General features: G+C 32.9%; 6 protein-coding genes across 18 annotated transcripts; 4 read left to right on the top strand and 2 right to left on the bottom strand.

The window, feature by feature from the left end:
- Window positions 1-30554: 30554 nt before the first annotated feature.
- Window positions 30555-31841, top strand: LOC132277321 (calmodulin-like protein 7). The gene has a single exon (XM_059779164.1). It carries the CDS (start codon window positions 30947-30949, stop codon window positions 31625-31627), a length of 681 nt encoding a protein of 226 aa, XP_059635147.1. The 5' UTR covers window positions 30555-30946; the 3' UTR covers window positions 31628-31841.
- Window positions 31842-33169: 1328 nt separating this feature from the next.
- On the bottom strand, window positions 33170-37755 carry LOC132277320 (uncharacterized). Of its 3 annotated transcripts, none has more exons than XM_059779161.1 (6): window positions 37033-37755; window positions 36175-36328; window positions 35463-35486; window positions 34404-34618; window positions 34004-34177; window positions 33170-33563 (listed from the first exon to the last, which is right to left on the bottom strand). In XM_059779161.1, exons 1-6 carry the CDS (start codon window positions 37240-37242, stop codon window positions 33477-33479), a joined length of 864 nt encoding a protein of 287 aa, XP_059635144.1. In that variant the 5' UTR covers window positions 37243-37755; the 3' UTR covers window positions 33170-33476. The 3 variants fall into 3 exon arrangements, with proteins under 3 accessions (XP_059635144.1, XP_059635145.1, XP_059635146.1); XM_059779162.1 differs by having other exon boundaries at window positions 35463-35483; XM_059779163.1 differs by lacking the exon at window positions 35463-35486 and having other exon boundaries at window positions 37033-37754.
- An 8811-nt stretch (window positions 37756-46566) lies between these two features.
- On the top strand, window positions 46567-69430 carry LOC132277317 (uncharacterized). 8 transcript variants are annotated; one of them, XM_059779158.1, is made up of 17 exons: window positions 46567-46942; window positions 47227-47397; window positions 47487-47538; window positions 47671-47778; window positions 48589-48673; window positions 49631-49685; window positions 52294-52698; window positions 53706-53822; window positions 58438-58497; window positions 59605-59712; window positions 59805-59915; window positions 61097-61168; window positions 61283-61399; window positions 62498-62647; window positions 66974-67074; window positions 68150-68197; window positions 68958-69093. In XM_059779158.1, the coding sequence occupies exons 1-16, from the start codon at window positions 46880-46882 to the stop codon at window positions 68172-68174; spliced, it is 1800 nt and encodes a 599-aa protein (XP_059635141.1). In that variant the 5' UTR covers window positions 46567-46879; the 3' UTR covers window positions 68175-68197; window positions 68958-69093. The 8 variants fall into 8 exon arrangements, with proteins under 8 accessions (XP_059635141.1, XP_059635142.1, XP_059635136.1 ...); XM_059779159.1 differs by lacking the exons at window positions 68150-68197; window positions 68958-69093 and adding an exon at window positions 67807-68136; XM_059779153.1 differs by lacking the exon at window positions 68150-68197 and having other exon boundaries at window positions 46569-46942; window positions 53721-53822; window positions 68958-69430.
- On the bottom strand, window positions 69249-71065 carry LOC132277319 (transcription factor MYB82-like). Its single transcript, XM_059779160.1, has 3 exons — window positions 70818-71065; window positions 70396-70525; window positions 69249-70246 (listed from the first exon to the last, which is right to left on the bottom strand). Exons 1-3 carry the CDS (start codon window positions 70942-70944, stop codon window positions 69853-69855), a joined length of 651 nt encoding a protein of 216 aa, XP_059635143.1. The 5' UTR covers window positions 70945-71065; the 3' UTR covers window positions 69249-69852.
- A 25612-nt stretch (window positions 71066-96677) lies between these two features.
- LOC132277316 (auxin-responsive protein IAA29-like) lies at window positions 96678-98585 on the top strand. The gene is made up of 4 exons (XM_059779150.1): window positions 96678-97121; window positions 97443-97726; window positions 97848-97929; window positions 98218-98585. Exons 1-4 carry the CDS (start codon window positions 96826-96828, stop codon window positions 98267-98269), a joined length of 714 nt encoding a protein of 237 aa, XP_059635133.1. The 5' UTR covers window positions 96678-96825; the 3' UTR covers window positions 98270-98585.
- A 27271-nt stretch (window positions 98586-125856) lies between these two features.
- On the top strand, window positions 125857-134817 carry LOC132277313 (uncharacterized). 4 transcript variants are annotated; one of them, XR_009471006.1, is made up of 3 exons: window positions 125857-126081; window positions 132903-134221; window positions 134474-134817. XR_009471006.1 is itself a non-coding variant. In XM_059779147.1 (3 exons), the coding sequence occupies exon 3, from the start codon at window positions 133008-133010 to the stop codon at window positions 134097-134099; it is 1092 nt and encodes a 363-aa protein (XP_059635130.1). In that variant the 5' UTR covers window positions 125857-126081; window positions 126476-126583; window positions 132903-133007; the 3' UTR covers window positions 134100-134364. The 4 variants fall into 4 exon arrangements, 3 of the variants coding, with proteins under 3 accessions (XP_059635130.1, XP_059635131.1, XP_059635129.1); XM_059779147.1 differs by lacking the exon at window positions 134474-134817 and adding an exon at window positions 126476-126583 and having other exon boundaries at window positions 132903-134364; XM_059779148.1 differs by lacking the exon at window positions 134474-134817 and having other exon boundaries at window positions 132931-134364.
- Window positions 134818-144179: the final 9362 nt, after the last annotated feature.

Raw genomic sequence — 144179 nt, 5'->3', positions numbered from 1 at the left:
GCATATGGTTTCATTTAATCGATGATGACGAATCATTTAGCACAATTTCAGTCCATAAAGAACTCCTTTGATCATCTCGTATATCAGGTAAATTCTATTCTCATCTACCCTAATTTTTATTTCAATTTTTTATTTTGCCTTTGAAATTTGATTTTCAATTTTACCCAACAAATCTTATCTTTTGAGATTTCCATTGAAATTATAATAATTAATCAATAATTCATGAACATCAATCTCAAATGCTTCTATTTCTAATTAAATTTCAGAGCTCTTTCTTTTCTTATCTGACTCATACTTGAAATTGGGATCTTGGGAGTTTCTATAAATAGTGTGTTAAGTTCCCCCCCTCATATTCCATCTTTATTGGAGATTCTGATGTTCTAAACTTTCAGACCTTTTTCTTTTTTATGTATCTGCCACAATTTGTTGATGCATTGATGTAAATTGAATATGTTTGGCTTCACTTATAATATCATTGTGAAGTTGATTACTTGCACAGCTACTCAGTTGGTGATGCAGTCCATGAGAAGTTCAATAAGGATAAATATTTGGAGAAGTGGGGAACTTCAGAAATTCATTCATCATCAAGCCAGGACCAACATAGCACCTTCTAGAATAAACTTTGAATACAAATCAAGTCTTATATATATATATATATATATATATATATATATATATATATATATATATATATTATCTCAATTTGCTGCTAGTTTAATTTATATATGTTTTCTTTTTATGCTCTATTTTAATAATTTTTCAGATTTTCCGTTTTTGGGCTACAGTAGGATTTATGGGTCATATTTTATTCCAAATTATTGTAATGAGCCTTTGTTCATGGTTTTTAGTTGGTCTATATTAGTTTAATTAGTCAAAGTTTATATGTTTTTATTTATTTCTTTTCCCTAAGCAAAGTTCTCAAGTTTCTAAATAAGACTCCAAATCTTATAGCTATGAGTGCTTCAATTAAGTAGAGAACATCTTTTACAGGAATTTTTCAACAAACCTTAATTGTGATGGTTATGGGAATCTAGGATGATCACTCTTTTATAGGCCTAACCCTTCCATCTTTTAATTATTCACTTCATAGCATACCAAAAATCACCCAAACAGCCAAAGTTATGGTTCATGTGTACTATGATCGTTCTACTCTTTTATAGGTTTTTTTTTTTTATGTTTTATTCTTTAGGGGATAAAAACACCTTTCAGTATCAAAATTTTCATGTTTTTGGGGGTAAATGTTTATACTTATAGGATTAAGTTTTGATTATTTCCTCACTAAATTTTTAGATTGTCTTTAGTTTCTGTCATGTTTACCTTGTAACAATTTATATTTTTAGTTTATTGTAGAAACACTTTATATGGATCTCCATCATATCTAAGAGTTAATGAATTCATGTTTCAAAGGCGTATCTTTTCTACATTAATTTAAACAAGTTGGGGCTTAAATTTGTTCAAGTTCATGTACTCTTATGCTTTTGCGTGGGGCCTAAAGTGTTAATTTTTTTTTCACCTTATGTACCAATGAGATTGAGTTATAATAATTATTCATTAAAATGTGTTATTGTTTTACTAAATGTATTGATTGTCTTCAGTTTCTCTTATATTTCCCTTACAAATTTGTAACAATTTAAATTTATATTGTAGAAACACCTTATATGGATCTCTTTCATATGATACACTTTATGAGAGTTAGAACTTCATTTATCTAAGACATTTATAATTATTTTCCCTTACTGCTGCATGTTATTTGTGTAGTTCTCAAGTGCCCCTAACATTTCCTGCATACCCATGAAGCTTGTTTTCATCCAGTGTTTCAGACATTTTTCTAAACTTCTCTTCCATTGGAAGGTAGAAATTTAGTTTGAGAACAAGATCTGTAATTATATTCACATGTTTCATAAGGAAAGTAATTTAAGTTATGGTAGCAAGTTTTCCAAGTCCAACTAACCTATATATTTTTTCAACATCTGTGCTATGTTAACACGTCTTTTACACGTTAATTATCCATGGATCAATAGAACCGGCCATATATGACTAAGCAATTACCCTCCAGAGAGGGCATGGGAAGTGTTATTTTAAAGGTTTTAGTATGATATTTTTTTAGTCTAAATCCTTTTAGATATGGGATGCAACATACTTGTGTGCTCAGGAATGATTTTTCATGATAAGGCCTGGTTAAAATAAATTATAATTCTGGGATTGGTTCTCATTATCTCTGATGATATATGGTCTGTCTGCTCATTAGTATAGGGTCATAAATAATTAGAATATGGAGAAGTCATTCTCCAATATACCTACATATATTGTTTTCCTAGGATTAAAATTTTTTAAATTTAGTTATTACATAAAATGTTATGAATTTATTTGGAGGTTTTTGGATATGATTGGAGTGATTTTAGCTTCTAAAGTGGATTTGTTGATTATTTGAAGACAAAGAAAGCTTCAAGTTAAGGTGAATGTTCGTTCTAAAGTTGTAATGCCTATGCACTTCTCATGGTTGTTTGAGTGTTTTAGTTGGTAGTTCTCTTTTGTAAATCTCATTAATGTAAATAATTAATTTATTGATGCATTAATTGAAATTTAAATTTGTGGGAATTGTTTACCCATTTTCAATTAAAGTATTACTTTGATAGAACTCCTAATGTTCCTTTTCATTCGTAACTACACCCGAAATTTAAATTCATTGGAATTTTTTGCCTATTTTCAATTAAAGTAATGATTTAGTATATAGTTCCTAATGTTAGCAATGGAAATTGACGATTCTAAATACCAGGTTTTATAAAAGTTCAAACATATCTATCAATCAAGCAACAAACAATTGATAAAGGCTGGGTGCACATTCTTGACAGGTTTAACAACATATCAACAACTTCTACTCCACAACAATCAATCAAAACATCCACATACGATGATCACATACTCTCATGCTTTCAACATTTTAAAATAAGAAATAAAAATGGCCTCCACACGGGCCGATGTACCAATAAGGTAATAAAATTCAAGATACACCGTAAAATTGGTCACTTAAAGGCACGTGACCCCCCTAAGTATGAGTATAAAAAGCATTAAAATTGTGCAATCATAAAATAAGCATAGTATTTGACCTTTGTGTAGACTAGAATCATAGAAATTCTGATTATTCTGCTCCCTAATGAACTGGTGGTAATCAATCATTTCAGAAAAAAAATATTTCAAAAACGTAATGCCAACAAATGCATAAAAAATCACTATTTGCTTAATTATTTTGTCTAGTAACCTATCACAAAAGATTAAAAAAAAAAAAAAAAAATTGTCAAAATTCTAGCAAGAAGAATATATAACTATATTCATGATAATGTGAATAAAGGCATAAAATGGTCTTTTCAAAGAGTAAGTTGGTAAAGGCAGTTTATGTGGTTTGGTTGAAACTAAGAGAAGAGTTGCAGGCAAAATCATCAATGAAACTATTCTTTTACACCAAAAATCTAGAATCAGATGGTTAACAGATCAGGATAGATGCTCTAAATTTTTTTCATCAGAAAATTAAGGAGCATAGAGTGGGAAATAACATCACAGTTATTCAAAATGTTGCAGGAGAGTATATCCAAGATCCTAGTACAATCCAAGAACAGTTTATTCAGCATTTTCAGAAGAGATTTTCAAATGACAGACCAGCTCAGTTATTTCCAAGTATGGAATTTATCAGAAAGAGAATTTCTGAGGAGGATGTGTATGATATTGAAAGGATGATATCTAGAGAGGAGGTTAAGAACACTGTTTTTTCTATGAGTCTAGATAAGGCACCAAGGCCAGATGGATTTACATTGAGATTTTTTCAACGGTATTGGTCTGTGATAGGAAATGAGATTACTGATGTAGTGTTATTCTGTTGGGATTTATATGCCCTGGCATAGCAAATTCCTATCTGGATTATACTGACATATGTTCCTGACATATCTGAAATATTTATGATTTATATAATTGGTGAATTCAATGTATTATGTTTCGATTCACTATGAAATTGATAGTGTCCCTGTGATTACGAGAAATATTTATATATATGTATGTGATGGCAATCAATGCATGATATATAAATAGTAATTATAAATTGTTCATAGTCGGTAATTATGGATGGACTCATAATTAATTAAGATTTGAACTGGATCCGTGTTACATTGAGATATATTGCGAGAGCCGTCGTATGCAATTGCTCCCTATCACCGTCATGGCATTTGACTCTTAAGCATGAGAAAATTATAGACTCTTTTATTAATTAATAATTACTTTGATTTGTTCGGCGGATTTTTCGGGATCCTTAGACTGACACTTTGGGTAGTTATGTAATTAATAGTTAGAGGGTTATATTTTCAATATTTGCATTATTGTTACTTATATTTATTTTGTATTGATTATGATTGATCACAAAGTAAATTCGAAGGCCTTCGTATGTTTTTAGACAAAATGATTTATTATATATTTATTTATTTAAATTATTATTTTTTGTCAAACAAATGTTTTATTGTGATCAAACCAGAAATAATCAAAGGTACCAAAATAAATATATTAATTAAGTAGTCGGATTGATGGCATTATTTATCCGATAACTAATTATGCATAGAGGGGTCAAAGTGTAACATTGACTTAGAGGTTATTTATTATTTAATTGGAGTTCAATTAATTTCTTTTAGTGGAGTAGAAATTAATTTATGAATTAATTTAATTGGGTCCATGGACCGGGCCAATTATTAATTCATTATAGCCAATAAAAATAATAAGCCCAAAGGATTCTCACTCATAGCCCAACTTGATATTGGAATCATATTAGATTTGAGATATGTGAATTAGAGATTGAGAAGGATTTATAATTTCCTTTTCCTTATCTTTATGTTGCCTATATATATACATGGTCTATGTATATGGGGGGGATTTTGATGAGAAGGAAAAAGGAATAAATTTTCTCTCTCTAGAAAATTAGGGTTAGTGTTCTCATCTAATGGAGGCTCCCACAAACTTAGTTTTCCAAGGTCATTCATGGAGGCTTATAAGTGATTCCTAAAGGCAAGACCATTACCAAGAAAATGGAGATCCATGGAAAAGGTGTCTAGCAAAAGGGATTTAGCAAAAGGGAACTACAATAAGTGAGAACATTCACTTTAGAGGAGAGATCTAAGGTTTACTCAAACCTTGATGTAAGTATTCAATCTTTTAATTAAATGATATATCATGTTTTATTTTTGTATAAAACTTGTCTCTATGTAATGAATCAAGATCTATTAATTAAAATCCCTCGAAAAGTTTTTAAAATTAGCACGTTTCCTAACAGTGGTATCAGAGCATGATTTGATTCATTACTAGAGATCATGATTTTATGAAAATCATCATTCATGGATCCAAAATTATATTCATATATATTTTTATTGATGTATGTTGATGTATGATTTAATATGTTGATATATATTGATACATGATGATGTATGAATAATTGTGAATGAATGATGATGTATGGTTGGGCCATGGATGAAACTTATAGGTTAAATTAATGTAATTTTATCTTTGGATGAATGTAATTAAGGCTTTGATTTAGCCGTTTGAAAGTTCAATGATGTAATTTAATTTTTTCCATTGTATTTCAAATTAGAAATATTTTTAAAGCCATGTAATCTTCGTCAAAGGATGCTATGAAGCTTCAAGAATGTCTAAGAGGGTTAAATTAGGCTTCAGGAATTTTTTGGGATTTTTTTAGAAATTTTTCGAAATTTTTCTGGAATTTTTTAAGGCCTAATTTAATTTCTGGAATTTTTATTTAATTTCTGGAATTTTTCGGCGATTTTTCGGCGACCGGAGAGTTGTCGGCGGCAAGGTTTTGGCCGGAGATCAAGAGGGATTGATGGGAAATAATCCCATGTGACGCGGCTAATGATAGACCCTCGCGCATTACTTAGAGCATATAAATGTTAAAAGCTGAATCCATTGGCCATTTAAATTACTTCTGTCTGTTATTTATTTATTTAACTGATACATGGAATAATTAATTGTTTATTATTATTATTCATGCATTGGATCCATGATATTTAATTAAATGACTTGATTTATATTAATTAAATTATGAAAATTAATTGGATTTGATTACTAATTAATTTGAGAGCACTTATTGGGAAACGAAAAATTATTTTTGTAAATTATTTTTAAAGTGTGCCTCAAATTAAATATTAGTGAATCGTTTAAAGTCCAAATATTTTCTAAATTTAATTGGATTAAAATCAAGACGTTTTGCATGCATTATATCATGTAAATGAATAAAATGAAAACCCTAATTATGAATGATTAAAAATTGAGTGGGAGCGGGGATTTTTATACATTGCCCCATGGCCTTCGTTATTAACGTCATTGTAATTAGATCTTCAAAAATAAGGCCCCACGCTTGATTTGAAGAGTCTTAATATTACAAGAATGGTTGTCTCATGAAAATAATAATATTAAATGTTCATTGTAATTAGATCTTTAAAAATAAGGCCCTACGCATGATTGAAAGAGTCTAAATTATAATGACAAGATATTTAATGTTTTATTTTTCATTAGAGCATTAATAACGTTATACACTCAATCTAAAATCAATAGTGTTAGCTTCTCAACGGAGTGGTCTATACTAGGTGATTTTAGAAAGGCTAAACATAATCGGGAATCATTTCATATAGATAGACAAGGCATTGTCTTAAGATATATGGAGATGATGGGATTTGCCCGCCAATAATAATAATGAACTTCACCAACCGAATAAGTTATTGGCGTATTGATTATCCGATTTTTCATGCAGTGGTTAAGGGACCCACATATTATTATTTTAATGGAAGTGCTCATCAAATAGCAAATGAATCCTAACAATAGTAATAATGAACTCCTCCATCAGGATAAGTTATTGACATATTGATTGGTTGATTTATTATACTACAGGGTTGAGGGACTCGCATTAATTAAAAAGGATTGTTTACTAATAATGATAATGATCTCTTGTTCGATTGAGATTTATTATATTATGTGGTAAACAAACTCATTTTAATTTTAAATATGCATGACAGTATTAATAATTCACCTTGCATATTGTATGAATGCATTTATATTAAGATTAATTATGTCTAATCCAGTTTATCTGCTTGCTTACATATTCAATGTAACTGGACCTCATTAATATTGACTGGGAAAGGAACTTAGATATTTTATTCACAACGTAAGGGTACAAATGTATTTACTACTCCTAAACCTAATTCTTTCACTTTAAGATACCCAAGAGAACATTAATACTTTGAATAAGTGAAATAAGGCAAATGAGATGAATTGGTGCAATATTCTAGAGTTTACCTCGAATATGCTCCAAAGCTAACATTTACATTATTTTATTTTCTTCCACATCATGTTAAATGTCAATAAGATGTTTTGGTGAAATTAGATAGAGAGTATGTCAAAGTACTATATCAGACTTGAATAGCATCAAGATAGCCTAAGGACCTCCAGTATGAAATCGAATTTGGAAAATGATTGTTTATTATTTAAAAATAAGCTGGAGATCAATAGGGCTGACTTGAGTGGTAAGTTTCAAGTTGACATGATTATTGCCTTGTTACCAAACTCGTTCGATTCTGTTAGAATGAACTAAATAAGGAATCAGTTTGAGTTCACACTCGCTGATATTCTTATAGAATTGGTAACAGATGAAGGGATAATCAAGAGTATAGGCGTTTCTATCAATCTAACCTAGTCTATACCATCTTCTTCTAGGCCCAAGTGGACGGGCAAAGCAAAGAAGAAGGATGATAATAGGACTAGGCTAGCACAAAACATGGGTATCCAAAAGGTTAAAGGGAATAAGGCAGTGTATGTTGAGGGCAAATTAAATTGTTTCTTTTGCTGCTAACGAAGACACTAAAGGACGAACTGTCTAAGCAATGACGTGGCATAGGAAAATATATATTTAATCATTAAGCCATGTTATGAGGTTGTATCTATTAATTCCTGATGGATAGATTCTGGAGCCACTAAATATTTTTGCAATTCGTTGTAAGGATTTCAGGAATCCAGAAACCTTGATGATATGGATATATATTTATCTTTTGACCTGATGCCAAGGTTGTAGTTAGGTCAGTGGGAGTATTACATCTGAAATTAGAGAGTATGAGGATATTAGTATTAGAGAACTATCTTTATGCATAGAAGTTAGACGCAATCTAATTTTTGTTTCACTTGTGGTTTATAAAAACTGTGTTGTTATTTTGTAAAACTGGTTTTATAAAATTGAATAGATATGCGATTGCTTCTGGTGCATTGAAAGATGGTTAATATACTATAATCACAAACTCTTAAGATTTGCAGGATGTAGAAACTAATGTTGCATCTTCTAGATTGAATTTTTAATGACTCATTGTATTTTTAATGTCTATTTTTGGGTTGTTATCAATCAAAATGAGATTCAAAAATTGGTCAAAGAAGGTTAATTACCTAGTGAGGCAGGGGAGCCTAAACCAAACTTGTGAACCCTGTTTTGAAGGATAGATAACTCTTAGGGCTTAATCAGCCAGATGAAATAGACATAAAGGACAATTGGAGTCAGTACACACTGACACGTGTGGTCTTATGAACATCCAAGCAAGATTACTCATGTTTTGGATAAGTTTATCTGATGCAACACAAGTCTTAAACTCTTGGTATATTCTGAGAAGGTTAAGACTGATGTGGAGCACATATGAGGTAAACTTATCAAGACACTTCGATCTGATCGAGGATATGAGTATTTCTTGGGATAATGCAAAGACTATATGGTCAATGAGGGTATTATGTACCAGTTTTTCGCAATTGACACTAAATGCATTTAGATGTCAAATAGGAATAACAGAATTCCACTTAACATGGTTAGATCTATGATCAGTTATGCCACATTATCTCTTTCATTTAAGAGTTTAGCGTTAATGACATCGATGCGCATTATGAACTGCATTTTATCTTAGTTTGTCTCAAGGATACCGTTGAGCTGTGTTTTTGACTAAATCTTAGTTTGAATCACATGCACCTATGGGGTAGTCTTGCACATGTGCGTTTGATATGGACAAGTAAGTTGGAAGCAGATCATAGGCATGCTAGATTTGATAGCTACTCTTAAGTCACTAGGATGGATTATTTTATGATCTCAAAGATAAAAGTTGATTGTTTACACTCACTGTTTATCTATATGAGAATCATATTATGAATCACACACCTAGTAGCATAATGTTAGAGAATATGGTATGAGTACCAGATGTACCACATGTGAACACACTTATTATAGAGATTGAGAATAATATATGAATTCCCTATTGATGCGTCAGCATCATCTAGTACACAGATTCCTGTTTTTAGGTGAAACTATTATGGACATCCCTGTTAAACATGAGTTGGACCCAGTAAGCTACACGGAAGCGTGAACCGATATGGATACAGATCGTTTGGCGAGTTACTATGAAATTAGAGTTGGAATCTATGTATTCTAATAAATTCTGGGATCTTATAGAACTTTCTAGTAAGGTGATACCTATGGAAGGTAAGTTAATCTACAAAAAGATACCAGAAGATTTCTTAGTGAATAAATCATGAGTGTACAAGGGAATGTCATTATTTTTCTTAATTCTATATATTGATGACATCCTACTCATTTATAATGACGTGGAAGTTTTGTCATCAATAAAAAGGTAGTTGTTCAATTACTTTTAAATGAAGGATTTTCAAGATGTAAGCTATATTCCTAGGATCAAGCTTTTGCAAGATCAGGTTAAAAGGAAAATAGGCTTATCTTAATAATCCTACATTGATAAAGTTTTGACTAGGTTTGGTATGCATAACTCAAAGAATGAGTTCTTACTTTATTGATATGGATTGCTCTCTCTAGTAAGTAGTTTTTTAAGACTATCAAAGGAGATTGAGCAAATGAGACTGGAACAATATGCTTCGGCATATGAGAGTCTCATATATGCCATGGTCTATACCAAACAGGACATCCGTTACATAGTAGGGATAGTCAGTAAAGATCAGTCCAATACTAGACTTGACAACTAGTCTGTTGTGAAAAATATCATTAAGTACCTAAGGAGAATCAATGATATCATACTCATTTATCGATGTGATGATATGGTCCTAGTCAGGTATGCTAGTTCTGATTTTCAATTAGAAGAGATACTATGAGGTTCATGACTTAGTGTATGTTCACTTAATGGAAGGGAAATCAGTTGGTAGATTGTTAAGCAGATTTCAACTGCTGACTCAAACCTGCAGGTGGAATATATTGCAGCCTTAAAGGCGGCAAAATAAGCCTATTGGTTTGATCTCACTGATTTAGAGGTTGTGGAGCATACTAGCCTGCCTATCGAGCTATATTGCGACAATAGTGCAGAAGTAGTCCAAACCAAAGACCCAAGGTTCCATAGATGAACAAAATACACTGATAGGAAGTATCATGTTCTACATGATATTGTCCGGCAGGAAAATGTACTTGTGGCTAGAACATTGCATTGGAACACAACTTTGTTGATCCATTAACAAAGGTGTCGTCGATCAATAGTTTTGATCAACACATGGATAACATTGGAGTTAGATGCAATTTGAATTGGCTATGAGGGCAAGTGGGAGCTTGATGAGCACTGAAAAGTGCGCATTTAAACCCGTTAAGCTTAAGCATTCTAGTACCTTTATCTATTTTACTTTGCCATTTTAGACTTATTACGTGTTATTTATATTTTCAGGCACTAATCCCAAAATTGAGCTAACTCAGCTAAATAAGAGCTTAATTGAAGCAATCCTGAGATAAACCAAAGGAGGGAGCAAAGTGGAGAAAGCAATGAGCAAAAAGGAATCAAAGTTGTGCAGCTGAAAAGTTCGATCGATCCAACTTAGAGTTCGATCGATCGAACATCTATGATCGATCACAGTACTTCTCGATAGATCCAACCTTGGCCTTTGCTGAAATTCCAAGTTCGATCGATCCAACATCACTTTCGATCGATCGAACCCTATTTTGTCCTATTCAAATGATTGATCTTATCCACAGCTGTACGCCTACCAACCACTTTTGTCCTTTTCCCCATAAATATCTTCGAAATATCTCCGCCTTGTTCTTATCCGGAGGAGTCAGACCACTTCGGAATCGATCCAAGATGTAGTTCGATCGATCGAACCCATCTTCGATCGATCCAAGTTAAGGTTCGATCAATCGAACTTCCTCCAGCGAGAAAAAGTTAAAATCCAGCTCATTTATTCCGTCCTTCACCCAATCATTGGAGAATATGCCTTGCACGACCACAGCTCATCATAGGGTGTATTTGACCTACCTATATAAAGAATATGATACACTTTTTGGTGAGGAGTCTAGAGTCTTTTGTCACACATTGAAAATCATCTTGGAGGCTATTCTTGGAGAGGAAGAAGGGAGGAAGCTAGAGCAACCATTGGAGGAGATCTTCATCTACAGGGAGCAGCCATGGAATTAGCCCTTGAGGGTTGGATCATCACTACCATGAGTGGCTAGACATCTTCTTGGGGCTAGAGTTAGCCCCAAGCATGCTTTCTATACTCTAATCTTGTGTATTATTGAGGGATTAGTGTTGTATGATACATCTTGATATTCATGTATATATAAATCTTGATTATTTCATGGTTTGTATGGTTTAATGCTTCCAATTGACTATTATATTCTACCCATATGTCTATGTATGCTAGAGTAGGATATTCATGTGTTTATCTCTAGATTTAGTGTTTTTGATGCATGTCTATGTGTATTGATGCTATAGATCTAGAGATTATCAAGATGATATGCTTAATGAATGCTATTTTGGCTCATTTGATGGTTTATGCCTATTCTTGATGGTTTGTGCCTCTCCCCTAGTCTAGATAGCTTTATTTTCATGCTAGTAGTGTAGATTTAGTGTAGTGGTAGTATAATGTTAGATGGGAGGACAATCTACTCTTGATGTTTGATGTTCCATGCTTGTGAGTCCAAATGGCATATTCCTCTAATATTGTGTTGCATGTGGATTGTGAGCTTAATGAAGGATTAATGACTTGTTTTGATCTATTGTGCTATCCCCATGTTGTCTAGACAATATATGCTCTATTGCTTAGATATATTGTGTTCTTCACATGATGTTTAGACAATACTTGCTTGATTTGTCATCATTGCCTATTGAATCAACCTGATGCACACACACCCTTATCATATTGCAACACACCCATTACCCTCAATTGATCACTTGTTAGTAGTATAGAAAAGTATTGCTTGGTGGTGATCTCTACACCCCAAGACCTCTCTCTCTTGTTTACCTCATATTATTTTATTTAGTTGAATTCAATTTAGCTTAATCAACCAACCAACCAATTGTGTGATCACTTGACCTACTAACCCTAATTACCATAATTCACAATTCGATACACCATCAAATCCCTTGGGACGATCCATACTCGCCCTATCTATATTTTATATAGAGAAAGGTAGTAGTGGCTTTTTATAAATGTAAAACTTGGCCACCTCCTAAACACACACAACTCTTCAAGTTTGACTTGGTATCGCGACCCTTGTAAAGGACCCGGTCAGTTTTTGGCGCCGTTGCCGGGGATTTTTAAATTGGCAATGTCAAATTGTGAAATTCAATTAGGATTAGTACTCTTTTGATCGTGTCTTTACTTTCTTTTTATTTTCTGTTTTTGATTACTTATTAAGTTTGTTCTTCATTAACAAGGTGCATTGAGCAAGGAGCTAGCAAAGAACTTCCAAGCTAAGGAGCAAAGCAAAGCAAAGGAAAAATGCTTAAAATGAAGAATTGCTAAAAATTTTTTGCTAAGCTAAGCTTTTAAATTTGGAGTTGAAGTGCTAAAGGACTATTGTGAGACCTTCTTACTCAACCTCCTTAGTTAAATCGGGGGCCCACGTGGAGGCATTTATTTGACATATATTGCATTTGAAAATTGTGGTTGTGAAGTTTAATTGCATTGTTGAGAAAGTTGCTTATTCGTGTTGCATTGTACATGCATGGTCGTCGTTCATTAAGACCTACTCTTGTCCCTCTTAATTTGCATTTAGAATCCACTATTAGGAATCCAAGGGGAAGAGGAAGTTCACATAGAACCAATCTACCAATGGATGCTCTCAATAATGATCATGTTGAAGACCTTGGTCACATAGACCAACAAGGCATCCTTCACCCTAATGTGCAAAATGATAATATGCAAGTTCCATTAGGCATGCCTAGGCCATACATTCATCAACCTCCTCAACAACAAGGCCAAATTCCAATGGGAATTCCAAGGCCAATGTATGCACCACAACCCTCCATCATTAATCAAGCTCAATATAACCAAGGTGTCCATGTTGCACCTCAAGCTGCTAATCCACCACTCGCATTGAGAGATCACTATGTGCCTAATGAGTATAATGCACCCACATGCATTCAATTGCCACCATTTAGAGCACACCATTATGAGATTAAAGCACAAACTATCCAAATGCTACCTAACTTTCATGGACTTCCTAGTGAAGAACCTTACAAGCATTTGGATGAGTTTCTTGAAGTTTGTTCTACCGTTCGATACACGGACATGCCGGAAGAAGTTTTAAGGCTGAAACTTTTTCCATTCGCCCTTAAAGATAAGGCGAAGTATTGGTTCAACAACCTTAGGCCTTTTTCTATAACTTCTTGGGCAGAAATGCAACAAGAATTTTTGAAAAAGTACTATCCAGTTTCGAAGACCAATGCTATGAGAACCGCCATTAGGGAATTCACATATGGGGAGGGAGAAACTTTCCACGAGGCATGGGAACGCTTCAATGAATTGCTTAGGAAGTGTCCTCACCATGACATGCCTAAATGGCAATTGGTCCAATTCTTCTTTGAAAGCTTATCGGACAATTATAAAGGCATGGTTGATGCTTCAATGGGAGGTTCTTATATAGACCGGCAAGAGGAAGACGTGTGGCGTCTTTATGAGAGCATGAGTGAAAACTCTTTGCATAGAACATTGTCATCTAGGAATGGTAGAAATTCTCAAGGTAGGGAGAGTGTTGGCTTACATCAAGTTGATCACTCAAATGATATAACTACCGAGATGAAGTCTTTATCTCAAAAATTTGATCAATTGATCAATCAAAACTCGGCGAATCAAGTGTCTTCCTTTCCTAATCATTCTCCTAGAGCTCAAAATAAATCATGTATGACTTGTTCTAGTGTTCTTCATTCTACTTCTAATTGTCCTCATGGACAAATTCAAAATGAACCCATTGAGCAAGTTAATGCAACATTTGTGAACCAAGGGAACAATCCTTATGGTAATCATTACAATCCCGGTTGGAGGAATCATCCTAATTTTTCTTGAAAAAACCAAGGGGAGGGCTCAAACTCTTCCCAAGGCGGTTTTCAAGGGAAATACATTCCACCTCCACTTCAAAACCAAGGATCCCAAGGTTCAAGACCATATAACTCACAAGGAAATCAATTTGCTAATTCTCATTTTCTTAACCAATCATATTCTCAAGGAAATTCTAGAGGTTCCGCTTTTGAGGAAAAGGTTTTAATTGCTTTGGGTACTCTAGAAGCAAATACTCAATTGTTGCATTCTCATTCTCAGTCGATTGCCAAGCTAGAAACCCAAGTAGGGTAAATAGCTGAAACACTTAATGCTAGAGAGAAGGGAAAGATGCACGTGAATGCCCCAATCAAACAACAATGTGTTGTAGAAACCAAATCCTCATTGGAAGGGCATAATGTTGAGCATGTCAATGCGGTAACAACCTTGAGAAGTGGTAGGGTAGTAGACAATCAAGTTAGAATGCCTAATGAAGAGAGTGAACCGGTACAACCTCAAGTTGTCACCCGTCCCGTTCCACACACTATTCCTCCTTTATTGCATGTGCATGATCTTGAGAATGAGAAGCCCTCAAATTGTGAGTTGAAAGATGATTTCCAAAGAGATTCATTGAAAACAGTGTTGAAAAATGTGTTTGAAAAATGTTATTCATGATTCTTCTTTGAAAAGTGATTTGAAATCCAATGAATCGAGCAAGTCCAATGCTGAAAATTCTTTGAAAGAAAATGCTGAAAGAGTTTTTGAAAAAGCTCCATTTCCGGACGCCTTGAAAGGGTCCATTTCAAAAGAAAGGCAAAAGACCAAGAACAATGAGATAATGGATATGTTTAGGCAAGTCACAGTTAATCTTTCACTTTTGGATGCAATTAAGCAAATTCCGGCTTATGCCAAATTCTTAAAGGACTTATGCACCCAAAAGCGGAAGAACAAGAGCCAAACATCAAAAAAGGTGGTCTTAACCGAACAAGTGAGTTCCATTCTACAACACAACACTTTACCAAAGTTTAAGGACCCCGGTGCACCTACAACATCTTGTGTCATTGGTGAACATGTCATCAACTGGGCACTTCTTGACTTAGGGGCTAGTGTTAACCTTCTTCCCTATTCGGTTTATGTCGAATTGGGCCTAAGTGAATTGAAACTGACGTCGGTGGTTTTACAACTTGCCGACCGATCCATTAAGAAGCCTAGGGGGATAATTGAGGATGTGTTGATTAAGATTGATAAGTTCTTCTTCCCGGTTGACTTTGTCGTCATTGACACGGAACCGGTGCCCAATCCAAATAACCAAATTCCGGTTATCCTTGGCCGTCATTTCTTGGCAACCTCAAATGCCAACATAAATTGTAGGATGGGGATAATGAAGATTTCTTTTGGGCACATGAGAGTGAAGTTGAACATCTTTAACCCCACACCCAATCCATTTGACAAATATAAAGAAGAGGTTAATGTGGTAGAGGAATATCATGATCTTGTTTGTGAAAGAAATGAGCTTTTGTGCATGAACAATGTTTCAAAGCCTTCATCTTCATCTTCAGCATTGCATGCCAGTAAAGTGATTTCGAACTCTTGTTGTGAAAGGGCGTGGAAGCCCAAGGAAGGTTTTGACAAAGAACTCAAGACGTCTTTTGAGTTTACCCCAACAAGTTCTTCTAAGAACCATTTGTTGGGAGTGACTCGAAACATCTCTCATCCCAAAAAGGAGGGGATGCATTGCAAGATCTTTGATCCGGGCTAAAAGAGCCCAAGGTCTTGCTAGAGACGTTAAAGACTAGCACCGAAATTCGTAGGATGTCAAAACCCTATTCATCCCTCATTTCTATCTTGCATTTTGATTCTTGCGAAGTCTAGATACTGTTTTTATGGTTCATATAAATTGGAAGGAACTGAGTAAGGGATTGCATGAGCATTCAAGTCATTTTGAGCATTTAGGCATAATTTCGATCGATCCAAGTCTTGGTTCGATCGATCCAGCTCTCATTTTGCACCCAACACTTAGAAAAATTTTGGACCTGCATCCAAATTCCAAAATGCATGCTCTCAGGATCTCCAAATTCTCAAAAGTTCGATCGATCGTAAACCATTTCGATCGATCGAACTACCTTTCGATCGATCCAACATGTGGTTCGATCGATCATGAGTCCCAACACTTAGAAAAATTTTGGACCTGCATCCACACTCCAAAATGCATGCTCTCGGGACTTTTCAAAATTTTTCATGTTCGATCGATCGAATTCCAAGTTCGATCGATCCAAGGTTCCAGCACATATCAACTCTTGAACCCTTAAACTTGTACATTCTTTATCCTCTTCGATCGATCGAAATCTTTCTTCGATGGATTGAAATTTGTATCTCATCTAAAAAATATATATATATATTCATTAAAAGTGGAGACCTAAGTTCGATCGATCGAACTCACAGCCGGCACTTCCAGCCACTGCAGATCTTCACGATCGGGCCTCCTGAGACTCCACTTCCAGTTGTTCTATGCTTTCATTTCTTTTATTCTGGATCTGTATTATACTGTCACTGTTACTGTATTATATTTTGCGGCCGGTCTGTCGGCTTTATTATTTTATTGATGTACCTGCACTTTATATTCTCTATATATTGCTTCTTGATTATAGATGTCTCTTAGTATCTCATATTTGTATGTTTGACTCCATCAGGTACACCACAGTGACTTCAGTGAGAGAGTGCTGCCTAAGTTTTTAGGACCACTCTTACACCTCTCTCTCTATTCTCTATTTATCCCATCTTACACTTGCATGTCCACTGTGTACTGATTATCCTATCTTGTTATCTAATGAGTTTATCCGAGTGCAAACTTTTCAGGACCACAATTTATCCCAAGTTTGGGGGGGCCATGCCACCCACTTTGGATACTTCTATCCCGATCATTCATGTCTAAAGCACTGGTATACTATTTCCTTTGTTCTCTTCACACATTGAGGACAATGTGCACTTTAAGTTTGGGGGTATTGGTGTATGTTTCAGTGTTACTTTAAAATTTAAATTTTGAGCATGTCTTGTGTATTTGAGGGATATTTCTATACTTGGTTCATTTCTAGCTATGATTTTGATCTTTTGAGGACTATATTGCTTAAAATTTAAAAATTACTTGACTTAAGAGTCCAATACTCCTTGTATGCCTTGAGGATACCATTTAGGAGTAAATTTTTCAAAAGATTGATATCTTGCTTACATTTGTGGTCCACATCATCCTGATTTTGTGATTGTTTTGAGATTCATTCTAGGATTCTACACTAGCACCGGCGCACGCTAGCATTCAATTGTGGGGTACATGCTTTGTTGATTATTGAATTGGTTATATCCCAATTGGGCTAGTAGTGCATTGAAAGCTTTCATTCTTGATAAAGGTGGATAACAACCCCTTTTCATTGAGTAGCCGGGATTCTTGCCTCATTAAGCAGTGAACTTCTCGCGCCGAAAGGTGGAGGGCCCAAACTCTAGGTTAATAATTGAATTGAAAAAAAAAAAAAAAAAAAAAAAAAAAAAAAGAGAAAAGAAAAGAAAAAGAAGAAGAAGAAGTTGCAAAAACCAATAAAAGTGAGGACTTCTCCCAAAAGGTGAGAAGTGGGAAATGATTAGATGGTTGTCTTCTTGATTTGTAGCCTAGTTGATTTGAGTTTGTAAGTCCGTAGGGGTGTCTTAACACCTAATGCCCTAAAGCCATCTGGTTTGGGAGTCATTGACCTAAAGCTCGCTACATGAATCTTCTAGAAAACTTAAGAGATCAACACATTGCACAATACTTCCATCTTTGATCCTCAATAAAAATAAAAATAAAAAAAAAAAAAGAAATAGAGTGAAAAGAATAAGCGCACCTAGAACAATAAAGCTTTAATAAAAGGTCCACTCTCTTATCTTGATGATCGGTACTAGATTTGTGTGCTAGTTTGAGGGTAAGGATGTGATTACTTCTCTAGTTAGCTAAGATAGCAACACACTTGATGCCGGACCTCTCACATGGATTCTAGATTTGTTTTGATTTTCATGATCATTTTCTTGATGTGTGGAGGACCATGCTTGCTTGCTTGATATTGAAATTTTGGGAGATTGCTTAGAAACGGTTGAAAAATTGCATACTTGAGGTAGTTTTCTCCCAATGCTTGTTTGCAATATTAGTGCCTCTTTTGAAAGAATGAGCTTAATGTTTGTGGGTACCATTTCTTGAAACCCTCACGAGACTTTACTCGTCCACTAGGGGTAACCTAGGGGTTTAAAAGGCTTGTTGCATATGCTAAATGCAATCGTGTTCCCTACGAAAGTGGCGCTATCATTTTACTTGCTTTCCAGTTTATACTTGTTTAGTTGTTCATTTCATTCCTTTACTTCTTAGTTCATTGCTAGGGACTAGCAATATTTAAGTTTGGGGGTGTGATGAGCACTGAAAAGTGCGCATTTAAACCCGTTAAGATTAAGCATTCTAGTACCTTTATCTATCTTACTTTGCCGTTTTAGACTTATTACGTGTTATTTATATTTTCAGGCACTAATCCCAAAATTGAGCTAACTCAGCCAAATAAGAGCTTAATTGAAGCAATCCTGAGATAAACCAAAGGAGGGAGCAAAGTGGAGAAAGCAAGGAGCAAAAAGGAATCAAAGTTGTGCAGCTGAAAAGTTCGATCGATCCAACTTAGAGTTCGATCGATCGAACATCTATGATCGATCACAGTACTTCTCGATAGATCCAACCTTGGCCTTTACTGAAATTCCAAGTTCGATCGATCCAACATCACCTTCGATCGATCGAACCCTATTTTGTCCTATTCAAATGATTGATCTTATCCACAGCTGTACGCATACCAACCACTTTTGTCCTTTTCCCCATAAATATCTTCGAAATATCTCAGCCTTGTTCTTATCCGGAGGAGTCAGACCACTTCGATCGATCCAAGATGCAGTTCGATCGATCGAACCCATCTTCGATCGATCCAAGTTAAGGTTCGACCGATCGAACTTCCTCTAGCGAGAAAAAGTTAAAGTCCAGCTCATTTATTCCGTCCTTCACCCAATCATTGGAGAATATGCCTTGCACGACCACAGCTCATCATAGGGTGTATTTGACCTACCTATATAAGGAATATGATACACTTTTTGGTGAGGAGTCTAGAGTCTCTTGTCACACATTGAAAATCATCTTGGAGGCTATTCTTGGAGAGGAAAAAGGGAGGAAGCTAGAGCAACCATCGAAGGAGATCTTCATCTACAAGGAGCAGCCATGGAGTTAGCCCTTGAGGGTTGGATCATCACTACCATGAGTGGCTAGACATCTTCTTGGGGCTAGAGTTAGCCCCAAGCATGCTTTCTATACTCTAATCTTGTGTATTATTGAGGGATTAGTGTTGTATGATACATCTTGATATTCATGTACATATAAATCTTGATTATTTCATGGTTTGTATAGTTTAATGCTTCCAATTGACTATTCTATTCTACCCATATGTCTATGTATGCTAGAGTAGGATATTCATGTATTTTTGATGTATGTCTATGTGTATTGATGCTATAGATCTAGAGATTATCAAGATGATATGCTTAATGAATGCTATTTTGGCTCATTTGATGGTTTATGCCTATTCTTGATGGTTTGTGCCTCTCCCCTAGTCTAGATAGCTTTATTTTCATGCTAGTAGTGTAGATTTAGTGTAGTGGTAGTATAATGTTAGATGGGAGGACAATCTACTCTTGATGTTTGATGTTCCATGCTTGTGAGTCCAAATGGCATATTCCTCTAATATTGTGTTGCATGTGGATTGTGAGCTTAATGAAGGATTAATGACTTGTTTTGATCTATTGTGCTATCCCCATGTTGTCTAGACAATATATGCTCTATTGCTTAGATATATTGTGCTCTTCACATGATATTTAGACAATACTTGCTTGATTTGTCATCATTGCCTATTGAATCAACCTAATGCACACACACCCTTATCATATTGCAACACACCCATTACCCTCAATTGATCACTTGTTAGTAGTATAGAAAAGTATTGCTTGGTGGTGATCTCTACACCCCAAGACCTCTCTCTCTTGTTTACCTCATATTATTTTATTTAGTTGAATTCAATTTAGCTTAATCAACCAACCAACCAATTGTGTGATCACTTGATCTACTAACCCTAATTACCATAATTCACAATTCGATACACCATCAAATCCCTTGGGACGATCCCTACTCGCCCTATCTATATTTTATATAGAGAAAGGTAGTAATGGCTTTTTATAAATGTAAAACTTGGCCACCTCCTAAACACACACAACTCTTCAAGCTTGACTTGGTATCGCGACCCTTGTAAAGGACCCGGTCAGAGCTGTTGGGATTTATATGCCCTGGCATAGCAAATTCCTATCTGAATTATAGTGACATATGTTCCTGACATATCTGAAATATTTATGATTTATATAATTGGTGAATTCAATGTATTATGTTTCGATTCACTATGAAATTGATAGTGTCCCTGTGATTACGAGAAATATTTATTTATATGTACGTGATGGCAATCAATGCATGATATATAAATAGTAATTATAAATTGTTCAGAGTCGGTAATTATGGATGGACTCATAATTAATTAAGATTTGAACTAGATCCGCGTTAGGTTGAGATATATTGCGAGAGCCGTCGTATGCAATTGCTCCCTATCACCGTCATGGCATTTGACTCTTAAGCATGATAAAATTATAGACTCTTTTATTAATTAATAATTACTTTGATTTGTTCGGCGGATTTTTCGGGATCCTTAGACCGACACTTTAGATAGTTATGTAATTAATAGTTAGAGGGTTATATTTTCAATATTTGCATCATTGTTACTTGTATTTATTTTGTATTGATTATGGTTGATCACAAAGTAAATTCGAAGGCCTTCGTATGTTTTTAGACAAAATGATTTATTATATATTTATTTATTTAAATTATTATTTTTTGTCAAACAAATGTTTTATTGTGATCAAGTCAGAAATAATTAAAGGTACCAAAATAAATATATTAATTAAGTAGTCGGATTGATGGCATTATTTATCCGATAACTAATTATGCATAGAGGAGTCAAAGTGCAACATTGACTTAAAGGTTATTTATTATTTAATTGGAGTTCAATTAATTTCTTTTAGTGGAGTAGAAATTAATTTATGAATTAATTTAATTGGGTCCATAGACCGGGCCAATTATTAATTCATTGTAGCCAATAAAAATAATAAGCCCAAAGGATTCTCACTCATAGCCCAACTTGATATTTGAATCATATTAGATTTGAGATATGTGAATTAGAGATTGAGAAGGATTTATAGTTTCCTTTTCATTATCTTTATGTTGCCTATATATTTACATGATCTATGTATATGGGGGGGATTTTGATAAGAATGAAAAAGGAATAAATTTTCTCTCTCTAGAAAATTAGGGTTAGTGTTCTCATCTAATGGAGGCTCCCACAAGCTTAGTTTTCCAAGGTCATTCATGGAGGCTTATGAGTGATTCCTAAAGGCAAGACCATTACCAAGAAAATGGAGATCCATGGAAAAGGTGTCTAGCAAAAGGGATCTACAATAAGTGAGAACATTCACCTTAGAGGAGAGATCTAAGGTTTACTCAAACCTTGATGTAAGTATTCAATCTTTTAATTAAATGATACATCATGTTTTATTTTTGCATAAAACTTGTCTCTATGTAATGAATCAAGATCTATGAATTAAAATCCCTCGAAAAGTTTTTAAAACTAGCACGTTTCCTAACATATTCTTCTTTAATAATCCTTCATTGGGCAAATTTGTGAATTAAAAATTAAAAATTAAAAATTAAGCATCTATATGTCTAAAACGAATAGTTGTGTAGAGACTCTCTACAAGTCAGACTTAAAAGGATCGTTGCCAAAATTATAGAATTAGTGAAACAATAAATCAACCATGCATGTGACATGTTTTTACGATAAGTGAAGCAATATTTATATATGTATATATATAACTGTAACAAAACACAGCCACGTGATGACTAGTATATTTTTAATGCAACATATACATGAAAAAAATATTATTATTGTGATAAAGAATATAATTAATTTATTACATAAACGATGTGAGATACACCGTTAGATTATTAAATGTAAAGAGTCGAAATAGATATTCCAAAGTCCACCAAAAATTTTAACTCATGGATCATCAAGACATCTGCTAAAACGGTCAATAATTATATATACTATTTGTATCATTGTTCATGAAAGACTTTTGTCCATATTTCACATGAATAATGTCACATGCTTGTAAAATACGACCCTACACAGTGGATCCCTCCATTATGTTCATTTCCATAAAAATAACGGGATCAGGATTTCATTTTGATTCAATTGGGTGGAGGTCATTTGCGCCTAAATGCAAAATAATATTACTCCTTACTTTACAGGCCTGTTACGGGCTGTTAGTACAATTGAATCAAATTTTTTTTTTTTTTTTTTTAATATCTTATAAAATTCTTATGGAATCATGTTTTTGAAATTATAAGATAGAATAAAATCATGATAGATAACTTCACTCATATTATCAATGGTCCTATAAACAAAATAAAATAAAACCATGCCATCAATGACTTTTGGACCACAACTCAATTCTTAAAAAAAATAAAAAATCATTGATTCATACTTCCACTATGATTCACTTGAGTGGGTGTTTGGCCATTCTATGTGCTAATAGAATATGAAGTAAACCCCATCCGGACTTTACAAAATTGTATAAGCTTCCAAGTCTATTTTAAACACCTCCAGCTCTTACGGTTTAGGTCTTCTTTGGAATTATTTATATTATTTTTGTTAATGATACATATTCAAATTTAAAGTCAAAGAAAGGAAGCACCAATCAAAGTTCCAAAATCAAACCCAAGTGAGCACTTGAGCTGAACTCTTTGCAGTCACCATCTTTTGTAAAAAAAATTCTTCATTATATATAATAATTAAGCTCGTCTTGATTAAAAAATTTCCAGTGGAATTGTGTTTCTAATATCTGATATTAAATGTTGTCATGAAAATAGTTGGTTACATCCAACTCTCTGGTAATTCTAACAAGGGGCAAACTTGTAAGTAAATATTTCATAATTGAGTTTTACTCAAATTGAAAATCGCATACATCAATTATGATTCCAGCAGAGTACATCAATTATGATTCCAGCAGAGTACATCAATTATGTCTCGTAGTATCTGTTGGTTTTATTTATACTTTAGTCATAATTGAGATCCTTGTCGGGAAATATATATACATGTTTAAATTGTGTTTCTGAATTTGACTTAGATTGGATATTATCGCTAATAAAAAGTTTTAGGTTTGGAACACTCTTTCATGGTTAATAGAAGGATTTCTCCTTCAATTGAAGGGAAGGAATGAGAGATTGATATATAGCTGATTTGTGTTACAATAAGTCCATAACAATGTGTTAAAAGGATTTCTCCTTCGTCAACTCTGTTCTTTTTATGTTTTGAAATAACTTAATTTTGCAATAATGATATATATAAATATTAAAAGGATTGAAGAACTGATCCTTCAAAAGAATGGGCAGGGAAGTCGTTCTGAAAGAGTTCTGCTTTGCTAAGTTATGCAAGGATGTGGATGCATAGAGTCAGTCCTGGTGGCATTGTCACATAATTAAAGCATCCTCAGGCGTCCAGTTTCGCAGGTACATGAACTTACTATCAAATGATTACTTCTCCAATCCATGGAGAATCATATCATTTGTGGCTGCCATTGTGCTTCTAATTCTCACTCTATTGCAGACCATAAATATTAACCATTGATTCATACTTAAATATAAAAAAATTCATGGATCCATGGTGTAATGGAGAGCTGATATCCGAGGTTTTTAATCACAGAATTTTGTCTCATTTCAGCAGAAACAAACAGAGCTGGATTAGAGATTTTATTACAGTAGGTAACTGGGATGAAAACCAGCTTGATGATATAACTAATGGGCTGTTTCAATTTGTAATTCAGTTTCAAATTAGGGGTGGAGAGGACAAAATTGAGTGGCAAGCCAAGGAGTTTTCATTTAAGGATGCATGGAATGCTTGTAGAACTAGAAGGAATGAGGTTTTTTGGGCTACCCTATGTTGGAATAGGGGAAGGCCTAGGTGGTCAACACATGCAGTTCTAGTGATGCAGAATGGTATACTCACAGGGGCTTATTTATGGATAAGCCCCTGAAGATGCTGGTTGTGTTGCAAACACACTGAAGATGTTGACCACCTATTCTGCAGTTGCGAATTCACTATACAGGTGTGGATGGAACTTGCTACTGTTTGTCAAGGGTAGCTTCAGAGTTATCATACGATTCAAGGGATGGCCGAAGACTTTAATCAGAAATTCAGAGGAATAATGTCAGAAACAAGTTTTGCAAGTTGTTGTTTACCGCTACTCTTTATTTTATTTGGAAGGAGAGGAATGAAAGGTTCCATAATGATAAGGTTTCCAATGCAATGGAGATTGCTAAATGCATTATATGGGAGATTCTTGATAATTTAGGCTTAAGTTTTCATGATACAATTTTGATGTTTTCCTAGTTATAAGTTATTTCAGAATTGTCTTCTTGATTGTCTTTTTGATGTTTTGGATAAGGGTATGCCCCTATGAGTTTTATGTACAATATTGTTTATATTTATGAAAAAATTTCCTCCATTTAGGAAAAAAAAAAAAAAAGAAAAAAAAAAAAGAAAGTGCTACAAGGTTAGTCATGTTTCTTTTGACCAACACATATTCAAGAAATTAAATACATCTCCCCAAAACCCTATTAAAAAAAGATATACAAAAAGAACAAAAAATAAAGGAATAAGAGAAGTTAAAAATGTAAAGGCAGCCAATGTGTGAGGGAAAAAAAAAAAGGTATTGCCTATTGAAATATTTTATTGATATGGTTTGTTTATTTACTATTGTTTAATTTTTATGATTTAAGGGATTATTTGCAAATGAATAGTTATTTGGTGGCTTTTTTGTAATTAAGACCATAAAGATATATAGATTAAGGGACCACATTTTTTGGCATAATTGCCCACTCCATTCTCTAGGTTGTTTGGTTGCAAAACAATAAGTTGTACTAAAAAAGTACTGCAACATTTAAAGTTACCAATTGAAATCAACCAAATTTCAACTTTCAGTCTCTTGTTGGTGGAGGTTGTTTGACACTCTGTGTACAGCCACCGCCCAGATTTGAAAATTTGAACAATTCGGTTTTCTCACCCTTTTGAATCTCATATTTTTATTTTTAGTATATTGTTAAACTCATTCCTAAGTCACATAATTTTTCTCATGTTTGGAGCGCATTTTTGCTCTCTTATTTCGCTTGCGCTCTTACTTAAATTATCACTATTTATTACTTAATTATGTCACTCTCACGCTCCCGCTTTATGTGACTTAATTCACCCCTTCACAATTACTGATACGAGTTTTTAATACTATTTCTCTCACTCCGTAGCAAATTATATATATATATATATTTTTTTATCTTAAAATAAATGTCACAATTGAAAAGTCAAAGTACGAATTTTGTAACACTACTAATTTAACATTCTTGTATTGAACTTGTAAAAAGTAAATCATTACATCATATTGACCCAGTATGAATATATTTGATAACTCATTCATTATCAATATAATAAAAAAATATTAAAACTCATCCCTTTAAAAACTTAAATTCCCAAAATAAAAGGACGTTTAATTTAGAACGGATGGAGCATTATTTCTACTACAAGATTTAGAAGCGGGCTAAAAAGCTATAATATGCAAAAGTGATCAAAATTTAATCATTTGATACATTCATGTAAATCCAAAATTACAAAAATATAATTTTATTTTGTTTTATAAACATATTAAGATTGTTGCAAATATATAAAAATTGATGTTGATTTCAAATATATTTAAATTGACATCATTCTGCGACACAATAATAAAACCAAATTTTTTTTTTTTTTTAAAATGTTAGGTTTCAGTTGTTTCAACATAATATATATATTTTTTTTATTGTTTGACAAACGTATAGATAGAGTTCTTCATGTGAAACATGTAAAATAAATTGTTGAAAATTAATGAATAATTTTTTTTTTTATTAGATTTTAAATATTTTTTCTTTTAAAAATATTTTAGTACAATCAATCAATAAAAAATACAAAGGAAACCTTAGGTGCGTGTGTTAAAAAATATTTTCTAAATGTAGGAACCGGCCGGTCCGATTGCTGCACGCACTGAGGGAGAGAGACAAAACGCGATTTGGCAGCAAGTGTGTGTGTGGATCCACGCATGCGTGTGGATTCCAGAAGGGACAAAAAAATGGGCAGAGGGAATGATAAGATGTATCTGTTATCACTGTATTATTTTGGTATGAAAATTAATGGGACCCACTAATAGTACATCACACGTGGGATTCTATTCAGTACACTGAAAGTTCCTGTGTTGCATTGTTCACTCACTTTCAGTCTTCATATTCTAGTCTGCCAGAAGATTAGTGGATATGCATGTTGTTCATCTTTACCAAAAAAAACAAGAAAAAGTTACTCTTGTTTTGGATTACTACATGTGTGTTTCTACAATAAACCATGAATCTATTTCAACATGCAATTACTCGCTAACGAATTCTTCCAAATCCTGTTTGGCGTCGGAGTTTATTTGTTCTTTTAAGTTGTGATCAATCAAAGAAAAAAAAAACTAAAATTATATATAATGTGTTTTTAAAATAAAATAATTTATTTTTTAATTTTTGACAAATCATTTTACACGCTCTACTTGATGGACTCGATATCAAACTCGATTTTTATCAAACATTAAAAAATAAAAATACAGTAATATTTTATCCAAAAAAATAAAATATTTTATATCAAAACAAATAGAGCCTTAATGCTTGTATTTTTTTTATTATATTATTTATTATTATTATTATTTTTTTAATGTTATTAATTAAGGATTTCTTTTTATTTACACGTGACGCGACAAGTATTCTCGCGTACCATGAGATTTTTGAAATATGTAAAATAAGTTGAAAAAAAATAATAAAAAATAATAAAAAAAAAGAAGGTAAAAACCTTAAAGTGAAGAGGGCAATAAAACTTGAGAGTATCCAGCGAAACACACACAAGGAGACAAAATAAGAGCCGACACAAACAAGACAGGATACGCCCACTGTTATTGGATGAGATATTAAAGGCAAAGCTAACCCATGTGTTACAATAAAGTTAGCAAACACTGAAATGTGACATTTTTTAAAATGTCTAAAAATGCTTTCATTTTTTTCAAAGTCAATAAACTATTTTTTGAGATATTATGATCACCTACTTAGACTTACATTGAGGAAGTAATTTAAATAAAACACATATCGGATCTATTTTTATAAGAGTGGTGTTAGTCGGATTGATTTATTTTAAACCGATTACTCATATGATTGTGTAGTCTGTGATTTCATTTATTAGTAGGTTCAAAACCGTCTGGAATTTTTTATTTATTTTTATATCTTTAAAAATGAATAATTATTTATTAGAAATTTTGGTAGGGATATGCTATGAGATGCCATCTCTACGAGGGAATCAAATTAGTACCAACAAACGTTACGGAGTTGTTAAAAGAGAGACAATGTTACGTTGTCTTTTTCCGTTTGGGGTCACTGTCATGGGCCACCTAACAGCCTGTTCAGCCAAGCAAAACCCACTCCTTTTATGATAATAGTTTTAAAATTTGTGGGGGTCGTCACTCATCTTAACCGTTGGATCTTTGTGTAGAAATCAACAGTTGTGATGGTCCCTTCATTTTCTGTGGGCCCCAAACATCAATAATGATCATCACATGGCGTCCCTTTTAGTTTTAGCCACCCTTTCTTTCATCTTAAAGCTTAATAAACATCAAAATCAGGAAATGTTTTTCTTATCCGAAGTAATCTGTGAATTATCCAAATAAATATGATAAATATAGAAAATTTATTTTCCCCTACCTCTAAACCACGAACGCCACCACCACCACCCGTATCAAAAATTGCAAAGTAAATAAATTTTTATAATTTAAAATTTTGTACCAAATCGTTTCAATTTTTTTTTTTTATAAAAATTTCAAAATATCTTTAATAAAATTTGTACATATAAATATTTTTTTATTTTACTTTAAAGATATTTTAAGTATTTCAGTCTACAAATTATAAAAAATTGTATGTTTTTTTTTTTTTCAACACCAGAATGTCTGCACTTTATCCTTATTTTTATTATATATAAATGTATACGTCATCAAAAAAAAAAAAAGTGTTAAATGGACAATTTTGTTTTATAAATTTATATTTTTAATGTTCCGTAATAATGATAAAAGATATTTAATTAATTAATGTATAATTTTGCGCAATTGCAATCTCCTCTTGGATTTACTAGACAGAGTTCTTTTGAGACGCTACTTATTGATATTAATTACTCGAATGTTAAATTTGGTAGCATCCACGCTTTGAAATTAAATTTGGAGAGACGGAGATTTCATTGGGAATATTAGAAAAGCCCAATTAGCAGCCTCCAGTGGCCTTGTGGGCTTGAATGGTATAAATGTTTTTTTTAGAATGGTATAAATGTTGTTTGGTGTAATTGCGTTTATCAGCCTCCAGTGGCCTTGTGGGCTTGAATGGTATGAATGTTTTTTTTTTTAGAATGGTATGAATGTTGTTTGGTGTAATTGCGTTTATCAGCCTCCAGTGGCCTTGTGGGCTTGAATGGTATGAATGTTTTTTTTTTTTAAAATGGTATGAATGTTTTTTTTTTTTAAATGGTATGAATGTTGTTTGCAAATTCTTATTTGCAAAGAATTTGGGATACTTGTATTATTTGGTTACTTGTAAAAAATTGTAAAGTTGTTGAATTTCAACTTATAAGGACCATCTTCTCACATCAGATTCCATTAGCATATTGATAAAGGCTTGGAAAGTTTCCCAAATTTTGAAAATGGTTTGTTAATCCTGTCTGGTTGGAACTTGGATCATGCGAATGTTTTATCAATCCTGTTTGGTTGGGTTAGGCTTTTGTTAGGGTGAATCCCTCTAGATGGGCCCATAAATGATTGGGCTAAAGTATCATCCTTATACACTTCCACCTCATATTCAAATGAGGTAGGCATTTAATCTGTTACAGTTCGTATCAGAATTATACTCAGTGTTTGATCTAGTGACATGTCAAGCGTCTGCTTAAATTTTGCAAATACTTTATTAATCATGTTTGATTGAAACTTGGATCATGCGAATGTTTTATCAATCCTGTTTGGTTGGGCTAGGCTTTTGTTTAGGTGAATCCCTCTAGATGAGACTGGGCTAAAGTATCTTCCTTATACACTTCCACCTCAGATTCAAATGAGGTAGGCATTCAATCTGTTACGGTTCGTATCAGAATCATACTCAGTTCTTGATCTAGTGACATGTCAAGCTTTCACCTAAATGTGCCCCCACCCTACCGAGATAATCCGACTACAACAAAGGCGTTGCAAATTGGAAAATGAAATAATGTCTACACTAAGCTCGAACTTCGACTCTGGGCTTCGTGTTGAGTTATGAGGACCCCAAGCTGCCATTATTCTCTAGTTAAAGCAATAAACAATGTTGCTTCTTTTGTAAAGTAATGAAACCAATAGAGTATGCGGAATCATATGCCTTTCTTTAAATTTTATCCTTCTTGTGTGTGTGTGTTTGTGTGCGAGAGAGAGCATTTCTTATTTTCTTGGCAGCTTTGGACATTATAAATCTAGGCAACAAAAGCAAAGCATCCGATGCTGCTGTCATACGCGGTTATAGCTTATGAGTCATGACAACAAACCCCACCACCACATGGAAATATTTTAAAAGTACAATTGACTCATTTGTTAAAGACCTTAAATCAAAGACAACTACTTGGAACTCTATAATCCACCCAACCTATTTTTTATGGATATGATTTCCAAGGTTTTTACGCCCCTCTCTGTCTCCTTAACATTGGAATTTGAAAGCCACACAAAGTCATATATCTTTGTAAATATTTATATATATTGACGGAATGGTTATGAGAAATCCATGCACTCAAATATTACTCAATATTACAGTAATTGTTAATCACTTTCCCAATATAGTATAACATAATATATATATATAATTATATATTAAATTGTTAATGTTATAGGTTGAAACATACATGGCATGACACACTCATTTCCCTCATCAACAAACAGAATGAGCACCATTCCCCCAAGTCAGTACACCAAACCCACTTTAGCATCTCCCCCAAAAGCTCTGGTAGGTAAGGACCAAATTGGAGTTTTCACTGATGTGAATGGACACGTGTCACTAGTCTAACACGAGAGCACAAACATTTGGTGCCTCGATGGGTCAAAACAGTTATTACAGTTAACGCGTTTTTGAAGAATCAAAGCGTGCACCAAACAACGCGTAGCTTCTTGAAAGCTCAATACTTTCTAATACTAATAACCAACAAAAACCAGCAGTAGTAGTCTTGTAAACCCAAACCCAATTCTGTTTGTGTTCTTGGTTGTCTTGTCTTGCTGTTTCCTTCGTCTGTGTTTCCTTCCAGTGAACTAGCTAGTAGTATATATAAGAAACAAGAAGATGCTGTTGACTTTAGTATTTCTAGCAGCTCTATTCATTGTTGGGGTTATCACAACATTCTTCAACCTATTACCCGCCAAGAAGTTCATAGCATGGTATCAATCCTTGTTTACCACGAGTAGTAGTAATAGTACTCAAAATGTTTCCACCAACCAAATTAGCATACCTCGCGGCAAGAAGAAGGGGGAGCTGAAGAGTGTATTCGCGACGTTTGACAAGAACAACGACGGATTTATAACGAAGAAAGAGCTGAGAGATTCGCTTAAGAACATCGGAATCACGGTGACAGAGAAAGAAGTGGTGGAGATGGTTGAGAAGGTGGATTCTAATGGGGACGGGCTGATTGATCTTGATGAGTTTTGTGAGTTGTTTGAATCTACGATGATGAGTAGTGGTAGTAGTAGTGGAGATCAGCAAGTGATTGGTGGTAAGGATGATGAGGAAGGAGGAGAAGGCGATTTGAAGGAGGCTTTCGATGTTTTCGACGGAGATGGAGATGGGTTGATCACAGTGGATGAATTGGGATTGGTGTTGTCTTCTTTGGGGTTGATGGAAGGGAAAATGTTGGAGAATTGCAAGGAGATGATAAGGAAGGTTGATATGGATGGAGATGGTATGGTTAATTTTGATGAATTTAAGAGGATGATGAAAGCTGGTGGAAGCCTTGTTTCTGTTTCCTAAATCAAAAGTCATCGTTGGGGCGGTACCATCTGATCTGACCGTGTGAGTTTGCAGTAGGTGAACTTTGACCAAGTCAAGTCTTTCTTTTCTTTTCTTTTCTTTTCTTTTAATTGTAAATACAAAATATTCACACACTGTGTTGTGTGTACCCTGTTACTGTGCAACATGCGTTGACTCTTTGTGTTTGAACCTAGTTCATGTTTTTATTTTTTTATTTTTTTCTGGCCTGTTCATGTCTTCACTCTTTTGCATCATAAATCTGTGCAAGATGTGTAGACTGCAATGTTTCTGTAACTTTAAATGGAATTGTGAATAATGGGTCATAACCGAGAACACAAATAGGGATGAACGGGATGGACTTGGGACAGGTTTGGCTAAACTTTGTTTTGCTTTGTTAGAAAATATGTCATTTTAACTTCATCTCTATTTTGAAATGGGTTTATAATTAGACTCAGTCCCATGTATTTTGTTTAATTGCGAGACATAGTGAGGCTAGGTCGAGTTATGTCACATTTATTAGGTAGTAAAAAAATAAATAAATAAATAAATTGACTTAACTTTTAAATTACTAAATAATAAATATTAGTAATATATTAATGGACAATAACAAGAATCTTAAAAATATTAAAAATATATTTTATATTATTAAAAAATTTAAAAGGTATATATATAATCGAAACGGATTCGAGTTTTTAATTATTTTATTATATCCGTCCCAAATCCATTCCAAAGAGCACCAAATTCAGCCCATTAGGGGTAGGGAGAAAACCCGCTGGTAGGAAAAAATTGCCATCCCTAAACACAAATTGGACGATTATTTAAAATAAAACCTCGATTTGCATTTCGGATCATAATCATCATATAACAAAATATCGGTTCAGAAAAACAAATACAGTAAGCGCCAAGTACCAAGTTTAAGTGAAAAGTCATCGTGTATCAACCAACAAAATGATGAGCAAAAAAGCATAGAAATAAAACTAATATATATATATATATATATATATATATATATAAGAAATATATTAGACATACACGTTTTTGGGCCATATAAGAAATATATTATACGCGTTATTTGGGCCATACAAGATATTTATGGTAGGAAACAATGAATCCCAGCACCATTCAACAAAGTAGACACACACCGTCCCATCAACCATCTGATATCAATTTCCTCTGTCGATAAACCATCCTATGAATGAAAACGACCTTTTGTTTTGTTCGTTTTTTTTTTGTTCTGTTTTATTATTTTTTTTTTTTTTAAATTTTGTTTTAATAGAAAATATGTTTTTTAAGAGAGCAATATATATAGCTCGTTGACACAAGATTCACAACTGCTGTGATTTAAATATCTATTGTGAACGCAATATTAAAATAACCACGAAAAACATATGATACTAACGTACAAACACAGCATAATTTATGATTCTGTGTGCGCTCTATGGCATTCCTCAGGAAAACAAACATGAATTCTGGGTACATGCAATCTTTTCTAGAATTATAGCAACAAAGCAAGCAACTACTAAGGGAACAAGTAAACGGTCATTTGAGGAACATACACAACAATGGTATGTGTCTCCCATTCCTAAAAAAGTGTTGCAACATTTATGAAGATTATATCCATATTAAATCAAATACAAGAAACAAGAAACAGCAGAGAAAATCCAAAGGCTTAGCCATCGTTGGCTAGTTGGGCACGAAAGAGTACAGCCACATCATGGCTGCTCGTCAAATGACCCAGCAGATCAAACTAAAAAGAGGGTTCCGATATCAATAATAATATAGTCCAGGTAGTACTTGGATGTATTCTTGCATGTGTCAATGTGTCAAAGAACAAAAATCAATGGGGTCATTAGAAGACATCAGGATTAAAACGCCCGGGGATGGAGTTACTCTGCTGAGCTTGCTTGAGGTGCATCGTCAGAGCATAGTTATTGACCTGGTTCATCACAAGTGAAACATAATCAGACTCGAGGAAAAATATAAAGGCATCAGCATAAAGTTGAATCACACAGTTTGGAGGTTAAGGAAACATGGATTGGTGATCAAAGATTACATGACACGTTTCTATAAGAGCAATAACAAATAAAAAATGAGGCATTGTTAATGATGTCATTGGGAAGGCAGGTTATATATTTGCAAGTGGATGTCAATAACCCATGGTTTAAGGGGAAAGAAACTGTCCAGTCATAAAACATTATTCGGTTAGAGGGGTTAGAGGGTACCAATATATATATAATAACGGTTTTGTCTCTTTTCTATTTCAACTTTTTACTTCTTCTTTTTTTCTTTTCTTTTTTTCTTTTTTTTTTTGATGACCAAATCACTACTCAACAATAAAATATTAACTCAGATGCATTTTGAGTTTGGGATCTTGACCTCAAGAGTTCTCAGCTGCTCCTGGTATTGAGATACCAGCTGCTTCAGATGATGCAACTCCTGGTTCTTATCATCAAACTCCTTTTGGCGTTCATGTTGAATAGAAACCGCTCGCTTGAGGATCGTGTTTTCATGAATCATTGCTTCTAGCTGTTCCTTCAGCATAATGTTCTCCTACAATATGATAAATGAAAAGTCATCATCCATTACATTCTATATTCCCTGGCCCCAAAACCAACAAAAATTAAAAAGGAAAAGGAAAAAAGAAAGAAATATAACAAGCCCCACAAAACAAATGAACTTCGAAGCAAAGAATAATAATAATAATATAATCTGCAGTCTGCACTAATAAAGAAGTTCATGTTACAAAATTATAAAAATAAAAAATAAAAATAACCACCTGTTGGAAGCTCTGAACTGCCTCCGAAGTTGCACGTGCACGAATGGACTTCTCCAATACCTCAAGCACTCTGGAGGCACGACCTCTAGCATCATCTACATTAGAGGCACTCATCATTTCTCTAACTAAGAGTTCCACCCACTCTGCACCATCCATTGGCAGATTTTGTGCTGATGACTCGGTAGATGCAACCTCGCCATTAAGTGTCACCATGCCTGCAACATGAATGTCAATAATATTGCTCTTTTATTAAGCGGGACTTAGATCCAAAAGTGGCCTAGAAAGTAGAAATGAACAATCTGATGCAAAATCAAATTCAGTGCCGATGATATTGTTATTATATGATTTCTGATGAAAGCTGACTCGCAAAATTGGGATTCAGGTGGAGGACAAAACTATATTACAAGGAAACGCCACAGACAACCAATGCAAGGGGACTATACTGGAGCCTTCAACTACGATCCTTACAAGAAACACATATCTCCTATATGATCAACAAAAGAATGAATTAACTAGGGGAACTTTTTTATTAACCAAAACTGCAATAAATTCAAAAAACCAAAATCACAATGAATTCAATAAACCATAATTGCTACGAATTCAACATCAATTTTTCTAGTTTGTAGTTGACAACTCCAAATTCTCAAAAGTGTGCCTACTCCGTTGCTTTGATAGACACCAGGAAAGGCACAGAGGCCTCCCTGTCAGCCCTACTTCACCCTTTTACCAGCACAACCCCCAAACATAAAATCTAAAAGCTCTTCAAACAAACTCATCCTTCCCAGAGAAAACCGAAAAAGATGAGCAACAACAACAAAAATTCTCTAGCCACCACACTGCATCAAGACGTGTTTAACAAACCCCTTAGTCTCTTTCCACATGAAATACCAATTCAAGCACAGTTTCGCCCTACACCCTAAGCTGTCAAAAATCAAAATCGCCTCTAAAGCCACAGCCCGACCTTGTCATTCCTATCAAACTTCACCTCAAATGTCCTCCCTTGCCCTGCATAAAGAGGCACTACAGTTTTATCTTAAAGGGGGAAACAGCATTCATCACCTCCAATCCTCCATTTCACTTCTGCTGAGACATTTCAGAGGAAAAAAACATGTCAAAAACCCGAAAGATGAGTATATCGAGATAAACTAACTGTTGACATCAACCACAATTAAACATTGGACTTCTTAACATCATGCAAGCCACATTTCATCAAATAAAACAATAACTGCTATCATATCAAATATTAAAAAGCTTCCCCAGATTTTCTTACTAGAGTTATATTTGGGGAAAATTAGAAGCAGCCTGCTTATGTTCAAATGATGCATGAGTTGAGATAAATTTAACTGTTGATGATAAGCAGTATCAACAACAATTGAACGCGTGAACTTTTTAACATCATGCAAGCCTTATTTTATGAAACAAAAAACAATTAGGTTATATAAAATCTTTCTTAAAATTTTATCATCATCACTCCACCATCTATGATTTTGTTTTATCAAGGGTTCATAAATACACTGTGAAAATTATATCTTTAAAGAGAAAAATAGAGGCAAATGAGGTTTCGCTTGCAAGTAATTTAAACAGTAACTCCCACTCTCCCACACACAGAAACACACTTGTTAAATAATAATAATAATAATAATAATAACAAAAATAAAAAAGAAGAAAGAAGAAAGAAATAAAAGAAAGAGGAATCTTAACTTCTCAAGTGTTATCTGTAGTTCAACTATTTAACCTACTGAAAAAAATGGAAGAAAACTGTTATGCACACCTGAGGCTTCAAATTGAACGTCTGCTTCTTGTGCCGTGCCAGATTTGCTCGCAGCAGAGTCCAAGTTCTCAGTAGATCCCAAACGTAGCTCATTCAGACTTCTGATAGCCGAATCCAAATCATCACCACATTCTTCGAGAGCTCTCTCAAGAAGCTAAATGAAAATATTCAAATATGTTTATTAACTCATAATACTACCAAAACTGTGCTTATAAATACTCCAAAACTTTCATCTGATATAAAATATAGGCAAACATAATGTGTGTAACGGCAGAATAGAAGACCCACTTTAATCATACAAGTTTAGAAATATATTTTTGAACGCTCATCATCCTTTTGTGCTGGATAGAAAAATAGGTGGTCGAACTAATAAGATGACGATTATAAAATCATTTTTCTGGCACAGGGAAGTATTCAAGACGAATCAAAAGTGGTTTCTGATCAATCTGAATAATAAACCAGATTATTTGTCCTTGCTTCATATATTTCAGAATTCAAACTGCATTCTTTGTGATGTTGCACCATATCAATTCAATCATTCTTCAAAACTACATGGGTGAATTATCAGACCAAATCATGTTTATATAAATTATATATATATCAGACCAAATCATAAATTTATTACCCATATGACTTCCCTACTTATGAAAAATAAGTTTCAATATATAGAACAAATATGCAATCAAAATGATCATCTCATCAAGAAATCAATGATAATTCTAAGCTCATAATTCCTCACAGAATCCAATCACTATTTACCAGCGAATCCCATATACTTTATGAAATTGAACAAAACCTAAAAATAAAAAAACCTAAAAAAATATTTTGAATAAATAAAACAAATAGAGAAAAATAAACCTGCTTGTCCATGTCAGGAAAATGAGCAGTGAGATGATCTAACAGGGACGAACGCGATGAGGGATTAGAAGAAGGAGAGGCTGTGGTGGGCCTCGGAGGAGAGAACCGAACAGGCGACGAAGAAGAACAGCGAATTCTCTTGGAAACTGGCGGCGACGATTGCAGGTCTTCAAAGAAGGATGATCTCTTGCCGCACACTATGGCAGACATGTTGTGCTCAGTTTTCTTCCTACACTCTGAGCGAGGATCGATTCGCTTCCTCTCCCCCTTTATTGTTCATGCAGCGATCCGATCACAATTCATTCATCAATTATTCCTCGGTCCGATCACAATTCAATCACCGATTGTTCTCGATCCGATTGGTCCTTTGAAAACCTATTTCGAATCGCCGAAAGACAAACGATAAGATATTTCTCTATTTATCTAATTTAATATAATTTCTCTCCCTAAAAAACACCAGATTGAATCAATCAACCGGTTGCATAGGGAGGAAGAAATATAATTATTCTATCTTCTTTCTCTCTCTAGCAATCGTCAGTTCTGTGATTGAATCGAGTCTCAGGGATCAATGTAAACTAAAAGTTTCTCTCTCTATAGATTAGGGTTTGTTTCCAGAAGAGAAATTGTATCAATTCAATGGCCATTTTATTTATCTGTTTATCTATAGAGGGTGGTCTCCGACTCAATTTCATGTCTGCGGAGCTATCCACGAAAAGGAGTAGGTATCATCAACTAGCAGGTTGGGAAATATTTGAGAGAGCCAGTTAAATGACACCACGTAGCAACTCAGTGGCCACTGGAGACGCGTGGTGTAATTTCATTCGTCTTCATGGAAGAAACCCTTCCCATCTGTAAGACTTTATTGTGATTGTTGAACGATAAAATGTAGGCCAATAAAAAATAAATAAATAAATAACTTAAGGTTGCCCCGTCATAATTGCAGATGATGGATAATATATATGAGTAATGGTAGGAAAATTAAAAAGTAATTTTTGAATTAATTTTGAATTTGTCGTGATTCTTATCACGTGTTAAATAATTATTTTTTTTATATTATTTAAGTAAATGAGGTAAATAAAAACATATCAAATTCGATACTTATTTGGTATTAATTCTGCGATAAATATTTCCTTGTAATATTTTCTCTCATCATTACAATCGGGTTTAAAGTGACACCGGATTAAGGATTGAGTTTTACTCTGATAATAATTATAACGAGTAGGCACTTATCTATTTATTCAAAAGTTTAAGTTATTATGTAGTGCGGCATACCCATCCATTTATACCCAATCAATTTTCCATTCAAATTCGACGTGAGACAAATATTTCCTTGCAATAAATTGATATCACTGGGCTATAAAAGCCCTTGATGATCTAATAATGTCATAACATCAAAACTATGGGCGAACTATGGGCAGTAATTGATTGAATTTGGACAGATAATTGGGTGGTTTTGAACTGATCATAAATAGGCGAATCAATAGTGGGTCAATAACTCATTTATAATGGGTCATAAAATGATTGTTTATTAAATGGCCAGTTAACACATGCCCAATCTAATTGCCTAAATATTTAGATATAAATTGTTAAATTATTTTAATTGTTGAATACCAAACAAACATATAGATTTTTAAATTAAATTTATTAATTTTTTTGTTTCGGTGGTTACAAATAAATTTCCTTTTTTTAATTATTATTTGTTTTTAAATTATTATGAAAAAAAATTCACTATACAATTTATTTTGAGAGTTATCACAATCTAAAAATAAATAAATAAATAAACAGAAGAGAAAACGAGGAGAGAGAACTGGAGAGAAGAGAGAGAAACAAGGGGAAGATATAATAGGAGGAGAGATAAAAAGGGGAGGAGATAGAATGGCAGAGTTATTACAGATTATATATATTTTTTATAATAAAAAATATTTATTTTTTATTTTTTTTGTTGTGTGTTTTTTTGAGGAGATAGATAAGAGAGAAGGGAGATGAACAAAAGGAAGATAATAGGAGGAGAGAGAAAAAAAAAACGGTGAAGAGGTAGAAAGGGAGGAGGAGAGAATAATAGAAAGGGAGGAGAGATAAAACAAGAATAGAGAAATTGAAACAGAAAATATTAATATTAATAATAATAATATTATAACATTTATACTTTCAATAATAATATTATTATTATGATTGTTAAATAAAATAATAATAATAATTGAATTTACATTAATGAACATGGGTGTCCACTTTTAAACTACCAATGACAATTGAATGAGTACAATTGAATGAGTACTCATTTTTTTATCCATTATTAATTCATTCATTTAAATTTAAATGCCTAACTAATTTAATTTTAATAAATTAACTGAAATAATTTAATAAATTTGAGCTTAAATTACGGCCCTTAATCAAAACTATGAAATAGTGACCAAAATCCTGTACGTTAACATATTAAGCAGCATGTCAGGTCGCTTTATGAATAAAAATGTTCAAAACAAAATAAAAAATGAATTAGCCAACCTTTTAAATTCGCAGATATAAACCAAAAAAATATGTGTCAATTTTATATCTTTTCAACTTACCGATAAAATATGGGTTCCAGAATATCAAATTCTAAACAAAATAACATTTGTCTCTTTTGATATTTGTCGGTATTAAAAAATGTAAAGTAGTTGAATCTCATTTTCTCTCTCCACCGCCCCATATCCAAGGTAGCAGTTGATTTTTTAAACGTCTACTCAATTATTTGTCTTGGATATTGTGGACGTCCAATTGCGGAATCCAATGAAAAATCACGAGTTATAATATTTGGTAGTATAGATAATTAAAGTTGGGAAAATGATATTATGGCCAACAAATTTTCACCGACTTTCTACCGACTGATTTACCTAGTGTGACAGATTCAATTTCTTACTGTTCTTTTTTTTTTTTTTCTCTCTCTAACTCCTTTGTTTCTCAACTTCTTAGCACAAATTTATAGCCCTGAATCTCTCAACCCTATGTTCTCTCCCGTCCCCTTACCGTCATTCTCAAATTTTTTTTTTCTCACGGATTTGGAGTCCCAAATCTTCCGTTTGTTCTCTCTGGTTCATTCTTGCATTCCATCCCTAATTTGTTTGGCATAAATTTGTAGTCCTAATCTCCCACTTCATTCCCATTGCACTGAGAAATTTAGGACTAAAAATTTAAGATCTGAAATAATTAGACTAAAAAAATTATGATTTTAAATGAAGGGAAACAATAGAAGTTTCACATATCAAACAAAATAGAACCAAAAAAAAAAATCCATTTAGAAAAATCATAAAAAAATTTTACATAACTTTAAATTCATATCAAATCGGCAGGCTATTTTTGTTGGTTGTAATCCAATTATTTTTTCAATTGTTATGTTGTTGGAGGTGGTCTGTTTGTTTTCATGGAAGAAAGAAAAAAGAAAAGATAAAGAAATAGATAAATAAAAGGAAAGATGCGTGGAGAATGAAGATAAAAGTTGCCAAGAATTTCATTATCATTGGACACTATTCAGCCACATAGGTGTTGTTAGTGGTAGGTTTATTTTAGTCGGGCCAAGTATCGGCACTCTTAAAGTTATTATACGGACTTTGAAAATAATTATATATATACTAAAAATTATTAATTTATATTAATTTTTTGTTTGATTAATATGATAGTTTGGAAAAAAACTAAATTAAAATTTTGCTGTCGTTAAAGTTTATACTCCCTTTAATTATTTTATAGGTCTGTTAGTACTCTGTGGATCCAAAAACCAAAAATCTAAATTAATTAATTTTACAAAAATGAAAAAGATATAAGAAGACATATTTATTCATTTATTGAACAAAATGATGGAAATATAATTAAATTTTTTATTTTGCCATTTTCCTGTTATAAAATAATGATTTTGTAAGGAGGTTATGGTAGTTTTATAAGGACAATAACAACACGCACAAAAAAACAGAGTCCTAATGCTTGCCTCTTCATTTATATCGTCCCATTTCTTTCCTTGTTGCCAAATTATCCAGAAAATATCTCAAATTTTTTTTTTTTTCCAACATTATTTCCACTTTTCTTTTGAAAAGTTAAGAATTAACTATATGCAGTATTGCAATCTATACAGATTAGTGTACTGTCTAGTAATAATTAATTATACGCAATCTATACAGATTACTATAATCTGGTGGTGTGTACATCTCAATTCGAACATATGAGTATTAATAAATATAATAATTAAAAGAGATGAGTTTAGAGCATTTAATTCGATCGAGATGCATAGACGAAATTCAATCTAGGACACCACTGAAATTATTAATAAAACTTATGAACCACAATCGCACTAGTAAATAACAATTCGTTGTTAAATTTATAATTTATAAATCAAGTTCGAGCTAAATAAACTGTTCAAATTATTTCTAGGTACATATAGGGAGACAATTATTGATAATTATTTTGGATCTCCTGAAATTATCTCCCTGTGAAATTAACCATGATGAATTATTTTGACTATAAAATTCAATATGCAAAGCAAAATAATCCTATAAAATCATCTCAATAAAGCATGCAACTCATCTCAATAAAGCATTTTTCAATTAGCTGGGGGTCAAAATTAGGGTTGTACAAAAATTCTATAAAATCGAATATTCAATTTGGAACTAAATGAATCGGACAATTTGGTTCGGTTTACCAATGATTTGGTTATGTCACGGTTCCAAAGAATACTAAATTCGAAGTTTTGAATATATTAACAATTTTGAATGTGTACACACAAATTTGTATATGTAAAATAAAGAACAAAATAGGGGGCAAAAATAATATTTTATTAATTTATAAAACTTGGAGTACAATCCTCTGCATGTAATAATATTCCAAAAAATAAGGTCCTCTGATTCGATCTCCTTTTTGTGGCTGGTTAGATCCAAGGGCTGCACAAGTTTTATCTTGAATCACCATGGGATGTGTATGAAGAACGACACGATTTGATGTACTTGTTGCTGATCACCTTGAAATTTGATGACGAACGGTACGATTTGATGTGCTTGTTGTTCTTCGTCTTCGGAGAGGATTTGTTGAATTTGGTGAAAAACGGCACGACTTTGGATGTGCTTGGTGTTCTTCGCCTTCAGGTTTACCCTCTGGATTTCTGGACTCTGAATTTGCGTACCTTCTGAATTTCTGAACTCTGAATTTGTGTACCTTCTGAATTTCTGAATTTGTGTGTCCTGAATTTCTGAGTCTCTGGATTTCTAAATTCTGAATTTGTGTTCCCCCTTCCTCCTTCCTCCAGGCCTTTATTTATAGGCTTCTTTGATTAATTGCCAGACCGGTTATATTGTGATAATTATCCTTATAAATAATTATTCCAAATATAATTTATTATGAATAAATATCTTTTCATTTAATTATCTGGGTTGAGCTAATTAAATAATTTAAATTTAAGTGGACCGAGCTTGGGCCAATTAAATAACTTAGTTAAACATTAGGCTCATATTTAATGGATCCATTTGTCAAAACTAAAGCCCACTAAAATTTTAAACTCGTATCAAGGAGTTCTTGATTTTTTTTTTTTTTTTTTTTTCAAGTAGACAGTTTAAACTCGCGTCAAGGAGTGTCATTTTTTTTTTTTTTTTGAGACAGTTTAAACTCGTGTCAAGGAGTGTTATTTATTTATTTTTTTTGAAACAGTTTAAACTCGTATCAAGAAGTTCTTGATTTTTTTTTTTTTTTTTTTTTCAGGTAAACAGTTTAAACTCGTGTTAAGGAGTATCATCGACAGTTTAGGCTCGTATCTGGGAGCACTTCAACTTTAATTATTCTTCTACTTTGCAAGAATTAGACGGCAATCTAAACCTATGCTGAAGGGCACAGATTATCTCGTCGTCACTTTGAGGATTTTCTTCTTGGTTTCCTTAACTTAATGCCCCTTGTGATTTTGCACTTTCGGTTGAAGTCATTGTTATAGCATGGTGCGTTTTTTGATGCAAGTCTTTCGAGATTATGCTTATAATGAAAACTGAAGCTACTTCGTCATCCGAGTTATGAAGTAAATTGTTTTTTTTTTTGACTCACTTCCCTCATCTTCTTAAAAGTTGTTGGGTATATCAGGAACATCTTCTCTAACACCATGATTTTCCATGCTAAGCTCCATGTCGTGGGCTCAAGTAACAAGCTCTTCAAATATGCGAGGCTTGATCCCTAGTAGGATGTAAAGAAGCTTCTAGTGCATGCCTTGCATACATGCTTCAATTGCAGAAATTTCAGATAAACGATCCTTGTAATCAAGACTTAAAGCTCACCAACGGTTGATGTAGTTAACCACGGGTTCACCCTTCATCTGTTTTGTGTTTGTAAACTCCAGCATACTTACATTACGACGAGTGCTGTAAAAACAGTTGAGAAATTCTCGTTCCATCTACTTCCAACTGTCAATACCTTCAGCTTTGAGGTCTGTGTACTAATCAAATGCATTCATTCTGAGGGAACGAACAAATTGTTTGACAAGGAGATCTCCGTTTGTACCAGCATTGCCGCAAGTTTCTATAAAGTGTACGATATGTTGCTTGGGATTGCATTTTCCGTCAAACTGTTGAAGCTTTGGAGGTTGATACCCAATCGGCATTTTTAAGATGTCAATTATTTCTGTGTAAGACTTTGAGTACATACGAGCACTTTAAGGAACACCACTGTATTGTTCTTTTATGCAATTCACTATCATGTCTTTAAGTTGTTGGACGGAAAGTAAGGTGACGGAGACAGCATCAATTGTTGGATTGGCGGACACGTCATTTTGATCATCAATTGGAGTGTTATCTGGCATGGAATTAGAATAAGGAATTCGACATTTGCTTGAGTCAGCATTGTCGTCACGTAATTTTAACTTTTTTGTCAGCGAAGCAATTTTCAGATCTTGCTTCTTGAGAGAGTGTTGTAATCTTTCAATTACACGGGCCATAGTCGTCAATTGTTCTTCGTATGAGGTAGTACTCGTCATCATTACTGGCATAGTGATGGAGTCAGAAAAAATCTTTGGCCTTGGGTGGACCAGCCTCGAACTTGAACTTGTGACTGAAGCAACCTTTGAGATTGTAGGAACCTTCCACCTTACCCCTAGCGGGGTGAAGACGATATGAATTTGAGTTGTTACTTTGACAGATTTGGCAAAATTAACTCTTATCGCATCATGCTGTTTTTTGGCAGGAACGGATGCTTTGACCATGCTCCACATCATTGAACTTGCAAAGATTTTTGTACCACTTGACGAAGTTACAACCTTCTTGCCACCTTTTTGTGGTGGTATTGATGTTGTCCGTCACGACTGCGATGTCTTTGGGGGTATTATTGCTCTTTGTTTTAATCTTGTTGGAAGCCATGAATTTTGACGACAAGATTTTTTGAAGATTTGATGTACGAGAAAGATATGAGAGGTAGAGAAGCTCCCACTGGGCGTGCCAGAAATTTGTACACACAAATTTTGTATCTGTAAAATAAAGAACAAAATAGGGGCAAAACTAATATTTTATTAATTTATAAAACTTGGAGTACAATACTCTGTAATAATATTTCAAATAATTAGGTTCTCTTATTCGATTTTTTTTTTGTGGTTGGTCTGATCCAAGGGCTGCATGAGCTTGATCTTGAATCACCGTGAGATGTGGATGAAGAATGACACGATTTGATATGCTTGTTGTTCTTCGTCTTCAGAGATAATTTGTTGAATTTGGTGAAGAACGGCATGACTTTGGATGTGCTTGGTGTTTTTCGCTTTCAGATTTGCCCTCTAGATTTCTGGCCCTCTGAATTTCTGATTCTCTCAATTTATGAACCTTCTGGATTTATGAATTTTTGGATTTCTTGACTTTGAGTTTGCTTACCTTCTGGATTTCTGAACTCTGAATTCCTGGATTTCTGGACTTCTGAATTCTGAATTTGTGCACCCCCTTCCTCCTTCCTTCATGCCTCTATTTATAGGCTTCTTGGATTAGCAGGATAATGACACGTGTCCTCTCCTGATAATGAAAAAATCGTAACTGGCCCGGCCCGGTTATATTATGATAATTATCCTTAAAAATAATTATTCTAAATATATTTTATTAGGAATAATTATCTTTCCATTTAATCATCTGTGCTGGGCTAATTAAATAATTTAAGTGGACCAAGATTGGGCAAATTAAATAACTTATTAAACATTAGGCCTATATTTAATGGGTCAATTTGTCAAAACCAAAGCCCACTAAAATTTTAATGTCTACAAAATGTATTAACTTATATTATAGAAGTGAATGTATTAGTAGTTTTGAATGTCTTAGTTAACTTAGTTTATTGGTGTGCATTTTGATTTTGAAATATAAATATTTATATAATAATTAGTTAAAAAATAAAAAATAAATAGAGGAACTGTGGAACCGAATCGGCATTTCATAGTTTAGTTGGGTTCACTTCCTTTGGTTAAATGGTTTAATCTGATTTTAAATTTTTTGAAACCATTAAGAATAATTTGATTCTAAAAAATTATCAAATTGCACCACTAAAAAACATGGTATATTTCCTAACAATATTATTAACTCGTGCATTCAAATGTAGTGCTCGTAAATTATATGCAATCTCTTGTTTATCTCCTGTAATAAACATCTTAAATGTAGTGCTCATAAATTAGTTTTTGTTTTTTACTATACTATTATTCTCAATGGGATCCTCTTGTTTAATACGTGTGCGTATGGTTAGGAGTGCGTGCTTACCACCTTTGTGCACTGTTCGGTATGAATGAAAAAAATTAGATGGAAGGGAGAGAAAAAAGAGATGGATAACACATCCCTAGAAAAGAGATTGTTTTTTTATTTTTTATTTTTATTTTTTGTTCGGTTGGATATGAGATAAGAGACTATGTTTAAGAAAGAAGGAAAAAGAAAGTTTTAATTACTTTTATAGTTTTACCGTTATATCCTATAATATTTATAATATTGTAATTTAAAACTTTTATAATTTATGATAATTTATAATTTAAAACTTCTATAATAGTTCATTCATCTTCCCTTATATATTCCGTCCATTTTTTTGTGAATGAAAATTTATAAATGAGGAAGGATGACTCATCATTCATATTCTGTCATAAAGGAAGTTTATCCATTCCTTCGTATTTTTAATATACATATCTTCCTTCATTTCTACCAAACACAACATTAATTTGCATCTAATTAGGAGGCATAAGCAAATACGAATGTCAACAAATTTTTTTCCCGAAAAATGGGAAGATTTGGAGACAAAGATTAGTGAATAAGTAGTATTTTCATAATTCTGAAACTAATATTTAACTCTCATCTTATAATATTTTATAAAAAAATTATGATAATAAATTAACTCTTATTCTATATATTCCATACAAGAATAGAATCATTTTCTTTATTTTATCCAAACTTAATAATAAAGGTTATTGCTATCTTTTATTTTATTTTATTTTCTTTCCTCTCATATTTAATGCTATCATTTATTTTCTATTCTTATTTATCGAAACTAATCCAAAGTGACTCAGCCATAACCCATGCACCAAGCCTTCCGCGATTAGAGTTTGAGAGGATCAAATGTCACAAGAAGGACATTTGATGTGGGTTTCTGTTGCATTACGCATTTAAACTCCACTGAGACCTCCACCAGTGCACACGAGAAGATCGTTTTCCGTCTATAATACCCCCGTCTGGATTGTACGACCCCACAAACGCCTCTCTCTCATTTCTTCCTCTTGAAGAAAACCAGCTACATCCTTCTCCCATCCTGCTCGCTCTCGCTCAAAATTATATTCGTACTCTCTCTCAAAATTATATTCGTACTCTCTCTCTTTCTCTGTACACACACATATATAATACACACATCACCGGCGATGCAAGAAGCGGAGTTGCACGATTTGTCAGACGACGCCGATTATGCGGCGTCTCAACAGCAAGTAAGCAATTACTAAACACGAATTATCTTTGGCTTCAATCGCATCATTTTCGGATACATTTACTTACTTGTATATATCTTCAAGTAGATGTTCAATCAATCAACCATGCATGTCGCAATTATAATTTTCTTGGTAATTAATTAGAAGTCAATTTCCATGATTGCTTCAAAAGAATTTGCCTTAATTGATAGGCGTTGATCTCAGATTATTGAATTCAATCTAGATATGTATTTACCTAAAATTCATGAATTCAATCAAGATTTTGTATATGCAATGTGTTTTAGGGTTCATCGGAAGTGACTCGAATTGATAGTAAAAGGAGTACGTTTAGTGAACCGGAAGGTGCGGAAATTGTTTATTCGAAAGACAACGTTACAATTCATCCAACTCAATACGCATCGGAGAGAATCAGTGGGCGATTGAAGTTAATTAAGCAAGGATCTTCTCTGTTTATGGTAACCATCGCTATTACACATCTCAAATTCAGTATATATTCTGTGTCTCCCTATATAATTGTGGGACTGAATTTTGTATGTTATGTTAGACATGGATTCCCTATAAAGGGCAAAGCTCAAACGCAAGGCTATCTGAGAGAGGTCAGGCTCAAATTATTATCTCGAGTTACATTTATGTATATGCATTATTGCACGTGTATACGCTTGCATCTATGGACTATGTCACTATGGATATATAATTGCTGAATTTACCCCGGGTGATATCTCATGCAGATAGGAATCTCTACACAATAAGGGCAGTGTCTTTTACAGATGTGCGGTCAATTCGGAGGCACACTCCTACACTCGGTTGGCAGTACATAATCGTTGTATTATCATCAGGTTAGACTCTGTATAATGTATACATTATATTTGAGTTTTTCAAATGTTTTTAGTGCGGAAATAGAATATTATGCTTTGAAGTGTCTTGAATACTGAAGTTGCACCTTATTAATTCTTTCATGAATTTATGGTGCACATCTGATGCATGTGGTTAAATAATGTTTTGTTTGAAAATTAATGGACTGAATACACACTCATGATCTGCAAATGAACATGTTTTTTCCATGACGATTGTGAGATATAGAGTTACTACATTCTGAAGGAGTTGTACCTGTTTGGTTAGTTGATTAGTAGATAGGTGTTAAATCATAACTGCCTTGTGGCATTACCAACATGGTTGTCATAAGCACTACCAGCAATCAGATTTTTAATGCTAGAATGTTTCTATCTTGTTAATACGTAATACTCTGTTTCTTCGGTGTACTTTTTCTTCCCTACATATTTCTTCTGCACTTATTTTCTATATATATCATACGAACTGCACTGCAGCTCATGTCTGTATGTTGCTGTTTATTTCTGTATTTTTCTTTGGTAATTTTGTCAGCTGATCTTGATGGGCTTTCTGTCATTCTTTTAATCTCATGATGTGATCTTTATCACATAAATTATTTTCGCGAAAGTATTCAATTGTATGTTATGTGATATTTCAGCATTTACTGATGTCCTATCTTACGATTACTGGCAAGGGATGATGTTTCTTTGCTGATCTTTGGACCTTTGCTTTTGCAACATGAGAAGACTATTTTATTTTATTTTATTTAGTTTTGGGTTTAAAGATTCTATTCATTGTATGTCTGGAATTTTTTGCAGGACTTGCATTTCCTCCCCTTTACTTTTACAATGGAGGAGTCAAGGAGTTCCTTGCTACAATAAAACAACATGTATTTCTTGCAAGGTTGGTTATATTTTGTGGTGCAGTTATTGTCCATCTTTTGTATTTCTATTGTGATCCATGATTACTTTTAGTTTCCAGTGCTACATATAGAAACTCAGTATCCATGAGGTATTGAAAAAGAACTATTCTCATGTTGTGGTTAGAAGAGTATTGTTTATGGAAATGCATTTCTACTTTCTGCAAATGAAATAAAATGTAATAAAATGAAAATGCATTTATATATATATACAATCCTTCATGTATGGCCATGCGATAAAGTAAAATTATTGATATTCATGGGAGACAAAAAATGTATGAAATAATACTGATGCAGTCCATGAGAAGTTCTTGTTTTTATTTTGAATAATTAATCTAAACAATAGGACAACTTTGGACAGTTTTTAATTTTTCTGCTAGTATGGTATCAAAATTCTTTTGTTTCTTAATAGAAAAAAAGAGTTTCTTAATAGAAAAAAAGATAATTATCTTGTTTTAGGAGTCAGAAGATTTTTTTATTTATTTATAGTAATTTCTAGATTTGATTGGAATGGGTTGTAGCAGAGTTACATAGTTTGTATTCTAGGTCAAGTTGTTGCATCGGGTTTCTGTTTGTGGATTTATTAAGCTTATTACATAGGTTTTACTAGTCAAAGATTAATTTTCCAAATATGGAGTCGAGTTCAATTGGATTTAGGATTATTTAAAGCTCTACTTTTTTTCTTTTTTTTTTTTTTCCCTATATAATTCTTTAAATTAAGTTGAGATTATTTTTAGTCTAAAAAATTTTTCAAAGCTTTTTTGAATCATTATAGAGGTGCTGTGTTTGCCTATTCTTTTACATCTATACTGTTTCAGCATAAATATTTGGAATATTACAAATCAGGGCCTTAATATGTTTCCTGTCAGTCCCACTTTTAGGTTGAGTGTTTTCACCATATGAGTTCGTTTCTAAATTCTCATACATAATTATATTTCCAGGTCAGCAGAAGATGCGAATGTATTTCTTGTTAATGATTTTCAAGATCCTTTGCAGGTGTGCATCATATTGAGTACCTTTTTTGTTCTTGTCACTTACTTATTATATATATATATATTTGTGGATTGCTGCATATGATAAAATAATTTGGAAATTGAATGATGTGCTCCTGGATCATGTTTGTTTTTGCTGTAAAATGTGAATAATATTTATCATTGCCTAAACTGTCATAAATTGATAGTATGACCTGAGGCTGCTTGCCGTCTAGAGAAGAGACACATAGTCTGCTCTCTGAGCAGATTTCGCTTCCCACATAATCTGCTTCTCCACTAGTATTTTGATCAGTATTTTGATCTCTATCCCAGTCATCCAATTAGTTTTTCTGTTGGATTGCTTCTTGCTTGATGTCTAATATGATTGTACGTGCAACAACTATTGATTATCAACACTGTATAAGCATACTCACTAATCTAGTTGAATGATGAACATGCCCTCTTTGTCTGTGGTGGTGTCTTTGGTGGGAGAGGAATAGGAGGTATTTCGAAGGGGAGGAGACTCCTATCTGGGCATTGAAATTCTTTATCCTTAACTCCTTTGGAGGATGTTTTGGTTTTTGTGGATAGTTCGAGGTTATAGAGTTCTATTGTATACTTGCTTTTGTACATGGGATGCCCTCCCAGGTTGAGCGCCTTTTCTACATACACTTTACTTTTCCGGAAAAAAAAAGAAAAAAAAAAAAGAAAAAAAAAGAGAAAGAAGATGAATGATGAATAGGAAATAAACTAAAAGCTCTAGCAATCGGTTTTGTCCAAGTATGCTTAAAGACAATATATGATGTATGTCTAGGTTTTCTGAACAATATATATATATATATATAGAGAGAGAGAGAGAGAGAGAGAATGAAGTCTTAGACTTTAGGTTTTGAGAGGAAACTCAATTTCCGCAAGGCTACATCAATAGGGTTAAGCGTTGATCGATCGACACTAGTTAAGATACTTGATCAATCAAAGTCCCCTGCACTTGTATACTTGGAAAATTTCAAACATGGAAGTTTCCAAAAACTTAAAAACCATACCAAAAAGTATTTTTCAGAATCAAACATGGATTATATGAAATCGTAATTGATGAATGCATGAACCTTAATTTGATGAGTGCATATATGAGTGTCAGTTTACCTTTATACCCTTGGCATTGAAGATTACCTTTTTAGCCTTGAATGTTGCCCTTCTACCAGAGGTAATGAACTTACTTTCAAAATTATAACTAAAAGCAAAATTAAAAAAATTCCTTGCTCTAGTTTTAGACATGAAAATTGTCAATCTAAGTCCTATTGACGCAACAAGAACTACATCAAAATTGAATCCAACTCTGTCCACACGTAGAGGTTTTCAAACAAGCAAAGCAACCAATTTTTTTTTTTTTTTTTTTGTTGGTTGAGAATAAGTGGAAGTCATGGCCATCCAATCACAAGTGATAATACTCAATGGGACTCCTTCGATTTCTTCATAATAGATACCTGTGCAGAAATATAAAAAAATTGTATCCCAAAGTTGCTCTATTGCGGGGATATCAAGCAGATTCATTACATATATATATAAAGAGATATCCAAATGACCCTAATTATTGACTCTAAATAATCTTGGTATCACTTGAGCCAAATTCTCCAAATGAGGTCTGAAGGAGAGAGTTGACATCTCTCGGTGCAACCCAACCGAATCTTGGTAATCCAGAGTCTCTCTGGCAAAGACCTAAGGAGACTTTGCAATTTATTAAATAGTGACAGGCAGATTCATTACTCATGCACATAAGTACATAACTGATAGCACAAGCAACATAGTCAGTCGCAAGACTAAAATATGAACACAAATTTGGTTCCATTCAGAGGGCACTTTGATCCTCCTTGAGGAGTAGGATTGGGTTTATGAGGGGCTGCAGGTTTCCTGTTCATTGAGGCCAGTGGTTTTTCTTTTCTATAGTTTATTTTGGATGAGTTTCTTGTCCACCTTTGCCATTCATGGTTGACTGGTTGTACAATATTATTCCTATAACATTGTAAGATGCTGAGAGGCAATACTGCCTTCACTTATGGATGAAATATTATATTATTCTGTTGGTATATAAAACATTGAACTCTTTCTTAATTGCAATGCTTCCTTATGAAAACACTTTTGATTCTGTTGAAGCTAGTTTCTCTCTCTCATGAACAATGATACATGCCGAAAGGTACACACAGTCACCTTTATCTCAATTTATGTCGTGATTTTTTTGGTCAGCAAAAAAGTGTTGAAATTGTGAACTTTAAACTGCATATTTCAGTGGATACACCCAATTATTTTTATGTTTTTAAACCTTTCCTCGAGCCTTTGTAGCATAAAACATTTACCCAAATTAAAGCCTGTCACTGAATATATGGATGAGACTGGATTGTTTTTATTGTTCTGTTATCTTGATTGTAGGCTGATGGATAGGCTGAACTCTAGTTTCATATTATTGTTTGATCTTATTTTATATGATAAGATGTTTTGTTTTTATTTTAAAATAAGAGCGAAATAGAGAGATAAATATAAGACAAGGATGAGGAATGCCAGATTCTCTTTATTGCTTGACTTTATAATGAATAACTGCTGCGTTTTACCCTTTCATGTTTTGAAATTGTTTTCTACAGAGAACTTTGTCTTCCTTGGAGCTGCCCATGGCTCTATCTGTTGCAGATGGGCTATCCTCATCCATTTCAGTTGGTGATTCCTCCTCTCATGGAAGTCAGGAGAGGACTGATGAGGGGGCCCTTGTTGGAAGTCTCAGTAATATTCAAAAAAATGGGAGACACAGACAGAAGTCTCACGATCCTGCTCGAGATTTTTCAATCCATGTGCTGGAGAAATTCTCTCTTGTGACCAAATTTGCTCGAGAGACAACTTCACAGCTCTTCCGTGAGAATCATGGTGATGGCTTTGTTGATGATGAGAGGAAAAGCCATAACCATTCTACCCATGGATTTTCTCAAAACATGATGTCTGATGATGAACAAAATGTTCCAAATGAAATTCCTGTACTCTCAGACCCCCTGGAGGTAACCTTTTGATTCTTTCTCTACTCGGTAAATATTTGTATGTTGGCGGAAGGGGCCATTGCTTAGTGCAGTGGTAAAAGTTTGGGCTACCAACTGTGAGAATATGGGTTTGAGTTGAGTCTTTGGGAAACCACTTTGTGCAAATCGTGTCAAAGATTACGCCTATATCCAACCTATCCTTCCCAACACCATAATTAAGGAGGATCACATTGCATTGGCCTGTTTTTATATATGTCTAGGAAATATGTTACAATTCACTTTCCCAATACGCTATATGAAATTTTCAGTCTTGGTATACTATTGTTTTGAAATGTTTATATGTGCTTAAATGTAAATGGCCAGGAGAAAATATTATTTATGAATTTACTGGTTAGGCGCACATGCTTAATTTTAATTGAGATTTTTTCTTGTCTATTATTCTTTTATGAACTATGACTTGATCAAAGAATTATGTTGTATTTAGTATTTACATTCCAGTCGAGTTATATACCAGCAGTAGCTGGCCATAATATTATGATAACTATTATTCACAGTAAAGTGCATACTAGGGAAATATATATGCTGATCATGGCCTTTGCAGTTTGGATCATTCTGTTACATTGTCGATTTCTCTAGCTGTTAACAGTGCCAACTGGCTTTTCACTTGAGATCGCAATGTAATTTCAAAATCAAGATAACCTTTTCTATAGCTGGCCTTTTGGACATAGTAAAGTGCATACCATTTCTATTTTCAAATGAGATTTAAGATGAATGGAATTAGCTGTTTGACACTAGGAACCAAGTTGTTGGATTCATATCTTTAGAAGCACTTGCTGAAAACCAGATCATGTTTGGCCAGTTTTATCATCATTCTAAGGATTAGGCCACGTGCCTCAAATTATTGCCACCTCATGCTTGGATAATAAGACAATTTGCAAGTGAGGATATGGTCCAGTATATAGAGCTTCATCCTCTTTGGTTTCACTCATGCCGATTGTATTGTTTCTTAATGAAAATCTAAACTACAGGACTGTCTGATGCAGACCTCTATCCTTGTTAAACAGAAAACTCCATGTAGAAAACAAAATGATGTTGAAGAGGGTGCCACCAATCTGGGAGCTTTTGAGCTAATCGATTGTAAGGAGGTATCGGAAGGAGTCTTCGGTTTTATTTAGTTTTCTGGGTTTGTTTTGTTTGTTTGTTTGTTTGTGTTTTTTTTTTATTTTAAATTTTTTAATTTATTTTTTACCATTTTTCTCGTTCTTTGAGTAAAACATAACAAGGTCCAGTTCTTTAATTGCCGGTGCTTTCATAATCCTCCAGTAATATGCTTGGGATATTGTGGATGTACATTTTTCACATTCAGATGATTGGCCGACGTAGAAGTTATGTGCCTATAGAGTTGTTATTAACAAGAAAATAGTCTATTATCCTAATGAATTTATCATATTTTATGTTTGAATAACAAGATAATGTTTGAAAGAGTGAGGATGTTTACTTGGCGAGCTTGTTGGCAGCTTATGTCCAAGACAGTGGCATCCTAATGCAATTGGGAGCTTTTTGCCATGGTCTAAAAGTTATTAACTTGATTAATTGAAATAAAAATTATACCTTCATATTCACATTCAATGCTAGTAGTTCGGATTACTATCAAGAAAAAAAATTGCTGGTGGTTGGTTATTTGATTTGCTTCTCATCTTTTGGATCAGCATTGAGCAAGTACTGCTAAAAAATTAGTTTTTATTCTTGTCTTTGGTAAATGTATAAAATCCTATTTAGTTTGGTTTGATTGCCAAGGGCCACATGGCCATATGAATTATGGAGTTTGTTAGACCCTAGTTAATAAGTGTGAGGATATGGGATTGAGTTAGAGTAGACACCTTGTGGAAGAAAATGATGTGGAATGTTGGGCTTATCTCCAACCTTACCCTTTCTAGGTGGGACGTGCATGCCGGGAATGGCCTTTGGCATCTTCTCATATATGTTTTGTGTTAAGTAACTTAAGTTGCATCCGAATTATTTTTGTGTTAAGTAACATAAGGTATTTTCGGTTATTCAAACAGAACTTAGCTATAAAATTATTGATGCTTTAGAAGAAACTTATTGCTGTACCCTTCATATGGTTCTCTAAGTGAGAAAGAGAAGGGAAGAAGAACAAGATAGAATAATGGATGTAAGTTGTTGTTTAGGTCATGAAAGTGGAGATAGAACTAGAAGAGGAACAACTAAGCCTTTGCTGAAGTGTTTGCAACTTGTTTTGATATGTTGTACCTTATTTCCATATTTCACTCTCTTCAGATATTTCCACTTTTGAGATGTGAATATTTCTGGGCGAGGTGAAATTTTTTACGAGTGAAGATGAACTTTTTTAAAATATGCTCCCCATTTATCCTCTTATCTTTCCTCATTGGGTCGACCAAACTTTGGGACTGAAAGGACTTTTGAAGTTTTCCCTTTGTGTGTTTTCTTTTCTATCACAGTGAATTTTAGCTTAAAGTATACAAAAAAGTACGTGGAATGTGCTTGTTTTTCTTTTGGGTAGATCACTAGGTTATCCATGTAGGATGTTTGATTTGTACACTTGTACTTTAGTGGCTGCACAGTGTTACATGTGTAGTTTACCAACATGGCCCTTTTAGTCCCTAAGTTGTTGGACATATTCTACTAAAGTTCCAAGCCTGAACAAAAGTAACAAAGGTCTATTAAAGACCACCATGAGTAGTGTTTTTAAGAATCCATCTAGTCTAAGTTGACTAAGCCGACTTGGTTAGGATCAAAAGGGGCTGATGTGATACCGCGACACATTACAGTAAAGTATACTTAAATTGGACTTGTGAGTTGCTTCAGTTGAAGGTTTCATGTCTTAGTGCAATATGGCTCCTGAGATTCTGAAACATGTTACGGTTCATTACCAGAACATAGCAGTTGGCAGATGCCCAAAAGCCCAAACAATTCTGCTTCTTTTGGTGGAAAACTACTTCATTTCTTTCCCATCAAAAAGAACACCAGCAAATATAAAAAGCCATTCCTTCACACCCTTGTCAAAGCAAGTTTCTATATGATCCAGTACAAAATCCAACAACTTGAATGTTTTTCTCTTCCTATCTACCTAGAAAATCTATGAAATTGCACAAAGGACTTCCACTATATGCATGTCATTAGATCTGCATTCTCAACCATCCACTTTGGTGAACTAGTCATGATGGAGGTCCCATTGGAGAACATATAATCTAAACTGTCAATTGGTGTACTCAATTTTTCAGACAAGTGAGTCTTGTCTTGTAAATTATTGTGTAAGCGAAGTGTATTGGAAGCAGAGAAGCATTGGAAATAAAACACACGAAATCACAATGGAGATATCAAAAAGATGTATTAGTTCATGTCATTAAAAGTATTAAAACAAAGTTTCCTTAGTTATGGCAGATGGTTACGTTAAATAGTTGGATAAGGTTTGTTGAGTTGAATTTTGTTATGTTGAACCTTCATGAATTGTTCCAAATTTGACAAATAATTTATAGGCGCAGGAACTCTGAGGCTAGAATTTTTCTCATCAAAATTAGAAACTTAAATTAGCTATTAGTTCATAAGTAAAATAGTAAATATAACAAATAGGAGTTCAATATTCTTTGACCGGAGATGGAAGTTTCCTCAAATACCGATTAAGGAAATCCTTACCATAAAATAAAGATTATAAGAGGTTTTGAGAATTGAATGTCTTAATTTTTTTTTTTTTTTTTGATAAGTAACTTGAATTTCTTAATTTGAAAGCTCAAGTTGAAAGAAATTAAGGCATTCATTCCATATGCAAGGGGAGCAAGGAAGCTTGATGTTAGTCTTATTAGTGCCTTACAGTTTTGGATGTGTGCATCAAATGACTAAGCTTCCCAACTATGGATTGAGGTGCTTTCCTCCAGCTTAACCTTAAGACGAGTCTCAAGGTGTGATCCTTGAAGTCCTCCATAAATTGTGATTAGTTTTATAGTCTATAAGATATGGTCTAACTATGCGGTCATGAGCTGTTTAATTTTGTACCATTAGATCTTATCCTTGGAAGAAAAGGAAATTCATAGTTTTTTTGAGCGTGTGTCTTTTAGTGGTTTATAAAGATCTTGGTTTTGGCTGTGACCATTACCCATAATTTTACCAGCGGTGATATCATTACTTATGATCGCTACAAAAAATAAAACTTACTACAGTTGCTACTGCCCAAATTCCAATGGTCCTTACTAGCCGTTATGTGTCATTATGGCATATTAGCATAGTAACGAAAATCTTGGTGAGTGAGGTTGCTAAACCCCATATATCTATCCTCCTTTTTTTTTTCGCCACCCTTCCCTCGTAATTTCAACCTCTGAATGCATTGTTGACATACCCTACTCTCGAAAAGTTATAATGCACAATTTTATCTTGATTCAAAAATTGAGACATTTTATTCAATAGATAAGTTTCAATGTTTTTCCCTTGATTAAGGTTAGATTTTACAGAGATTTGTTGTTTGATGTTCAATTTTGATAGCTTATTAATAGATTTTGTTCCAGATTATATGTCATGGTTGGGCAAAGAGGTGGAAAGCCACAGTTGTGGTCAACTATAATTAGAGGTGGTAGGAGGGGGAATTAACTATAATGGAACTCAATATTGAAGAGTTTTGGAAAGTGACAATCACTTTCATTACCTAAGCTGTCATGTGCTTTTCATAAATTTATATTTGGACACGTGTATGCAAGAACAAAATCCTCAAAAAGACTGAAATTCTATAATTTCCTTCTTAAAACAGGTAAATTATATTTATTTTATTTGATCAGTATGAGATTTATAGAAAGGGAAACCTAGCATTGGTATATGAGTTCTTTAAATTTTTTTATTTTAAACAATTCATTTTCTAACACCATTTACAATAATCTTCTTTTTTTATTTTATAATCTTCTTCTTTTTTTCTTTTCTTTTTTTCCCCCCCTTATGTTTAAATGCATTTTTTTGGTCATCAAAATAGTGAAATGACTATTAAGATTTCTTTTGTTGGCAATCATTTAAAATTCAATGTAAAATTCATCACCCAAACAACACCATCTTTGTAACTTAAAAAATATTCACTAGAAATTCAATTCTACTGGATTTTTATGATTAAAACATGCTTATAAGTGCATTTTGGAGTAATTGTACAATGGAAAAAAATTTCATGGCTCTTGTAGTCTTGTACATTATGTTCGTCACACCATCTGCCCTTTTACTGCAACTGTTATAGGATTTCCACTATCGTTGTTTGCCTTTCGATTCTATATTTTGTTGTTGTATGATTGTAAGAGATGGGTGTTTGGGTATTAGGCTTTGCAGTCGGTGATGATATGACGTGTTTTCATTTTGATATAGAATGTCATATTCAGGGACGGTCTTTTGAATACAACGGAATTCCTTATATGATCATTATGTTGAATCTCAAAGGAAATTTTTTGAAGATCCTTGATGATATGTATGTTGCATCACTGTTCTTTATTTGAATATGCATAATTTTATGCTCATATACTGCTTAATACAGGCTCTCCAACAAAAAATATGCGCTTTTTAGGTTTAGGTAGTTCTAGTTCAATTACACTATCATGATTTCTCCCTAGTTATTATTGTAAAATTCTGTTGTCAAGATTTTGATTGATATTTATTTGTTTATACTTCATGAGTGTGCTACTTTCTTCTTGCGATGAATGTTTAAAACGACCTTCATTGTGTTGCATCTCAAATTAACGATCTTTTTTCTTTTGGCAGTTCGATAAATTAACACTAGTATGGGGAAAACCGCGTCAGCCTCCTTTAGGGTCTGAAGAGGTAAGGGCTCTGTTTTTCTGTCTATGTTTTGATGCTGGATCTGTTAAATGTGATGAGTTCATGGAGTCAATATATTTTTCTTTTAATAATTTTTACAATTCGTGGATGGCTTTTCTTTATGGCTAATTATTCATGGGTTGTTGCGGTTGCATTTTGTTAATTTCTTTCATCCAATTGTCTCCCAAAAAAAAAAAAAAAATTAACATTAATAATAATAATAATAAATAGAAATGCCCAGCAGCACATTCAAATATCCATGATCTGCTCATCATGGATATTCTGTAGGGCCTTACCCCGGTTCCACTTCTGTATAAGGGACGCGTTCCCCGTTTGAACGCCTTTTTATTCATTTATTACTTATCAAAAAAAAAAAATATATCCATGATCTGCTCAAAAAAAATAAAAAGGAAACATGTGAGGAACAAATATGATTTTAGTTAGAAATATACTAAACATGGTTATTGATTATCACAAATATTTTGATAATTAAAATTATAGCACCATTAGAAACCTTAAAATGCAATTTACTCTCCTTTTGTTCTACACACCTGATTCATATATGATGCTATTTACTACTTGCAATCACACCTTCTCGGGACCCAGCGTCCTCGTTGGCCTGACCCTCACGGGCTTGTGCGCACTCCCCCTATTTCTGACTTGGGGATTGGCTCTGATACCATTTATCACGACCCGCCCCGTTGTGTAGATACTGTTGGTTTTGCACTCTCCGTGCTCACGATTTTCAAAAAGCGTTTACATAATTTGGAAGCGTCCACACGTAATGGTGCCAACTTCACCCCCCAGGCGATATGGGACTTCACATACCATTAGCTATCAATCAATTACTGAAATACCCTTATAAATGATGACTCATGCAACAACTATGGACATTGGTTCGTAGAGAAGCCTTAATAGAATTGGGCCATATGAGGAACCCACTTGACCAAAGGATCTAAGGTATCATGAATCCTTTGTTTTATGGCTATGTTGAACCTTCCCATAAAAAAATGAATATTGTGTTAGCTATGGTTCCATTCTGTCACTGCAAGAACCAATGCTCGACATATGTGTAAATGTTGTAATATGCCCTTCCCTAATTTTTTGAAGCATTTGCAGTGGACTGCTTTCTTTGATTCAGAAGGGCGAGTCATGGATTCAAAAGCTTTAAGAAAAAGAATTTTTTATGGGGGAGTTGAGCACAGACTGCGGGAAGAGGTTTGTACATTGTATTATAAAGGAAGTCGTTCTCTCTCTCTCTCTCTAACATTGAGTACCAACTATTTTCATAACTTGTAATATGATTATAGGTCTGGCCATTCTTGTTGGGATACCATGCATATGATTCAACATTCGCAGAGAGGGAATATCTTGTCTCAATTAAAAAGGCAGAGTATGAGACTATAAAACATCAATGGCAGGTTTGCAATCAACCATAACGTAATTGTTGGTACCTTGCTTTGTCTTCCATTGTTTTACAGCTTGATGTGTGCATGCCCATCTGTGTGTAAAACTCTCTCCTTTGCATGGTATCTAATTGTTTAATCTTTGTTGTAAGGATTTTCTCTTCTTTTTCTTCGTTATCTTCTATGCCAGCTAATGGACTTTTTCCAAAATTGTAGCTGGCATTTTTTCTGGCATCACTACAATATGGTAATTTCAAAATTGAAATAGCTACGCAAGCTAAAGAAAGTTGCTTTGATGCTTGGCTCTTTAGCTTTGTGTTTCAGCTAAATGAGGCAATAATGAGATATATATGTGTGAGCAGCTCTGCTGGTCTGTGTGAGATGTCACGTGTCAGTTTTATGGAGGTTGATGTTTTAGACGCCTTGCCTGCATTCCGTCGTCGTCATGTCATTGGAGGTCCAGCACGGTTCTTAATGAGCCAAGCTATCTTTGCTTGTCATCAACCCTATGGTCAATAAAACTGAAAATGAGGACTAATATATTTGAAACATTAATCCAGTAGAATATACTGTTTCTGTGATTGGATTGGATTGGATGTTAAGAATACCACAGTTGGATGAAGCATTAAGCACTCTCAAATTATGACCGGGAGATGTAAGAAATCAATTTCACCTCTGACACACTTCCCCAGCTTGAGTTTGTGGGAAAAGATATTTGATTATTTTACATGATCTCTAATAGCTATAAACTGAAATAGAGAATAGAAATGCATAATTTTTAGAATGCGAGTGATGGAGCATATATTACTTTGAGCCCTCTTTTTGTTTTATGTACCTCAAGCATTATTCTATTTGCAGAGCATAAGGGTTATTAGATTTTTAAGAACTCAGCAGAGACCTTATGTTGGTTTATTAGGCTAAAATACCATGTATTGCCAGTTTGCTTTAAATATTTTACGGAGGCAGAAAAACTTGACACTTGAGCTAACCTTTTTCTGAATTTAAAAGGAACATATGGAAACTTATATTTTTGTATACCCATTTACCTTTTTGTTTTTCCTAACAACTTGTAACAGAACTAAGATATCTTTTATCTGTCTGCAAACTGAGGTGATGTGATTCTAGTTGGAAAGAATGCTGTTTTTCTGATATTTTTAAAGTGGCCTAAATTTATGTGCATAAATTTTCTCCGTCAGAGTATCTCCCCAGAGCAGGCACGGAGATTTACAAAATTCAGGGAGAGGAAAGGCCTTATTGAGAAAGATGTGGTATGCTTGAAATTAGCACACTTATTCTTGACTTGTAATAAATTTGTTTTGGATAAATTAAAGAAGCAGTTCAGCATTCAAACCTGTTAATCATATTTACTATCTTCTTTTAAGGTAAGGACTGATAGATCACTCTCTTTCTATGATGGTGATGACAATCCAAATGTGAGTCTTTTACGTGATATACTGCTGACATACTCATTCTACAACTTTGACCTCGGTTACTGTCAGGTAATTGCTTTGCTCTATAACTACTGTTGAGCATGTTAGGACTCCATGGGTTTATAGATAAATTATATAGAAGTTAAATACTTTTCCACGTGTACAATGTATTAAATTTCTTTCCACTGGTCATTTTATTCAGCTCTAGCTTGAAAATGTTTATAAAAAGATTCTCAAGTATGATGAAGCTGAAGAAGATTTGGGGAATGCATGTAATTTCTTGGACATATGAAATTAAACACCATTAGATGCTAATTGTTGATAAAATATTTTAAAGTTCTGACTGTGTGGGGGTTCTATATACCTATACACATTCATTAAACATATCCTAGAAGAAGACATTTATGTAAAACAAAACATGTCTACATGAGGATTATTGTTTTATGAAAAGGCACAGGTGACAAGTGAGAGCAGATACTTTTATTCTCTGATATACTTGGTAGTGTTCGAAATACTCATAGAATAAAGTGTCCACTGACACAGAATGCATATTCCAACTGATATATCTCATCACAGGATGACATGTAACATCAACCATATTACAACTGATATATCTCATTACAAGATGACATGTAACATCAACCTCCAAGAAAGCCTTTTGAGTTATAACATGGAACCACATTGCATCATGATTTAGACATTTTTTATTCTTTCATAAACATCATGGTTTAGACATTTAGATCCATAGGTTTGACTCCAAATATGTTGACCTACAAATTTTGCCGGGAATATTGGAACAAAAAAATAATGTATTGCATGCAATGGACATGTTTCTTCAAATCATTTTATTATGTGATAAGTTTGGCACAAGCGTTCTGTCTTGGACTGGGACTCATCATCTTGTCCCAAAACATTGGAGATGACAGTTTTTATTACACTTTTAAGTTTCTTTTGATTTTTCATACTTGACTAGTTGGAAATGACAAAAATGGCTGCAAATTTGAAGCCATTCGATTATGTAGAATTCAGAATGTTCTAATATACTGAACAAGAAACATCATGATCCCACTCATTATTTGCATTCAAGGAATGTCATGCACTTGTTAAGCAGTTGTAGATGCTTCTTTGCTTTTGTTTGCTTTAATTTTTTGTTCTGGGTCTTTATAGGGTATGAGCGATCTTCTGTCCCCAATATTATTTGTAATGAAGGATGAGTCCGAATCCTTTTGGTGTTTTGTTGCACTGATGGAACGACTTGGACCAAACTTCAATCGCGACCAAAATGGCATGCACTCTCAACTTTTTGCGTTATCGAAGGTCTCTCTCTCTCTCCTGTGTGTGTGTTTGCGCAATCTAATATCATTTTCAGAACTTTGTGGTCTGATTTGTGGATTAAATCCCTTAACCTTCTGTTGAAGTAGAGCATGTAATCTTATATTTTGGCTTTTTTATATTGCAAGTCATGATAATTGAATAGCATTCATTCAAGAGATTAGTAATTCTTGCTTGGTATGTTAAAGATTAGTATTTAGGAAAGGTTACCCTGGATCACTGCAAAAGAAGGCCTCTAGAACTTGCAATTCCGGAGTAGATCTATCTATTGGTGTCACGAGAACATGGCCTTTGCTTGGAAAAGCATGTAAACTTGGTTCGTTGATAAAATTGCATACTTGGGGGGAATAGTGAGTTAATGAATTCATTTGTTCTGAGTTGTAAAATCTAGTCCAGGCAAACTAATGTACCATCAAGAAAGAGATTTCCTACCCAAGTATATATCTCATGTATCTAAGTGTGCCAGAAGATAAGTATTTATAGGCAATCAAGAGATTGGATTAGAATAGGATTTAAGGGAGTTTAAAACCTACTAGGAAAATGTTGTTTCAAACAGCTCGATCGTTTGTTGATCATCGATGTTACTCCAGAATGCTTCAAACGATCCCTCTATTTATCGAACCTTCTGCATATTTTATACTTAGAAAATTATAAATATGCCCGTTTCCATTTTTCAAACCATGCATTCTTAAAACATATTTGGAATCAAGATAAGTCAAAAAATTTTAAATTTAAGAAACCATAAATATGTAATGCATATACCTCATTTGGTGAGAGTGCATCATTGTGTAAGATTACCATTTTATCTTTTGACATAACATGTAGTCCATGTTCAACTTGGAGAGGTATCTAACACTTAACTCACTTTTAATAAATTTTAACTAAAGTTTGTGGTGCTTTCTAATGGAGAGCCTAAAGGTTCATTTGGAGGTTATGGGGGCAAAAGAAAAGATGATACCATATTTCTATTTCCTTTTAGTCTGCCTGAATGTTCTTAGGAGCTGTGATGTTGAGGCATGAAATTTGTTTTGGCTGCGACCATGTTTCGACCCGATGAATGGGCCTTGTGTGGACCCAAGCCCCTTTTTCTCTTGCAGGGGCCATGGACCCTATTTAGAACTCTCTTGTAGCCTGGTATATAAGGGCGTTTAGTGTTTGGAGTGGGATGGCAAGAGAGCACTGAAAATCATAGGAAAGAAAATGAGAGCAAGAGTTAGGGTTTAGGGGATGAAACTTGTAATCTCATATTTTTTGCATAGTGAGATCTTTCACCGGATCTTCACCGTGGACGTAGGCTTTGCCAAACCACATAAATCTTTGTGTTCTTTGTGTGGCGTATTTACTTTTCTGACGTGATTATTGGTTTGTTCTTGGTTCGTGGTGTTTGTCATAACAATAAGATTTTTTTAAAGGTGGGTGTCATTTTGCAGGGATTAGTGTGTGCAGGGATAGGGTCAAGGTTTTCCATCTTTCATTTGCAGGTGACATGATCCTTTATTTCCCTCAAGGGATAAGAGCAAGTTCTGAATCCTAGTTTATTTGAACAAATCTTAAGCCTAGATTAACATGGATAGAGTTCCATTCCTGGTGCTAATGGTTTTGAAGACCACTTAAGAAGGCTAGATTGCTCATTAGGCTGTGAGATTAGTGAATGGCCTCTACTTCTTTTTGTATTTTGTCAGGTGGCAACCATAGGTTGAAGAGCTTTTGGGATTTGGTTGTTGAGATGGTCATTTAGTGTCTCCTTTGGTGGAAAAAAGCTTTCTTTCCATTGGTTGTTCGATAACATCAGTTTTGTTTAGGCACATTGTTGCTTATTATTTCTCTCTTGTAAATGCCTAATTCAAGTAAACATTGTTTAAGGCATACTCCTTGATGGAGTATAGTTGGCCTATATGGAACTTTGAGAACCTTTAACTAGGAAAAAAAACTTTGAGAACCTAGCACAACTTTGTATCCGGTCACCACATTATCAGTTATCACTGTCTTTTGAGGAGGCTTACCTCTATTTCAATGGATAGCAATAATTCAGAATAGGTCAACAATAGAGGAAGAATAGGTCAGAATAGTAATAATTCAGAATAAGTGTTGGTTAATGGGTCTCCATCCGGGTTTTTTGGCAGTTCTCGTGGTTTGAGGCAAGGGGACCCTCTTTCCCCTTTCCTGTTCATTATTGTTATGGAGGCTCTTAGTAGGTTGATGAGGAGGGTTATGGACTTAGGGCTCATACGGGGCTTCAAGATTGGCTCAGATGTAGCTCATCAGTTGGAGATCTCTCACTTGCTTTTCGCGGATGACACTCTAGTTTTTTGTGAGGCAGAGGAGTCCCAATGTGAGATATTTGAGATGTGTCTTGGTTTGCTTTCAGGCTGTTTCTGGGTTGAAAGTTAACGTGGGAAAGAGTGTGCTTGTCCCTGTGGGGGAGGTTCAGGAGGTGGATTTTCTTGCAGCTATTTTAGGGTGTGGGACGAGCTCCTTCCCTATTTCTTATTTGGGCTTGCCTTTGGGTGTCTTGTCAAGGAGGGTGGGAAGTTGGGACCCGATGATTGAGTGTTTCGAGAGAAGGTTGGGTGGAAAAAGCAATATCTTTCGAAGGGAGGAAAAGTTACTTTGGTGAAGAGCACTTTATCCAGTCTTCCAACTTTTTTTCTTTCGCTTTTCTAGATCCCCTCTTATATTGTTGGAAGACTTGAGATGTTTCAACGGAACTTCCTATGGGGCGGTCGGGGGGAGGAGTTTAAATTTCATCTTGTCCGGTGGGAGCAGGTTTGCAGGCCCTTTAGGTTGGGAGGTCTAGGGATTAGGAGATTGGCCCCCTTCAACAGGGCACTCCTAGGCAAGTGGCTTTGGAGATTCGGCAGTGGAAGACATAGATTATGGAGCAAGGTTGTTTCATGTCGGTTTAGGGAGGAGTGGGGGATGGGCAGCTAGGCCGGTCAGATCTGTTGTCGGTGTGGGGGTGTGGAAATCCATTGGGAAGGGTTGGGATAAGTTCTGTAAGCATATTAGATTCAGAGTTCGGGAAGGAAGGGACATCCGGTTTTGGGAGAATCCTTGGTGCGAGGGTCGTCCATTGTCTTCCTTGTTCCCAAGGTTGTTCAGGATTGCTGTTGATAGACATGTTGTGGTTGCTGACTGCTATCGTCTTGATAGTGGTAGGTTGTCTTAGGATGTGCAGTTCCGGTGATCCTTTTAGGATTGGGAGTTGGATGACGTCACTGGTTTGCCGGACCTTTTCTATAGACAGGAGGTGGATGGCACTGGTTCGGATTCCTTGACTTGGGTGCTTTCTTCGCAGGGGACTTTTCAAGTCCAGTCCTTCTTTTTCTGGGTTTCACGGTACCACTTTCCCGTGGAAAACGGTTTGGCAATCGAAGGCTCCTCTTAGGGTGGCCTTTTTTTTATGGATTGTTGCTTAGGGTAAGATCTTGACTCTAGACAATTTGAGGAAGAGAAGACAAGTCATTGTCAACCGGTGTTGTTTGTGTATGAATGATGGTGAGTCTGTCGATCACCTTCTCTTGCATTGACCCGTGGCTCATGACTGCTGGAGCCTTATTTTGGGTCTTTTTGGCGTCCAGTAGGTTATGCCCCTGACATCAAGGGACTTGATTGATATTTGGAGGGGCCAAAGGGTGGGAGCGCGTGTTTGCGATTTTTGGAGGGTGACCCCCTTCTGTGTTTGGTGGACTCTCTAGAAAGATCGGAATAGAAGATCTTTTGATGGGGAGGAAGGCGTTGAAGTTTTCTATTATTTGTTCTCTTTTTAGTTGGGATATGGGGAGAGAGATTGTATATCCTTAGATGAGATCATGGACTTTTTGGGGTCTTTGGGTCCATAGGTCTTCCCCTTCCCCCTTTTTTTCGGTTTTTTGTACAGCTCTTGAGACGCATTCCCCTCTTGGAACGCTTTCTAATACATGTTTACTTATTAAAAAAAAAAAAGAAGAAAAACAATAGAGGAAGATTCTTAGTGATTGCATAGACATACTTAGATATATGATTTAACTTATTCTTTATCTCTGTTGGGTTTTACCTCTCTTTATCATTCACTTTAAACTTTTTTTTCGTTATTGTTAACAATAAATAGCATTACAAGCTTTGAATGGTATATGTGCATCAATATGGTGTCTTACTTTGATATTCTCTCTTTCTTGTCCATTGGTAGTTTTATTTGATTTTGGACGTGAGTTGGAGTTAGGTGCCACAGCTTTACACTGTTTTACCTAAACTTAATTGTTTCGCTAGGAGCTAAATTATATATTTTTTGCCCCTCATATTTCTAATGTATTTTCACTGTTATTGTGGCAGCTGGTCGAGTTGTTAGACACCCCATTACATAATTATTTTAAGCAGAATGACTGCTTAAATTATTTCTTTTGCTTCCGCTGGGTTCTTATACAATTTAAAAGGCAAGCGACTTCTTACCTGGATTTATTAACTGGTTATTTTGTGTTGTGTGTGTGTTCTTCTTTCATTTGGGATATGCATTTCTCATATCATATAAAACAATCACATTGCATTGCTTCTTTCTTTTTCTTCTTTTTTTTGTGAGGGTAGTCTATTGGAAAAATAAAGCTCACTTTTCCTATAGTTGAATGATCTCTAGTACTAACCCCTCAACAACCCCTGCCCAAAAAAAAATTGGAAGAAAGAAAGGAAAGTAAAATGAGAAGGATAGGCTTCATAAGTTACAGAACCATATTCTGATAGTGTGTTTCATGTACCCTAATTAGTTCCTCTTGCAACTGGATTACTATTTAAAACAAATTTATAACTTGCTTTTTACATTGAATTACTTTAAGCAGTTTGGGTAAACAATATGTTACAGATGGTGTCACACCCTGGTAGTTTGAGTTTGCACATAATTGGAAATTTTACTTTTATACTCGAGTTCATTAGATAATGAGAAACAAATAGAGCATCACAGAAACAAGAATATCTCTAGAGTGTGTTTTAGGTGGTCATACTAAAATTTACCAGTGGACATGGGGACTGGTGCGGCAGGTCCAAAATTTTCCTATTTAAAAATCTAAAACTGTCCCACACTTATAATTTTTAGCCTCCAATTTAAATCTGGCTTTTCTGACCACTGGACACTTCGTATCTCCATCTTTAATCCTCTTTTTCATTTTGCTACACAGTTCTCTTTCAGCTATGTTTCTTTAATGAAGGATCACAATCTCTAAGAAGGTATGAAAAAGACCCTAAATGAAACATCCTTGTCTACTGCACTTTTATTGTATATGATACATGAAAATCATGAATATACATTACAGAAACAAGAATCTCTAGGGACCAGCAATTATGTTTTAGGGGGTCACACTAAAATTTACCGGTGGACATGGGGACTGGTGCGGCAGGTCCAAATTTTTCCTATTTAAAAATCTAAAACTGTCCTTTTAGCCCCCAATTTAATCTCGCTTTTCTGACCACTGGACACTTTGTATCTCCATATTTAATCCTCTATTTCATTTTCCTACACAGTTCTCTTTCAGATATGTTTCTTTAATGAAGGATCACAATTCTAAGAAGGTATGAAAAAGACCCTAAATGAAACATCCTTGTCTATTTCACTTTTATTGTATATGATACATGAAAATCATGAATATACAACCCATTAGAAAATTGTGATGACCTATATTGTAAAGCACGTAATTTGTTTGGTAAAATCTAATCATCAATTAGTCTATGAATAGTTTAAATTCCTAATACAAAGATGAGTTTAATTCATTAATTTTAGTTATTGCAAGTGACGACTTTTTAAATTTGTTTAGTTCTAACTATTATGACTTATTGGATTTTTTTTTAATAGTATTCACTGTAAAAGAGAATGAGGGATACACTCGAACACACACATTTGTATTTTTAATTTTTTTTTGTATAATTGTGTTAGTTAAATGTACGTAGTTTTTCTACTTCAATTTGTATGAAAATCTTGTTTAATATAAAATTTTATTGTGCACAAATGTATTTTTATCTTTATTTTTTTTTTAAAATAATAATAATAATAAAAAAAAAATAACACCAAACTGAATTTTTGGCCAATTACTGCCAGTTTCCATAATAACTTTCAGCCGTCTTAGTTTTTAATGAGTTACAAGGTTTTTTTGCCAATTCACATTGGTAATTTTGTGTCTCATAATATATGTATATATAACTTCAATGAGCCCATTGTCTTGGTCACATGCATTCACATAGATATAAGAAATGTGACATCATAAATTGGCATGTCATGATTTGCAAACTTTTTTTAAAATCAAGTTGAAGAGCTGATTTCTGTCATGCTTCTCAGGGAATTTGAATATGAGAGAACTATGCGCTTGTGGGAAGTTTTGTGGACTCATTATTTATCGGAGCACCTCCAACTTTACGTGTGTGTTGCAATCCTGAAGAGATACCGCAGTAAAATAGTGGGGGAGCAGATGGATTTCGACACTCTGCTGAAGTTTATTAATGAGCTGAGTGGTCACATTGACCTTGATGCCACCATCAGGGATGCAGAGGCTTTGTGCATATGTGCAGGTGAGAACGGGGCAGCTTGCATCCCTCCTGGAACACCGCCTTCAATGCCTATTGAGTGTGGTTCAGTCTATCCTCAACAAGACGATGATGTATTGTAAACATGGCCCGTATTTTGGATTTGTTAGTTCTATATTAAAAGAGGATAATATTTTTTATGCAGTTGATGATCTTTAAAGTTTTTAATCAGATGGGTTGTACATATTTCAAATGAAATATCAAATTATTCTTAATTTTTGTGGTAGATGTTTATGACCTCCACTTGAGTGAATGGATTTGTACCCAAGGAAACAAGAAGGACGAAATGTTTTTCCTTCAAATTTCAGACCGTGTTCTACAATGCATTACATACTTGGATCGATTATGGTCCCGAACTTTAATTCATTCTATATTTTCCTGTTCATAAAGATTTAAGGGCCTTTCTGACTGGAAGGGCATAGATTTTTCTGCCAAAGTTATTTTTGATGCAGACTTACCGACTGGGGGACCTTTCCTGGAGTACCAAAATGCACAGAATTCCAACAGCTGGCCAATCATTAATATATACACACACACACATGTATGAGTGCGTGTGGTCCTGAACAGTGCAACATTTAAATTTCACATTACAAGAAGACGACTGGTTGAATTGAACGTCCTTTTTTAATCCATCCACAGCTTCTAAATGATTAAAACAAAACAAATGAATCTAAGATGGGAATGATAGGCTCATCATCATAAAACAATGGTGCATTATTGGCAGGAAACAGTAGAGGTTGTATCTCATCATAATTGAAGATGCGGGTGTCTTCAAAACTAGGACTGGTCACGTTGTTGACATCTTGTTTTGTTGCGTGGAATATTTCGGTGGTGGTGTTGTGTTGATGATTTTCATTGGCAGGGAGTTGAGAATTAGGCAAGGGGCAGAGTTTGTTGTTGTTATTGGTATTGGGATCACTACTCCCACCGTGACCGTGATTTGTTGTTTTGGGTGGAGAGCTTCTCTTGTTCAAATGGGTATTCCAGTAGTTCTTCACTTCATTGTCGGTTCGGCCAGGGAGCCGACCAGCAATCAGTGACCACCTACACACACATAAATTTCTGCTTAGAGCATGCAATAATATTATGATAAAGAGTGAAATCTGGTGACGAGGTTGGTCTTTTTCCATAAAAAAGCACTTGGAAGACCATCTTCACCTATATATATAAACTCACAGTAGCGAAATACTCACCGATTGCCCAGAAGCTTATGCAATCTGATGATAAGGTCCCTTTCTTCATCTGACATTCTACCGCGTTTAATATTTGGTCTTAGGTAGTTCTTCCATCTCAGCCTGCAACTCTTACCACTCCTCTTCAAACCTGATAGAGATCAGTGTGTGTGTGTGTGAGAGAGAGAGAGAGGGAGAGTTTTGTCATACATAATACATTAAGTATGAAAATGAAATGATATGCGTGTTTTTTTTTTTACTTCGTCTTCACCATATCTTTAGATATATTTTTAGTAGTTGTGATTTGCTTTCAGGAAGTAAAAAATTGAAGTATGAAAATGACTGCGCGCTAGAAGTTTGCATGTATCATATATGTCATGTGAGTAGTGAAATCAGACTATATATATATAAACACACACATACACACAGAGAAAAGGTTTTACCTGATTTTTCAGAAACAGTTGCCCAGTTTCCTTCCCCATGAGTCTCTACATATTTTTTCAGAAGCAAGTCTTCTTCTGGTTTCCACAAACCTTTCTTAAGCCGGACCTTCCCTTCTTTGGTATCCATTAGCTACTTTCTCTCTCTCTCTCTCTATGGGTCACAGGTTATGTGGCACGATGCAGATGACTTATATATAGAGGGATAGAAGCTGTGAGGATGTGATCTTTAAAATAGTATTATATTACTATAAAATTGGACGCACTCGTGCATGCATATATATATATATATATATATAGCAAGATTAGCTAGGATTGAGGTGACAGCCTTATTTTGTTTCACTTTTGCTTTCCATGACATTATGATATCTTAGAAAGCAAATTTGTCTATCCACCTCCACGTCCCGATAAGAAATGTGAGTGTCACGGAAATTATATGCACACCTATTTAGGTGTTGAACATAAACAGTTTACTTTAAAATGATAGATGTAATATTCATGAGGTTCATGTGCACCAAAGAAACAACAAACTTCCCTTACATTATCGTGATTTATGTACATATAAAATTATACACATGCATTTTGTATGTGTTGCATCGATAGTTAATTTGCGTTTCAACAAAAGAGGGAGGATCATCTCCTGTCCAGTCCTTCCAGTGCACAAGGAAAGATTCGGATTAATCAGTAGTGGGTGGGTTTCATTGATTAGTTAGTCACACTCATCCATGCTACGAAAAATTATTAAATGGTTCTGAATTATTTATTACTTGGTGTTCCAGTTACGAGAATGGAGAACGAATTTTTCAATAAAATTATTATTGGATAACTAAATCAAACTTATAGGGAGTGTGAAATACATGAACCAAATCATTGAGAGATGAAAATATAATTACAAATGAATGAAGATGCACCGAATACTACTGATATTACGGAATCCTATTAATATTATACTTTCAAAGTAAGTATGGCATCTAACTTAAAAGAATTAATCTTACATTCTCAAAACAATAGAGTTGTAAATGAACTTGAAAATACACGAAGAGAAGAGAGAATCTCTTGCTGATACATAGGAGGACATGCATGTGCAGGTACTATGGAAGTAGACACTTCTACTTTGAAAGTAGGCCCTCCTTTTATCACCATATGCATGTAAATTTGAAGGACCACATCATCATCTTCCTCCTCCGCAAATCACGTGACAAACAATCAGACGGCTTGCTCCCCAACTTTGTAAGTACTGTACTTACTTTAGTAGTGGAGATATATATATATAGGCACACACACATGCAGTGATGTAATTGGTTTGCTTTAATTTCACTTGGCTGGCATGAGGTGACTTTTCACAGGAATTTGAATGAACTACAGACACAGTGTCATGTACTCTCTCTTTTTGATTGATATATATCCTTGTCAACAATATATATTATATCACACAATTCACAATCATATCTTCATAATTGGTGAGAGGCCTCTTCAATTTTATGCACACATAGTAAGCCCTTCACTACAATACAGGCACATTGTTGTGCCTGTACTGGTCATAATAAATGCAATCGAAGTCTCCTACCACAAGTCATTGTCAGTACAAAATGTAAGACAAGGGACCATAGATTCAATTAGCTGTTTTTTAATTAAATATATATATGTGTGTGTAAGTTTATGTGATTATAAATATATAATTTTAAATTATTAATCTTTTCGTCTCAAAATATATGTTCATATTTGTGAGTCACAGATATCAATGTAATTACTTATTTTGGGACGAAAAGAGTATAATTTTTTTAATAGATCTAATTATTTTAAGTGCTTGCATGTAATATGAAGGAAAGGCTAATGCATCAATTGTTTTGCTGTCAATTAATAAAAATGACCCACTAGTTATAATTACCATAATAAAAATTTATAAAAAAGAAAAAAGAAAAAATCATATAGTAATCATTTTGAAATATGCTATTTGGGCACTAATTGAGAATGTGAATAACCAACAACTCAAGGTACGTCATGCAGTAATATTCTTGAAAAATCTGTGTCTAACAGTTCTCTACTATACAAACACAAGTTAAAAAATGCAATGATCAACCTCATCATTGTGGGGATGGTGTAAAGACCAAAATACCTTCCCCTCTTCAATTTTATGTATTTCATGTCAATAGTACAAACTTAGGGTTACTACTATTCCCACACTTATTCTACCTATCCTGTATCTTACATTTATTCCCCTCAAACTTTGCATTATTCTATTCTCCCACGGTAATTAGTTGGCGCCCTAATGCAACTATCCAGGGACGGAGTCAGGAATTTGTTTCAGGGGGCGCCATATTAAAGATGATAAATTATATTTTTTTCAAGCGAAAAGTGATGCAAGACAATAAATCAAAGAATAAAACTGTACTAATGGTGGAATAATAGCATTTAATAATTTAAAAAATAATTATTTAAAGAAAATAGGAACATAAAAATACCGACCTTAAGGCAACAAATTTAATTACCAAACTTTGAAGAGAAAAAAAAAAAATAGTTTGAATAAAGGAATGTAACTTTTTTTTAAAGAGAATATAAAGAAGAAGAAGAGGAGGAGGAGTAAGAATGAAAGGAAAGGAAAAATTAAAGATATTTTTTAAAAATAATTATTTTAGTGGGCATTTTTGTAAAATTTTATAAATTATAGGCCTATTTGCAATAAAAATTAATTGGCCCAAGGGTAAATAATTATTTCAGGGGGCATTTTTCAATTTTTTATAAATTATTGGCCTATGTGTAATAAAAATTAATGGCCATTTTCTTAAAATAAATTATTTCAGGGGGGGCATTTTGAAAACTTTTATAAATTATAGGCCATTTTGTAATTAAAACTAATGGGTCAGCATGGGCCCAGGGGGGACATGGGGCCCCCCTGGGCCTATGCTGGCTCCACCCCTACAACTATCCGTATTGGAATGGTGCTGTAATTTACGTATTTCAACCAGAGAGGTAGGTGAGCAATTCGAATCTTATATGTGATACTATTATATGAAAAATGATAAATTTAATAATGGGTATTTGTTATTATCAATCCAAGCTAGTTAGTAAATTTGTGCATGATATGCGAATTAAACGTGTACATATAAATTTTGAAAAAATATTCTCGTATGTCGATAGAGTTGAAAGATACAGTAAAATATGTATTTTTTTATTTTATCATCCCGTATGTAGCGCGTTTATTCGTTTATTCGATTGGTTGCTCTGTTTAATTCGTGTTTATACTTATAACCTAATTTTTTTTTTTATTTCGTTCATATTTCTAATGGTGTATTTTTCTCAAACACATATTCTTAACACAAACTATCGTCTTTTGTTTGGTATAACCCTTCTCTTTCACATCATCAAAATAATGCTATTTGTTGTGCAATCTCGGAAAAGGCTCTGATACCACTTGTGATGTTCCGAATTTTCATAAACTCGGATATGTCAATGTGATTCAAAAGTTAACTCGATAACGGATTCGTAATACAGAAGCGGAAATAAAAACAAATGCGGAAGCAAAAAGGTGAAAATAGACCAAGTATGTCCCCGAGGACAAAATGGTCATTTCACATGTAAACAAAGTCTCAAGAGATGTACGTCATCCCTAAGACATAAATATGACTTCCCATGAAGCCACGAAACTTATAAGAAAACAAAATGCGGAAGCGAAATTTTAAAAAACGGACAAGTTTAGTTCTAGGGATAAAATCGTAATTTCTAGAAAGTGATGGGTGCTACTGAGCACACTATTGGATAGACGGCGAAAAATTAATGAACTTAGACTTAAAAATCACTTGATTCGGAGTTCGAACAGAAAAGAAAAGACAAAGTGAAGAATGGGCGTCGTCACGGCCGAGGACGGCACCATAACAAGCCCTATGCGCGCGCGCGCATGTGATCACTCAGTTGTTCTACTATCACTCTATTTTTTTTTTTCAATCTCTTATTATTGTCAATCCAATACTTGATCTTTAATCAAAGTAATGAAACACATCTATACCTTATGGAATACTATAATTTTGAAGAGATGTTTATAGAAATTTATAAATTTTTTGTTTTGTTTTATTTTGTTTTGAGATCTTTTAAATTTTGTTAGTATCTTTATTATTATTATTGTTATTATTATTTTGAAAGTTTGTAAATAACCATATTCACTATATGTTTTAGTAGAATATAAAGATATTGCCATAAATATCACACCATATACTTATGCATTTATTATAACTATATAGGCTATCAAGGAAAAATGAAAAAAAGAAAAAAGAAAGGGATAGCATTTTGGGATTATGTTGAACAAAACTGTAACTATCATGAAGGTATTTCAATAGTCAAATCACATATATCCAGAGTAAAAGGTAGAGATATTGAAATTTTGTTCAAAAGTACCCTAAGAGGTTCAAGTAGCTGCATTTTATTTTTAATTTAGGCAACATAGTTGATTAATTGAATTAGAATTTTTTTCACTGATTTTGTGATGAATTGATCATGTTATGGACCTACGATTATTGATTAATTATATTTTTATAGTTTATTTGTGTTATGATTATTATAATAGTGTTAGTTGTTGTGATACCCCTCGGATCCGAGACACGGGTTGATCAGGCCCATCCCCAAACCCGAGGGAAATATCAAACAATTAAAGTATTTTAAAGTGAACACGGAGTAATTAAATGAACATAAGAAATAGAATAAAGCTAACATAAATATCCAAAATTAAATCCTCCAAACGATAGTAAACAAAGTGAATCCAAATCTCCAAAACCTCCAAGAGTACAACTCGGGAATCTATTTAGTGGACCCCTAAACAAAACCAAACCGAATTGAAATAACTGAAATGAATGAAACTAAAATATCGAGAGAAGTCCTACGTAAGCAAATGAAAGAGACTGTCATCGACAAGCACGATCAAGCTCTAAGGCTGGAACCGTCCTGTACCTGAAAAGAATAAAAAAGTGGGTCAGGCCCACGAACAAGTTCTAATCTAACTGCGATCTATACAGTGACCGGATACGCAAATATACCCTAGATACCTCACAATATCTATTTAATCCATACATAATTATATCCACACTAAAGGACATTCATTGGACTATAATAGGGGTCTCAACCTGAATAGAAGGCAACATGCGAAAACGCACCCAAAAGTGGGCATGAGTACCTAGACCTAACATGGTACACCTACCTACTATATCCAGCTACGCATCCACTGCATATACGCACCCTAACTAACGAGCCTGAGACTCAAGCTCATCTCGTGATACCATAATCATATATCTAAAGTCTGTCAGAAACTAGAGTATGTCATTCAATTATTCATTGAGAAAATATACAAAACACAGTCCAGATAATCACTCAACTTATTCAGCTGATATGACTTAACTATAACCAATTAATCCAGGAAGTCATTCAACTTAGCCAGTTAATCTGACTTAAACACAAATAGGATTCAATATTTTACAATCCATTCCTTTAACCTGGTAGGTTAGGTCTTAGCGTTTTGAGCTAAATCGTCTCTAATATGCCACCGTCCCATACCGGTGCATACAATCCTCCATATCTATGTAAATTACAATATATAAATAATAATCTAGTAATTTACAGTCCAAACTATTATCCACATATTTGTAGAAAAATATTTAATATTCTCGCAATTGAAATCCAAACCATAATCCATGTAATTGCAGAAAAATATTAAGATTTCAACAATTAGCCTCCAAAGTATGCATATATCAAATTCACTACATTAATGACCCTATAATATATTTAGAACAAGTTTTATAATCATGTTGTTTCCCATTAAATTGCTAAAATTTAGTTTAAGCAATTAATCTCTTCCATCCGATAACAGTCTAACACAATTACGCTAATTTGATACTGTTTGTCCCAAGTACTTAGAACTGAATTTTAATTAATTTAAGGTCTTAATGATACCCAAAACCATCTTCTTAAGTCCTCTGTGAAGACCTAAAACCATCAGAACAATTGAAGCCTCGCACAGTTCAAAATAGTGCGTAAAAAAAAAAAACATCAAAAACCAAATTTGAGAGAGAACCTGCTCCATGACTTTGGGAGCAGGCTCTATTAAGCCTGGAGTCGGCTCTACATGTGTGGGAGCCGGCTCCCACTTCTATGGAGCCGGCTCTCACCTCCTCTAAGAGCCTCCTGCTCCGATGTACTCCGTTTCAGCCCGTCTGTTCCATCTTCGGCCATTCCAACGGCTCTGTTCCTCTTCAATACCAAACTTAGGAGTCTCATCTAATCCCAGTAGCATCCCTATGGGTTGTTTACAGTGGTTAAAAGCAATTACAGTAATTTCAACAATACTAGTTTAGCATGCTTAAAGAACAACACTGGAACTCAAACAAACACGAATTGAAACAGAGTGAATTGCAACACATACAGATCACCAATATAGTATATCTTATACATGTAAAACTCAGTTAATGATTAATTAAACCCTAGAAACTATCTAGGTGCACAGAACACTAGCCAACGGGAAAGAGGAAGAAAAGAACTTGCCTGTGATTTCAGTTATGAAATCTCGGTGTCGTGTCCACTGTTCTGGCAACACTGAGCTACTGTCTAGCCTTCTCTTACTTCTGCTCTTCCCTTCTCCTAGGTCCTACCTTGACGCCTCAGTCGAATCCCTCACTGAATGTGCTATGTTCTCTTAAAACCTCACTCTGTATCTCACTGTGCTTTGATACGTGAATAGGGTTTTTCCAACCCTTCCTACAGACTATAACCGTGTATATATAGGCACAAGTAAAACCTAATTCTAATGGCAATCCAAGACAGAAACGCTAATCTAAGTCAAACCCTAGTCGGCCCATAGCATAAAACCCTCGTTATAAACTTTGTCTGCTTCCACCTACGGGACTTCTAATAGAATCCCTAAAGAATTTATTAATGTAATTTAAATACTCATTTAACCTAATTACATAATTAAACCTTTATACTAATTAATTAAGGACACACAAATAATAAAAACAATTCAGATAATTTAATTAAATCAAGTAATATAAGAAAAACAAATAATGCAATTAAATCAAATAATCCAAACTTTAAATCAAGTAAAACAAGTAAAGCAAATAATGCAATTAAATCAAATAATCGAAACAAGTTAATTAACCAAGCAACAAAATAATTAAATACTTAAAAATGCAAACAAAATAATTAATTAAAATACCAGTACTATCTTTTTAAAATTAGGGATATTATAATTGTAATATATATATTTTATTATTTGTTACTTATTATTCATTATCCTTACAAATACATGATATATAAGAAAATAATAAGATGTGTATAGCCGAATTTTTGGTTCAGAATTTTTAGTGCATATATCGAATTACATACGTACGTATCCGTATTCATATTTTTACATTTTTATTTTTTTAACGAATTTTTTAAATGTATTTTTTTAAAAAAATATTAAATTATACTCATACGTTTTCATACTCGTTTTTTTTCGTATCGTATTTTACTAATTATGATGTCAACCAATGATTAATAAATAAATAAATAAATATTAATGAAATAACATGTTTACCCGTAGGCAAGTAGTAAAAGACTACGTGGAATCCAATAGTGTTGGAATTTGGTCCCCATTTGGCAATATTATTAGTGGAATGATATTCTCTCTTCTATCCCATCGGTTGGTTCGTACAAGCTTTTTCAGTCTATTAGCACTCCCAGCATCCCCATGTCCTTCCACTGCCTCCGACAACCAAGCATAATGGAACTTTGGGTTAGATTGCAATTTAGAACTGACGAACATTGTGTGGACAACATTTCATTCTTTGGGGATTGATTCCTTTGTGGGGTTTTATAGAGGCCCAAACACTACATGCAACAAATCTACTTCTCTCTTTCATATACACTATTTATTACATATGGAGAAAGAGAGAAAAATATAAAACAAAGTTTTCGCAAGTAATTACTTTTCATAAATTCGGAGTGGTAGAGGTACTCCATGTGGGAGCACATGTTCGAGTTACCCATCCATCCCCTTCCCCTTCCCTCCTAATTGCATCCATTTATATGTATGAAAAAAATATTGATTAGATGAAATTGGGAAAAAGGAAAGGAAATAGGAAATGTTGAAAGAATGAAAATAAATTTCTATAACCATTTAACTTCTGATAAATTTTTCTCAAAAAAAAAAAAGTTTATTTTTAATGATATTTACCAACCATTTATTTTTCAATGATTACATCACAAAAGTGGAATTTAAGAGTACTTGTTTGGTCAGTTAGGTAGTGTGAAAGTAATTTTTTTGAAGGAAAATTTTATCATTTCATTTTTAAAAATGTTTTTAATAATATTATTCAAAATTCTTTTTGATTAATACTATTAAAAAAAACCATCGAGTAATTAGCTCTCCATATTTAAGTATTGAATTAAGATATTATATATATATATATATGCGAAATGTCAAATGAATCATTTTAAATGGTACTCTTAATAGCATTACTCTTTTAGAAAATATAAACATACACATATATGAGGAGTGGGAGAATATTTTTGTGGAGTGAAAATGTGATTTTTAATAAAAATTCCTCAGTTTGAATTTGAGCCATATTAAACAAATTATGTTTCCCTAGTCCTCAGTGTTCTTCGTATGTTACGTGACTTTTAATCCGGACAATTGTAACGGGTGAACGCTTATCCATTTATCCATATATAAAGAGTGGGAGAATATTAATAAACAGACACATATACAAGGAGTGGGAGAATATTTTTGTGGAGTGAAAATGTGATTTTCAATAAAAATTCCCAGTTTGAATTTGAGCCATATTAAACAAATTAGGTTTCCCTAGTCCTTAGTGTCCAGGACAACTGTAAAGGGTGGACGCTTGTCTATTTATCTAAAAGTTCAAAATGTTGGATAATGCTACATATCCACCTACTTATACCCAATCATTTTTTCATCCGGATCCGATATGGAACAAATTACCTTATTACATTCTTTTCCATCCAAAAATGCTTAATTAAGAAAATAGAACCTTTGGACATATCCGTTATTGGGGGTTTCTGATTCTGCCAAGGACTCCATGAAGCAGATCATCTTAACCATGCTAGGATTGCTCCTGTCGGATCAAGTTTTGGTCATCGTTATGGTTTCAAAACGTCCTCTGGATCGCCACCTCATCTCTTCTATAATCATCGGGTAAAGATTTTTTCTCTGTTTTCTATATACAAGAATTATACATACATACATATATATATATATAGATATATATACAAGAGAGCTATAATTGAGTGTGAGAACAAAGCTTTATTTGATTTATCAGTTCAGACGAACCAAACTGAGAACTCTATCAACGTGTAGAAGCAGCCGTGCTTAATGGGTGTGCTTCATATTTTCGGTTCTGGTGACTTTGCTTCGATCCAACTGATCACTGCAATTGATTCATCAAAGAACCAACAAATGATAAGGATCAGAACCGACAAATGATAAGGATAAGGGTATTATGAATATTTTAGTTAATTTAGTACATGACATTAGTACGTTATTGACTGAAGTAAACTCTAATAGAAGAAAGTGTAGGCTAATTTTATTTTCAAGAGAGAGGTTCGAATAAAGATTCTTTTGTCAAATGTAATTTACCCTTCAAATAATATAATAATAAAAACTAAATAAGGTAATAAGTGGGGAGAATGTGATGAGGCCATCACTGAAAGTAGTAGGTAGCAATGAGATGATATAATAGATGTGACATAAAAGAGAATCCAACACATATATTACAAAGTATGCATTAATTGGTAACTTTTAAGCTGGCATGTATGTTTGGTTTTGTTAGCTAGATTTCGATACGTTTCTCTCGCACTTTTTCAAATACTTCCACAATCGATCAATACTTTTAACTACTACTTTTTCATCCCAATTCTGCAAAGTAAAAGCGAATCCACTACTCCAATCATTCTCACCATCAAATCAAACCAAACCAAAACCAAACCAAACCGGTACGACGTGCATCCAAATTAAGCGTTTGTTTTTGGCCTTTTTCACCCTCTCTATGATTAATCCACTTAGCTGCTGCTGTTTTGTATTTGTCTTCTTCTTCACCTTCACTTTTGAAGAAAGATGAGCTTTGTTTGCCTTAATCACAACGTACACCATATATATATATATATATATATATATATATATATATATACACACACAGTATATATTAGTTTACTTTTAATAAATTAATTTGTCTTTTTATTCACATTATAATAAAATTCCTTTCCATTCAAAGTTGATCTCTTTAGAATAATAGCTTTTCCAAGGGACAATATATAGCTTAAAAAGGCAACGGATTAGGAGTGCTAAGACCAAAATCTTTGTTCAGTTGCAGAGAACTGTAAGTGCTACCATCTTTGTTCTAACATTCTCTATATTATTAGCTTATTATATTCATTACTGCAAAAGTTGTACCAGAGGGTTTGTGTTTGATTCTGTCCAAAAATTGATACTTTTTTAGTATCTAATGAAGTCCGATTCAACATTAAAGCACTTGCGGGGATAGCTCAGTTGGGACAGCGACAGACTGAAGATCCGAAGGTCGCGTGTTCGATCCACGCTCACCGCATAATAATACAGTTTTTATTTTGTCCTTGTTTAGTGGGCTTAAACTTATATAACCTAACTAATATTGGCCCATTCTCAAGAATGCGACACATATTTTATATACGCATTGCACAGGATATGAATTGGGCTCGTGAGCCATATCTTGGAATAGCAATGAGCCCATAAAACAAAAGAACATCCAAGCCATGTCAGAAAGGTCAATTAGCCCATAAAAACATCATATTTTTGTCCGAATGGGATTTTAATAATTTCGGGGTATACACCAGAGCCATGTCAACACTTTTGTCCGAATGCGATACAAATAATTCGGGCTTGGATTAAATATTAATCTGATAATCCGTTTATGATTTAAATCTAAATGAATTAAAACCCCTCAATTATTACTCAGTTGCAAAAAATTCTTTTATTAATATTTTTTGTAAAAAATCCCCATCGACTATCCTAAGGAGGTGTTTTTAACCCATGTCCATTCAAGTGATTTTCTGAAACAATTTTTCAGACAAAATTACCCCTTAACAGATTATTCTGCAGACAATTTATTATTATCATATTCAAACAGGTTTATCAATTCAAATCTTTATCATTACATTTATGGATCCAATGAAAGTAAATGGATGTTGTAGAAAGTGTGACATATGTGGCATCTTTCAAATTCAATATTCAAATGGTGTGCATACCTCTTTTTTTTATGATTGTAATTGTTATGAATCTTATGTCGATGCTTGAATTTTGGTGATTGCTTGTGTCAATATATATGCACTGAGGACACTTCTAACTTACTTCTGGGTTTGAGTAATGCTTTCGCTATATAGCTTATCAATTCAAATATTAATTTTTAATGGTTGCTTATAATTGTTTTGCCCCTCTTTGGTTCATCATTATAGTGAGAGAAAATACAAATAAATAAAGAAAATAAAAAACAAATTTAGAATAAAATAAATTTAAACTCAAAAGTAAAAGATGATCGAGAAAATGACATAAAAATTAAAAAATGAGAAAATGACATAAAAATTAAACATTTTTCGGAGAATAATCTGTTAAGAGGTAATTTCGTCCCAAAAATAGCTTCAAAAAATCACTTAAACGAATATCAGTCAAAAACACCCACTTGGGATAGTTGAGGAGAATTTTTTGCCAAAAATATTCATAAGAGAAGTTTTTCGCAACTGAATAATCGTTAAGGAGAATTTTTTGCAATTCACCCTATAATATATAATAAGGTTAAATGCAAAAAAAAAAACCCCTAAACTATTGGGGTATTGTAAGAAACCCCCCTGAACTATTATTTTATTACAGTTTTCCCTAGTAGCTTACCGGAAAGAGTAAAAGACTATTTGACCCTTGCTATAAAACGACGTAGTTTCAAGCCATAACCTCTTAAACCTCACGGACCAATCAGAGCTTGACAAGTCACCAACACCAAACACAGACCCACTGTCTACAACAACGCATACATACACATACAAATATATATATACACACACACACACACACACACATACACACAAGGTATATGTCTGAAATTTGGGGGAAAATGGAGGTGATGGTGATGTTGTGGCGGCGACAACAGGGGTTGAAGTAAAAGGAGGAGATGAATCTAGTGGTGGTGGTGGTGTAGCGGCAACTTAGGGGGTTGAGGTCAGGGGAGGAGACGGATGTGACACCCCTCGATTCTAGAGCCATGGGTGATCAAGTCCGAGCACAGATCCGAGGGATACCAAACAATTAAGTATGTAAATGAACACAGAATACAAAAGAAAGAACTAAGAATAAATAAATAGCAGAAAAGAAAACTAAATAATAAAATCTCCAAACGAATTATCCAAAACCTTATATCATTACAATTCGGGAATCCATCTAGTAGACCTCTAACGATCATCCAACTGAATCAATCTAAAAATAACCATAATCAGAAACTAAAATATAGATAGAGTCCTACATAGAACCGGAGGAATGATGTGGACTGTCTCTGCTCATCACAAACCAACTCTAGGTTTAGAACTGACGAGCACCTGAAAAAAATATAAAAGTGGGTCAGTCCCACGTACAAGTTCTTTCTACGATAACCCAAACAGAGACTGAAAAACTATACATCTATAGTTAACCCATGCAATAATCATATAATCCATAAATATATATATATATATATATATATATATATATATATATATATATCCACACTAAAAGACTCTCACTGGACTACAAGCCGGTCTCAACTTGAATAGAGGCAACATGCAAAATGCATCCGAAGTGGGCATGTTTACCTAAACCTAACAGGGTACACCTCTAACCAGCATAGCGAGCTATGCATCCCAATGCATATACGCTCCCTAACCATCGATCCTGAGACTCAAAGTCATCTTGAGGTATCATAACTATATATTTAAACTCCATCCAAACCAAAATAATGCCGCTCAACTATTTGTTGCCTTGACACGACATAAATATAAGTATCTAGTAATCCAGTTAGTCATTCAATTTGTTTAGTTAACCTGACACAAATATAAGTAAGAATCAACATTTTAGTTAATCCGTTCCCTTATATAATAGGTAGGACTTAACTGATAAGTTAATTCATCCCTAGAGTGCCACCATCCCATACTGGTGCATTTAATCCACACAATCCAACAATTGATGTAATAATTTCAAGAGAACATCAAATAATTCAAAGTTAAATATAATAATAATATTATATCATGCAAACACAAAATAGGACAACTTATAATTTATTTAAGTTTCCTATGTCACATATCTTACACATACTGAATCTTAAATAGATTGTTATATTTTGCTATACAATCACTTAAGCATTCTCCATACTTTGTTTAAAATTTATTTAAATCATTCCTAGTCCTTATTGGATGTTTAGGACTCCACAAATCCAATCTAACAATAAAACAATGTTATTTCCGAGACTTCACTAGGTAAGGCTCGAGCACTGTAACAGAGGTCCAAACACTGTTACGCGAAGAATTTCAAGTGTGCATTAAATCTTTATTTGTTTCAGGAATCCTAAACATGTTTCTACGTTCCATCTACATATAGATAAAACAAAACATCATACGAAGCATGCAACAAATTCACAAAATAATCAAATCAAATTATGAGTTTAACAGTTTACACAAGAACAATCATGAACAAATAAGATTCATAAAACCTAATTCTAGATCAATTAAAACATGGATTCCAATTTTAATTAATCTTTTAAATATTCCTAAAATTATATTAGAGACATATAGGTTACAGATCTAAGGATAAGTGTAGAACAGAGAACTTGCCTTTAGGATTTGATAAAACCCTAGCCTCCTTCTTCTTCTTCCTCTTCCTCCTTCTTTCTTTCTCTCTCTCTCTCTAAAATAATATACGTGATATATTTTCTAACCCCTTTTCCAACCCTATAGAGACATATATATAGGCTACATATAAACCCTATTCATTTTTTAGTTACCTTAAAAAATTTAAAAAAAAAAACTAAAAAGGTAACTAAAAAATAAATTACGTATAATCTATGTATATTATTCTTATCTAAATAAAATAAATACACTAGATTATCTCCAAAGGACTTTCCCTAAATATATATTATTTAATTATTTATATATACATATCCACTATCCATATGTAATTATCCCTACCCATTAAACCCCTTATCCAAGTAGTCCATGAAACCCAATTGGTTGGCCCATGACTACTATCCATAACCCTAAAATAAAATGAATTAAAATAAAATAAGCAACCATTTAAAACATTTAAATTCCTAACTATTTAGTACAAGAAAACCCAATACATAATTAATTAAATCATATAAACAATTAACAAATAGCCAAGAAAATCAATTAAAGAATCAAGAACACCATTGAAAACAATTAATAAAAATACCGAGACTATCATTTTAAAATTATGAGTATTACAACGGATCCCATGGATAGGAGGTGGTGGTGCCATTGTGGCGGCGGCGACAGAGGTTGAGGTCGGAGAATGAGACAGATCACCATGGATAGGAAATGGTGGTACTGTTGCGGCGGCGGTGGTATTGTATCTGTTACAGATCCAACGAACAGGCAATGCAAGGACAGCGACGGCTCGCGGTCACGATTCTGGAAGCGGCAAGGAAAGAACCCACCAACATCGAATGAACATGGTGATGAAGTAGTGCGTAGCGGCGGCAAGAAATGATTCTGATCGGTGCGAGGGCGGAACTTCAGTGGTGGCGCTAAAATGGCGGCGATTTGGTTTTGTGCTTTGGTTGCAATACTGGATTGGGCTACAGAACCTTTTAAAAAAATTAATTCCATTTTATTAATGGGTCTTGTTTGTATGATTAGATTATTGGATGGTTTTGAACGAAATTCAAATTTTTTGTTACAATTCATCCTATGGTTCACAGCTTTTGAGGTATATGCAAGTGTTGTTCACAGGATTTCTTTTTTTAATCATTACGATGATGAAATCGAGATTCCTTGTGGGTTCTTTAAGAAATTTCCTAAACAAACTCTGGTTAGTTATATATATCCTAATTGGAATTCTCATGAATTCGGATTTCATATTAGTTAAATTGTTAAAAATAGAGAACCACTTGAATTGAGGAATAATTTTACTGAATTGAATTACAATTCTATAAATCTTCAGAACTGTTCAGTTATTGAATTGAAAAACTAAAAAATACATATTAAACAGATAGAGGGAGGGAGATAGAGGGGTTTAAGTCACAGTAAGAGAAAGATGAACAGTAACCAGAAAAGGGCGTGTTTGGGTGCAACAGGGTTCCATAAGAGAGAGACAAGCATCTATTCACGACACATATATCATATATGTATACAAAATCGCACGATATATATATATATATATATATATATATATATATCAACACAAAGCACAACTGACCCAAATAGAGAGGGGTTCATTTCGAAAAGTTTTTTTTTATATTTATTTATCAAAATGGATGCCTTGTGAAGAAGATGAACAGTGCACACACACGCACGCACACACATATATATATATATTGTATGTGTGTGTATATAGAGTTGTTTGGGTGCAAGAACTGTTTGCTTGTAATAGTCACAACAGGAGCAATAGAGTATTTTTGCCCTTATAAGGGCATTATAGTCATTAAATCAAATATTGTGTCTCACGTGAACGCACGTGGCATTTTAAAGGTGAGTTTCCGTCGGTGCCGTCGCCGGATGGGGTCATCTGCAACAAAAATAATAGTTCGGGGAGGGAGGGTTTATTGCTAATTAGTCAATAGTTCAGGGGGATTTTTTGCATTTAACTCTATATAATGTGTCATACATGACTTTCGAAGAAACATGTTGCCCATCATGAACTTGTAGTTCATATTGGAATCTGAGAATTCGTTAGCTAATATTGTCGTACATATAGTCAAAGTTTCATTTTAAAGACTGAGTGAGTCATTGATGGCCCAAAATCTAGCCTGACTTGGACTAAAAAGTCTGGGTCAATTTAAGAGTATTGAAGTATTAGTAAACAAAGTAGCATAAGAATATAAACTATAGACCATAACTGACATAATTGATTTACAGGGTCCACTAACTCTAAGATTTTAAAATAAACAAGCCATAAAATGTTTGGGTTGGATTTGGATTTTAGGGGCACAAGTGTCAGATAGCTACCATCTACAAGTTTGGAAAATGATCCATGTTAGTTCAGGTAAACTTGCATTTTAAATTCAGGATACAATACTCCTATAATACCCATTGAATAACCATCCAACACATTAGTTTGAATATGGAACTGGGAGTTACGAAGGAAGCTCCGAGCTTATATTGGTCATGGGTTAAGATCAGAAAGATCTAGGATTTGCTTGGTTTGTAACTATGAAAACAGTTTCCTGTTATCGGAAAACTAAAAACAGAAAATTGTATAAAAAATTCTACTTGGTTCAATTTTCTGAAAACTATTTTCTAAAAATTCAGTTATAAAAAGGCATATTTTTAAAGAACAGTCTTTTATAATTCTTTAAAAACTGTTCTCTATTTTATGAATTTCTGAGAACTGTTTTCAGAGTTACAAAACGTCGCGAAATAATACCCGGAGCGGGGATTCAATTAACCGAGATTCAGAAGCTGAAATTTCACCTCTACCATTAATATGTTTAGCTAGGGCATTTATAACACGACCCAAATAGGCCTCAATTACCGGTATCTAAGCAATTCTTCCTATTACTTTTACAGAACTTCCTTCTTGTATCATCAAACCGTCACCCACTAATACAACACTAACATTATTTGATTCCAAATTCAAAGCAATGCCTATTGTCCCCCCCTTTCCTTATTGGGCTCGGGACTAACAAAAATGGTTGGGACAACAAACATCTATCTCGTTCATACTTTGGATACCCGTTTAACCATCGAAGACTGTTGAAGTGACTAATTCATGGAAATTAGGAGGCGTTGAGAACAAAGAAATTGTTGGAGTTATCATTTCGATCTAGTACCAACACATTTGATGTTAAGAAAAGATCTCTTGCAGGAAGGTTGGCTAGAGATTTCTTGTAAAAACAGCAGGCCCCTAATCTCTCGTTATTTTTTAGTAACTCACTAATAAAGAGAGATTGGTTGTTAACTGACTAATCAATTGTATACGAAAAGAATGCAACATGGCGCCCTCAATATAATAGTGTTGCATCTCTCTGTGTCCTGGATGGAAATGTAGAGCAAAATTCAGGACAAAAATTGTAGTCCCTAAAAGCCTACCTGTCTAAATTAATGGGTACAACTATAAAAGGACAGAAATGAGAGTTTACTGGTAGTCTGGCTCGGCATTCATACGTTTGAATGACACAAGGATATTTAAATACTGCCTTATCTACATTATAATATTGTAATTATTATTTTTTTATATTTGACATGCATTCACCAATCAAATATATTACTCATATAATATATGTTGAATATTTTATAATATATATATATATATATACACACGACTTTTAGTTTATACCTTCTAAATAGGTTGCAACTATTCAGATGATACGTGACTTTTGGTTTGCACCTTTTGAATAGGTTGCAACTATTTAGATGATATGTGACTTCTGGTTTGCACTTTTTGGAAGTCTATAAATAGCAATGGTGCAACATATTTTGAATTCACTTTTTTCTGTTCGCTTTCTTGTATCTAGTCATAACAGTTTCAACGAGTGTTTAGGAATTCCTTCAGTATTGCTAACTGCAGGAATTCAGGCTTTGTTGTATCCTGGTTATATTTTGCTACAAAACCGTTAGCAAACTCAATTTGAGTGGGGCCAACTAACACTTTAAGGATGTGAATACATGCCTCAAAGTCTGTATTTTTGTTTGGGTTATTACATTGAACATTAGTGTTTCATTATCATCACACTTGAGAAGGTCTGATTATCTTTAACAATTCATGGGTCAATTGATTTAAGAATCTTAAAGTGTTATTTTGATGAAGACTATATCAGACAATACTACGTTTAAAGTTATCAATCAAGATTTTGTGAACTTAAATCGATTTGATGGTCTAACTTTACCCGTTGGAAGGATAAATTAATGTTCCTACTCACTGTTCTTAAAACTCACATGTTCTAGATCCAAATCTCCAACCATTCCTAAAGCCAACAGATAAAGATATATAGAAAATGATTGAAGATAGGAAGAAACGAGAGGAAGATGAATTGGTCTGTAGAGGTTACATTCTGAGCACACTTTTAGATCGACTCTACGATCTTTATACTCCTATAAAGTCTCCTTGGGAAATTTGGAATGCACTAAAATTCAAGTACAAAACTGAGAAACTAGGTACAGATAAATTTTTAATATTTAAGTACTTTGAATTCTCAATGGTTGATAATTTGTCAGTTTTAGATCAAGTTTATGAATTAAAAGTTCTAGTCACGAAGCTTCATGAAGTGAAAATTGTACTTCCAGAATCCTTCCAAGTGGGGGCTATCATCTCAAAGTTGCCTCCTAGTTGGAATGATTATAGAAAGAAACTTCTGCATAAGACAGAAGAATTTACTTTGGAAGAAATATAGAAGCATTTGCGAATTGAAGAAGAAATTTGAATTCGTGATAAGAAATATTATGTTGAAGATTTTTCCAAAGTGATTTATGTGGATGGAAGCAAATCAAATAAATATTAGAAAAGTCTCAAATTGCAAAATAAAGGGATTTTCAAAAGGAATCATACTTATAAGAATAAAAATCCTCCTAGACCATGTTTCCATTGTGGAAAGAAATGATATTTTATTCGTAATTACAGGTACAAAAAGTATGAAAAGAAAGAGAAAGTCAATAATTCAAACAACGCTAATGTAATGGAAGAGAAGATTTTCGATCTTGTTGCTTTGATGTCTACAATGCAAATTGGCATGATAACTGAATTGAACATGACAACATCAACTAAGTCTTCAGATTGGTGGCCTGATTCTGGGGCTACTATCCATGTTTGTAATGATAAATCACATTACAAGACTTATGAATCTGTTAATGATCAAGAAGTTCTTATGGGAAATCACAACTCTGCCAAAGTTTTGGAAAAGTGAATGTTGAAATTCAATTTATTTCAAGAAAGAAGTTGACATTGCAGAATGTTTTTCATGTCTCAGAAATTAGAAAGAATCTTGCATCTGCAAATTTATTGTGTAAGAATGGCATTAAAGTTGTGTTAGAGGCTGACAAGTTAATTCTGTCTAAGAACGAAATTTTGTTTGGAAGGGTTACGATTGTGATGGAATGTTTAAATTAAGTATTAATAAAATAAGTCATTCTGCTTATATTATTTGTTCTTCTTCTATTTGGCATGCACGTTTAGCACATTTAAATTTTAGATCTTTAAAGTATATGTCAAAGCATGATTTTATTTCTTGTAGTGATGATGGCAATGATAAATGTGAAATTTGCATTGAATAAAAATTGATTAAGAAACTTTTTCCTAAAGCCAGTCGAAATTCACAACTATTAGAAATAATTTGTAAATTAAATGAAAAATTAACTAGAGTAGGAAAAAGATATTTTATAACTTTTATTGATGACTATTCTAGATTTATTTATGTATATCTAATGGCTAGTCAAGATCAAGTTTTTGACATTTTTTACGTTATAAGGCAGAGATTGAAAATCAAAAGGAAAAAAAAATAAAAATTCTTCGTAATAATAGGGGTAATGAATATTTTTCTCATGATTTTTCTGCTTATTGTGAAGAACATGGAATAATACGTAAGAAAAGTGCACCTTACACTTCACAACAAAATGATTTGGCTGAAAGAAAAAATAGGACACTTGTTGATATGGTTAATTCTATGTTGTTGAATGTTAAATTACCTATAAATCTATGGGGTAAAGCTTTACTTACTGTTTGTCATGTGCTTAATAGAATTCCATCTAGAAAAACATATATTTCACCTTATGAGATTTAGAAAGAAAGAAAACCAAAGTTAGAATATCTTATAGTGTGGGGGTGTTTAGCCTTTTATAGAATTCTTGATCCAAAGATAACTAAATTAGGTCCAACAGGAATAAAAATTGTTTTTGTAGGTTATGCTGAAAATTCTAAAGCCTATAAACTATTAGACTTAAATTCTAATGTCATTGTTGAATTTAGAAATGTTGAATTTATAGAAATAAATTTTGTCATAATTTTTTGTCTGAACCTATTCAAAGAAAATCTAATGATTTGAAATCTAATATATCGCTTAGAGACAAAAAGAAAATAAATGATGAAATGACTGTACCTAGGAAAAGTCAGAGAATTAGAAAAGAAAAGACTTTAGATCCTGATTTTATTTCATCTCAAGCTATAATATTTCTAGTAGAAGAAGATAGAAATAAAATTCTTAATAAAATGCCCATTTTATTGAATATGGAAGATGATCCTAAAACATTTTCTGAAGTAATGACTTTAAAAGATGCAACTTTTTGGAAATAGGCTATAAATAATGAAATGGATTCATTGTTGTTAAACCAAACTTGGATTTTAGTTAAATTACCACAAGGATCAAAATCGATAAGTTGTAAATGGGTATTTAGGAGAAAGTATAACACAGATAAATCTATTCAAACCTTTAAAGCCAGATTAGTAGCCAAGGGTTTTAAACAGAGGAAAGGTATTGATTATTTCGATATTTATGCAACTGTGGCTAGAATTGCATTTATTAGAGTTCTTATGTATATATGGATACCTGAAAATGAAAGGAAAGTTTGCAAATTAGTAAAGTCACTCTATGATTTAAAACAAGCACCAAAGCAATGGTACGAGAAATTTGATTATGTGATACTATCATTTGATTTTAAGTATAATAATGTTGGTAAATGAATTTATTCCAAATTCACAAATGATTATGGTGTTATTATTTGTCTTTACGTTGATAATTTGTTAATTTTTGGAACAAGTATGAGAAGTGTTACTAAAACTAAGAAGTATCTAACTTCATATTTCAAAATGAAATATCTTAATGAAGTAGATACTATCTTAGGAATTAAAGTAAAGAAACATGAAAAGGGGTATGCGTTGTGTCAATCTCATTATATTGAAAAGATGCTTCTTAAATATAATTATTTGGGAATTAAAGAAGCTAGTACCCCCCTTATGATTCAAGTATTAAAATGTTCAAAAATTTTAACAGAGCAATTGCACAGCTTGAGTATGCCTGTGTTATAGGTAGTATGATGTATGTTATGCATTCTACAAGGCCAAATACAGCATTTACTGTGTGTAAACTTTCTAGGTACACAAGTAATCCTAGTACAATTCATTGGAAAACAATTGTTAGAATCTTTGGATATCTTAAGGGAACAGTGGACCAAGGACTATTTTAGTATGATTTTCCAGTAGTACTAGAAAGATACTTAGATACTAATTGGATTACTAGTGCGAGTGATAATAAGTCCACATCTGGATGGATATTTACAATTAGTGGAGAAGCCATTTCTTGAGTATCTAAGAAACAGACATGCATAACACATTCAACAATGGAATCTGAGTTTATTGCATTAGCGGCAGCTGGCAAGGAAGCAAAATGGTTGAGAAATTTGTTATTATATATAGAGTTTTGGCCAAAACCGATGGCATCTATTTATTTACACTGCGATAGTAAAGCAACTGTATGTAGAGCATATAATAAAATATATAATGAAAAGTCTAGACATATCAGTTTAACACATGAGTATATTAGACAATTAATAATTGATGGTGTTATTAACATAATATATGTTAAGTTAAGTAATAACGTGGTAGATCCTCCTACTAAGGACTCTCGAGAGATTTGGTAAAAATTACGTCTAATGGAATGGGACTGAAACCCTTTCTTAAAAAATCACCAGTAATGGTAACCCGACTTTGTACTATAATACCACTAGTTCAAAGTTTAATGGGTAATAACAAGTTACTGATATACGGTTGTATAAGCACTGGAAAAAATAATAATAATAATAATTATAAACTGGCCCTTCCAGGATGTTCAGTGTAAGCTATTACGATTTAAGGATGAGTTATATACTCTTAAATAAGTTCAAATAACGTAAAGTGTCTAAAGTAATAGGGACACATATTGGAACTTCTCCTATGTGAACATAGAAGTGGTGCCACTTCTAGCAAGGGTTATTAGGGTTTACTCTTGTAAATGTTTATGAAACCAGGATGAGCGCATGGCCATAGTAGTGCTAAAGAAAATATGAACATCTCATAGAAACTAGATAGAATCATGTGTGTGGTATTTCCGGTTTTAATAAAAAGGAGACTTGGTTTAAGCTAAGGCCACCATTGTTCTTCATTAAAACTTTGAAATACTTACACTAATTGAAGGTTTAAATCAAAAGATACCTTCTTGTATGTGTGATAATATTATATCGACTGGATACTTAATATATTACAATATAGTAGGGAATTGTTGAATATATTGTAATATATATATATACACACGTGACTTTTGGTTTGCACCTTTTGAATATATTGCAATTATTCAGATGATACGTGATTTCTGGTTTGTACTTTTTGGAAATCTATAAATAGCAATGGTGCAGTACATTCTGAATTCACTTTTTTCTGTTCTTTCTTGTATCTAGTCATAACAGTTAATAAACTCAATTTGAGTGGCGACAAATAACACTTAAGGAAAGTGAATACACGTCTCAAATGATCACATTAAACATCAGTGTTTCATTATCATCACACTTGAAAACGTCTGGTCAACTTCAATAATTTATGAGTCAATTGATTTAACAATATACAGTCCTCTTGCATCATTTGATGACAGATATGAAACAGTGTAGTATTATAATTTTTATTTTTATTTTTGTGCTTGATTAGACCAATTCAACAACAGGATTAAATAGAGTTTTTCATCATTGTTTCGATTCATAATTGATTGCCTACGCATATAACACTATTGTTTGTGTGCATTCTCAATTCAGTGTAACACGTATACTAGCATTGTGGTTGTAATGCTTGCAATCTAGAAAATATATTATGTCCACAGAATAGTGAAGAGTGAGAGAGGAAGAGAGTCTTGAATCAACTGAATGTGACTTGTACCATATTCTTCCAACAAAGAGAATAATATAAGTTACTTTTCAAAAGTGAATATAAGACTCTCTTTTTAAAGGATAATTCTCTTATTTTTTTATTAAAAAAAAGTAGCTTGCCGTAAGAGTATTTCCGTCCAATGCTAGTATCATTTTATTTTTTTTTTTTTAATTATTTTTTTTTTTTTTGAGTTAAATCCAATTGGAATGTAATTATCAACTCATATCACAAAACTGTCTTTGGAAAAGACGGTGTGGGGTCTCAATCCAATTAGATGCTTATCCTAAAAGCCTAAAGGCAAAATGATGTGGGGGAAAGATTTATAAATCGCAAAAGTCATTACAGCCCACCCAACAAAGACTTCTTTGCCCTGCATTTTCTGCCCACACTCTCCCGTCTACCATGACGTTGAAAACATGTTTTTTTTTTTTTTTTTTTCCCTACTTTTAAGAATTCACCCTCACTAAATTAAAAAATTCCATCATTTTTAATGTTTCTTCCTCTCTTTTCTACTTTGCCAAATTTCACCAAATTTGATTCAGTTTATGAAAAATGGGCTGAATTTCTCTTCCTTTCTTTTTTTTCCTTCGTCAAAATTTTCAAATTTGAAATTACTGACACTCATACGTGAGCCTGAAGAATATATAAAGTGAACACAATCTTCTCAATGTGTTAGTAGTAGTATTTTTACAATCTTCTAAAATATAAGGCCTTCATAAGAATAAATGGGTGAGTAAAATTTTTTTTTTTTGTCAAGAAGCAAAATCAAAAAATTGACTAAATGTTCAAATTTTGTCCCATTTGACTTTGGGGGTAAGAATTTGGAATAAGATTCGAGAATTGAGATTACCATATTGTCTAGCTAGAGATACTAGGAAGCCCTAAATGGGGACCTGTTTTGAGAGATGAGAATTCAATTCAGTGACTCAATTGACTAGAGAGTCCCATTCTTTTAAGTTTAGGGTCTATGAAAGCACTTTGCAACACAACAGCCACTCAACCAAAATCAACGTGTGTGGCGTAGGATTTCCCACCATTCTACACCATCCAATCCAGCCATCCAAATCGGACTATATTAATGACTCCACCATTATTAACACATGGCAATCAAAGTTATACAACACTTAATGGTCTTGGACCATTTTGTTTTAGTGGTCCTGCACTAATAGTGCCTCAATTATTTAGGGGTCGAACCCATATGGGATGGATGAGATGAGGACTAAACCCACCCTCGCTTGTTCGAATGCGGGTGGAATTTTATGTAACCCGTGCGGATTCGCGGTCCAGGCACGTGAAACCCACATGGTCCAGTGCGTGCGATGTCCTTCAAACCACTTCTAGACATAGACTTATAACTATGTCCTGGTTGGAAGGAAGCAGTGTTGTTAAATTCATTTTAGTTTTATGTGTTTTGTATGCTTTGAGTGATGCATTCAAATCTAAAATTATTGAAGGGTCGAAAACACAACACTTTGGGAACATATGTTTTCTTAAAATTGAGGAAAATATTTGTTTGTTGCGTTGTCTATTTGTCCAGATACACTACACTTGCTGTCTCGAGAATGACAAAAGAACCTTTTATATTAAACTGAATAATGAAATGGTCTCTCTTGTGAATTCTATGGTATACAATCTATAGACATATGAGTTTGTGTTTTATGTTGATGACCGTATGTTAATAATAAAATTAAATTGTAAATCCATGCATGCAAATGAGGGATTTTAGTGGGCAATCTTTGGAGAAAATCTTTCTTATCATTAGTGGAAGTGGAATCCAAGATGAATGAATCGGTGTAGCAAAAGATATCGAAACACACAGTTCAAGACATGTCCCAGAGTTGGAATACAACGACATGAAGTGGGTTGGACCCACCTGGCACTTTGGGTTTGACTATAAGTCTACAAATCCGACTAGGTAGTCTAGGGTTTGGCTACTTTAAGCCAATGGAACCCCCCACTGAGATCTGCAGTTTCACTTTTCTACTGAGCGCGTGATTAGCAATCCAGGACCCAACAAAATTATTCCCTCCACAAAGAGAGGACGAGACGCTAGTATTAGACATTTAAGTTAAAATTTTAAATTTAATTTTCTTTAACAAAAAAAAAAAGTAAATAAATTATAAATTCAACCATTGAAACCTAAAACTTGAATCTTCTGATCATGTATCCTACGAAAAGTGAAATTATATACTCAAAAGATGAGAGTAAATTATATAAGTGAGTCGCTTCTGATGATTCAATCTTTACCCTTGATAAAATACATGATGGATATTCGAATATAGGGGGAGATCTTACTCTTAAAATCTAACTGGCAAGGCTTGTGGAAGAGTGTGTACAAGCACATTAGATATGTTTGAAAACTTGGTGAGTCATTTCTGATGATCCAATTTTTACCTTGATAAAATACATGATCGGTCTTCAAATATGCGGTGGATCTTACTCTTAAAATCTAGCTGGCCAGACTTGTGAAAGAGTGTGTACACGCGCATTAGATGCGTTTGAAAACTTGGGAAGCAAAAAAAAAGTGATGAAAAAAAGAAGGCGTAGAGTCGGTTAAGAAAGAAGAAGAGGTGAGGGAACAGTAGGGACAATTGGGTCGGCAAAAAGAGTAACAATGATACGGACACGTAGGAAAATGTTGCCCCCACATCCTCTTGTCTGCTACCGTCCTTCCTCCCCGGGCGCTCCTTCCCTGTCTCTCTGTCCCCACACTTTCTCTCTCTACTTCCTCCTCCGAATCTCAATCTCTCTCTCTCTATATATATATATACTAAGACCTATAAAACAACATACCCAAATCTCCTAACCCCCATTTCTCTATTACCAACACAAACACATTATATATATATATATATATATATATATATATATATATATATATATTATTAGTAATTGGAGTTGTGGATCACATACTTTGATTCATTTGTTATGTTGTTGTTGGATGGTATGGAGCTTCAACTCGGACTTGCACTCCCAAGCAATCCCATGAAGGGGTTCGACCTCAATAGCTGCTATGTTTACGAGCCTAAGGGAGCTTTAGGCTCGGACATATTCAACCATCTCGGTTCTAATGAAGGCACCAGTAAGTTGAGAAAACGTGGTCTCACTCAAGCTTTTGATGAGCAAGACATCCCCCAAACTCTGCCTCTATTGGCGTGGAATAACCACCCAAACGAAGAAGATGATGGGAAACAACAACGCAACAAGCCTTTTATCATTCACAAGTACTCCCTCTTAATTTTCTCTCTCTCTACCTGTATGTATACATATGTGTATATTTACACGCGCGCGCGCGCGCGCGCACACACACACATATATATTTGGGTGCAATTAGCTTTCTGAACATTTTCATAATATCAATGTTTGACTTAGAGAAATATCAATTTCATATATTTGTTCAAATACTAAGTTACTAACGCACACACTTGAATATGATGATTGAGAAAACTGATGCATATATAAAGATACATAATGTAAATTAAATAGTGCATGGAATTGAATTGATAGTAATTTAACTCCTAAAATATAATAATTTGATGAAACAGATATGATATTGGAGATGAAGATGGTGTGGTGGGGTGGCCACCCATCAATTCGTGGAGAAAGAAGCTTTGCAACCAAAATCACGGTGGTCAGGCGGCGGACATCAATGGGATGGTGGATAACGGTGGTGGCAGAGGAGGAGGAGGAGGTGGTGGTGGCAGAGGATCAAATTCAATGTACGTGAAGGTGAAGATGGAGGGAGTGGCAATAGCAAGGAAGGTTGACTTAAGTCGTCATGAGTCATATGAAACGCTCACAGATACATTGGTTGACATGTTTTGGATACGTGAGTACTACTACTACTATTTGTTGTTAAAAATTTGAGATGATGTTTGTATTCCCTTACATTGGTTTGAGAAAACGATGGAGTAACATGTTCCTATTTGTTTTTTGGGTTGTTTGGACAGGCCAGGAAGATGTGAAGGCTTACACGCTCACCTATCAAGATAAGGAAGGGGATTGGCTCCTTGTTGGAGATGTACCTTGGCAGTATGTGTATTTTCTTTTCTTTTTATTATTTATTGTGTGTTTGAATCAAAATGTAGTCGATCCAGTGCATTTTCTTGATAAGAGTTATGATCTCTCTTTATTTAAATATAAACAAGTTGTTTAATAAATTTTAATCATGCGGAGATTTGAATTCTCAATCTTTTATTTGAAAGGCGAGACTTAAACAGTATACTTGACAATAATAATGATATTAGTATTGTTTTTGCTATATTTTTGGCATTTTGACGGTTGCTAACACAAATTATATGAAATTGTATGGTTTTGCAGAACTTTCATCCAATCGGTGCAACGCCTAAAATTACTAAGGACAAGGGGGTGATTGAGATGTAGTGGAACATATCGAAGTGTGTTTTTCGTGGGCATGCTTGCTCTAATTTAGGAGAAGCAGAGATGTTTATTTGCTAGAATACTAAATAGAGATGTATGTAAACTGGGTGAACTTTAATTAACTTGCAGTAATTCATATAAGAAACGGATGCTTATGGACGTACTGTAGTAATCCTCTCACATCTCACTATTATTTTTCCCACCTTAATTAATTTTTGGAGCATTGTCAAATGTATCGTGTTTGATATTCATGGTATGTTTTCATAATTGCTTTAATAGTGTTAGCCCAAAGTGGTTATTAACATTTTTATGTTGTATTTGTCTCTCAATTGTATTAGGAGATTTTTTTTCCTTCATGCTCATAATATAATTTTCTCACTAAAAATAGGGTGATAGTTTTTGTATCGTATCGAATTTACTCTCAACAGAATCGAGTTCATGATTTTTGTATCAGTTTAATCCAAATACAAACATTTAGTTCTTGATTTTTTTAAACTATGAGGTACATATTGATACAAAATTATGCTCAATTTCATATGTGACAATTCCATAAAGATCTCATCAATTTATGCTATATAATATGAAATCAAAATGAGAAATGAAATTAGTCAAAAAGATCTTTAATGTAAGTATTTTATGATTTTGAATCTTTTTTTACATAAATTATTTTTTAAATTATTAAATACATATAAATTTTGAATACTGCACGGCTCCGTCCTGCTAAGAGTTGGGAGTTGTAACTTTGATATATATATATATATTCACAAGAAACTTACCTACATACTTTTTATTCTTAATTAGACTTAAGCTCTCAATATTCTATTTTAAAAAATACTGTGGTTATAAAAGGGTTTTTATTATTATTATTATTATTATTTATAAAAGATTGATGTGCTATTACTACCTCTTTCTTTTTTTTTTCTTTTCCAATTTTTTTTTTTTTTTTTGCCTTATAATGTGAAGCCCCTTGAAGTTCCACCGAAAAGGCTAAGAGCCGTTTGATTAATATTTTTGCTCTGTGTTTTTGTTAATTGTAGAGAAGTAAAAATACGAAACATATTTGGTAACGTTTGTTGTCATTTGAATAAAAATTGAGACCAAAATCAAAAGTATAAAAATGGTGATATTTTGTTTGCTGTAGCATAGCACAATTAGGGTTGTTTTTTTTTTTTTTTTTTTTTTTTTTTTTTTTTTTTTTTTAAATAGCATTTTTAGGGCTTGTTTGGCTAATGCTTTTGCTTGTACTGTAACAAAGCAAAAGCACGAAACACGTTTGGTAACGTTTGCTGTCATTTGAATAGTACCGAAGCACTTCAAAAATTAAGGCCAAATCAGAAGTATCAAAGCAAACATGCTTTTGCGTTTTTGCTTCTAAAAATTTTGTAACAAATTTACGTTACCAAACAAGTTTTGAAATAGTGTTAAACACACTTTAAAGCCGAAACATTGCTTCTGCTTTGGGTCAAGCAAAAGCATAAAGTAACTGTAGTTGCCAAATAAGCCCTTAACTAACTATTCAATTAACACTTTTTACTAAACATACTTTCATATTTTTGCTTCCAACAATCTTGAAATAAATTTACGTTACCAAACAAGCTTCAAGATAGTGTTGAACACACTTTAAAGTAGAAATATTACTTCTATTTCGAGTCAAAGCAAAATCACAAAGCACCTGTGGTTGTCAAACGGACCCTAAGCAATTGTAAGCTTTCCTGGATCATAGCCCATCAACAATATCAAGTCCATCATCTATCTAGGAATGGGCTTGATTCAGTAATTTTTAATTGGCCTGTGATTATGGCCTCTCATTTCATAGAACTTGGTTCATGAAAACTCTCGTAGTACTGAATTTAACCCACATACCTTGTCAAATAACTAATCTGATTCGTGGGTGAATTTTAGGTTGGAGAGAATAGGAGTCAACCTGTCCTATCTTGTAAACAAATCTCTCAACCTTCAATGTAAAATTTAAACCTCTGAAAAAAAAAAAATCTTAAAATTAAAAAGAAGAAAAGCTTACTTTTTGAAAAAAAAAAAAAAAAAAAAAAAATTATACTAAATATTTTATAGATGTAAAAACAATCGACCTGACGTCATTAGGGTAGAAATATTGATGAGGTGTAATTGTACCCATTTCGTTTAAACGGGCATCCATAAAAAAAAAAAAAAAATTCATTTTCCATAATTTTTGAAAAGTTTTTTGTTTTTTAAAGTCTTATTTTAGTTGGAAGAAATGATGAAAGGGAGGGAAAGAAGGAATGATGAAAGGGACCAAGACCGAATCCAGAAATTGTTAATGGGGTGGGTTAATATTTTTTTTAGTGAGCTAATATTAATAATATGTATATATTTTTTTGATTGCACTAAAATTACCAATAGTAAAAAATAAGAATAACAATAAATAAAAAAATTATGATGGGCTTGAGCCCACCAAAGCATATACATAGATTACTATATATATATATATATATATATACTAGTAAAAGGCACGGGCGATGCACGTGATAAATGTTTTATGAATTATATAATTTATATTTTTATATATTTTTTAATTGTTTATAGTTTTATAAATAAATAAAAAATAGGCAAAACAGTTTCAGGCCCAGAATGCCTTAGACAGTAATAATTGTCATTAGGTAATAATTTTTGGAGTTTCTATAATTTGTGTTAGAGTTAAAATATATTTTGTTTTAGAGTTTAATAGAAACTCTTTTAAAATCTCTTTTTATATCAATTAATAAATATTTTTTTATATTAATAATTCTTTTATATTTTATTTGAATTTTATTAGGTAATAATTTTTAGAGTTTCTATAATTTGAAATATATTCGTGTTAGAGTTTTTAATAAATATTTTATTTCAATTTTATTAGGTAATAATTTTTAGAGTTTTTATAATTTGAAATATATTTTGTGTAGCAAGGAAAAAAAGACTTATATAATAGAGAGAATACATATTTTTTTAGAAACAACAAATAGATAAAATAAGTAATTTGAATTTTATTAGGTAATAATTTTTAGAGTTTTATAGAAACTCTTTTTTTTTAGATTTCTATAATTTGAAATATATTTCGTGTTAAATTTTTAATAAATATTTTATTTGAATTTTATTAGGTATTAATTTTTAGAGTTTCTATAATTTGAAATTTATTTCGTGTTAGAGTTTTAATAAATATTTTATTTGAATTTTATTAGGTAATAATTTTTAGACTTTCTATAATTTGAAATATATTTCATATTAGAGTTCTATAATTTGAAATATATTTCGAATTAGAGTTTTAATAAATATTTTATTTGAACTTTATTAGGTAATAATTTTTAGAGTTTGTATAATTTGAAATGTATTTCGTGTTAGAGTTTTAATAAATATTTTATTTAAATTTTATTAGATAATAATTTTTATATTTTATTAGGTATTAATTTTTTGAGTTTCTATAATTTGAAATGTAACTTGATCTTAGTCAAAAGGTCGAGAAAGGTTAGCCAAAAGGCCAGCCCAAAAAAACTTAATACTTCACTTGATCTTAGCCAAAATGATGACTCAAAAAAATTTAGTACTACACTTGATCTTAGCCAAAAAGCCTAGAAAGGTTAGCCAAAAGCCCGAGAAATTTGTGATTATTATTTCTTTAGGTCTATAATTTTATAAGGGGATTCCATGTAATCATTTTAACTTAAAACCAATGTGGGACAAAAAAAAAATGAATTTTATTAGGTAATTTGTAATTTGAATTAAACTCTTTAAATAATTTTTAGTTAATTTTTTGTCTCTTTTTTTATATTAATAAATAAATACTGAAATACTGAAAGACTGAATCTCTTTACACATTTAATAATAGCATAGGTATAGATATAGATATAGATATAGATTTGTAATTTGTAATTTGAATTAAACTATTTAAATTAATTTTTATAAATTTCATTAGGTAATTTGTAATTTGAATTAAACTCTTTAAATAATTTTTCGGTAATTTTTTGTTTATAAAAACTGAAATATTAAAATACTGAAATTCTTCTTAGTCAAAAGGACGAAAAAGGTTAACCAAAAGGCCGACCCAAAAGAATTTAGTACTTCACTTGATCTTAGCCAAAAGGCCGAGAAAGGTAATTTGTAATTTGAATTAAACTCTTTAAATTAATTTTTATAAATTTTATTAGGTAATTTGTAAGTTGAATTAAACTCTTTAAATAATTTTTAGGCAATTTTTTTTTTATATTAATAAATAAATACTGAAATACTGAGATACTGAAATTCTTTGCACATTTAATACTAGTATAGATATATATCGATATGTAAAGAGTTTCATAATTTCAGTATTTATTTATTTATATAAAAAATCTATATATATGCTATTATTAAATGTGTAAAGAGTTTCAGTGTTTCAGTAATTCAGTATTTATTTATTCATATAAAAAATATTTATTAATTGATATAAAAATAATTTCTATAAAACTCCACAAATACAAATCCAGATTTCCAGAAATACAAAGATGCATATAAATAGAAGCATGGAGGAATGAGAAAAGAAATTGAGAATTTTATAAATCCAGAATTCTAGAGTAAAATACATAAACTCTACCAAAGAGTTTCAGTATTTATTTATTTATATAAAAAATATTTATTAATTGATATAAAAGAGTTTTTATCTATATTATTATTAAATGTGCAAAGATTTTCAGTATTTATTTATTTATATAAAAAATCTTTATTAATTGATATGAAAAGAGTTTTTATACAAAAAAGACTCTATAAACTCTAAAATTTACCTAATAAAATTCAAATTAACTTATTTAACTATTTATTATTATGAAATTTTTAATAAAAGAAAATCTAATTGGACAAGAATTATTAATATAAAAAATATTTATTAATTGATATATAAAATAAAATAATTTTTCTAAATCTCTATCACAAATTATCTTTTATTATGAGTTTCTTAATAAAATGAAATCTAATTAGACAAGGATATATTTAAAGAAAATAAGATAATTTATATAAAACTCTATCACAAATTATCTATTTTATTTTCAATAAAACTCTATTTTACCAGACAAAGATATATTTAAAGAGTTTCTAAAAAACTCTAATAAAAATTGCCTACTTATCTATTTATTATTATTATTTAATAAAATTTATAAAACTCTATCACAAATTACCTATTTATTTTTAATAAAACTCTATCACACTAAACAAATAAAATATTTAAAAAATTTCTATAAAACTCTAACACAAATTATTTATTTATCTATTTATTATGAGTTTTTTAATAAAATAAAATCTAATTAGATAAGTATTATTAATATATAAAATTATTTATTAATTGATTTACAAAGAGTTTTTAAAAGGGTTTCTATAAAACTCTAACACAAATTATCTATTTTTCTATTTATTATGAGTTTTTTAATGAAAGAAAATCTAATTAAACAAAAATTATTAATATAAAAAATATTTATTAATTGATATAAAAAAAGTTTTTAAAAGAGTTTCTATTAAACACTAACACATATTACCTATTTATTATAAAATATTTGTTAAAAGGGTATTTATAAAAATAGTTTCTATACAACTCTAAAAATTACTTAATAAAATCAATCACAATAAAATATTTATTAATTAATATAAAAAGAATAGTTATTTTTTATGAATAATTATCACAATATAACCGGCCCGGCCTAGTTATGATTATGTCATTATCAAGAAAGAACACATGTCATCATCCTATTAATCCAAAAAGGTTATGAAGGAGTTAGGGGTACATAAATTGAGAATTCTGGAAATCCAGAATTCCAGAGTAAAATACGAACCTCTGCCAAAGAGTTTCAGTATTTATTTATGTTGATCAAAAGCCCTAATCCATTTGTTTTGATGATAACAAATCAGTTAAAGATGTTTTATATTCTAATATTTCAACTGAGTTTAAATGCAAGGAAAAATGAATGTTTCTTAATTGAAGAAAAGAAAGGATCTTCATGTCATTATATGGACTCAGATGCACATTCTTGAAATATTAAAAGGCTGCAAACATTCTACAAAGAATATGGTCAATTAAAGTAACAAGAGGATGCAAAGACAAGAAGATATAAACACTCATACGAGGTGCACTTAACAAAGTTCAAAATGTCAAATTATGGTGATTGACAAAGTACAACAAAAATGAGCTCAAAACAGCATTATCAGCAATATACGTCGACCAGTTTGTGCCATACGTCGACCGGTATCTATGCAGAGTCAAAACTCAAAGAACAGCTCACATACGTCAACCGGTTTGACACATACGTCGACCGGTATCTATACAGAAGCAAAATTCAATGAAGTGTTCATATACGTCAACCGATTTGAAGCACACGTCGACCGGTATCTATGCAGTAGCAAAATTCAAGAAGAAGCTCTATACGTCGACCAGTTTGAAGCATACGTCGACCGGTATCTAGGCAGTACTGAAATCTCAGGAACTCAACATATACGTCAAACGGTAAGTAGCATACGTCGACCGGTTTGATAAAGGATACGTCGACCGTTTATGACACACGTCGATCGGTTTGGTCGCAGCTCTGCAGATTCAAAATTCAAACAGCTAGAATTTCATTTAATGCTTCCAACCATCTACAACAGCTCTATTGAACTCGAAATCTCTTCAAATACAGATGGATGGTCTACAAACAAACTCACTTCTTTGTGAGAGCATTCAAGATTATCATTCAAGAGCATTCAAAGAGCCTGACATTCTGATCTGAGCATTTACTTCTCATTTTCTCTTTCATATCAGTTCAGAGACTAGAGCTTCATTTATTTCATCTACTTACCTTAGTGTGGAATTATTCTTGTAATATCTTATAGAAAGAGAGAGAAAAAAAAAACAATATTGTAATCTTCATTTTCATATCTCTACCATCTTGTAAGGGTTGGTGTGACCTAAAACCAAAGCTTAGGAGAAAGGTGTTCTCCAAGCAAGGAAGAGAAGCTTAGTTGTGCTTCAATTGACGGTTTGTTCTCCACCATTAAGGAGGAGCTTTAGTGATTTTGGAAAGTCTCAAGGGAGGACCTTGAACCAAGGAGTAGGAGCTTCCGAACCTCGCTAAATCGTCGAGTCACTGTTTGCAATTCTCTATCTCTATTCTCTTTAATTGCACTTATATTGCTTGAATATTTTTATTGTGTATTGCATTCTATGTTGTTGAAGATAAAATTTTAAAATTACAAACATTGGCTATTGACTCTATTCACCCCCCCTCTATAGTCAATTAATGACTAACAATGGGTATCAGAGCCTAATCTCTAGAAAAAGATTTAACCATCTTAGAGAAAGATCATGACAAATACAATGTTTAGCCAAGAAGGTCAATCTAACAATAGACCTCCATGGTTTGATGGAAGTGACTACAATTATTGGAAAATCAAAATGAGAGCATTCCTAAGAGGCATAGATATAGATGTTTGGAAAGCCACCGAACAAGGAGACCATGTTCCAACCAAGGTAATAAATGGTGAAAATGTTCCAACACCGGATATTGAATGGACCCTAAATGACCGTAGGCTTGTACAATGCAATGTCAAAGCCATTACAAATCTCTATTGTGCCTTAAGCAAAGATGAATTTAATAGAATTTCGGATTGTGAAACGGCTAAAGAAATTTGGGATAAACTTGAAGTTACCTATGTAGGTACTAGTCATGTTTAGGAATCCAAAATGAATATGCTCGTACATAAATATGAACTTTTTACCATGAATGGCAAAAAAACTATTAGTGAAATGTACTCTCGTTTTACTAACATTGTGAATCCTTTGAAGGCTCTTGGAAAATCATACACATCATCCGAGAATGTGAGAAAAATTCTTAGGTCATTGCCTAAGAATTGGGAAGCAAAGAAGACCGCCATCTAAGAAGCCAAGAATCTCAACACATTTCCCATAGATGAACTCATTGGTTCATTGATGGCATATGAACTTGAAATGAATGATAGAGATGAAGAAAAAGAGACTCAAAAGAAGGACATTGCTCTTCAAGCTACTACCAAAGAAGTCACAATTGATAAGGCTCCTAATGATGAAGAAGGAGAAGAAATTGTCCTCATTACCAAAACCGTGAGAAAAGTCCTTCAAATGAAGAAGTTTCAAAAGAGTAACAATTTTAAAAGAAGTGGCTCATCTAGTGAGCAAGGAAAAAGAGAAGCACCTACATGCTTTCATTGTGGAAAACTGGGGCATTTTAAATCCGATTGCTATGCCTATAAAAATGAGAAGGAAAGGAAAAAGAAAGGCAAAGCCATGAGAGCTACATGGGAGGATGATGAATCAAATGGATCCGAAAGTGACGATAAACTCAACGAATTGGTCAATCTTTGTCTCATGGCCGATGAAGATGAGGTAAACTCTAATCACGACTCATTTGACTTAGAAACTTCTTATGATAAATTGGTTTATGCACATAACTATTTGCTAGATGCTTTTAAAGAATTACATGATAAATTAGGTAAAATGGTTCAAAATGTGCTAGCCTTAGAAGAGAAAAACTTATCATTTCTCAAAACTTTGAAAAATCTCAACTTGAAGATGAAACTTTGAAAAAAGAAAAAGAATTAGCTAAAGAAGTGGCCTCAATTGAGTTAATTGCTGAAAATGAATCATTGAAAGTCATTATTGAGGATCAAGTTGAAACCTTAGCCAAATTTACAAAAGGTAGAGAAAATTTGAACCTCATACTTGGAAAGCAAATAAATGCTTATGCTAAAGATGGGCTTGGTTTTGATCCTCACAACAAAGATTCTTGTTTATTGAAAAAGAGAAAACCTTTAAACAATTACTTTATTAAAAATTCCTCTTTTAGTCCAAAATACAACTGTTGTAAGAAATTAGGACATAAGATCAATCATTGTCCTATTAGGCCATGTATGACAAAAGAAATTTGGGTTATTAAAGGAACATATAAGTCTCATCCTAACTCTCATGGACCCAAGAAATTATGGGTACCAAAAAAAAGATTACTCAAATTCCTTTTGTAGGTTTGCTTGAAGTCTCCATACTCATCCAAGGACAAATGGTTCTTTGATAATGGTTGCTCAAGACACATGACGGGAGATCGATCAAAATTTCTCTCTATCAAGTCTCACAAAGAAGGAAGCGTTACATTTGGAGATAATTCAAAAGGCAAGGTTATCGGGATCGGATCTATTGGTATATCCTCTTCCTTATCTATTAATGATGTCTTACTTGTTAAAGGCTTAAAACATAACTTGTTTAGCATTAGTCAACTATGTGATAAATGATATGATGTGTTGTTTCAATCGGATAAATGCATTGTTAAAAGGAATAATGATGAAGTATTTCATGCTCTTAGAAATGGTAATGTATATATTTTGCTTTTGTATGAATTACATGATCAAGATGTTAAGTGCTTTGTTTCTTCAAATTAAAATAGTTGGTTATGGCATAGAAGGTTGGGTCATGCTAGCATGGATTTGATCTCGAAATTATCTAAAAATGAATTAGTCAAAGGCCTCCCAAAGACTAATTTTTTGAAGGATAAAATTTGTAGTGCATGCCAAATAGGGAAGCAAATTAAATCGTCATTTAAAAGGAAAAAGGACTTAACTACTTCAAGACCACTTGAGTTGATTCATATGGATCTATTTGGTCCGAAGAGAATTGCAAGTCTTGGTGGAAAACTCTATACATTTGTCATTGTTGATGATTACTCTAGATTCTTGGGTGTTTTTCCTTACCCACAAAAATGAAACCCATTTAATTTTTGCTAAATTTTGCAAAAGAGTTGAGAACGAACAAGAGTGTAAGATTAAGACCATTAGGAGTGATAAAAGAAAAGAGTTTGAAAATCAAGATGTTGAAAGTTTTTGCGATAATAATGGTTATTATCATAATCTTTTGGCTCCTAGATCTCCTCAACAAAACGGAGTTGTTGAAAGGAAAAATAGGTCTCTCCAAGAAATGGTTAGGACTATGCTATGTCATAAATAGAGTCATTATTAGAAAACTTCTAAACAAAACTCCTTATGAACTTTGGAACAAAAGAAAGCCAAACATTGGTTATTTTAAGGTGTTTGGGTGTAAATGTTTTGTGTTAAACGATAAAGATAACTTAGGGAAATTTGAACCTAAATCGGATGAAGGGATTTTCTTAGGGTATTCATCTCGTAGCAAAGCATTTAGAGTATTTAACAAAAGAACACTTGTAGTTGTTCAATCTATACATGTTGTATTTGATGAATCACCTCTACCCCCTCTTAGATGCTATTCGGATGAAAATGAGGATGTGATTGAGATCAAAAAGGATCTTGAGAATCTTGAGTTAAATGATTTATCTCTAAAAGATCTCACCAAAGATGATCCAAAAGAAAGTTAATCTCATGAGGATACTCTTCCTAAGACTTGGAAGCATGTGCCTCATCATCCGATCAATTAAATTATTGGCGATCCATCCAAATGAGTAAGGACTAGATCTCAAATGAGCAATATATGCAATTTTGTCGCCTTTTTGTCTCACAACTTGAACCTAAAAATATTCATAAAGCTGAAAATGATGAGTCTTGGCTATTGGCAATGCAAGAAGAACTCAATCAATTTGAAAGAAATAAGGTTTGGCAATTGGTTCCAAGACCTAGAAACAAGACCATCATTGGCACAAAATGGGTATTTAGAAACAAAAGGGATGAGTCGGGATCGATTATAAGAAATAAGGCAAGACTTGTCGCTCAAAGTTATAATCAAGAAGAAGGAATTGATTATGAGGAAACATTTGTTCCCGTTGCTAGACTTGAAGTTATATGAATGCTTCTTACTTTTGCATCCCATAAGAATTTTAAATTATATCAAATGGATGTAAAAAGTGCCTTCTTGAATGGCTTCATTGATGAAAAAGTGTTTGTTGAACAACCACCAAGTTTTGAAAGTTATGATTGTCCAAACCACGTTTTTAAATTGTCAAAAGCCTTGTACGATTTGAAACAAGCTCCAAGAGCTTAGTATGAAAGACTAAGTGGTTTCTTACTTGAAAATGGTTTTTCTAGAGGAAAAATTGACAATACCCTATTCACCAAAACTATTGATTGCAGCCTATTAATTGTTCAAATTTATGTCGATGATATTATCTTTGGATCATCAAATGATGTGCTATGTGAAAAATTTGCTTCTTGCATGCAAAGTGAGTTTGAAATGAGCATGATGGGTGAACTCACTTTCTTTCTAGGATTGCAAATTAAACAAACACTTGATGGCATCTTTATTTGCCAATCAAAGTATGTTAAAGATTTGCTAAAGAAATTTGGCTTGGAGGAAGTCAAACATGCCCATACTCCTATGAGCTCATCTTTGAAACTTGATAAAGATGAAAAAGGGGTTAATGTAGATATTAAAAAGTATCGAGGCATGATTGGTAGTCTTTTGTATTTGACCGCAAGTAGACCGGACATCATGTTTAATATTTGCTTATGTGCCCGTTTTCAATCTTGTCCTAAAGAATCTCGCCTAAGTGCCGTTAAACGAATTTTTCGTTACTTGAGCAATACTATAAATTTAAGTCTTTGGTATCCTAGACACACCTCATTTGATCTTGTTGGTTACTCGGACGCTGATTTTGGCGGACGCAAAATTGATAGAAAAAGCACTAGTGGGACATGTCACTTTTTTGGACAATCCCTAGTGTCTTGGTCTTACAAGAAACAAAATTCCGTGGCTCTATCAATGGCCGAATCCGAATATATTGCAGCCGGAAATTGTTGTACTCAAACTCTTTATATTAAGCAACAACTTGAAGACTTTAGACTTTTCTTTTATCATATCCCCATTATATACGATAATACAAGTGCCATATGTATTTCCAAAAACCCTATCCAATATTCAAGGACTAAGCATATTGAAATTAGATATCATTTTCTAAGGGATCGTGTGTCAAAAGGTGACATCGTACTCACATATATTAGCACCGAGAAGTAATTAGCGGACATTTTCACTAAACCTATTCAAGAAGATCAGTTCTACACTCTCAGAAGGGATTTAGGAATGGCTTGTGCAAGTGAAGTGGTCCAATCATTAAATCAAAATTGATTCAGCATCTGAGCACAAACCGGTCGACGTCTCAAAACAATACATCGACCAAATTAAAGAGAACCGGTCGACTCTTGGAATCCTTACGTTGACCGATTCATGTGACGAGTCAATTTTAAGTAACGGGTTGATACTTGAACCGGGCCTTCATCTTTCACCAATACCCTTATTTTTGTTAGTGAACGACACTATTCACTTGCGTTCCCTCTCTCTTCCCTTTCAAGGTGATTTAGGGTTCCTCAAAGCCTCTTCCATTCTCGCATCATTTGAGGTAAGCTTTTCATAATCATCTTACTCATGATTCAATCAGTATCATGTTATACATATTCATCCTATATACTGAATCTTTCATAAGCAGTCTTGATAAATCCTAATCTAGGGTTGAAAGCTTCAGTGATTGTGCTCTCTTTTGCCTTGCGAAAACTTAACCTTCCTAATATCTAGTCAAAATTAGTGCCATAATCTTTAGGATCAATCCAGATCTTCATATGCATTGAATTTTTTTAACCCTCTGTATCGCACCCTCAAAATCCTGCTGTTTAAATTTAGGGCTTCATTGACTTACCTTAAATTCCTCTTGTTAAACTATATCATCACTCCTAAATTAATAGGTCCTAGGAAAAACCCACCCCATACGATACCTCTCGGATCCGAGACACGAGTTAATCAGGTCCAGGCCCAAACCCGAGGGATATCGAACAATTAATATGTAATGCGAACACAGATGACAAAATGAAGTTAAGAAATAAAGTTTAAGCTGAAAGAAACTAAATATAACTCCTTTATAAATTAAATACTGAAAATCTGACAATCCAAAACTCCATAAGATTAATAACTCGGGAATCCATCTCTAGTGGACCCCTAATAAAAATCCAAACTGAATTAAAACAACTGAAAGAACATCCTGATCTAAGCTATGGAGAGAAGTCCTACATTGTCGGTAGAGTGAGTAAAAACCTCTGCTCAGCACGAACACGTCTAAGTCTGGAACTGTTGTGCACCTGAAAAATAGAAGTGGGTCAGGCCCACGCGTAAGTTCTATACTACTACAATCCAAACAGAGGCCCGATACGCATGTACACCCTAAACAATTCAACAATAGCTAATAGTCCGTAAATATATATATATATAGTCACACTAAAGGACTCTCACTGGATTACAAGCCGGTCTCAACCTGAATAGAGGTAACATGCTAAAACGTACACGAAGTGGGCATGTGTACCTAGGCCTAAATAGGGTACACCTCCAACCATCGTATCCAGCTATGCATCCCAACGTATATACGCTCCCTAACCATCAATCCTGAGACTCAAGCTCATATCGAGGTACCATAATAATAATATATTTAAAATTCATTCAAAATCTATAGTAGCGCCGCTCAACTAATTGTTGCCATGACACTACAAATCTATAGGATTTAACTTTTAGTTAATCCATTCATTAATCCAGAGTATGTAGGTTTTGGTATTTTGAATCCAAACCGTCCCTAGTATGCCACCGTCCCATACCGATGCATACTTTAACTATCCAGCAGTTGATAAAGCATTGACAATATAAATATCAATATCAACTATTTCATATTAACAAACATGCTTAAATAAAACCACCAGTTGATAAAGCATTGACAGTATAAGTATCAACATCATCTACTCCATACTAAGCATATTAGAGTACATTAACAAACATGCTTAAATAAAACCATAACAGGGAAGCCATTATTTGTCCACGCAAACAGTATCTATCCATATCAATATACTCCCGGTATCCATATAATGAACAGGCCTAAATAGAGTTTATATCACTTAATTCCATGGCATGCATAACAAATAATAGCAATGCATCATACACTTAAATTACCTGTCCAACAACTGATGCACTAACTGCTAAAAATTTTATTATCAACGAATCTTTAGCAACGTATAGATTTCTAATGTTTCTCCATATCATGAATATGCTCACAGAAATTTCCATCATAAACAAGAAGTTACATTATCCAAAACCATACAATCTGCAAGTTACATAAAGTTTCATACTGTTTTAACGATTAACACTCCGTGTCTAATTCTACATGAATCTATCATTTGGGACTTTAATCCTACTTTCGACACCCTCTCAAACATCTATTACAGTATTTATTCTCCTCAGAAAAACATAGAAATTCAACCATCATGAAACTTCCATAGTGAAAATTAGAAAATAAGCAAACAGAACGTAAAAATATTGAAGGAAACAACATGGAGCAGGCTCCAAAATCTTGGAGCCGCCTCCAATCCAAAAGGAGCCGGCTCCCTCCAAGGGAGAGCCGGCTCTCTCCCTCTCTGCTTCGTCTTTTCGTCTTCCTTCTTCTTTAGACGCCTTCTGCAACTACTCTGCCCTATCTTATGGTTTCCAGAAGTCTTAATCTCAATCCCAGTAGGTTCCCAGTCCATGTTTAAGTCTTTAATAACCCATACGTAAGTTTAAGCAGAGAATTAAACAAGCAAAAATCACGTGTTAACAGTTTAAGCAAGCATGCAACCATACTGTTTTAATTCAAGTTCTAACATAAACAGATAACATTTTAGTAGTTCAATCAACCCTAGAATTATTTAGGAATGCAAAGAACATGAAGCCTAAGGGAGAGAGTAAGGATAGAACTTGTCTTACATCGACATCCGTCTCAATTCTCCGGCGAATTCTTTGTTTGTTCTCTGTTTTCTTCCCAACCGACTCTAACACTCCACACAGCTTTACTATGTTGTAATCTTCTTCTAAAACCCTAGGCAGACATCCTAGGTGAGTATTTATAGGCCACACTAACCCTAGGCTTAGTTAAAACCCTAATCGGATTACTCGGCCCATAGCAAAATCTAGGTTAATCAATGTCGGCTACTTATGAACTGTGTATACCTAATGGAACTATATAACAGTCACATGAAAACTAACTAAATTTAATTAAATAAACGCATACCATAATCAATATTTAAAACAACTAATTAAAACAAAAATAATCAAATAAATTAACTACAGCTAATAAATCAATTAATCAAATATTCAATTAAACAAAACAACAGTAAATTAAAATAACAAATAAATCAATTAAATTAACACAAAAGCACTTCAGTAATTAAAAACGCAATTTAAATAATAAAGTAAATCCCATTACTATCCTTTTGAAATTAAGGGCATTACAACCCGTGCCTCCCAAACCCGTGAAAAAAGAACCAAGGCCCGTCATGATCATGAAGCCAGTGCTTCTGTTCTACCTCCTCCTATGCTCTTCCAATCCCCTAAGGATAAAGAGAATTATGAAATCATTTTTCTTCAAAAGAAAGTAGCTTATAGGAAAACTCTCAAAAAGGCCGATTGTCTTGCTAACAATCTCAACCCTTATGAGCTTTTTGAAGCTGTAGGCTTGGCTAATTTCGTCTCAATGGAAATTCCATTTTATCCAAAATTAGTCCGTCTTTTTTACACCCATCTCAAGAAAGATTCTGAAACAAATAGCCTTAACTCATATGTCCAAGGTGTTGATCTCTCACTTCGCAAAAGTGATCTAAGGATTTTACTAAATCTTCCCGATGGTGGTCTCCGGCATTACGAAAACCATGCTTGGTATGAAAGTGCTGACTTTGATCCTCTCACAGTTGTTCGTGACATTTGTCACGACAAAACTACCGAGGACATAGACATCATAAAATCCAGTGACCTCACCATTGAAGCCCGAATAATCTATCGAGTCGTCGTCCATTCCATCATTCCCAAGACCGGTGGCTATTTTGACGTTTCCTACATGGAAGCTCTTCTGACCTGGTGTGTGCTTAAGGGCCGCAAAATTGATGTGCCTCACTTAATATACCATCACATGATGGATTGTATCCACAGTGAGAAATGTCATCTTTTCTACGCAATGCCTCCCATCAAGATCTTTCAGGCAAAAGGGGTAATGATCGCAGGTCAGCCTAAAATGAACCTACTTTCTCAACATCGCTTTGACAAGTCGGCTCTTCTGCGTATGAGATTAAAAAGAGATGATGATGAAGATTGGTACGATCCCAAAATTGTAAGTGGTGCTCAAACTGAAAGTGAAACTGAAGGTTCGGATGGAAAGAAAGTAGGGGGCAACCAAAGTGATAATGAAGATCCTCCAGCTAATACGGAAACTGATTATATAGAAGCTGAGGTTCCTCTTGACAATTTGCAAGCTAATCCATCTATAGAATCATCTATTCGAGAGCTCATCTCTCAGCACCTAGCTGTATATCGTCAAACTCAAGAGGAAGTGGTCATGCTAAGTGTGATACCCCCAGATTTCCTGATGCGGGTTGGCCAGGCCCACGCCCGATTACCCGAGGATATCAAAACAATTAGCAATAATCGAACACAGATTAATTATATCAAAAGAGATAAATAAAATTTGCTGAAATGAAAACTAAAAGAGTAATCCAATATTTGAAAACCTCAGAAAGATAACTCCATTGATAAATAAGATATTTCAGATACAACTGATTCACCACGAATACATATCGTTCTCCAATACAACTCAGGAATCCATCTAGTGGACCCCTAAAATAACCCACTGAACTCAAAAGACGGGAAACAAAACCCAAGTCTACACACAAAATATACTCCTATGTCATCGGTGGAGTGAACAACTGTATCTGCTTAGCACGATCAAGCTTTGCAACCTGGAACTAACGAACACCTGTAAAGAATAATAGAAGAGTGGGTCAGGCCCACGAGTAAGTTCTAATCTAACTGCAATCCATACAGTGACCCGATACGCAGATACACCGTAAATACCTCACAATATCTATCTAGTCCATACATATATATATCCACACTATGGGACATTCACTGAACTACAATAGGGGTCTCAACCTGAATAGAAGGTAACATGCGAAAACGCACCCAAAGGTAGGCATGAGTACCTAGACCTAACAGGGTACACCTCAACCTACTATAGCTAGCTACGCATCCACTGCATATACGCATCCTAACCAACGAGTCTAAGACTCAAGCTCATCTCGTGGTACCATAATCATATATTTAAAGTCCATTCAAATCCATCCATAGGAACTCCAATAAATCGTTCAGCTTATTCAGCTGCACAGACTTATATAAGGAATCCAATAAGTCATTCAGTTTATTCAACTGCACAGACTTAAATATAAGGAGAATTATGTTTTTATAATTCATGCACTTCTTCCCAAAATAGGTAGGACTGAGTATTCTGAATCAATCTGTCCCCAGTATGCCACCGTCCCATACCGGTGCATACAATCCACAAAATCCATATAACTGATAGAACATGTAAAACTGTTCACCAATTTAAAATCTATAAGGCAGGAATTAGCATTTTAAGCTAAACCATACCTAGTATGCCACCGTCCCATACCGGTGCATGCAATCCTCCATATCCGGGTAAATTACAAGGCATAAATAATAAGCGCGTAATTTATAATCCAAAACCAACCATCCACATCGTTGCAGAATAGTATTTAGTATTTCAACAACTTAAAACCAAAACCATGTAAATTACAGACTATGAATGATAGTACAGCAATTTAAAATCCAAAACCAATATCCAATTAATTGCAGAAGATTTTTAAATGTTTCAGCAATTTAAATCCAAGCGTTAAACCATATAGTTGCAAGAAGCAATTAATAATTCAGCAACTAACATCCAGAGAATGCATAGATCACCTCTAATATACCAATGACTCTATCATGCATTTAGAATAAATTCTATAATCATATTATAGTCCAATAAATTACTAAATTAATTTAAGCAATTTAATTCCTTCCATCCGACAACAGGGTACTAAGTTGTATACTTATATTCTGTTTTATCGTTTAGCCAGAGCCATGCACTATGCCCTAAGTCCAATCTATTAATTTAAAAGACTTAACTGTGCTTTTAAACTTAATTTAGAATCATTATATAACACCTTAAATTGTCACATCAAAACTAGACAATTAATTTCCTTCCAGCCGTTAACTGACGCGTAGGGGTTGAATAGCACACTATTAATTCCATTAATATAAAGAGGGTATTTTATGCCATTCAAGACCCTAATTACATCTTAGAATAATTATTGAAAACCCCCATTAATGTTTCAAAACTGTTCATGAACCCAAGTGCTCCAACAGTAAAGTTTTTACACCTTAAAAATAAATCAAAAATGAATTTCAGAAAAGAGCCTGCTCAAAGTTTCTAAGGAGCAGGCTCTTAGAGCCTTTTTTTATGCATGGAGCCAGCTCCATGGATCCTTGGAGCCGGCTCTATGGTTGGTGGGAGATGTCTCTCTCCTCCGTGAAGCCGTCTCTTTCCCCCTCTGCAAGCTTCAATCCGTTCCTGCTCTGTTTCAATCCGTTCTCTTCATCTCTGGTCTATCGTATTTAAATCTGATCTTGGGAGTTTAATTAACATCCAGTAGCATCCCATTAGTTTGTTACAATATTTGAAATCAATTGCAGAGATTTAAACAAAGCCATTAAACTAAGATGATTAAATTGCAATACTGAAACTAATTGGTAGGATCAGTTCTAATCCATCCCCTCTGTCCTTCATTACCCCTGAACTTAGGAGTCCTATAACATCCCATTAACATCCCCATAGTTTGTTTACAGTAAACAAAAACAAGTACAGTACACCAAATACAATAGAACTATCATGCTTTAAAGAACGGAACTGGAAACAATCATGCAAAAATTATATCAGTTTTAATTTCCACACAAACATACCATTAATATAGTATACAATAATATGAAGTTCCAGTTAATGATTTGTTAAATCCTAGAGGCTACCTAGGTGCACAGAACACAAGCCAGAGGGAATGAGGAAGATCAGAACTTGCCTCTGTAATTGTTGGTCTGCTTTCCTCTGTTCTGGCCACACTGAAATACTGCTTAGCCTCCTATTACTTCTGTTCTTCCCTTCTCCTAGGTCTGACCTTGAAGCTTCAGTCGAAAAGCTCACAAACTTGCTCTGTTCTCTCAAAACCTCACTCTGTATCTTTCTGTGTTTTGATACTTGAATAGGGTTCTCCAACCCTTCTTTCAGATTATAACCGTATATATATAGGCATAGATAAAACCTAATTCTAATGATAATCTAATACAGAAAACCTAGATTAAACCCTAATCGGCCATAGGATAAAACCCACGTTATAACCCTTGTCTGCTTCCAACTACTGGACCTCTTAACAGAAAACCTAAATAATTATTAACGTAATCCAACAAAAATTAATTAACTTATTATATTAAAATTAAAATTACTAAATTACTTCAACTAATGAAAAAAGATACCAAACACATTTAAAAAAAATAAATAATTAAAACAATTCAAAAACACCAGAAAACAATTAATGCAAGTATACCTCCATAATTAAACAATTAAACCACAATTAAATCAAATAACAAAGTCAAACAATTACACACTTAAACAACTAGTCACATAAAAAATGAAATAAAAAAAAAACCTGAAATTCCAATTTTATCCTTTTTAAAACTAGGGGTATTACACTAAGGGCAGAACTGAGAAGCATGAATGATGATTTTCAAGAGTTGCGCGCTAATTTCGGTCTTCCACCTCATTAGTTGTTTTCTCATCCCCTCTTTTTGATGTGGCAAAGGGGGAGAATGGTATAATGATGTGATCTTTGATAGGATTGGCTAGCTTAAACTTTGATATGGGCATATTTTGATATTTTGGCTATGGGAATATTTTGATAAAACATTGACATTTTGATAATTTGCTGTGATATCTTTGGTTAGGGTAATCTTGATAATATATTTATCTCTTGGTATGATTTGGTTTAATGTTGATCCATGCTTCATGAAAAATGTGAATTTTTATATTACTTATAGCATGTAGTCAGGGGAAGACATCATTTCCAAATTTAAAACATTTGCTTGCAAATATTTTCAGTCATGTTTGCCTATAATTTTTTCAATTCTACAAGCATGATCATTATATACACTGTATGCAAATTGACAGGGGGAGTATTTTACAAATACAATCTAATATTTTTTCAAGATCACATGCTTGATTTGTCATCATCAAAAAGGGGGAGATTGTTGATCAAAAGCCCTGATCCATTTGTTTTGATGATAACAAATCAGTTAAAGATGTTTTATATTCTAATATTTCAACTGAGTTTAAATGCAAGGAAAAATGAATGTTTCTTAATTGAAGAAAATAAAGGATCTTCATGTCATTATATGAACTCAGATGCACATTCTTAAAACATCAATAGGCTGCAAACATTCTACAAAGAATATGGTCAACTAAAGCAACAAGAGGATGCAAAGACAAGAGGATATAAACACTCATACAAGGTGCACTTAACAAAGTTCAAAATGTCAAATTATGGTTATTGACAAAGCACAACAAAAAGGAACTCAAAACAGCATTATCAGCAATATACGTCGACCGGTTTGTGCCATACGTCGACCGGTATCTATGCAAAGGCAAAACTCAAAAAACAGCTCACATACGTCGACCGGTATCTATACAGAAGCAAAATTCAATGAAGTGCTCATATATGTTGACCGGTTTGAAGCATATGTTGACCAGTATCTATGCAGTAGCAAAATTCAAGAAGAAGCTCTATACGTCAACCGGTTTGAAGCATACATTGACCGGTATCTAGGCAGTACTAAAATCTCAGGAACTCAACATACACGTCGACCGGTAAGTAGCAACGTCAACCGGTTTGATAAAGGATACGTCGACCGGTTTATGACACACGTCTACCGGTTTGGTCGCAGCTCTGTAGATTCAAAATTCAAATGGCTAGAATTTCATTTAATGCTTCCAACCACCTACAACAGCTCTATTGAACTCGAAATCTCTTCAAATATAGATGGATGGTCTACAAACAAACTCACTTCTTTGTGAAACCATTCAAGATTATCATTCAAGAGCATTCAAAGAGCCTGACATTCTGATCTGAGCATTTACTTCTCATTTTCTCTCTCATATCAGTTCAGAGACTAGAGCTTCATTTATTTCATCTACTTACCTTAGTGTGAAAATTATTCTTGTAATATCTTCTAGAAAGAGAGAGAGAAAAAAACAATATTGTAATCTTCATTTTCATATCTCTACCATCTTGTAAGGGTTGGTGTGACCCAAAACCAAAGCTTAGGAGAAAGGTGTTCTCCAAGCAAGGAAGAGAAGCATAGTTGTGCTTCAATTGACGGTTTGTTCTCCACCATTAAGGATGAGCTTTAGTGATTTTGGAAAGTCTCAAGGGAGGACCTTGAGCCGAGGAGTAGGAGCTTCCGAACCTTACTAAATCGCCGAGTCACTGTTTGCAATTCTCTATCTCTATCCTCTTTAATTGCACTTATATTGCTTGAATATTTTTATTGTATATTGCATTCTATGTTGTTGAAGATAAATTTTTAAAATTACAAACATTGGCCATTGACTCTATTCACCCCCCCTCGAGAGTCAATTAGTGACTAACAATTTATTTATATAAAAAATATTTATTAATTGATTTAAAAACAGTTTTTCTTCTATAAAATACAAAAGTTCTTCAGTATTTATTTATTTAGATTAAATTATATTTATTAATTGATATGAAAAGAGTTTTATATAAAAATAAAAAAACAAAAAAAAAAAACTCTATAAAACTCTAAAATCTACCTAATAAAATTCAAATTAACCTATTTATCTATTTATTATTATGGATTTTTTAATAAAAGAAAATCTAATTAGACAATAATTCTTAATATAAAAAATATTTATTAATTGATATATAAAATAAATTTTTTTTCTAAAACTCTACCACGAATTAACTTTTTTTATGAGTTTCTTAATAAAATGAAATCTAATTAGACAAAGATATATTTAAAGAAAATAAAATAATTTATATAAAACTCTATCACACATTACCTATTTTATTTTCAATAAAACTCTATCACATTAGAAAAAGATATACTTAAAGAGTTTTTATAAAACCCTAACATAAATTACCTATTTATTATGAGTTTTTTTAATAAAAGGAAATATAATTAGACAAGTATTATTACTATAAAAAATTATTTATTAATTGATATGAAAAGTGATTTTAAAATAATTTCTATAAAACTTTAACACAAATTACCTATTTATCTATTTATTATGAGTTTTTTTAATAAAAAGAAATCTAATTAGACAAGAATTATTAATATAAAAAATAATCTTTAATTGATATAAAAAGAGTTTCCATAAAACTCTAACACAAATTATTTATTTATTTATTTATCATGAGTTTTTTAATAAAAGAAATTTTAATTAGAGAAGAATTATTAATATAAAAAATAAAATAATTTTTCTAACACTCTACCACAAATTACCTTTTATTATGAGTTTTTTAATAAAAGGCAATCTAATTAGACAAGAATTATTAATATATAAAAATATTTATTAATTCATACAAAAAGAGTTTTTGAAAAATTTTCTATAAAACTTTAACACATATTACCTATTTAACTATTTTTTATTAGTTTTTTGAATAAAAGAAAATATAATTAAACAAGAATATATTTAAAGAAAATATAAAATTTCTATAAAATCTACCATAAATTCACAGTTTTATTTTATATAAAACTCTATCACATTATCTATTTATTATGAGTTATTTAATAAAATAAAATCTATTTAGGCAAGAATATATTTAAACAAAATAAAATAATTTTTATAAAACTCTACTACAAATTAACTATTTTATTTTCTGTAAAACATATAGCCTGTATTTATTTATTTACTATAAATATTTTTACAGAAAATAAAATAATTTCTATAAAATTCTACTACAAATTATCTATTTTATTTTCTTTAAAATTTTGTCACATATAACCAATATTTATCAATTTATTATGAGTTTTTTTAATAAAAGGAAATCTAATTTGACAAAGATATATTTAAAGAAAATAAAATATTTTTTAAAAGAGTTTATATGAAACTCTAACACAAATTACCTATTTATCTATTTAGTATAAATTTTTTAATAAAAGAAAATATAAATAGACAATAATTATCAATATAAAAAATATTTAATAATTGATATAAAAAATAAAATATTTTTTTCTAAAACTCTACCACAAAATACCTTTTATTATGAGTTTTTTAATAAAAGAAAATTAAATTAGACAAGGATATATATATTTAAAGAAAATAAATAATTTATATAAAATTCTACCTCAAATTATCTATTTTATTTTCAATAAAACTCTATCACATAGATATATTTGAAGAGTTTGTATAAAATTTACCACAAATTAACTATTTTATTTTCACTAAAACTCTATCACATATAACCTGTATTTGTCTATTTATTATGAGTTTTTTAATAAATGAAATCTAATTAAATAATGATATTTTTAAAGAAAATAAAATAATTTTTATAAAACTCTACTACAAATTACCTATTTTATTATCTATAAAACTCTATCACATTAGACAAGAATATATTTTAAAAAAATAAAATAAAAGCTGAGGTCTTCCAAAAAACCACAAACTCCATATAATTAATTTTTATATCAATTTCAATCAAATGTATGATTAGTATAATTGAATTTTTATTTTAAAATTTAATTAAAATTAATATAATTGAATTTCTATTGTAAATTTTAAATTATACTAAATTTAAAATTACTTGAAAAAATTTAAATCTATACTATTATACATATACATAAATATAATTTTTTAAATTTTGCCTAATAAAATTCAAATTACAAATTACCTAAAAGAATTTATTACTTTGCAAAACTTAAACTCTACCACATGCAAATATTAACAAAAAATAATAAAAAAAAATTATTCTTTACTAAAAAAAATAAAATATAAATATTTCAGTGTTAATATAAAAACCTAAAAGAATTCATTACTTTACAAAACTCAAATTTTACCACCAATTTCAAAATATTTCAGTATTTATTTATTAATATAAAATTTTATTTATTAATTATTATAAAAATATAATTTTTTGTAAGGTTTATTGTTACAAACTTCAAATCAATAATTAAAAATATACATATATATAAAAACAAAAATTCTATAAATTACAAAGCACTACGTGCATCGCACGTGCCTTTTTCTAGTATATATAAAAGTGGGAGGTGGCTGCAAAGCAAACTTTATATTAAAAAATAATCTACTAATGTGGAATGTTAGTTTGTCATATATATACACACACACACACACACACACAAGCACATGCACACAAAAACAAATAGGAAGATGTATCCAATGGTGAAAAAATATGATGATGATAACGAGAGTTGGATAGCAACTTGTAAGAACTTTTGATCAGAAGCCAACAAAGCTTAATTGGTAAATATGAATAAAAGCGGAAATCGAATTTGTCAAGTTCAATAGGAACTTCACAAGTTCCACTCTTCACTCGTGAAGATATATCACCCAAACAAAAACGCTTAGTTACTTTGGTGTATATAGCCAACTTTTTTACTCTCAAAATATAACATATTTACTTTGAAAATGCAAGTACACAATACAAATATTATATTTTTGAAGTATAAGCGTCGCAATGTTAATACTGAGATTATTTTTTGTGGCAAAGATGACAATAACGAGTATTCAAAAATTATATAACATATTCATGGAAAATTCAATATAATTTGAGACCTTAGGCGAAAATTATAAAAGTGACATTTTAATATATTAATAATATTATTTAAATAAAACTGTTTGAGAGTAGGGTAACACAAATCGAAGTGAATAATATTTTTTTTAATATTTTATTATTTTAAAATTATTTAAAAACTAATTTTCACAATTATTAGTTAATTGTTTTAGCTTAACTATTAGTTAAATATATATTCAATAGAAACGTGGAAGAAGGGGAGGAGGGAAAAATAATTAGATTAGGATAGAATTGTGAATTTTGATAGAAAGTGAAATGAAAATTTTAGAATTAATCAAATTATTTAGCTAGGAGGAGTATAATAATATAATAAAATAAATAAATTTATAATATATTGTTAACCCGATATATATTGTAAATAATACTAGTAAAAATAATAACAATAATATACATTAAGGAAGTAATAATTTTAGGGCCTTATAGTATGGAAATAGTTTCAATTAGTTGGAATTAATAATATAAGGAAAGAAAAATGTTAGGAACTTAGAAAGATAAAATAATAAGGATAATTTTAGGGACTTAATAATATAAGGAAATAAATTTTTTAAAAAGTCTAATAAAGCAAAAAAATAATAATTTTAGAGGTCTCCTTATTGGCTTGACTATCTAATAATGTAAGGAAATAAAAATATTTAAAAGTTGAAATAATAATTTTAAAGCCCAACTGATAAAGGAAATAAATTTTTTTAAGAAGTCTAATATAATAAAGAAATAATATTTTTAGGAGTCTTTCAATTGATTAGGCCTTAGGTGCCTAAATCGCTTAAGAGTGTAGCCGGTCTTGAACATATTAGTATTATAAAACAATTTTTTCATGTCACTGTTGCACTAAAGATCCATACGCGTCAAATGACCAATGTACAAGATGGCGGAGGGGATTCAGATTCATGTGTTGCATAATATATTTTATGGTATTGCATTTTGGAAATAATGATATTGCTTGTGGACTTGCAGAGTACTCGCGCTAAAAAAAAGCACTTGCATTTCGATAAGAATATTTAAGTTAGTTTGTATTGATGGAATTGGAAGGATCCAACCGGCTAATGTGATCCTAATAAATTTAAAATAAGTGCCTAAAAGTAAATATTATGATTTAAAATACATGCTTAAAAATAAAAGTTAAGCAATACTCAATTTAATTTTATATTAAATTTTAATACTTGTAGCAATTTTATTAGGCCACATTATTGGACCCAAGTATTGTTCTTGGAAGAAAAAGAAAGAGGGGGAAAGCCATTTTCATGTTTGATTTGACACTGAGGAGAAAAATCAAAGAATGAAAAAGAGTTGGAACCTTCCAAATCTCTCCTATTTTATTATTTCAAAAGTAAAAAGATTTCAAAGAAATAATTAACACTAATTAAGTGATACTTTCATAATACTAAAAATCTTAACATTTAAAAAAATTAAAAGTTTGGAAGAGGCTTGGGTCCTATCTTAATATTAGGGCATAATAGTTTATTGATTAGAATAGTTTCTTTTATTTTATCTCCTTTTTTTTTCTTTTTTTTTTTTCCAAACAAAAATATTATCATTTTTTTTTTCTCCAACCAAGAATATTTTCATTTTTTTTTATTATTATTTCTAACTTTTCTTCTGTCATAAGTAATGTTATCATATCTTTTATTTTCTCTCATATTTATCTAAATAAAATCTAATATTTATTCGAATAAAATCTTAGTATCTCGATCAATAATTAATTACGATATATATATTTTGTTAAAAAATAATAAATATTCCATTAATCATAATACTATATAGTCATTCCCTATTTCTTAGTCATAATACTATAACTTGACAGCAATTCACACAAAAATAAATAAATAAAATAAATAAATAAATAAATCTTATTTAAGCGGATAAATGTAAGAGAATTTATTATTATTATTATTATTTTTTAATTTAAGTGGATAAGTGTAACCGTGAGTGTTTTGCTATACGTAATTCAGTTATATCTATTTTATTTTTTATTTAGATACGATGTGAGATAAGTCTTTTTTTAACATTTTTCTCTATCTGAATTTATAATGTATTGTTGCGGTGAAACTATAATGAGTCTGATTCTGATAATAATTATATGGTGAATATTTCGAGATTCAATTCAAAAACTTAACTATTAAATACTAGGTAATAAATAAACTAACAGTTACCCTATTTACATCTATTTCATGAGTTTTCCATGGTAAGGATAAGCTAGTCTTATTGGATAATACTCTTCGATTAGAAGAATCATTTTCCATTTTTAATGGATAATAGTCAACTGTTAGGTTATTTATATCTATTTTATTTTTTATTTAGATTCGATGTGGGATAAGTCTTTTTTTTAACATTTTTCTTTATCTGAATTTATAATAGTCAACTGTTAGGTTATTTATATCTATTTTGTTTTTTATTTAGATTCGATGTGGAATAAGACTTTTTTTTAACATTTTTTTCTATCTGAATTTATAATGTATTGTTGCGGTAAAACTATAATGAGTCTGATTCTGGTAATAATTATATGGTGAATATTTTGAGATTCAATTCAAAAGCTTAACTATTAAATACTAGGTAATAAATAACCTAACAGTTAACCCATTTACATCCATTTCACGAGTTTCCCATGATAAGGATAAGCGAGTCGTATTGGGTAATGCTCTTCGACCAGAAGAATCATTTTCCATTTTAAATGGATAATAGTCAACTCCCCCACTAAGTTCCAATCAGACAGCGGTTCATCAAACGATCTAATCGCAAAACCATGTGCTACGTTGATTATTCTACATTAACACCTATTAGGACGTCACACGTGTTCAAAACTTTTAGCAAAGTCCATGGTCTCGGCTACAGACGATAACGATGTTGTCCTTTACTCCTTTTTGAAGGCCCCTTACTCCTTGGTCTTCCTTCGATCATCGCGGGGGGACCAAAGTCTCTCCTTTGTCTCTCTCAATCTGCCGCCCTCTCTCTCTCCTCTCCTCCTGCCGCTCTTTCTCTCTCTCTAACCTCCGTACACATTCTGCACATTGAAAGGAAGAAGCGCTTACAGAACATCAGAGGTGTTGAAGAAACCGAATATGTATTCGTGTTCACCGTCAATTCTTCAGCCTCTGCAACTTTTAAAAGGTAATCTTTTCGATGGTTTTCGACTAATTGACTCAAGTGCTGATTAATTCCGAATTTTTAGGGTTTTTTATATTACGAGTTAATTAGATTGCAGTAGATGTTATAATGAATTAGGTTAGGGTTTCTGTTCTTAATAGCTTTGGAATATATATATATATATTTTATATTAATACATTGTGATAGATTGATCTTATAGTCATTATTTCCAATCTTCATTGTTTCGATTTATATACTTGGGTTACTGATTGTTGTTATTTGTGTTCGTGTCTTGGTGCCATTAGTTTATTCACTATGTTTTGTTTTGTTGTAATGAGAGCTAAAATTGTTTTGGTTGAACAATTTGATCGTACTTGAAAGTTATTTACATTCAACTTGTGGATTGATTCTCTGACAGATTAATCGGAATTGATTTATATTTTTTGAGGGGATTGTTCCATTAAAATCTTCTTGTGAGTTCACGTGCTTCCTCAATTGGGCATGGAGCTTCTTGTGCAGATTTCTGGTTAGTAATATTTGCATTTGGTTTTGAGAAGTTAGTCAACTTCTTTTCCATCATCAATTGTAGTTGTAGTAAATGAAAGTATGGTAATCATGAAGAGAATGCTTGGTGCATAAGAGACTGTGAGTCTGTGAGTCCAATGTTCCATGTGCAGGGCCGGCTTTTCAAAGAACAAAATAACCATAATGTTGCAGCCTGACTGCCACTTTATAAAAGAAATACCAAGATGGAGCCCAATAGAATTAGGTCCACACAATCTTGTCCTTTTCACCCCATGTTACAGTAATGTGGCCAAGGTGATATTAATTTCGAGGTCATTGGTGATCATTAGTTGGACTGGATATATGCATCCTGATGGAACAAAGCTTGAGTTGCAGCTATGGAGTAAATGATGGCTAGAGTGAACGCCACTTTTAGTGGTGTATCAGGAGAGAGATGAGAGTCAAAAGCCTCTTAGGAGAGGCATTAGTGGAGCTACTGATGAGGTAGCTGTTACAAGAAGGACTTGTCCCAAACCGGATCCGGATGGGTAGTGAATGGGTATATGTGGGTTGGGTGTTAGCCTCACCTAACAACTTAAGCTTTTGGGTCGAATCGCGAAGTTCCCAGCCCGTTACATTAGCCACTTTGCAGATGTTGGGACCAATGTGTTGGAAAGAAAGAAGATTGAAGGTGAAGTTAGGCAACCAAACACACTTTGGATGAGTAATTTTTTTATAGGCAATTTTAAAAAGCCTTTGTTAATGTGTGGAAACGGCCTAGCTGCCTTGCTCTTGATTTTTTTCTATTCTTGGAAAATGTGATGATAGCAAGCATATTAATGTAAAAATAAAATATGGTATCCCTAGAGTAGTGTATGGACATCAAATAGGCCTGCAATAATTGAAATTTCTTGTAGTGTTGAATTTGGAATTGGGAGGAAGCAACACATTCATTGTTGCATTTTTTTTCCCCGTTCCATCTTATTTTGTTGAATGGGCTCTTTGAAGGTTTCCTTCACATGCAGTTAGGTAACCAGACTGGGTAATCCATTTTCATATTGACTGCTGCCATTTGTATTGTGGGAATAGCTCCTAACGGACACTTTGGAAGAGTGAAGGAAGAAGAATTAGCTGAAGGATTGGCACTTGTCAGTTGGTCAACAACTACGTCTATCATATAACCCCCCTCCTCTGTTTGCATCAGAACCGCCTTTATAAAGTACAAGACAGTAGGAGTATGTTGAGTGCATTTGAATTGATAAAATTGAAGCTAAGCACAAGGGGTTTGGCAATAAACAATGATTTGTTCCTCCCAAAGTGTCACATATGTTTAAATTCTTTTTTTCCCTTTCTTGAAACTAATACAACCACCTCAAATATTCGTATTATTTATTCCCTTTTGCAAGGCAATTTGAAGAAAAGGATGTTGATCCTCGTTTATACAGGGTGCTGGAAGGGGCAAACTTCATGTAGACCCAATCTTTGACGTCATTTGCACAAGATGAGAATCCTCAGACTTGTAAATCAAACCTCACTAATTATATCATAAGACATGAAGAAACCTATGAGGGAGAGTATGAGTGTGTTACCATGCCTCCTTGTTGCTTTGTTCGATTCCATTGGATATTGCAAACCCCAAGGTCAAGAATTCATGCTTGTTAGAGGAGGATGATATTCTTATTGTTGTGTCCGTAGATGTTAAATTCACATGAAAACATCCTTCTAATAGTAAATGGAGAACTGCGTTTTAAAATTAATGTTTCATTCAGCGTCCTTTATTGATGAAAAGAAATCTGGTCTAGCTTTTAAACTACCCTTAAATTTGAATTCCATGCAAGCAATATTTTAAAAAGTCAAATATGCTCCTTTTCCAAACTGGTTATCATTTTCATAGGTATTTTAGAGTCATGGTAACATTTGTGTGGAACTACACTCCTTTTGGAGTGACGGATTCAAAATATGCATTTTTGTCCTGAATGAGTTGTCGTTGTACATCAATTAGATATGATGAATCTTCTTTTTTTTTTTTTTTCTTTACATAAATGATCTTTAGAAACTTTTTTTTTTTTTTTTTTACCGTTTCTTCTAGTTCTACTTGTTCTTGTTGCTCAAGTTGTTTTTCAGTTTATTTATTGTAAACAAGAGTTCCTAGCTATTGAGGTGGCATCATTAATGCAATAGATTATTTATTGTTTGTATATCAAATGGACACCTTGCATTGTTGGGCCTGACATCTATGGTTATATAAAATTCTAAACTTATATGTGTTTGATTGGAAGGCATCCTCACTTCTGAAGCTACTTTTGTATAGTAGTTACTTTACTCTCATGATTACCCACTAGTTGCACCTTCATGGGATGTGGTCTAAACTATTATTTACTTTACTACCACCTTTGATGAAGAAATTTACCTGCTGAGATAAACAGTACTTATTCCTATTTAAATTGAGAAAATGGCTCGTTTTTCAACATGATAATGGGATTTGCTAGGGTTTCGGATTAAAAATAAACATGTAAAGTATTCTTTGAAATTTTGTAACATTTCTATTGGAAGGGTTTTAATGCACAGCTAAGGTGAAGTCATTCCTTCATCTATGTCAAAGCTTGAGTTTCTTAGAGGGAAGCGAAAGAATACTTTCTTACAGGGGTGCTAACCATACTTACCCGAAAAAAGGGGTGCTAACCAAGCAAAACTTACTTTTTTCAGTGTTACAAAATGGTCAAAGGCAATAACAACCTACTAAAAATTCTTGATCATAGTTGTAGTTAATAACTTAGGTAAAAGGAAAGGAAAAAAGTTGATGAAGCTCCTATTAGTAATTTTGACTATAGTGTGAACAGAATCAAGCTATAGTACTGTTACAGCTTCATGAATAGAATTGTTATCTACAGTAGTGTTACAGGACTTTACTGGTTGGGAGAAAGTCAGCCTTGAGTTTCGTTTCTACAATCTTTTTTTTTTGGTTAGGTAAATATTCTCTTTCTCACACACAAATGCCCAATATGGGGCTCAAACCCCTCAACTCCCCTTCGCTTTTTATAGTTGTTCTACTGCAGAATAGTCTGCCTTATCTCATTGAGAATAAATTTTGAATAGGAAACTTTTGACTATCGACCTATCCCTCAATTAAGTGCCCAAAATAACAATAAACTGAATAAATGTTGACTTTATGTTCCATAAAATCTTTTAAAATACAATCAAACTTTACGTTTGTATCACAAGACACATGAGATTCCTCATAATTAAATGTAATACGAACTAAGTAAATATAAATCTATCTCAACATTCATTATTCATTGAGGGAAAAATGATAACAATTGAATATACTTTCTTGGGACATTTATCAAGTACTTTTGGATATTCTGGTCAATAATTGTGGATTGACCAAGAATACCTAAGTAATTACTCTTACACACATCAGTCTCATTTAGGTAGACATCACAGACTGGTGAAGAATTCAATCTACTGAACCATTTTCTGATAAATCTGGAATATATTTATCCACAGAATACATCTTTGTGACTAGCTTTCAGTGTGTCTGAAGGTCTGTAAGTGTGTTCTTGAATCTACACGTGAACGCTAACAAGTTCTCATTCACTAGATCATCAAGTTCTTGGCTCATTCTAACCATGCTTTTATCTCTTCCAACCTTTTCTTCTTATGGATATTCGGATCAATAATTGTGGATTGACCAAGAATACCTAAGTAATTACTCTTACACATATCAGTCTTATTTAGGTAGACATCACAAACTGGTGGAGAATTCAATCTACTGAGCCATTTTCTGATAAATCAGGAATATATTTATCCACAAAATACTTCTTTGTGACTAGCTTTCAGTGCAAAGGTCTGTAAGTGTGTTCTTGAATCTACATGTGAACTCTAACAAGTTCTCATTCACAACATCATCAAGTTCTGGGCTCATTCTAACCATGCTTTTATCTCTTTCAACCTTTTCTTCTTCTTTGACGCAAAATTTTGGATCATTTTGACTATAATAATAATTAATGCAATTGTGAGAACAAGCAAACAAAAACATACTTCTGTCATGAAGCCGAATTTCTTAGAGGGAAATAGAGGAGAAAACATCTTACAGTGGTGCTAGTCAAGCGACACCCTAATGTTCTCATCGAAACAAAAGAGGCAAAGGCAAAATATATTAGGAAAAGATATTTCAATGACTAAATAGGGCTGGCATCCTAAACTGACTCAACCACAATCATTGGTTTCTTTTATGTGCCTACATAAACTCCAATTCTTAGAGGGAAATATAGGAGAGACATCTTACAATGGTGCTAGTCAAGCAACCCTAATGTTCTCATCGAAACAAAAGAGGCAAAGGCAAAATTTATTAGGAAAAGATATTTGAATGACAAAATAGGGCTGCCATCCTAAACATACTCAACCACTACCATTGGTTTCATTTATGTGCATACATAAACTCCAGTGGCTGTGGTTGAGTCAGTTTGGGAAGTTGGCCCCATTTAGTTGATTTATGTTGTTAAAGCATAAAACGGAAGTGAAGAGATAAAATAAATAAAAAAAGTAGAACGCACAGATATTATGTGGTTCAGCCACTGGGGCCTACATCCACGACACAGAGTCCAAAGGGCTACATCACTTTTATAATACTCTTTCAATACATACACAATACAATGGTGGAGGCTCCTTTATATAGGAGAAGAAATTATGAGAATGGAAAGAATTAGAAAATAGGAAACAAGGAGGAATTTTCTCCACTGATTCTTCTAGTAACACCAAATCTTCAATAATAGGAAACAATATCAATTATTGAAAGATTTTACTCCACTGATTCCTCTATTAAATCTTCAATTCTTCCCTTCAAGTTGGAGCATGAATACCCAACTTGCCATTGAGATGTCGAGTAACAAGTGTGAATGATGAAGAGAGAAGACAAAGAACAATGCTACCGAACACGCCAACAGCCCAAACAAGTCAACAAAAAACTGTCGGAGATACGACAAAGGCACGGACAATGCTACCGAACACACCGGCAGCTCAAACAAGTTGATAAAAACTGTCGGAAACACTGCAAAGACGAAGACAATGATACCGAACACACCGGCAGCCCAAACAAGTCGATAAAAACTACCGAAGACATGGCAAAGGTGAAGAACATTACTGTCAAACAAACTGGAAGCCCAAACAAGTCACAAGTAGCACCGAGAAACCCTTAGCAACATTTCAGATGCTAAGGGAATACCCCAAAATAGGTATTCGAACCTAGGAAGAGAAATTATGTGGTTAAGCCACTAGGGCCTACATCCACGACACAGAGTCCAAAGTGCTACATCACTTTTATAATGCTCTTTCAATTCATATACAATACAATGGCGGAGGCTCCTTTATATAGGAGATGAAATTATGAAAATGGAAAGATTTAGAAAATAGGAAACAAGGAGGATTTTTCTCCATTGATTCCTCTAGTAACAACACCAAATCTTCAATAATAGGAAACAACGTCAATTACTGTAAGATTTTCCTCCACTGATTCCTCCATTAAATCTTCAATAATTTGTAGGACATAACTCAATTGATTAATTGGAAAAATCCTTTACAATGTTCTGATAACTTATATTTATAATAAAATAAGATTGACATACCTATATTAACACAAAATCATAATAATGAAATTTATAATCACAGGCTCAAATTGTAATTTCAGCAAGAAGAAACTGTAAAAGACTATATAGCCCTCACCAATGACTTTTTATGTAGCGTAAAATGTCACGCTACAAAGCCTACAATACTGAAATAGCCCTTGATTTTGTAAAGAGTACTACCAAGTAACTGGTGAACATTATTGCTTCAGTACATTGAATAGTATTGTTGCAGGAATTTCTAAATTGATAGTCCTGAACCAATTTCTAAAACTATGCTTTAGATTCTATGTTATAATGTTTAAGAAGTGGGTAGCATGCTTCTTTCACCAAATTAGTCATATTCATTCCTTGAAATTGTAAATTGTTTCTAGTTTTAAATTTGCAGAACATTTGTGACCCATTCTTTTTTTATTTCTTTTTCTATCATGTCTTTATATTATCCTGTAAATATTAACCTCCATAATATGGTGCCACACTGTTAGTGCTAGTCATAAGGCCAATATTGGTTATGCTGGTTTAAAATATTATACTCACTTTCGTGATGTAGATACTAATTGGCAACAGCTAAACTGTTCTTGCATTTGTAACAATATTGTTGTTGCTAAATATCGTTGTGTTAGTTAATCTACTCTCATTACTTGTATTTGCATAATATATGGTTGTAAAACATTTTATTACTTTGATGTAATTTAAAACATTTTCTTCTCTTTGTTCCAGCCTCCAACCCACTCTTGAAATTATGCAGATGGTCATTGATGAGCAGAACCATGACTTGAATTGCCATGTTAGTTGCTTCTCATTGTTATCGTTGTCCTCCACAGCATGGCCCCGCGACCACTCCGACTCACCTCCAGACGAACTCCTCCCAAGTTTCTTTTTATTGTACTGTTGATTATTGTGCCACTTTGTGTTATTGGGATCTTTACCCATGGACAGAAGATCTCCTATTTCTTCCGCCCACTTTGGGATAACCCCCCTCCCCCTTTTGAGCACCTACCGCATTATTATGCAGAGAATGTCTCTATGCAACACCTCTGCCACCTCCATGGCTGGTCTGTTCGCTCCGAACCCCGCCGTGTCTTTGATGGCATAATGTTCAGCAATGAGTTGGACATGCTCGAGATTCGGTGGCGTGAACTCCATCCCTATGTGACAAAATTTGTAATTCTGGAAGCCAACACCACATTCACTGGTATTCCCAAGCCTCTTTTCTTTGCGTCAAATCGAAACAGGTTTGCCTTTGCTGAGGGGAAAATTGTTCATGGTGTATTTCCTGGGCTGGCTGCATCCTACGGGTTACATGAAGATCCATGGAGACTTGAATCATTGCAACGTGGGGCTATGAATGGATTACTTCGTCGTGCAGGTATTTCTAGTGGTGACCTCGTCATTATGTCTGACACTGATGAGATTCCAAGCCCTCACACTGTTAAACTCCTTCAATGGTGTGATGGGATGCCTTCTGTTTTGCATCTCGAGCTGAGAGATTATATGTACTCCTTTGAATTCCCTGTTGACTATAGCAGCTGGCGAGCCACAATCCACATTTATGGCCCGCAAACCCGCTATCGGCATTCCCGCCAAACTGATCTTATCCTGTCAGATGCGGGATGGCATTGTAGTTTTTGCTTCAAACATCTTGGCGAGTTTGTGTTCAAAATGACCGCATACAGCCACGCAGACCGAGTGAAACATAAAGATTTTCTAAATTATTCTAGAATTCAAAGACTCATTTGTCAGGGAGATGATCTTTTTGATATGTTACCCGAGGAGTATAGTTTCCAGCAATTGATCAAGAAGATGGGACCAATACCCCGTTCGGCTTCTGCAGTTCATCTTCCTGCTTACTTGATAGAGAATGCGGACAAGTACCAGTTCCTTCTCCCCGGAGGCTGTAAACGCACACCCCGATGAGATTTTCTTGTTGTGCTATGCCAGGTTTTCCCATAAGACGAGTGGAAACTACTTGTTAGTGTACCAAGTTATTTTAGGTGGCTTTTTGCCCACAATCCTTCCAAGTTTAATTGATGCCTGAGGTTAGAGCCAATTTTTTTTTTTTTTTTGTGTTTAGTTTTTCTTTCTTTTTCTTTATATATAACAGAAGTTCTCCAAATCTTGGTAACTAATTATCAGAATTTTTAGTTAGCTTTATGGATGAGAAAGGATTATGTTGTGTCTAGATTAGTAGTAGCTATGGTGTATGTATTGGCTAGCTGTGATGTTTTAGTGCAGGTGTAGTTATGTGTGATGGTATAATTGTTGAGATCGAAATATTTTTCCATGAACAGGAGTTTCTATAGAGGTGGAAAAGAAGAGTTGGGATCCTCGTGTGGTACTGTATCGGATGCATCCCAGCGCGCACACACGTGTAAATGTTGGGATTTTGTGCACCTCAACGTGTGTGCTGTATTGCATCAGACGGATTCCCCAACTAGAAAAAGAAACCTCTAATGGCTTATGCTTCCTTCTAGTTTAATGGGATCCAGGGTTTTTTTTTTTTTTTGGTCCTTTTCCGGGTTCTGTATGCAAGCTGTAAGTTGTTGACTAGAAAAAAGTAAATAATTGGCAATTTATGAATTGATATACATATATTTTTCCAATTATTTGTCGCTCACAAATATTTGTGTGTGGGTACATGTTGGAATTAATGGTGATTGATGTTTTTTCAGCTTTGTTGTTGAACATCACCATCTCAGCATTAAGTAGGACATAATTGGAAAATAAAGCTTCTATCAAATTGACTCTTTTCATTTCTATTTATTCCATTTTGCACGTCATTTTAGTTGAAGCAGTAACCACAGAGCCACCACTCGCCTATGACCCAGTGTAGTACGAAGGAGACTCTTCTAACTTTGAATATTAACTCCCCAAATTTATCAGACACCCACGAATATATATATATATAACCCATTTCTGTAATAAGATCACTAGCTGACCAAGAGATAGAATTACATACACCCACGCATATGTATATATACATAGAGTAGTTAATATAATTTATTTTCTGATTATTAATTATCTTATGATGATTTAATGTGTTAAAGTCAACTTGAGAGCTCGAGTGTTTGCATCATTGTCCAAATTTTCAGTTCTAATTGATGGCTTTTCAGCATTCAATTTGTGTTATTGGAAGGTCAAACGTCACTCTTTAGTCTTTACTCCTCCAAATCCCATTTGAATAATCACACTATTTTTTTTTTTTGTTTTTTCATTTTACTAATTCAAGCCGAAGCAGTCAAATTCCATTTTGGTTGGCGTTACCATCGCTCCATTATGGTACTAGGAAGTATGTTTCATTTGTTCCAATATTGACTTTGAGGGAGTAGCCTCAATACTAATAACAAAAATAATATTTTAAAAAAATACAACTCAATATTCTAAATATATCAGATAGAATAGAAGGGTTATAGTCTTATAGCTGTAATAATTTTTATAAAAAAGTCAAGAAAAAAAAATAAAAAATAGAATAGAGAATTTCAACTGAGTGACTTTGGGTCACAATATAACAACTTTATCAGACTAAAAATGATCAAAATATTTCACAAATGTGTGGTTGAAACATTAGCTACTTGCTTAGGTCAAATGAAGGTTGAAAGAGACAATAACATTTTATATAGTATTGTGTGTGTACATATAAGCATAAAGAAAAGAAAATTTTGTTTTTAAAGAAAGAAATATACCAAAAAAAGGGGCCCACTATTGGTGGAGTCATATATGATATTTAAGCAGTGAAGGAATATGAGGAAACTGCATTGAAGGTGACATCAATATCTTATATTTTGTTGCCTTTTCCAAAGAACAGGTTTCATATGCAAAAAGGATTCTTTCTTAGGATGCTAAATTGCATCTTGCCCAATATATATATATATATATATATATAGCAGTATCATCAATTGAAAGGGGGCAATAAGATAATGGTCATTATCACAACTTTGGACCTATCAAATCCTTACAAGACTGATGGTGATTTGGCTATTTGGTTTGCTTAAAAAAAAGGTTAAAATAAAAGAAGAGATAGATGGCTTTCAAGCTTTTGGTTGATTAGTCAAAAATAAATAAATAAAATAAATAAAAAGAAAGAAAGAAAGATCGATTTCATCACCTACATCTAAGAGAGAGTTTTCGTGTGCCCATTGATATTATATAATTATATACTGTAATAAGCAACTACTTAAATTGTCTTGTAACCAGTGCTATAATATCCGATTATATTAATCAAGTGATCAGCTAAGTTCCAAATATGTCATGGAATCACTTACTTTCTTTACTCTTGATTTAAATAATTAATACTATGTAATCAATCAATATCATTATCAAGTCGTGAAACATGACTCGCCTCACCTGTGTAACTCTGTTACACACATTTTTATAAATACAATAGTTCATCTATATATGTGTGTTGCTTTAACTGCAATAAATAAATAAATAAATAAAATGCCTTTTAATTTTTATCCTATGCACAATTCTTACTAATTCACACCAGCAAATAAAAAATTTAAAAATTATCACCAATATCTCTCTCTCTCTTTTAATGTTAGCGTCACACTCCTCAGAACACCATATTCCATCACATGCTTGTCCCACCAAAAGAAATAAAGTTAATCTTATCTAATTAAGTTGAGCATACATTCTTTTATGAACTATATATATCATTTATAGTTGAGAATATAATAGTTTTACCACTTATCAGTAAATTATATATGGTTAATTAGAAACAATTCATTATTGCTTAAGTTTGGATGACAAATTACGATTTCGGAACTCAGCTATCAAGGGAAAGTGAGCATTTTTTGTAGTCATTGTTTTCATTCCAAACTTATAATCGGTAAAATTACAATACAGCATTCTTATTGTTACATTAAGTTCCACTTTCATTTTAATTATTATTATTATTATTAATATTTTTATAAATAAAATTTGTTATCAAAATAAAAATAAAAAGAAATTTAAATAAATAAACTTAAATTGTATTCGAGTTGATCCAATTTGAATGTGGTAAAACTTTTATTTCTATAAACATATATTACTCATTTTATCTCAAAATACATGTGTCCTGTTTGAAAATTTTTAATAATTTTTTATTATATTGATAGGAGTGAAGTTTCAAATTTGTCATTGTTAAAAGATACGATAATGCACTTATTAAGTTAAATTGATAATTTAGAAATGCTATAAAAAATAATAAATCTAATTTTGAAATAAGACATATTTTTTAAAATATTTCAAAATAAAACAATAGACAAATAAAAAGTTGACAATTTATATAGTCAAGGTTACAGATTTTTTTAGTTGGGTTAAATTTGTACTTATAAATTCGTGTAATATCCATTGACCACATAATTCCTTGGTTTTTGGATCTTTACCATAGACTCGAGTGGCACCAGATCCATCACCCAGAAAAGTACAAAGGTTATGAAGTGTAGAAATTTTGCGTCGAACGACTCTAGACGTGCTTATTGACTCGTGAGAAATTGTACCAAAAGTTATCGTGATACAATAAATTTAAACTCTTTTTTAGACGTATTAAAATGATGACTCCACTTTATCTATTAATAGACGTCTGACACAAGCGTAGTTTAGTAAAAGCGGTGCTTAAAAGAGCGCCACTTCTTCTCTACTCGCTCAAGTACGAAAATTTCTTAAACTCGCTAAGGAAAGTAAGTTGCTTTTCAGTTGGGTCCTTGTGGGTGGGCTTGACTCTCCCCTGAATTATTAGGTATTTTTTGTGTTTTTTATTTTCCCCAATCAAATCTGCTAGCTGTGTCTTCCCTTGCATGAAAAGCGTATTTTTTTAAAAATAAATATTTAATTTTCAGATTACCATGGTGTAATTTTATTATTACATTAAGGTTAACCTTCACTAAAATGTGCTAACATCTCCATTTTTAATAATTTAATAATAACAAAAATTTGAATCGTGTCACATTTACTAAACGATTTAGTGTACAAGGAATAGTAAAAACCATTCTCGAAAGAGAGGGGACTCCATTAGTAAAGTGAATTCTACCTTTTGTATAGTGAAATTTACATTTTCATGTACAGCGAATCATATAGTCAAGGCGGGACATACAGCCCTAGGGGGGCAATTTGCCTGAATATATATATATATATATTTCAATAATATACCTTTAGTAATTTGTTTTCTTTAATTATATACCCTTAAAAAATTATAGCACATGGAGAAAGATATATGTATATATTATATTAGCATTTACAATCAATTTCATATATTGGTAAGTTTTTAGATGAGCGAGAAAATGATTGATGATAATTTTATTTTGAAAGGTATTTCTTTTTAATTTTTTTAAAGGTATGATTAACAAAAATTTGTACCACAAACTTAACACACAATATTAAGAAGTCATTGTGTCATCATTATCTTTGTTTTATTTTCATATGAAATGAGTACATTGAACTTCTGATAAAAGAAATTCTATTTTTTATTACAAGCCATGTCTTATATTTACATTCAATTTTTTAAAATCATTTTTAATTAATTACTTTATCTCATGCAAAATTAAGAAGTGATAAAAATATATGTGAACTGATATTGGCGCTCCACCATTATCCACTATTCATTCTCTCTCCTAAGATGAAATTACAAAAGATTGTATAAATTATACAAAATTTGATTGTTACAATTTTTAATACCATAATTGCCCTTTTTCTCTTAAAGTTATAATACTTAACTAAATTCTTTCAAATTCTCATTCATCTTACCTTCCTTCATCTCTTCAAACACAAAAATGAAAGATTTTCCTAATGAAGACAAGGAAATCTCATTATAGTATTTTATTTATTTATTTATTTTGCTCTACTTCATTCTTTAGAACATATATTTTGAGTTGGTCTTGAACATATTATTTATTTTTGTTGAATTAGACCAATCTAGAACATCCTTACAAATTACTGGATCAATATATCAATATTTACTTTATCACTGAATTTTATCGCTGGATTTTACTTGCCTTTTTCTCTATGAGTATGGGTCTAGACAGCGTTACAGAATCCCCAATGGAAAAATGTTCAAGACTTTCTAATGTTTGGAAAACTTTCCTTACAAAAAAGTTAAAAATCTCCGGGAAGAAACTATTGGTAAATAGAAGTGAAAAAGTTTAATTCTATATAAGAGGTATATTATTAGAATAAGAAGTATTCAAGTTAGAAACAAATTTTTATTTAAATGAATAAAATTTATCACATTATAGGGAAAAAAAAAAAACATTTAATTGAATTGAAAATCAAAATATATGTTTTAACATCAAAATAAAAATCTTAAGTTTAGAAAAAATGTGATAAATCCTAAGAGTTTGAGAGGATAGAACTTGAGATAAGCCTCAAATGAATTGAATTTGAAGAGTTTTCACTTCATACAAAGGGGTAAGTACAGCATTAAAAAATATAAAAATTAAGTATTAAAATTTCATTTTCCATGTGGTTTTTGGTTGATGTGAAAGAAGAAACTCTCTTTTAAATTTCCTTTTCCTTAACATCTTTTTCTCAGGACATCACTTTCTTACATTATTTAAAAAAATAATAATAATAACAAAAAAAATATGGTGCCTTAACAATGTTGAATTTGACCATAAAATTTCAACCATTTTTTTTAGTATAGAAAAGTAAGGCCAATATTCTTTTAATTATTTACAATTTAATTATCTAATAAAATATTTGCTTCTATGTTCTAAAGAATTATTGATTACTATGCACATAACATATTATCCATTCTACTTTTGTAAAATGAATATGGTGACACATCATCTAACGTGGTTTGGACATAAATATTGTCAATCAAGAAAAGTGGATTATATGCATTCATCAAAACATTTATTGAACTTTCTTAACTTTAAAAAATTAAATAAAAAATGCATTTCTTGAATTCATTTGCCACGTTAAATTTAGTCAAGCAAAAGGAAACATTCTTATCTATCAATTTTTGCTTACTAGTCAAGGGAGGGGATAAAAATAAAATAAAATCACAATTTTAAAGAAGTCATTATTGTGAGTAAAGTAATATTTTACATTGTTTTAAAATTATTTTTTGGGTTAAGTGCAAAAAAAACACCCTCACTATATAAAAGATGTGCAAAAAATTTCCTATTGTTTTAATTTGCGCAACTAAGAGCATCTCCAGCAGTATGTTAAAATATCATTTTGTGTAAAATATATATTGTCACGTATAATGTGTAATTTTTTATTTTATTTTATTTTTTCTCCAGCAGTCTATTAAGATAGATAAATGTGTAAAATTATTGTGTATTTTATATAGGGCTGTAACTTGAGCTGACCCAACCCAGCCCAGTCCCAACCCAACCTCAACCCGAATCGGGTTGGGTTGGGCCAACCCGAATTGTACTTAATATGGGTTATGGTTATAACCTGGACCGAATATTTTCGGACGAGTTGGGTCGGGTTGACGGGTTGAGTTTTTTTATTTTTTATTTTTTTTGAAATTTATATATATATTATTTTTTATATATTATATATATTTGATTATATTATTATAAAAAAACAAAATATTTTTCCGGGCAAATCATTTCAGCCTCTACTGTCGCCTCCATCTCTATTCTCTCTGAACTTTCCCTCTCTCTGTTTCCAACTGCAAACTACAAAATCTACAAGAATCAGAAGTTCAAAACCCATATATTTCAGTTTTATCTATCTGTCTGCAAAAATCAAAAGTTCAAAACCCATATTGGCATATCATTTCATATTGTTCGAAAAATCAAAACCTAGATCAGCATATCATTTCAGATTGTTCAAAAAATCAAAACCCAGATTTTTCAATTTCCATCGCCTACTGTTCCAGTTCAAGTTCACCTTTCGCAAGCTTCAGCCGCTGTTTCTCAACTCTCAAGCTTGCCCCCCTCTCTCTGTGCAATTACTAAATTGTATGCATGGGGTTTTGTTTAAAATTTTTTTTTTTTCTAAATCAATTAATCAAGGCCTGTAAGACTGTAATTCTTGTTTTACAAATCAATTAATCATGGTAGGTAAGAGGGGCGGCGGCGGCAATGGCAGCAGAGGGGCAGCGGAGAGAGAAAGATAAAGAAGAGAGAGAAGAGGAGAAGAAAGAAAGGAGAAAAAAAATATATTTTTTATTTTTTTATTTTGAGTTTCGGGTTAAGCCCAAGCCCGAGCCCAACCTGAATATGTCTTGGTTTTGACCAAACCCAACTCGAACATGAGTCCAATTTGTGAATTTAAAGTCCAAATTTCAAAATTTCGGGTTGAGCTTGGGTTGGGCTAGGTTAGCTCGCTCAAGTTGCAGTCCTAATTTTATACAATTTTTTTACACAACGAAATCAGTATATTTCCTTTTTCCCCTCTTTTTTTCATTCCATTAACGAAAGTGCCTTGGCTTGTAAAGCTCTGAAATCCGTAATCCATTTTGACATTAGAGTCCTAAAGGTCAACCTTTTGTGTAGTATTTAGCTCTGTCTGTGTACCTGCAGACAACATGGTATGGACCCATTGTGCGATTATAGCACCATTCATTTTTTGGGATACCCTATATTAAATAGGTTTGTATAAGTTATGTAGGAACACGTAGTTGATTGTTATTGGCAGATACACCGCTGGAGATGTTATAAGGACATTGTCTTAATTTAGTAGTTGAAATGTCTAAAATACCCCACAAAAGAAATTAAAATAAAAATAAAAAATCGATTTAAATTAACAGAAATGAATCTCGTCGCCATCGCGCCGATTCAAGCTCGTCGATCCGCTTCATGCCGTTCGCATATCCTTGCATTGCTGATTCATCATTGTTGGTCGGTGTGTTTTCTCGTTTATTGTCATCGTCGGAAATGCATGTTAAAAGGTGGCTTTATTTATTGTTTCAACACGGTTTTTTCTTTCTATTATTATTTTTTAATTAGAGTGACGATAAGGTTTGAACTTGAGACATTTAGCTCTGATATTATGTGAACAACCGTCTACTCCAAAAGCTTAAGTTATTGGAGAATGTGCAACTTTAATATTTATATTTTTCAACAGTGCAATCCTTATCGCTATACTTCACTATTGATTCACTGTCGTTCTGTCTGCTTATCGCCACTGTCGTCTATTGCCAATAAGTTCAGTCTGTTCATCCTTGAGTAGCCAGTAGTCTTGTCGCCACCAAAATCCTCACAACCACGAAGTTCTGCCGTCGCTTCACTCTGTCACCGGCCTTGTCACTCTATCGCCGGCATTGCCGAGGATGTTCAATCCGCACTTTAGGATCTGCCACTTCCAATTTTAAAAAGAAAATAAATATTTTGAACTCTAAATTACCACCATGATTCTTTTAACAAGCACAGCCTCATAAAACCAATTTGACATATAATCAGCAACAAAAAAGAGAATATGATGATGATTTATCACCGAAACACATTTTATATTTGGATGACTAACAGCTTAGAGGTTCATCCTATGCCAATCCATAATATAGTTGAATCTCTATCCCTTCGTGAAGGGAAAAAAATTTCCTATAACACCCCCCCCCCCCCCCCCCAATCCACCCACCCAAAAAAAAATCGTCTAATTAAATCATATTTTCAATTTAATGTCCAAAAAATAGTGAATGTGTTTGCAGTTGAGTCCATTCATTGGCCGCGGGCATATCTTAGCACCCATGTACAGAGACAATTTTAAGGATAGAGGAATGATAGAGAAAATATAAAATAAAATAATTGTTTATATGCAAAGGGTATTTTGAGATTTTAAAAAAAAAAATAGTCAAAATTAATAATTATGGGACAATTTGCTCAAAAATGGATAATATAAAGTGTTATATATATGTAATTTTCTTTCTTATTTTTTTTATTTTTTTTTATCACAATCTTAACCTTTATATAGATATACAATAAAGTACATGACTTTATAAAAATCTATAACGCGTTGGTAAGTGGTAACGAATCCACACCCCTTTTACGAATGATGGAATGGTGTTCATATTTTTTACTTTTATAAAGTTTGTTGATGATACCTCTTTAATTTGAAAAGCTATTTTAAAAAACATAAAATAATAATAAATAAAAAAAAAGATAATAAAAAGAGTGGCTGGCAGGTGAGTGGTGACAGGTGTATTCATTTGGCCGACGATTGCAATTTTGCTCTACCATGCATGCATTTATGGTGTAGAAAGCACCGCCTAAGCGCGTGAGCAACACACTCCTCTCGTTGCTATATTAGAAGTGGCCCAATTATATGGAGACACGTTTTATAAGTCACTTGGAAATGACTCCAAATTTGGAGTTCAGCAGTTGTCACCATCCGTTTCAATCGACAGCTCTTCCTTATCCTTTTGGCGCGTCAGTCACGCGCAGTACGGCCGCAATCAACAATTAAGGAAACGAAGGTGTGTACCAAAAAGGACCACCATTCCCATCGTAATCGGATTAAATAACATGAAATGTCAAATTTGACCTTCAAACTGAAGTGCTTAACAGTTTGAGTAGTTCTTTCCAAATTAGCTGTGAGTCACCCTTTGCTCAACTATTTTGAGATGAGGGAATAATATATATATATATATATATATATATTCAAGTAAGATTGAGTTTTGTAAATTTTCCTTAATAGAATTTATGCTTTCATTCACATATTTCATATTTAACATCTCCTAAATTCAAATGATGTATCTTCAAATTTCATCTAGTACTAAATTATTATTATTATTATTATTTTAAAATAAAAAATAACTCTCCAAAGAAGATTTATTCTTTTTGATATTGGAGAGGAAGTGAAAAAAGTATGGTGCAAATATCATTACATTTATTTATTTCATTAAACTAGTAGCATATTTTTATATTATAAATATGATGAACAGTTGCTTTGTGCTTTTGCTTAGATCCGAAGCAAAAGCAGTGTTTCCGTTTTAGAGTGTGTTTAACACTATTTCGAATCTTGTTTGGTAACGTAAATTTGTTGCAGGATTGTTGAAAGCAAAAACACGAAAGCATGTTTGATAAAAAATGTTGCAAGTTTAAAATTTTAAATGATTAGTTAAAA

The sequence above is a fragment of the Cornus florida genome, unplaced genomic scaffold, assembly GCF_030987335.1.
Source record: "Cornus florida cultivar Cherokee Brave unplaced genomic scaffold, ASM3098733v1 CherokeeBrave_3.0.0_Hap2_Chr10, whole genome shotgun sequence".
Classification (NCBI taxonomy): Eukaryota; Viridiplantae; Streptophyta; class Magnoliopsida; order Cornales; family Cornaceae; genus Cornus; species Cornus florida.
Note: the sequence above shows the minus strand (reverse complement) of the source record. Positions and strands in the feature narration are given on the sequence as shown.

Excerpts from the sequence above, each read along its gene's own strand:
- LOC132277316 (XM_059779150.1), top strand. The coding sequence starts at position 96,826 with ATGTTGTTGTTGGATGGTATGGAGCTTCAACTCGGACTTGCACTCCCA. Across the intron at positions 97,727-97,847 it reads GGTTGACATGTTTTGGATAC|GCCAGGAAGATGTGAAGGCT; the intron begins GTGAGTACTACT and ends TTGTTTGGACAG. Across the intron at positions 97,930-98,217 it reads GTTGGAGATGTACCTTGGCA|AACTTTCATCCAATCGGTGC; the intron begins GTATGTGTATTT and ends ATGGTTTTGCAG.
- LOC132277319 (XM_059779160.1), bottom strand. The coding sequence starts at position 70,944 with ATGGATACCAAAGAAGGGAAGGTCCGGCTTAAGAAAGGTTTGTGGAAA. Across the intron at positions 70,526-70,817 it reads AACTGTTTCTGAAAAATCAG|GTTTGAAGAGGAGTGGTAAG; the intron begins GTAAAACCTTTT and ends GATCTCTATCAG. Across the intron at positions 70,247-70,395 it reads CATAAGCTTCTGGGCAATCG|GTGGTCACTGATTGCTGGTC; the intron begins GTGAGTATTTCG and ends ATGTGTGTGTAG.
- LOC132277321 (XM_059779164.1), top strand. The coding sequence starts at position 30,947 with ATGCTGTTGACTTTAGTATTTCTAGCAGCTCTATTCATTGTTGGGGTT.
- LOC132277313 (XM_059779148.1), top strand. The coding sequence starts at position 133,008 with ATGGCCCCGCGACCACTCCGACTCACCTCCAGACGAACTCCTCCCAAG.
- LOC132277320 (XM_059779161.1), bottom strand. The coding sequence starts at position 37,242 with ATGTCTGCCATAGTGTGCGGCAAGAGATCATCCTTCTTTGAAGACCTG. Across the intron at positions 36,329-37,032 it reads TTCCTGACATGGACAAGCAG|CTTCTTGAGAGAGCTCTCGA; the intron begins GTTTATTTTTCT and ends ATTTTCATTTAG. Across the intron at positions 34,619-35,462 it reads AGTGAAATGGAGGATTGGAG|GCATGGTGACACTTAATGGC; the intron begins GTGATGAATGCT and ends TTCATGTTGCAG.
- LOC132277317 (XM_059779151.1), top strand. The coding sequence starts at position 46,880 with ATGCAAGAAGCGGAGTTGCACGATTTGTCAGACGACGCCGATTATGCG. Across the intron at positions 48,674-49,630 it reads CAACATGTATTTCTTGCAAG|GTCAGCAGAAGATGCGAATG; the intron begins GTTGGTTATATT and ends TTATATTTCCAG. Across the intron at positions 59,916-61,096 it reads CTATAAAACATCAATGGCAG|AGTATCTCCCCAGAGCAGGC; the intron begins GTTTGCAATCAA and ends TTTCTCCGTCAG.